The following is a 116,660-nucleotide window of genomic DNA, read 5'->3' on the forward strand; positions in this document are numbered from 1 at the left end:
TTTCAATATCTACTTCTTTTTATAATTTCACAGTTATTTTAATATACAGAGATCCCCTTTTATCTTTGGTTTCCTTCTACATAGTGTTGGCAATCCACAGTTAAGCACAGTCCAAAAGATTAAATGAAAAATTGTAGAAGCAAACACTTCATAAGTTTTCAATTTTGCTGTTCTGAGTAACATGATAAAAATCTTAACGTTATTGTAATCCATCCCACCTACAATAATATATTGTGCGAGAACAACCATATTCACATAAATTTTATTATATTGTCATAACTTCATTATTTTATTAATATTGCTGCCAATATCTCACTATGCTTTAATAAATTAAATTTTATAATAGGAAAGAATATATAGGTAAAAATAGCTTGCATATGGTTAGGTATATCTGAGAAAAGTATGTTCCGTGTGTAAAGGGGTAAACTGTGGTTATTAATATTATATATTTTATTGTTGATATATATTTATGAAAATGTTTCCTGTTAGTCATCCTTTAATAAAACTATTAGCTTGTGGTTCTACCTTTCACATTAAAATAACAAATGTGTCAAAAATATTCATAAAATTTCCCATGCCTGACACTGGGCTTCTTGTTAATCTATGACTCTTCGGGGGAGAATTATCATTTAAACTATATACATATGTACACATGCATGCACACACATAGACATATATTAAGTAAATATAAAATAATGTATTTCCTTATGACTTTTCAAATATCGTTAGTGTTCCTTAGCCTTCCTTCCATTCCCTTCTGTTGATCTTCTGCCCTCCCTGGTTAAAGTTCTGCCTGTGTTTCTATTCCCCAGCGCCAGGTCCATCTCTAGAGCTCCTTTCCCTTGCCCCCTCCCCCATTTTTACTTTCCTGGTTCGGGAAACTTCCCTTCAAGTTGTTGGTCAGGGTAGCCCAAGAGACTCCCAAAACAATATAGGATGAGGCAGAAATGATCTAAATATAATACTCACATATGAAATTCTAAAAACTTTTAAATCAGAAAGTTAGTTTCGCAGTCCTTGGTGGTATCATATTATTTTCCTAACATTATGTTCTAGAAACCAATGAGGTAAATTTGAACTCAGTTTTAGTTAACCCACTTAAAAATGCACAGATTTTTTTTGAGGTTTTCATTCTTTTTTTTTATTAAATTATAAAAGTTTCCATTTCAGCCCCTCCTCCCAACACCCTCCCACTCCCCCCACTCCCTCTCCTCCTCCCTCTCCACCCCCCAGAGCAGTCAGGGTCTCCCACCCTGTGGGAAGTTCAAACTCCTCCCCGCTCCCTCCAGGTCCAGGGAAGGTGAGAGTCCAAACAGACTGGAGCGCCAAAATCCAGTATATGCAGAGGAAGCAAGTCCCAGTGTCATTGTCAATGGCCTTTCAAAAAGGCTCCGGGCCAGCCACATTCAGAGAATCTGGTTGGATCACGTCACCATAGAACCCTCATCTGGCGATGGATGGAGATGGAGGCGGAGAATCACGTTGGAACACTGGACCTAGCTCCCTAGGTCCAAATGGGAGGCAGAAGGAAAGAGAACGTGAGCAAAGAAGGCAAGGGCAGAGGAAACCTTCATTTGACGTTGGATGGCGATACAGATGGAGACCCATATTGGAACACCGAACTGAGCACTCCACGGTCCAAATGAGGAGCAGAAGGATGAAGAAAATAAAAAAAGTAATCAGGACTGCGAGGGATGCGAGCACCCACTGATACAAGGGGACTGATATAATGAGAGTTCACCAAGGCCTGTTGGACTGGAACTGAATGCACAGATTTTTTTAAGACTTAATGTTTTATTTTATTACTTTTTATGTGAACATTGTACCTACATCTCTCCTCCCTTCCCCCAAATTTGTCTGCCCTCCCAAATTTATAGTTTCTTTATTATCATTTCATATATATATGCATATATACATACATGTATATACAATCTACCAAATGCATTTACTGTTGCTTTCTAAAGACTTCAAATATAAGTGAGGTTCAGTCTCACAATCTTTTCCTGAGCCCGACTGTTCAGTCCTTCTAGGTTGACTGATGTAAGTATGGTTGAGGTACTGCGATCTTGCTAGAATAGTCCGAGCCACAGTTCAGTCACAGGTTTGCGCTACTCTAGAGCTTTTTATTCTTTCTTTTACTCCTTGAAGAGTAATAACAATATAACCGTATCATTTCTGACTTGCCGTCCCTCCCTCCAAGCTCTCTCATCTACCCCTCCTTTCTCTCCTTCAAATCAATGGCCCTCTTTTCAATTCATTGTTTTATATGAATATGACAAACACACACACACACACACACACACACACACACACACACACACACACACACATTCCTAAATATAACCTGTTCAGTCTATGTAACGTTACTTGTATGTACACTTTCAGGACTGACCATTTAGGATTGCTCACCAACTGGTGTGCTCTTCCTTGGGAAAGACTATTTTTCCCATTTGCAGGATTCCTTGTCTGTAGTTCTTTGTGTGGGGTTGAGGCCTCATGGGCTTTCCTCCATCCACTTTGACATGTCTGCTGCTATTGGTCTTGTTCAGCCCAGGTTTAGGCAGTAGTGTTGGTGAGGCTTTCTGGATGTAGCTTCTGACATTACAAGGAGATACAATCTCACAGTAAACTCCCTGAGTCTCTTGTTCTTAGCCATCTCTCTGCCCTCTCTTCCACAATTTTCTCCGAGTTTAGGTGTGAGACTTGTTCTGTAGATGTATGGGACTGGGCTCCATGGCTCTGCATTTTAATTGGCTGTGGTTTTCTATAATCGTCTCCACATGTTGCAAAGAGTTATCGGTCCCTTATATATTCTTGATAATAGGTTTTTTATGAGACATAAGGATATTCTATTTATTTATTTATTCATTTATTTATTTTTTCCATTCAAAAATTTACACTTTCTCCCTTCCTCCCATTCTCCTCCAGCTCCCTCACTCACCCTCATCCCTCCCCCTCCCTCCTTAAGAGAGGGTAGGGAACCCTTCCCTGTGGGAAGTCCAAGGCCCTCGCCTCCTACATTTCGGCCTAGGAAGTTTTGCATCCAAATAGACTAGGGTCCCAAAAAGCCAGTACATGCAGTAGAAACAAGTCCCGGTGCCTTTATCGATGGCTTCTCAGTCAGCCCCCATTGTCAGCCACATTCAGAGAGTCCGGTTTGATCACATGCTCGGTCAGTCCTGGTCCAGCTGGATTTGGTGAACTCTCATTAGAACAGGCACACTGTCTCAGTGGGTGGACCAACCCCTTGTGGTCCAGACTTCCTTGCTCATCTTCTCCCTCCTTCTGATCTACAACTGGACCTCGGGAGCTCAGTCCATTGCTCTGATGAGGGTCTCTGTCTCTATCTCCATCCGTAGTGAGAGGAAGATTCTATGGTGATATTCGAGATAATCATCAGTGTGATAGTGGGGCAAAGACAGTTCAGGCACTCTCTGCTCTGCTGCCCAAGGACCTAGCTGGGGAAATCCCCGTGGACACCTGGGATCACCTCTAGCGCCAAGTCTCTTGTTAACCCTAAAATGGCTCCCTTAATATAAATATCTTCTTCCCTGCTCCTATATCCGCCCTTCCTCCATCTCCACCCTCCCACTCCCCCAAGCTCTCTCCAGTCTTTCCTTTCTCTCTTCTCTCTTCCCCTCTCCCCTTCTCCCAATCCCAACCCCCTACCCCCATCCTCACACTCCCAACTTTTGCCTGGCAATCTTGTTTGCTTCCAATTTCCAGGAGGATCTATATATGTTTTTCTTTGGGTTCACCTTGTTATTTGGTTTCTCTAGGCTTGTGAACTATAGGCTTAATGTCCTTTGTTTATGACTAGAGTCCACTAATGAATGAGTACATACCATATTCATCTTTTTGGGTCTGGGTTATCTCACTCAGGATAGTGTTTTCTATTTCCATCCATTTGCATGCAAAATTCAAGAGGGACATAAGGATATTCTTGATGATAGTTTTTATTACACATAGAGTTTGCAAATATTTTCTCTTATTATGTATGTTGGGTTTTTTTTATTGTTTTGTTTTGTTTTGAGTCAGGGTTTTTCTCTGTATCCCTGATTGTCCTGGTACTTGTTCTGTAGATCAGACTAGCCTCAAACTCAAAGATCAGCCTGCCTCTATTGGGATTAAGGCTTGTGTTGGAATTAAAGGCTGGGTCACCACCACTCAGTCTGTCTTTCCACTGTCTTGATAACGTCCTTTGAAGTACTTTTAATTTTGATAAAGTCCAATTTACTTTTTGTCTTTGGTTCCTGGTGTTTTGGGTGAATGCTGGTTTAACATAAAAATAGCAATCTGCCTCTGGAATGTTAGAGGATTTCTGCTCACATTCTGCTTCCTGCAATGGTTTCTAGGATGCTTGATTCACTGCAAGTACGGCCCACTGTTTTTTGTTTTTTTTTTCTGAGCTACCATAGAACAGGAAGAGTTTGAGGTGATAATAAGGTACATGAGGATGCATAAATATTGCTGTTTCTTACTCAGATTCAGTCATTTTATTTTAAAAATAAAAACTTACCATCCTCTGGATTGTGAGAAGCTTCTGGTTCCATTCAAGAGCTCTGAAACTGTTCTTAGAGTTTCATCGTGTTCTACTTGCTCTACATCAGAGCAGATTTTCAGACATTCCTACCCTAGTTTGCTAATTTCCCCCAGTGGACAACTGAACATTTGCAAATTTTCATGCTTTCCTTTGTTATGTATACTAACCACATCTTCTAACCTAACTAAGTTGCCTGGATACTTCTCATGGTATTTGGCAAAAGTGATTACTAGACTTTATTGGATTTTGAAATTGCATCTAATGCTTATGTCTTTAGGTTGAACGGATCATTTGGAAAATAAAGTCAGCTGTCTACAAGCAAGCTCCTCACATGCTTCAAGATATGGTGAAGAAATGGAACTGCGTCATAGGTGGAGATGGGGGGAAAGAGTTCAGAACTACAAAGGAAGGAGAGCAATGGTACTGGGATCAACAATTTTTTAGCTGATATTTTCATCTATGAATAAAAACAATTTTAAGTAGTCTTAGGACTCACAACAATTAGCAAACAATTGTAAAGAGCTGACACCCTGCCCTCACTCAGCTTTCCCTAATATTAATTTCTCGAATAACTGAGAAATGCACAGTTTTTGCAACACCAGTAACTAAATTACAGCTTGTTCATACTCCTCAGCTGACCTTTAAAGACTCGAGAGAAGCAAGCACCAAACAAGAAATTTTTTTTTTTTTTTTTTAAAGGAGGGCACAGAAAAGGTTGTCCGGGGCAAACAGTGTCTGAGCAGTATGGAGAAGCAGGGTCAAAACTGCCTTGCATATGCCATTGGTCACCTCTTCCTGATTCACCTCTCTGGGACAGTGGAGGATCTTTTGGCAGTTTGTCTGAGAAGGGTGACTTTCTGCCAGCAAGGGAGGAAGGCTTTACATATGTTAACTTTGTCATTGTCTTTCTCTGTACTCTGTTACCTACATGGTAAAGGTTTTAAAGGAAATGAATTATTCTTCATCTTTGCTACCCGTTCATTCAGTATTATTCATGTAATGTATTTTAAATAGTAATCTTGTTTAGGCTGAAAGGTGAAATTTCTTTTTCTGTACAGGGTAAGAAACTAACAAAACCAGTATAAATGATTGGCAGGATAAGGGAAACAATTTGCTTTTCCACATCTCTCAAGTCAATGATAATTCTAAAATTTGGACTGGTATAAATTTAGTGTAACACTAAATGTGTGTGTGTGTGTGTGTGTGTGTGTGTGTGAGTGTGTGTGTGTGTGTGCAAGCACGCACACACACACGTGCATGTACACATGCATGAACATGTGTGCAATATATTCTAAAGTCAACAAGAAACATTTAAAAATTATCATGTCAGGAGAGTTGACTAAAAGTGCATTGCACTCAAATTCCCTTGCTTTATAATATATTACAAATCATACATCACAAATCATCAACTGCTCTTCTAGCAGCAAAATTTATGGATGACTTCATGGTAAAAATAAATGGGAAGAAGGCAGAGTGTGACGGTGAATGTTTTAAACATATTTTTATTATGTTCAAGTCTAGGGTTAGGAGGCCAAAAATTAATTATTCCAAAATAAATTCCAGATGGATGCAGTTTAAAGTAAGAGATAAAAGCCTTAAGACGGCAGGAGGAAAATAAGTGAACAGGCCAAAGGACACTGTATAAACATAGAGCATATCGAGACTACGGTTGCTGGAATGTAAATGACTTGCCTGCCGTACATTAGGCCAAAAGATTAATCTCTAAACCTGCCAAAAATTTGTATGAACAAATTTAAAAGCAAAAAATATCCTGGAAAAATAGTTGTAAAATATGTTACTGATAGCTGTTTGGTTTTCATAATAAACAAGAAGCTTTTACAGTCTACCTTAGCAACTTGTTTATTGCCGTGACAAAAGACCATGACCAAGGCAGCTTCTAAAAGTGTTTAACTGGGGGCTTGTCCACAGTGCCAGAGGGTGGGTTTGTGGCCATCATGGTGGGGAGCATGGCAGCAGGCAGGCATGTCTCCAGAGTAGCTGAGAGTTTACATCTGCTCCACAAGCAGAAGGCAGAAGGAGGGGTGGTTGGGAGAGAGACAGAGACGAAGAGAGACTATATGTCGGTCAGTTTTCTGTCCGTGGTGCAAAACACATGAAATAAGCAACTTACAAATGATAGGGCTTTATTTTGCCTCAGGGCTTTTCAGGCTGTTTGTCTGGTCTTGTTGCATTTTTGTAATAAGTCCCAGCGTGTGTATATGGTGGAGAAAAGCTGTTTACTCCATGGCTACTGGAAAGTAAAAAAAGAGTAGAGGCCATAACCCCATATCGTTTTCTAGGGGATGCCTCCAAAGACCTAACTTTGGTTTCGAATAAAAGTAATTCTATGTGTTTATTTCTGGGGATAACATATCATAGCATACGTATTGAGTGTTGCGCATATCACTGGGTTTCAGATTGTACAGCGATTTTGGGAAAGGCTGTTGAGCCATGCTGAGTGGGTTAGAAATGAACATGGTTGATTCATGAGGCTGTCATATTATGTGGTTGACCTAACTTCTTGTGCTCAGGCTGAGTGCGATTAGCAGACAATCCTTCATTTGTTTGTTTGTTTGTTTGTTTACTTATTTATTTTTACTTTTATTGAAAATATATTTCCCCCTCACATAAGATATTCTGATTATAGTTTTCCCTCCCTCTCCTCCTTCTCTTATTTCCTCCTCAACTTCCCTTCTATCCAGATCCACTCCCTGTCTGTCTCTCCTAAGAAAACAAACAGACTTTTAAGGGATAGTTTTAAGATAAAATATAATAAGATGAAACAAAAACTAACACATAGGAATTAGATAAAACAAACAAACAAGCAGAAGGAAAAGCGCCCAAAAGAAGCCCCAAGAAACAGAAACCCTTTTGTTTACATACTCAGGAATCCCATAAAAACATTAAACTGAAGCCATAATGTATACAAAATGGACCTGGTGCAGATGAGTCATGATCATGTTGGTTTAGAGGGCGTTATTTTCTTGGTGTCCTCTATCCTCTCTGGCTCTTACATACTTTCTGCCTACTCTTCAGTCAGGTTTCCTGAACCCTGAAGGAGGGATTTGATAGAGACTTCACTTTTAGGTTCCAAGGTCCTTCTACATAATGTCTGCCTGTGAATCTCTGTATTTGTTCCCATCTGCTGCAGGATGAAGCTTCTCTGATGATGGCTGAGCAAATCACTGATATGACAGAATGTGTCATTAGGAGTCATTTTATTGCTATGCTTTTTGTTTGTTTTTGTTTTATTTTTAAGCAATGGTATTTGGTTTTGCCTTTTGTCCCTGGGCTATCTAGTCTCAGGTTCTTGGTCAGTTAAGCAGTGTTGGAGTGGGCAAATCAGATATTGCTTTGTTACTCCCACAAGCCTTGTGCACTAACATACCTTCTTGACAGGACACCATTGTCAACCCAAGGTGTTCGTGACTGGGTTTGTGTTTACATTTCTCTTTTGGTAGCCTAAAGAGTAACTTCCTGCATCAAAGATGCCAGAACATAGAGGTGAAGGCTCTATGTAGGCACTAGCTCAACTTCTCCATGATAAATGGGGCCTTGTGGTCAGTTAGTGGCAAATAACCTATTGTCTTGGCAATAATAGCTTGGGTTGTTTGAGGATTCCAATGGGATCCCTTTGGCCAAAACCTCAGTTAGCTGTATCACAATCCCAAGACAGGAAACTTCATTTGGTAACAAGAGATGACCAGTTGGTCTCCCCCATCATTTGGTAATTTTGATTATATTGCTTTCATATGTATATATTTTAAGAAGTTTATACTGTATTATGTTTCCATACTGCCACTCAAATGGCTCTTAACTTTAGCTGTGTCTCCCCAAATTCACTCCCTCATTCCCCACTCCCTTCCCTCTCTCCACTTGTTCCTCCCACTCCAGCACCTCCATCCATCACCATTTCCATTTTCTAATGAGATCTACCTGCCCCCCCCGCCCCTGAGCCCATTATTCTAATAACTAAACTCTGTGATTCTACAGATTGTAGCTCGGTTATTATTGACTTAACAGCTACGATATATAAGCAAATGCATACCATATTAGTCTTTCTGGGTCTGAAATACCTCACTAAAGATGATTTTCTAGTTCTATCCATTTACTAGTGAATTTCATGATTTCATTGTTTTTAACAGCTGAGTTATTATACTACATTGTGTAAATGTACCACATTTCTTTATCCATTTTCCTGTTGAGGGCCATCAAGATTGCTTCCAATTTCTGGCTATTATGAATAAATCCACATCTAACATGGTCGAGCAATTGTGTCTGTAGTGGGATGAAATATCCTTTAGGTAGATGCTCAAGAGTGGCGTAGCTGGATCTTGAGATAAATCAATTCCCAGCTTCTTGGGGAACTGCCATACTGATTTCCATAGTGGTTGTACAAGCTTGCAGTCCCACAAGCAAGGGATGCTCATCTTTCTTACTCCACATCCTAACCAGCATGAGCCATGACTTTTTAAATTGGTCTTTTTTCAAGACAAGGTTTCTCTGTGTAGCTTTGGAACCTGTACTAGAACTCGCTCTGTAGACCTTGCTGGCCTTGAACTCATAGAGATCTGACAGCCTCTGCCTTCAAAATACTGTGATTAAAGGCATGCCCCACCACCGCCTAGCATAGTCCCCATTTTTTAATTGGGTTGTTTCCTTGATATCAAGTTTCTTGAGTTATCTTTATATTTTGGATATTAATCTTCTATCAGATGTGTAGTTGGTAAAAATCTTTTCTAATTCTATAGGTTGTTGCTTTGAGTGACGGTGTCTTTTGTCATGCAGAAGCTTTTCGGTTTCATGAACTTCCCATTTATTAATCACAGAGCTTAGGGCCTGCACTAAGATGCTCTGTACAGAAAGTGTTTCTGTCAATGAGTTCAAGTTTATTCCTCATTTTTTCTTCTATCAGGTTCAGTGTATCTGGATTTATGATGAGGTCATTGGTTCACTTAGACTTGAGTTTTGTGCTGGGTGATAAATATAGATATTTGCATTTTCCTACATGTAGACATCCAATTTGATCAGCACCATTTGTTGAAGATCTTGTCTTTTTTCCAATGTATATTCCTGGTTTCTTAATCAGTCGGGTATCCATAGGTGTGCAGACTTATGCCTGAGTCTTCAATTCAATTCTCCAATATCCTCAGGGAAGAGGAAGGCTATTTTCTGCTGTTCTCAGCATCCCTCAGTTGACTGTAGTTTTTTTCCCCTAGGGTTCATAGGCATCATAGTTGAGTAAGACTGTTTGTTGGCTGCTTCCCTCTTTTGGAAGCTTGCATGGCACCAGAATATTTATGATGTAGGAGGTCCTTCTGTATTTGTGTTGCTTTCATTGGTTAATAAAGAAACGGCTGTGGGCCTGCTGATAGGGCAGAACTTAGGTAGGCAGAGCAGATAGAACTGAATTCTGGAAGGAAAAAAGCAGAGACAGAGAGAGAGAGAGCCGCCATGGAGCTGCCAGCTCAGACATGCTGAATCTTTCCCAGGAAACCATGACCTCATGGTGACAAACAGATTAATAGAAATGGGTTAAATCAAGATGTGAGAGTTAGCCAATAAGAGGCTAGAGATAATGGGCCAAGCAGTGATTTAATTAATACAGTTTCTGTGTGGTTATTTCAGGGCTAAGGTAGCCGGGAGACCAGGGCAACAAGCAAGCCCTCATGTTACATAGCTAATCCTCAGGAGGAGGCTTGTGGATGAGAATCAGCCCAGAGCTTCCATGTCTTGTGTCTAAAATGCATGAGGCCTTCAGCAAACTTTTTCTCCCCACGGAAATTTAACGAACAACAACTAAGTTAATAACAGTCATTAACACAAGAAGTTATTTGAAATATAATGACAGGAAAGCAGATCTTCCGTATCTAACAATGCAGCCAATTAAATTAACTGAAACCTCCTTTGCCATAAGATTCTGTAAGGAAAAATAAACTAGACACACACAAAAAGGATAAAATACACACACAAACATCATTTTTGTATTTTGTTTTTGTTGTTTTTTTGGAAACAAGGTCTCTCTGTGAAGCCCTGGCTGTCCGGGAACTTGCTCTGTAAACCAGGCTATCCTCAAACTCAGAGATTTGTTTGTCTCTGCCTCGTGAGTTCTGGGGTTAAAAACCTGTGCCATCACCATCCGGCCACACAAAAAAATCTTTTAATTGAATAGTTGAGCTCTCAAGAAACAAAGGAAAGCATCCAGGTACCTAGAATTAGGGGGAAATCGAAAGCCAGAATGGGAATTTTGTGAATGGAAGCTGTAGTTGCCCTAAAAAATAATTTCCATTTTTAAAGACTGAAGAATAGACATTGAGGTCTTGGACTCAAGGTCATCAGCATAGAGCTGGGTCCCTAGAAGAGCTGTATCCTCTGAACATGGTTGAACTGGTAAAAAAGTCAATCTGCATCCTAGTCTGCGAATCTTACCTGTGTCTGTCTAAATTTAGGGAGAAAGGGCAATGTCCTAAGAATTAGAACTTTGAAACCCAGTTAGACTGTTATTCTAGTATATAAACGATACAAATATTTTCAGAAATGAAAGAAAAATATTTTCACACGTGCCATGAGAGGACTCAGAATGCACAGACCTTTGTTGAACAAAATGCTGAGAGGGGAAACACTAACCCGGAGAAAGGGAAGATAAAATAAACAAATGGGTAAATACCTCAACTGTGATAAATGATAATAATTCATAACCCAGATATATGAAAATATAGTGGAGGTGGCATGAATGAGTTACAAGTAAGGCCTAGAGTTATTTCATGGAATGGCAGAACTAAGAAAAACTTTTAGGTTTGTGAGCTTAAAAGAGGGACACGAAACAGAACCATGTCACTTTCAAAGCAGAGGGAAGAAAATAGAGGATTTTAAATTTTGATTAATGGGGAAGAAAGAAACAGTCTAAGGAAATCAGATTGAAGTGTAAATTCCACGATATGCTGGAGATAGAAATGTATCATAATAAATGGAACTGGACTAAGACTTTGAATACAAAATCCTAGTTGAAGTAAAAAGTTCCAAATTTTATTTTCAGGTTTGCTGTTCACCTTACATAAAATATGGAAAGCATGAAAAATGATGCAAAAAGGTAATGTCTGGTGAATACCAATGTAAATTGATACAACCATGTTAGTAATATGTGAAATGTTCTTGAGAGCAAGAAATTATTAGAAAGACCACTGCAACAGGGCATGAAAGCACACCTGTAATCCTTGTACTCAGGAGACAAAGGCAGGCCGAGCTTCATGGTGAGTTGGTGGCTGGCTTGCCTATGTGTACGATATAGCAAATTTCAGGCCACTCTGATCTAGGAAACAAGAACCTATCTACCTCAAAATAAAATTATAAATAAAATAAAACACATATGGATCAGTTAACACACTATTTTACCAGAAAACTAACACAATTAGAGTTTAAGAACAAAATAATTTAAAACAAATGTATTTAGAAATGAAAATGAAGTAGGCCCTGAAACCAGCTTCTGTACTATCATCATCCTACATGGGGTAAAATTGTGGTGTGCACTAGGGAAAACAAATTGGGAAAAGGCACCAGATTGTAGGTACTTCCCGGTTTTGCTTTAATTTCAAAATATTTTGTATACTGTTAAAGTTTCCTAGTTGCAGTAAACCATCATACATATTTTTCTAATGAATAAAATCAGCAATATATTTTATTTAAAGTACAATCTATATGGAATAAAAGTTTGCTTGCGCTGCTGCACTAGCATCCCAATACCCTCTATCTTATCCCTACTCTTATCTCCTACACTCTCTTTCCCCAAGCCCTGAGAATAAAGTCTAAATTTTAACCATAGCTTACAAGGCTCTATAGGACAGTTCCCTGGTCTACCTTTCCAACCTTCTCTCCAGTCATGGGCCCCAGGATCATGCCTTTCCTTTCTTTCATCCCACGCCTCTTTCAGACCTGCATCTCCACATCTTCTAAGAGAAGTGTTGAAAAGCTTTACTGCTCTCTTTGTTCCCCCAAACCCTGTGTATCTTGTCTTAAGTATGTGTGTTGGTTAGGTTTGGAGGGGTTGTTTGTTTGTTTGTCTACATGACAAAATTTGGGGTTATCTGAGAAGATAGAACCTCAGGAATTGTGTCCATCAGACTGGCCTGTGGTCATGTCTGTGAGGGCATTTTATTGAGCTTGGAGGACACAGTCACTGTGGGTGGTGCCACCCCTGGTCAGATGGCCCTGGATGGCATAAGAAAGCAGGTTGAGAAAGCTATGGAGAGCAATTCACTAAGCAACTTCCTTTCACAGCTTCAGTCCGTACCTCCAGGTTCCCACCTTGACTCTCCTGGATGATGGACTGTGATGTGGAAGTGGAAGGGAAATAAACCCCTTCATTGCCGAGAAGCCTTTGGTCATGTTTCTTCACAGCAAGATGAAAGCAAGCGAGGATATACGGTGCCACGACTGTGGTTCTAAATTACAATTCTGAAAGTGGCTATGATTCACTAAAAACGGTGACAAGGTAATTTTCCTTTTATATTGTCATTTCTACATTTTATTTAGTGAACTATTTGTAAAAGAAGAAAGTCTTGTGACTGTGCCTTAAAACAAAGCAACAGTATAACCAATGGTGTTTTTATTCTAAGGCTAAAGACAGTAGAGGATGATTTAAGATGGGCATAATTATTGAGCATATTTCACTGTTCTTGGAACTCTCTTTCTTTATATAATTGATATAGCACAGCATAACTAAAGGCCAAGCCATGGTGGCCTAAATATCTACTGATCTACGGACAACCTGAAGACATTCTGCTAGTTTGAGTAATAATTGCCTTCATAATTAAAGTCAGTGTTACAGGGAAAAAAGAGACACACTTTTCAGAGTCGCCAATGTTCTCTAGAGAAGAAAAATATTGGTTGTTACTTAGTATTGCCACAGAGATTACATTTTAGGTTGTGATCTTAAATTATCTTTTGAGACAAGGTCTCTGTGTGAACTCCTGGTTGTCCTGGAACTCACTAGGTAGATGAGGCTGGCTTTGAACTCACAGAGATCCACCTGCCTCTGCCTCCTGAGTTCTGGGATTACAGGTATGCCCCACCACTCCTGACCTGTGATATTAAATCCTTAGAACATAACTGTTGAAGAAGATACTAAGAAAGCAAAGCAAAAAACCTTCTAGTGTTCCAACACCAGTGACTGAAATTCATAGGCACTAATTTCCTTTGCATCTCTTCCTCCCTCCTCTCCCTTCCTCCCTTCTTCCCCTCACGGAACACAGTCATGGTGGTAACTTAAATGTCAGAGTCTCTTGGCATAGTGCTTTGATAATCACTTCTTTTAAAACCTTAGTCTTATTCTTCTGTTAGCTCTAGTTAGAAACTAGACAGCTGCTAGCTATGAACATAATTGACACCATGAAATATTTTACTGAGTATCCTCTTGATGGTTAACACAGAAGTGATAAACATATTTCAGATGTTTATCTCTTTTCAAATGGACTCCCAGTTAATCTCACAGTTCTACAATGATGTATGAAGTCAAAGTCACAACAATGATAAAATATAACTTTTAATAAACAGTTATGAAGTATTCTCATTCAATAGTGCAGAAAATGCAAGGATCACTGGAACAATGTATAAAAATAAGAGTGTCCAATAGGAATATAAAAATGGGAGAAAACTGAATCTACAAATATATCTGTACATTTTACTTTTTCAAGTAAACACATGGCTCATATGACACACCAAATTATTTATAGTCCTTTTTTACCTGTATGTTACAAAGCAATATTGAGGGCATGGATAGAAAACAGCCTAAATCATTGACAAAATCATGAAAAAAAACAAACAAATGAATTTTTCTGGTGATAATAATGACAAAATCCCACGTAGCAGGTTCTATCATAGTGTAATGAACTAGATCTTCAGACTGTTGATTTAAGTGAATCACCTATTTTATGGTCATAGTTGCATTTGCAATTGATAATGTAATCTTGTTGGATAACCTGTAAATATCTTATTCATCTCTCTCTATAAAAATGGAACAGCACCCTATTGTATGAGAGAACCATATTTCCTAAGAGTAACAGAAGTGACTGTAACAGATCAAAACACCACTAAAGTTCTGGACCTTTCTAAAATATGTCAGAAAACAAAGAGAACATAACCACTATTCAAAGTTAAAAAAAAAACTGTTATCATTGTCGTGTGTTTTTCCCTTCTCTTTTACTTATTCATGCAGTTTCAGGAAAGACTGAAATCAAAATCCCTTTGCAGAGTCATCCTGACTTCAAGTGTTTCAGCTTCCTGGATATAGGATGCTTTAGCGCTGTCAGGTTCCACGGGCTGGGGAAAGTTTACTATCAGCTTCCTACAAAGGAGGCAAGATCAAACAAAATGAGATCAGAATGAACTTCCTAGAGTAATATACCATGTTCAATAAGGCTGTGTGTGTGTGTGTGTGTGTGTGTGTGTGTGTGTGTGTGTGTGTGCGTGTGTGTTATCACCAGGATGCCTGACTTCCCTGCAAAAGTATTTAGACAATATAAATACCAAATAAAATTTACCTATATAACACAGATCATGTATCAGTTTGGATTCTTATACTTCTAAGCAGGCAAGACGCATGTGGTGCATGCATACCTGTGTGGAAGCAGGAAGATCCCAAGTTCAAGGCCAGTGTAGGCAACAATGAGAATCCCAGGCTACCCTGGGCTGCATAGTACGATCCTGTTCCATTTTTAAAAATCCAAGTAGTTGTTTTGACTGAGTCTCCCTCTTTCTCTAAATTGACCTTGTTCTGCATTGTATAATGTCTCAGGTTATGCCTCTAGTGTAGAACTAAAACCATGCCTCTTTAAGTTTGTTCGGCTAATCTGGTATCAGTCTAATTTATATGTAGGTAGAATGCAGACAGCTGAAGCAAATCTGAAACTGGAGTGGTACTTTAACGCTTCTGCTAACACCACTTTAGGGGGAACCTCTACTAAATATGTAGACTTTAAATACTTGGCCTGGAATGATTTCAATGCCAGGCCAATCAATGAAAATATTTCTTTCATTTTGCTTCTGGTTCTTACTACTGCACACCGACAAATTCATTGCGATGGATTGCTTGGTTTATCCTGCTGTTTATGGCTCAGCTGTGTGCTTTTAAATGTGTCACTGTGATAAGCCAACCATAATCCTGTCATAGTGGTAGGAATCTGAAGTATGCCAAGGGCCATAGCATGCTGATACCTGAAGAAACTGAAACATGTGAACCACTTATTGACCTCACGTTCTCAGTAGACGGGGCTTAAGTGTGCATGTGTAGATGTGGCGTGTGTATTCGTGTTTCTCTGTGTGTGCACATGCAAGGGAGTGCATGTGGAGAGCAGGGGTGGCATCAAGAGTCTTCCTCAATTGCCCTTCATATTTTGTTCTGAGACAGACTTCTCACTGAGCCAGTGAGCAGCACGCCCCCGTGCACCATTTCAGTTCTTGGCTCCAGGCTCCTGGCCTGCTTGCGTTCTTGCTCTGACTTTACTCTAGAATGACCCGAGAACTGCAAAAATGAAATGAGCCCTTTCCTCCTCAAGTCGCTCTTGGTCAAGGTTTGATCACAGCAACAGAAAGCAAACTCAGATGGTATATATGTTATTTTTCACTTGGACACGTTATTTAGATAATTTAACATATAAATAGAGTACACAAATGACCTAACTCAGCCTAGGTTCTATGTGGAAAGGTGCCTCTGTGAAAGACTTTCATTTAGTGAGTTCTGGGGGACAGCTGGAATGATGGCGAAGCTAGAGCAGCTGCCTCAAGATTGATGGGGACAGTAAGAACTGCCAGAGAAACGGAAATTAACTGCACGGGGTGTAGATATGCGTGTGATTTTAGCAGGCATGAAAATACCACGGAAGACTGACTGTTCACTTAACCAGCTTTCCTTACAAAGGTTGTAGGACGAATAAATGTGCATAAAAATATTGCATAAACCTTAACTTCTCCGTGGAGTGATGGTAAGAATAGTGAATCTAATTTTTGTAAGATGGGATGTTTTGGGGAGAATACTTTTTTATTATTATTTTATTTTATTACTTAAAAAATACCAATCCAAATTCCCACTTCCTCCCCTCCTCACACTCCCCTTCCACTCCCTCCACACACTCTCCCCTCAACCCTCTCCAATCCTAAGAGAGGGCAAGACACCCTGCCCTGTGGGATGTCCAAGGCCCTCCCTACTACTACATCCAGGTTGAGCAAGGTATACATACAAAGAGAATAGGATCCCAAAAAGCCAGTATATGCAGTAGAGACAAATCCCAGTGCTGTTGTCATTGGCCCCTCAGTCTTCCCCAACTGTCAAACACATTCAGAGGGACTAGTTTGATCCCATGCTCGTTCAGATATGAAAGCAAGAAAAGAGATCTCTTGATTGAGGGAGCCACTTGGGGGTTAGCAAGAAACCTGGCTCTAGAATAATTCCCAGGAATCCACAAGGATGACCCCAGCTAAGACCCTGGGAATGAAAGAGAATACCTTTTTAAGTGGTGGGAATGCTGAGAAGAAAGTTTAGCTAAATATTCATCTGTAGATCATTTTGTGTTAAATGAATCTTCTGCAGAAATAAAGAATGGTCTTTTTGTAGACTACTCTTTTTTTTTTTTTAAATCATCTCAAAGCCCTAAGCTCAACAAAAGAAACTTGTAGATATTGATAATAAAGGACAGGAATGTTCCAGGAATTGCCTGCTTCCTAAACCCAGAGAGAGTTCTAGAGGGCCACGGTAATCGCCAATATGTGCTCACGGCTGTAATCCACACGGGAATGGAACACATCAGTGAGACACTTAGATACTTCTTCAAATATGCACCAGAGTCCAACAATGCCCTTTCAAAACAGTGAGTTTTGAGAGCCAGGACTGGTTTATCTATGCTTCAGGTGAAATATTTTGTAAGGCTGTTCCTGAATGTGTTGTCCGAGGAACATGATTTGAACTAACAGAATGAGAAGACTATGATTTTGGGAATTTTGAAAAAGAAAATAAGAACAATCCTCAAATTTTAATCTTAGAGGCCTACTAACATCCAAAAGTTTAAGGATGGCACTTCCCTTGTACAACCACTGCACCCAATTTCCCATTAGTATGTAAGCAAAGCTTACAGCTTAGCACTTCCAGCTAGTTTTTTTCCTGATAGATAAAACTATATTAGAATGTCAAGGATTATTTTTCAATAGTGTCAGCCCATACCCAGTATGCAGTTGCAAAATATGAAAGCTAGATATTTCCAGACATTTTTGGATTAATCACAGTCCTGTGCATACTAAGCAAGCACTTTATCCCATAGTTATAGCCTAGCCCCCAAGTTCACTTGATTGTGCAGATTAAAATATCTGAATTCTCAACGAATATCTCATTCTTCTTAGGACTTTAAGGTTGATGAAAACTAGCTTTAAAAAGCAATATTCTAATGATTCATTAATTTGATAATATTCTACTTCAATTCTATGTTTTACTTACTTTTTAGGAGTGCGAAGATCAAGGAGAGTTTCTTGGATGTCCATTTGAATTTCAGAAGGGTTTGTATCAGGCAGTTTAATTTTCACCTAAGATAAAATAAGAAAATACTGCCATTTGGGAGAGCAGTTACTTTTGAAAGCATAAGACTATATAAAGAATAGAGAAATAATATTTGCTAAGAGGAAATGCCAACTGTGTGCCAGGCTATGTGGTTTCCTTTTATTGATCTTAATAAACAGAAGTTATTAGCTCCATTTTAGTCATGGAGAGACGGAGTAGTTCATCGAGGAGATAAAGGGCAGCCATTGGTAATGTGACAAAACATCTCTGACTCACCAGACTTGTAGAGATCTTTGGACACCTTTATACGAGTAGGATTCACATAAACATAGAAAATGTCATGTTAAGTGTAGGTTGGTCATGCCAATTTGCAATCTCTTGATAAAAATACCCATACCACATTTTCTATGGAAGTATTGGCCTCCAGAAAAGTTAAATGAACAACAGAAAAATAACACTATAACCTCCATCTCCTAAGAAGGACTTCCTTCTAGCTTAGCAAGATTGCACTTATAAATGTCTTATCACATTTACCATAGGGCTCCACAGTCAGCAGCAGTTCCTCTTCTGGGAACTCAAGGCCACTCGTGGCTACATATTGAGTTTGAGGAAAGCCTGAGCTACATGAGACCTTGCCTCAAAGCAATAGCAATGACAAAAAGGAAAAAAAGAAGAAAAAAGAAAAGTAAAACATATTCAAAATTTTGTACATGGTTTTGTTCATAATAGCAGCATTCAACATCGTCAAAATGTATCAACAACCAAAATATGCGTCCATTGATGAATGGATAAAGAAAGTGTAACATGTACACACGGTAGAATATTATTCAGCTGAAGAAAAGGACAGAGTACATTAAATATTTTTCAATGTGTATGAGTGTTCTGTCTGCATGTATGTCTGAGCACCACATTATACCCAGTGCCTAGTGGTCAGAAGAAGGCATCAATCTCTTGGGACTGGAGTTACAGGCAGTTGCGAGCCGCCGTGTAGGTACTGGGACTAAAACCCAGGCCTTCTGCCAAAGCCACCAGTGCTCTTTACTGCTGAGCCATCTCTCTAGCCAAAGTACATTTTATTGATAAATCCTGAAAACATTATGCTAAAGGAAAGAAGCCAAGTATTAAAAGGTGCATTGTGTAGGATTTTATTTATATAGCACGTTCAGCCTAGGCCCATCCAGAGACAGAAATTGGACTGGAGTTTGATAGAGGCTGGAGAGTGGAGAAAAGTGGTATCTGCTAAATGCGTGTGAGATTTCCTTTTAGGTATAAGAAAATAATTTGGAAAATAGATATTAGTGGTGGTTATACAGCACTCTGAATAACTAAGCATCACCAATGATAAATGTATATTTTACCACAAAATTGCACTTCTCTAATTTACATCTCCCTTAGTTAGGGTTTTTATTGCTGTAATAAAATGCCACGATCATAAACAACTTGGGGGAAAACGGGTTTATTTCATTTTAGAGCTTATAGTCCATTTTCCTCCAGGCAGGAACCTGGAGGCAGGAACTGATGCAGAAGTTATAGAAGGCTGCTACTGACTTGGTCCCCATGGACTGCTATTCATAAGCACCCCAGGACCACCTGCCCAGGGATATGACCACCTACTGTTATCTGGGCCTCCCTACATCAATCGTAAATTTTTAAAAAATGCACAGTAGGCTGGTCCAAGGGTCAATCTGGTGGGAACATTTTCTCAATTGAGGTTACCTCTTCAAAAATGACTCCAGCTTGTGTCAAGGTGACATAAATTAGCCAGCAGAACATCTACTCATTTTGTGATGGGAGTTAATATTATGATGTGTATATATATATATATATATATATATATATATATATATATTATCCTCACATAAAAGTGTGAGGATATATAATATCTATAAACAAAAGACTAAAAAATGGAACCCAAAAAAAATGGAACCCAAAGTTCAGGTAAATTATGAAGCTTTCTAAAAGATAAACTTGATGACCTGACATTTCAGTTATTTGGATAGTCCAGTTGTTGGAATGGCCAGGGTTAAAGCAAGCTTTAAGGGAAATGCAAAGAAAATAATGTGACATACTGGAATTTCCTCCTAACATTCTCAATACACACAACAGTATTTCTGTAGCATAAGGTATGTGGATCAATATATGCTTTTGAATTTATTAAATCTGTACTTAAGTATGATGATGGATAGCAATCTAGAGGGGATAGCGCTTAAGTACTTCCTGTGGTTAATTTTTGTTCAAACAGCTACCTTCTAAAATACATTTCAGAAATTAAATCTTCATAATTAGAGATGCCTTAATTGAAATAAATAGCACATTTTCCACAGAAGCAGTTATAGGCACTCTGACTCAAAATAAATGAGCATTAGACAGGACCAAAGTCCCACTTCTGCTGAAATAACCTTCCAGTCAGATAGTCAATTTGAGATGCCCTTTAATGTCTCATATTCACCAAATAGATCAAGGGATAGAACTATTTGTTTCTTAACTTTGAAATTATTTAAAAGTAAAATAGTATTTCATAACGATTGAAAGGATAATTGAGAAGAAAGACTGATGATGTATGTGAAATTTAGATAGAATTCCTAGGCAGAACTTCAAAGTGGTTATTATAATAATCTGTGCTTCCAGTGAAAGATAATTCAAAGAAGCAGCTCACTAATTTTTCCTCTTAAGAAAATTAAAAGTGTCTGCTACAATATTTCAAAGGAGGGACAAGAGAAAAGACAGATTAGGTGGCTGGTGCACACCAATCTCTAACAAGATAAGGATTCCATGGGGATCTTAACAGTAAATCCCCTCTTGAAACCGGAAGGACTTGTACTCGTCACATGGATCAAGGGATACAACTGTTTCTTTACTTTGAACTGTTTAGTTCTTTAAAGGAAAAAATTATCTCTTGTAATCTTAGCAGAAACTCCTCCTGAAACATGAGTCAGACTTGTTTAATAATTGGTACTGTCCATGAATACTTGGAAAACAGCTGACCTCTGATTGTGAGAAAGACTTTCTTTGTTAAAAACTGCCAAGTCCAGGATACCACTGACCAAACAAAGGAATTTAGATGCTTTCTTTTACATAGCTTACAAATTGATTTCATTTAAAGATGACTGCACAAACAAGATCTGAACAATGACATTACCAATAGAGATGCTAATGCTCAAGGGGGAAAATATCATGGGATTCCACCCACAAGACAAGGAACTACAAGCAATTAATGACTGCTGAGAGGAGACTCAGTCCCTAAACAGGAATGAACCCCCTAATTAATTACCCAATACAAAAATGTTCAGTCCTAAAATCAAACACATACAAGCAACAAAATGAACTTAGCAGGTCGTGTGTGTGTGTGTGTGTGTGTGTGTGTGTGTGTGTGTACATATAATAAAAGAGGCCAACAACTTGAGAGGGAACATAGATGGGATTAGAGGGGTAAAAAGAGGTGGAAATCGATGTAATTCTATTTCAATTAAAATGCATTTTTTAAAAAAATAATTTTAGGATATTTTATATATAACTTGGCTAGCCTATAATATTTACTGAAATTTTAGTAAAGCTTAATATATACAGATGTCTTCATGTTGGTATTGTGAAACTATTTTAAATTAATTCAAGGGCTGTAGATATAAAATACTTCTATTTGTCAGAAGTATAGAGACTATTCCTGATTCATTTGAGTCTTTTAAAAAGTTGAAATTGAATTTCACTATAAAACAAAACAACATCAGGAAATTGTGATAAGAGACTTGTGTAGATTTTATTTTGAATCGCTTCAACAATTTAATTTCCTACTGTTGAACTATGGAAACACATGAGATCTTTTTTCATGCAACCACAGTAATATATAACCTCTTGAGCAACAGTAATCTGTAGAAAAATGAAAAAACAAAAATGATGGTCCGTACCTTGAATTTACATAAACGTTCATCTTTAAAGAGTAAATATATAGAGGCATGCATTCTCTAAAACAAGCACATAAAATCAATAAGACAGAGTTTTAATTAATGTAAGTTTTCTATAATGTCATTAGCTTTTTAAACAGTTCAGTACTACATTGCCAGGCCTTCCTTTTTCTTTAAATATGTCCCAGAAATATGACTCCTCTATATATATGATAGGTCATAGGAGTCAAGAGGAAGCTCAGATCCAGGTGCGGTGAGGCAGTCTGTACCTCCAGCAGTTAGAAGACAGGCAGGGAGATTGTGAGTTCAAGGCCAGACTAGGAAACATAGTGAGACACTGCTTACAAAATCAAAAATCAAACTTAGCTCATCCACATAATTCCACAGGCACCCAGCATTCTCTTAAACAGTACACCACTATCTGTCCGGATACAGCCCAAGCCAAGGCCATTATGCTTCTATCTCCATTTTCCCACAACAATAAGAAGTTTCACTGTTTATAACATAATAATTAGCATATGGATATTCATATCTCTTCTGCTGCTGTTTCCTACACTTCACCGATTGCTTGGTTGTCTTCTGTTAGGTACACTGGAACACACAGTGCCTCACCCCCTTCCTCATTGCTTACCTCTTTGAATAGCCTCTTCGTTTTCTGTCTAAATGAAATCTGTACCTCCACTGAGGGCACTGCTTCCCTCGCAGTCTTTTCAGCTGGTTCTGGGTTTTGTGTGTTTTTTGTTTGCTTCCTACATCTCCTTTATCCTTTCCTGTCCCTTCTCTTTCAGTGAAAACATTTCATGTCCTACTTCATGCCAAGTGACAGAATCCAGACACAAAAATGAAAGGATCTGTCTTACATGCACAATCTTTGAAAAAGGAAATGCATAGACAGAGAGAGAATAGTGGCTACCAGAGATAGGGGAATGTAAGATCTTGGTAACAGAGTTCAAAATTTCAAGAATGTAAGATGAATAAACCCAGAGACTTGAAATATAGCATGAAGACTATAATTAAGGTTCTACTGTCTAATAAAAAAATTCTGAGATTCAACTTTAGGTATCCTTTACAAATTCCCATGAAAGGCAACATATGAAATGATGTATATACAAACTGACACTATTTTACTAATCATTTCATTATATATATGAATACAAAACTGTTTGGTACATCTCAGCTATATATACTTAAAATTTCCACATCTTTATACTCTAGTGTCCATTACTGCTCATATTCAAATCACCCATCTATTTCCAGGATGCTACTGATTTCACTAAGAATAGGTCCTTATTCTTTATATTATTTCTAATATAATTTCATATTTTAAATAATAGTGATTCAAATGTTTACTCCAATGATTTTTTTATATTCAAATTTCATTTCTTCAACTCCTTTAAGTCTTTTTTTTAAAATACTACCGCTTTATGAGAGGCTTCTGCTGACTATAGTATAACAGCTCTAATTAAGGAAATAGCCATCAACTGTTATTGTGCGCATATATGTGTCTATACATATATTCCTAAATATAACCCGTTTAGTCTATATAATGTTATTTGTCTGTATGATTTCTGGGCCGAGTGTTGGCAATGGACAACCAATTGGTGTGCCCTTTCCCAGGGAGCATCACTTCTCCCACTCCCGGCTGTATTCAGCTGCCTAGTGTTCTTTGTGAAGGGTTGTAGCCCTGTGGACTTGTTCCCACCACACCCACGTGCTTGCTGGTGTCAGCCTTGCTCAGCTCCCAGATGAGGGATCACGCTGCTAAGATTTTATGAGTGTAGCTTCTGATGTTCCTAGGACACATAATCTCACAGGAAACTCTTTTATCCTCAGGATCTTACGATCTTTCCAGTCTCTCTTCTAGAGTGTGGCGGAGAGGGTATGTGGAAGGATTGGGGGGAGGCAAAAGGGGGAGGAGAAACATTGTAATTTAATTAAAATCTCAAAAAAGCAAGGTGGATAATCGTTAGAAATGATCCACTACTATTCCATAATATAATCCCAGGGGCATTAATTGATGCAATGAATAAGAAAGAAATAGGTGGTAAAATTATTGAAAAGTAGGGAATAAACTTGCTATGTGAAAGAACATTCCAGATGGAATGGCATAACTTGGCATACTAAAGGATTACAACCATATGGCTAGAGTAAGTAGAAAATAATGAACAAAAAAGTAAATGCAACACAAGATAAAACTAAAAGAAGGTAAGACTGAAATCATATAGACCGCACAGACCAGGATAAAGGCATTTGGGTTTTGTTCTAAGTGCAATAGGAAGGCATTTAGGGGCCTACGTAAAGAAAGGTGCGATCTAATTTTGTATGTTTGTTTGCTATCTTTTATAAGAAAAAAAAACTTGATATATAGTTCAGCCTAGCCTCAAATTTACTCTGTAGCCTAAGCGGACTTCGGACTTACAACTCTCCCAGTCCCCCTACAAAGTGCAGGGACCGTTTATTCCTTCAAGATCTTTTACACTGTGTGTCAAAAGGCTACAGCTGAAGCACGAAGATGAGCCAGAGGAAAAGCAAAGTGGACCAGGCAAGAATTGGTGGTACTTTGGAACACAAAATCAATTGCAATGGTAGTGAAAATTAGGGGAATTTAGAATGTATTTTGAAAGTTCAACAAATAAGACTTGCTGATGGGTTAACTGTGAAATATCAAAGAAAGGGGAATGGCAGCTGAGCTGGGTTTTTGGATCGAGCCTGCTATGTGCTAGGCAAGTGCTCTTATCTCTTAGCTATCGTGCCCCTAGTAAATAATGTTGCCATGAGAAAGTTTAACGAGAAAGATGTTCAAAGAAAATAATTATGAGGGTTTTTTTTATGGACATGTTGAGTTTCTGTCACCTACTAAAAAAGTGGGAAGTAAGCCAAGGGACTAAACTGAGAGAGAACAGATAAAGGGGAAAGGATGTCAGAGCTCAAAGGAACTGCAAACAGGAATATGGGAGCAAAGGAGAAGGGGCTGAACAGTGACGTGGGAAGAAAACCAGGAGGTAGGTCATTAACGGAAGCAGGAAAAACTGTGCTCCAAAGAGGAAAAGGTCAACAGAAAGGAATTCTGCTGAGTGGTCACCGTAAAGCTCCAGGCTCTCTCCCACCGTCTTATTTCCTGAGCAGAGTATCATCATCAGGGCGCAGAGCAGACTGGCCTCAAACTTGTAGTGATCCTTCTGTCTCTGTCTCCTGAGTACTGCTGGAATTACAGCCATGCACCGCCACACTCAGACTGTCCCTTTCTAACCAGGGTCTTGAAAGTAGAAGGAAGCTATCTGGGCATGTGTGTATAGGGAAATTCTTTAGTTTTCAAGATTGTCCTTTAGTGGTTGCTAAGTAGGGAACTCGGCACCCGGCATGTTCTCAGCAAGTACTACATGTCTGAGCTGTAGCTACACACTCTTGATTGACCCTCTTAAAGGCAGGAGTTAATGATCCCTGGGCCCTGAGTACAAAATGATAGTAAGTGAAAATGTATCTATCTATTCTTTCCTAGACATCCCTTAAGGTCTTAAACTAGGACAACATTTTAACGTTTGTTCATTAGATCCAGCGACACAGAATAGGAAAAAAAATAGATGTCAATAAAAGACTAGATAGTTGTCATCAGCTTAAAAGCATACTGAAAACGCTCCTATTCTACAATGTTCTCCAAGTTCCATGTATTCCCTCTCTCTTCTCTACTAAACTTCCTTAAAGAATAGTATTTATAGGCTGGGAGGCGGTGGCATACACCTTGAATTCCAGCGCTCAGTAGGCGGAGGCAGGCAGATCTCTGTGAGTTTGAGCTAGTCTGGTCTACAGAGTGAATTTGAAAACAGCCATGGCTGTTACATAAGAGAAACCCTGTCTCAAACAAAAAACAAAACAAACAAAGAACAGTGCTTATTTTGGTGTCTTTGCTTCCTCTCTTCCTCAGGTCTCCTCAATCCATGACCCCAAAGCTGCTGTCTGCCAAAGACCAACAATCAGTTCTTTTGATTTTTTTCTCACACTGATTTTATATTTTTGAGACTCATACATGAGTCCTATATTTACATAATTTCTACCCCATCTTCTCCACTTCTAGAACTTCCTATATCCCCTATTTGCTCTCAAATTCATGAGCTTCTTTAGTTATTACTTATACAACATCTACACACATGTATGTATTTGTCTATAAATATAGTCTGCTGAGTCAATTTACTGTTGCTCATATGTATACGTATTCAGGAATGGCCACATCTTTATTTTTATTAATTTTTACCTACAGTATATTTCGATTGTATTCTTTTCCCTAGCCCAAATCCTCCCAGGTCCCCATCACCTCCCTACAAACCCAACTTCATGGACTTGACTGCGCTCTTTCAAGAATAAAACACTCAAAGCAGATGAAGGTTCTATGGTGATATGCAAGACATTCATCAGTGTGGCTATGGGACAAAGCCAGTTCAGGCACCCTCTCCTCTACTGCCCAAGGAACAGCTCGGGACATCTCCTTGGACCAGGGAACCTCTCTAGAGTCAAGTCTCTTGCCAACCCTAAAATGGCTCCCTTAATTAAGAAGATATCTACTTCCCTGCTCCCATATCCACCCTTCCTCCATCCCAACCTTCATCTGGCGATGGATGGAGATAGAGACAGAGACCCACATTGGAGCACTGGACTGAGCTCCCAAGGTCCAAATGAGGAGCAGAAGGAGGGAGAACATAAGCAAGGAAGTCAGGACCGCGAGGGGTGTGTTCACCCACTGAGATGGTGGGACAGATCTAATGGGAGCTCACCAAGGCCAGCTGGATTGGGACTGATGGAGCATGTGATCAAACCAGACTCTCTGAACATGGCTGACAAGGAGGGCTGACTGAGAAGCCAAGGACAATGGCACTGGGTTTTGATTCTACTACATGGACTGGCTTTGTGGGAGCGTAGTCTGTTTGGAGGCTCACCTTCCTGGACATGGGGGGAGCGGGGAGGACCTTGGACATCCCACAAGGCAGGGAACCCTGACTTCTCTTTGAACCAGAGAGGGAGGGGGAGGGGGAGGGGGAGGGAAATGGGAGGTGGGGAGGAGGTGGAAATTTTTAATAAATAAATTAATTAATTAAAAACTAAAAAAAAACAAAAAACCCTCAAATCAAAAATCAAAACAAACAATCAAACAAACAAACTCTTCTAAGTACCTGAGATTCAATAGGTTCTGGACCCCTAGGGGAAAATTTACTATTATTATTTTATTCCACTGACTTCTAATTCCATAGATCAGGGAACTGTTCGACCTTCATCAGAGAAGTTTCTTTTCACAGTAGCTAAGAATTAACCCAGACACCCGGAACTAGACAATGTGCAGAGACAGATCCTCTGAAGCACTCAGTCAGGGATCTATGTGAAAGAGGAGGAGGAAAGATTAGGTGAGCCAGAGGTGGTGGATGACGACAAGGAAACGACATCTTCCAGACAAAGTTCATGCTATGCGTATGAACTCAGAGAATTTACCAGCACAAGAGAGGAGATACACGTATGAACTCAGAGACTACACCAGCACAACAGAGCCGATACATTTATGAACTCACAGACACTGGAATCAGCACAACAGGGCAATACACATATGAACTCAAGAGAATGTAGCAGCACACACAAGGTCTGCACCGCTTCAAAACACACACAATCCCAGCATGGAGAAGAGAAGAGGAAGAGACACAAAGTTCCACCCTTAACCTGGAGGCTACTTGCAGTCAGTACCTGCTGGCAAAGGGAAAAATCAGTTTTCTCCAATAGAGTGTCACTTGGTATATAAACCACACTCTAAGGCAGGTCACCTGCCAAGAAGTAGTTGGCTAATCCCCCTTGTTTTTGTTTTTGTGAGTTTTTTATTTTGTTTTGGTTTGACTGACCATTTCTTACCTGACAAATCTAGTGATATTCCCTGATACTCTGAGCATGTTACAATCCTTCTTCATTCTTTAAAGTTATCTTAACTTACATATTAAAATGTACACATTGGGCTCAGGAGATGGCTTGGTGGGCAAAGGGCTTGGTGTGAACCTGAGTTCCAGTCCCTAGAACACATGCAGCAGATCTGTATGTCTTTAATCACAAAGCTTCTACCTCAAGATGGGAGACAAAGACAAGAGACTAGGCAGCAGCAAACAGTCTAGAGACTGCTGTTGCAAATGAAGTGGATTTCCCCATGTGCACTATGGACCCCACACCTCCTCGTCCATTATATACACAGCACACACGTACAAATCATTTCACAGGAATATTTAGACATTATTCATATACGAATGAGGTACAACATGATGTTTTGCTATATTTATCCAGTGTGTGGTGTTTAAATCAAGTTAACCCTATCTTTCTCCCCCAACACGTATCCTTCCTTTACTGTGAAACACTGGGACTCCTTTCTCTTAGCCTTCTGAAATGAACACTACATAATTACCGCCTGCAGTGACCCTGCTGCTCAATAACATCCCAGGGCCTCTTGCTCCTGTATAACTATAATTTACAGCCCAGTAACCAACCTTTCCCCATTCTTCTTCCCCTCCACTCTCTCCCTGAATAGAATGGTCTCTGGTAAATGACCATTCTATTCTTTACAGTAAAATTGCTTATATTCTATGTGTCTTCCTTTGTTCATCCCCTCCTTAAGAATTGCTGTTTTTCCAGTTATGAAACTGCTTTTCTGTAATCAAATGTTTCTGCCAGTTCTGGTTCAACAATTATGGAGCATGTGATTTTGGTCATTTGATGAAACCACATCAAAATGGCATCATTGAAATGTAAAATTACTGATGATTTCTATTACTAGGTAATATGTAGAAGACATTTTGTACCATTATTCTATCTATGATTTTAAGCCCTTTTGTAGTTATTATGTATCTCACTATGAAAGGCTTTTTTATAATAATATTTGTAATTTTTAACATTATAAATATATATTACTTTCATAATCAAATATATTAAGTCAATACAATTACATTAGCTTTTAAGAAGATATTTGTTATCCTCTCCCACCACCACCATCATTATAAACTAATGTTACAATATTAACTATAAATGTATGTGTGTTACTGAGAGAACTATTAGAAATTTAATTGAAGGTTTACTGTGCTGGCTCAAGCTGATAATAAGGAATCCTATTACAGCTCAAATAGCTTTTTTCCTGACACATGGCTTGATATGTAACCCATCAAACAAGGTCAGCATAATCAGGAAGCTTAGCAAAACAAGACAAAATAGGTGTCTGTCCTCTAGAATTTTAAATGGAAAAAGATAATCAACTTCATTCCTAAGTATCTAAATCTATTTATTTACTAGAAGTAAATTAATATGACTGTTTTAACCTTAAGATACGAATCAGGATTCAAGAAACACACTATTCAAGAACTGCATGAATTCTCAGTGAACTGATTAGAAAGATTGACAGCTTTTTGAAACAAATACATGCGATAAACATGTGATTCTTTTGTTGTGTCTTCCAGATGCTGACTGCCTTGCAGACCATGCCCGAATCCGTTCCTGCTCTCAGAGAGGTTCAAGGGTGGGAAGAAGACTCCTAGCTCATGCTTCAAAGAAATGACCACCAAAAACAAAACAAAACAAACAAACAAAAAACAAGCTTGTTTATTGGGTCACACGAGATTGTTTCCTTACCAATATAGATCCCTCAGAAGTATGAACACAAAAGAATTATGCAACAATTCTAGCTTAAAAGGGATATTAAACTATCTGCAGGCTATCTTTTCCCTCTCATAGAACAAACTGGGAATCATTAGCAGAATAACTGTAGTCCCATTCAGTTTTGGACATTAAATATGGAGATGATTGACAATGGGAATTTGCTGATCAAAATCCCCAATGTACCCACCTGCTTCCTGACACAAATCATCCTTTGCAGAGGTCAGACTATCTCCCTACACATCTCAGATACCCATACTTCTTTTCTCCCCTCTATGCTCCTCACTTGTCAACCACAGTGCCTCTGTCAGTCCCATTCTTTCTTACCTCGTTTCAATGATGGATATTCTTTCTCTCTTATCATCCTTCTATCTTGAATTATATACCACTGTCTGAGGCTCACTCCACTGATCTAGTTCCCCTTGGTTTTCAATACTAAAACTGGAGTAAGAATTTATGTGTCTGAATTCTCAGATTGCTCAGCTTCATTCTAAGGGCCTCTTATGCCTCCAATTGGCCCCATTTCTGCAAGTTTCATAATCTCTCAAATTCCCCCATAGTGGGTGTGTGTGTGTCTGTGTGTATATATGTGTGTGTATATGTGTGTATGTATGTGTGTATATATGTGTGTGTATATGTGTGTGTGTATGTGTTTGTGTATATATGTGTGTGTGCCTGTGTGTATATATGCGTGTGTGTATGTGTGTGTGTGTGTGTGTGTGTGTGTGTGTGTACAAGTTAAAACCACACCTACTTTATTTCAAGCATGACGAAGAGCCAGCATGCTGTGGTCATATATTCTAACATCTGAGAGAGCAAATGTCAACTCGGAAAATCAACAACCGCAGTCTCTTTCTTCTTGAGTTCCATATAGATTTGGATTTAACAGCGTACTAGACAGCAGCAGTGAGATTTCCCACTGTATTTCAAATTCAAGCTAACAAGGACATACTGTAACTTTTAGAACTTTGTTTCCTTTGTTTTCCTTTCCATACCTCGCCTTGCAATGTGCCAACAAAATAATCCAAAGTAATGGATGGTAATTGCAAATATGCGGGAAAGTCATGGATTCTGAGGCTCCATGAGCTTCACAAATGGTTCTCAAAACACATATGCACATAAATAGCAATGAAAAATGAGGCCATGAATTTGAAAGAGTAAGGAGGAATATAAGAGAAGGTTTGGAGGGAGGAAAGGGAAGGGAGAAATGTAATTATTTTATAATCTGAGAAATGAAAAAAGAGAAACCACAGCACATGCTTTCATGGTGTCATGACTTTCCTAGTACTGATGACTTGGCTTGGAAAGCATTTCATATTTGCTGCCTGACAAAGTACCCTCTGTCCTTCAAATGTCCAGGTCAAACACCATCTCCATCATGCAAGAACTTGCATTTTTCTTTCTTTGCATTCAAATCACTCTTCACATACAACTATTAGATTCCAACAGCCATTGCTCTGCCCAATTTTATAAGTATGTCATTAAACCAATTAATTGCTTTGTGCTTTCCATACCCCCATCTGTAAAATGGGAGTAATAATAACATCTGTGTCAGGGTTAGTGTGGTGATTAATAAGGTAATTGTTGCTTCTAGAGAAATGCTTAGCACATAATCAACATTATCTCGACCATTTGCTATTATTCCTATTATTAAGTGAAAGCAGCAAGACAAACTCATTTTTTTCAGCCTGCAGGGAAATGTCTCTACTATGCTATTCTAGTGATCCTGCAATATCCACATAGGCCGTGTAAGCAATGTTAGACTATTGTGTGATCTAGGTCTTGGCAGAATATATTATGATCCTCTGGGAGTGCGGGAAGGTAAGTAACTTTTGAGGAATTGCCTCACTGCTATTTCTTATCTGTCTCTCGACCTTGTAGGGGGCCCTCAATCTGCCATGAGGCAGTTTCTCACACTGCTTCTCAGTTCCAGATAAGCACAGAACTTGCCACTTCACTTCCCCTGAGTACACAGTGTAAAGTCGCTAGCTGTAGTGCAGAGCTGGCCCCACAGCGACAGTCTATCCTACTGCTCAGGTTACCTGCCATCTGGACCCTTTTAGTTTGTTATTATCCCTTGATCAAAGGATTTGAGGAGCTGATTCAATAGTGATCTTGTTAGTACTGTCTGTGTAAGTAATAATCTCCTGCCTTTGAGGGCCATTGTTTTCCTACTGATGAATCTGTGAAAATCTGTTGAGTCTGCCTTGCAGCTCCCAAAGCACCACTGCTTAGGGACTGTTTGGTCTTGTCAGTAATGGAGGAAGAGAAATTTGTTTACTTTGTTCAACATTACTTATCTACTGTGTGATCCATCTATAGCATCTGGCACGGAGTAAGTTCTCTTTAAGTATTTGTTGAATTAAAACTTTATAGCAAACAACGAGATGCAAGTATTCTAGGACAGTATAGTCAGGGATATTTATAGAAGATCCATTGAGTGGAGACCTAGGGAGGGGAAAGGATGGAGAATATAAAGAATGAAAAGGACACTAAAACAAAACAAAGTACTGACCTTGTACTCATGAGGGATACAGAAACATGTCTGTGGTGGTTTGAATGAGAATGCCCCCTGCAGGCTCATATATTTGAAGTCTGCTTCCCAACTGGTGGACTGTTTAGGAAGGATGGGAGGTGTAGCCTTGTTGGAGGATGTGAGTCACTGGGGTAGGCCCAGTCTCTCTCTGTATGCAACTTGCAGATATGATGTGAGCCTTCAGCTACTGCTCAATTGCCATGCCTATCTGCCTGAAACCACACTCCACATCATGATAATCATGGACTAGTTCTCCAAAAACTGTAAGCAAGTCCCCCATTAAATGATTTCTTTTGTAAATTGTCTTGGTGATGGTGCTTTATCACAATAGAAAAGTAACTAAGACAACATCTATATCACCAATGATGGAGAAACTCTAGCTCTCTTATCATTCTTTCATTAATTCATTGGGAGTATTTGACACCTTACAAGCTCAAACTTAATATAATAATATAAAGAGGAGAGGCTAGATGAACATTCTTCAAAGGTGCTTCAAGGAGCCCCTATTATTCTTATTAGATACTTCATGAGAAATGGTGCTTTTATGTGTTAAGATCTCTCATAAAAGCGTATTTGAAAAAAAAAAGGCTTGACAGTTAAACCCAAAGCAAAACAAGTCTGTAAACCACAGACTTAGCTGCAAAACAAGTCTGTAAACCACAGACTCAGTTCAAGCTCCAGCTGGAAATACTTCATTATAGAATAAGACAAGGGAGACTATGCAGTTGCACACACACAAGAAGCAGGGATATAATAATAGGCCATCAGAATTTGAATAATGTCACTCTTTAGGTTTGGGGTTAGAAGGAAAGGAGAAAAAACAAAGTGTTTTAAAAAGACTTTGGACTGGGTTGCTACATATCAATCAAGTCCAAACTCACTTAAAATATTAGCCAATGTTGAGGTTCAATTTTCTCCACGTTTTGGTTTTTCTGATACATAACTGAATCATACAATTGATGTGTATCTGTTGGATGTAGTTATCTTTCCTTTAAAACATGATCAAATGAATGACAGGTTTATAATGTCCAGATGTCTTAGATACAAAGAAACACCATATTATCAATAAGAAAAATAAGCACATAAAATCAAGCAAGAACTGTTTATCTTAGTTGGGTTTCTATTGAGGTGATGAAACACCATGACCAAAGGCAATTTAAGGAGGGGAGACTTGCAACTCTCATGCCAACTCCATCACTGAGGGAAGTGAGAAGGGGAACCTGTATGCAAGGATTGAAGCAAAGGATTTGGTGGAGTGCTGTGTGCTGGCTTGCTTTTCCTAGGTCACTCAGTTTGCTTTCTTTTACAGTCTAAGATCACCTTCCATGGGGTGGAAAAACCCACAGTGGACTGGGCCCTCCCATATCAATCATCAATGAAGAAAATGCACACACCAATGTCTACCAGCCAATCTGATGGGGGCATTTTCTTAACGGAGGTTCCTTCTTCTCAGATAAATCCAGCAAGTGCCAAGTTAGCAAATAGGTTAGCAATCTCTTTACTCTGAGTCTTACCAATAGACTGAAGCAATGAGAATGGATGTCAACATTCATGTACTCATAGAAAAAAAAATCAAACTAAAATTTGGGAGTTTGATTATTTACTGTGTGGGGAATCAACCCCATGACCCCTGCATACTTCTATTTCTATTATTATTTCTGAACTCAACACTTCCAACTCAAGTCAAAGGTTCTGTTTTGTGAGTTACTTGACTAGTATTTCATTGCCCACACTTATTTTTGATTCTTGCCGGGCGGTGGTGACGCACGCCTTTAATCCCAGCACTTGGGAGGGAGAGGCAGGTGGATCTCTGATTTCGAGGCCAGCCTGGTCTACAAGAGCTAGTTCCAGGACACCCTCCAAAGCGACAGAGAAATCTTGTCTCGAAAAACCACACACACACACACACACACACAGAGAGAGAGAGAGAGAGAGAGAGAGAGAGAGAGAGAGAGAGAGAGAGAGAGAGAGAGAGATTCTTGTTCTAGTCATCATTTACTCAAATATGCCATGCTCTTAGCTTGGCCTAGAAGGCCTTGCTTTGCCTGCTGTACATTGTAGAAATTCTCTGCATCCGAATGGAATTAACTTATCTTTTTCTGCTTTCTATCATTCCATACCTGTTACATGCTTCCACATATGTGCTGACCACACAGAACTCCAGGGATTCTTTTTTAGACAACTATCACATTTGCTGTGAATTTCCTGAGAACAGTTGTCCATTTGTGAATTCTCTTTGTAAGTTAGCACTTAGAACAGTGTTTGGTATGTAGTAGAAATCAATTATTTAAAGATGAAAAGACAGGAAAGCAAGAAAAAAAAGAACAGTATGGAAGTGACAAAGTGTGGGGCTGAAGTATGGCTCAGCTGGTAATACACTTGCCTTGTAAGCACCAGGACAAGAATTTGCGTCCCCCAAACCTACATAAAAATGCCAAGTATGGTGACTCATGCTTGTAATTACAGGGCTGAGGAGATCAGGACAGGAGGATAGGGCTCTCTGACCAGCCAGTCCAATCTAATTGGTAAAGTTCAGGCCAAAAAAGACCTGTCTCAGAGGAGGTGGTTGGTGTTCCTGAGATAAGACTGACACCTAAAACTGTCCTCCAGACTACACACACACACACACACACACACACACACACACACACACGGAGAGGGGGTGCCATGGCACTAACAATGTTTTATTTGATTGTTCTTCATTGTGTTCATGCCTTATCCAAACCTGAACTCCTGTTAGTCTTACCATTGCCTACATTGGGTTTAAATGCCAACAATAAAAACAATTAATCTTTATTGGGTTTTTATCTCTACTTGATTATAAACTCATTAGAGAGGAAGCACAAATATTCTCTATATATTCTTATTTGGTTTCAGATAAACTGTAAATTCCTGTTATGAGATATGATTTAGTTTCCAAGATTCTTTATTCAGGATACCTTTAATATTAAAACTAATATCAATTTGCATAATAAAAACGGATAGACTTGCAACAGTTTTATTTATTTAGAGCCTAGAATTTCTCCAGAGCTTAGAGCAATCCCCAACACTAGACATCAAAAACATAATTTTACAGTAATTTAAGGGAGAGAAATTTGAATATTACTGGTAAGACCCTGGGAGCTAATTACTTCAAGATCACTTGAAATCTTAACTCATTAGAGTTTGAAAAATCTCCTGAGGTACTTAAAGTCACTATTCCCATTATGTTACTTGATTCAATTGAATGTCTTAGATTTTGTTAATAAGAGAAAACTTGAAGTTACTGCCAAAAGAAGAGTCCATTTATCATTTTCTTGAGAAAAGATATTAAGCATCTCCTGCGGGTACCTCAGCATTCAATAATATAAGAGAAGGAAAAGGATTTAAAAAGAATAGCCCCTGATCTAAAAAAAATAAAATAAAATTCTAACACCAATTACTTGTACATGTTGCCAAAGTGAGCTGAATTTCACATTCTAAGGTTGACTCAGACTTTTCAACCAAATCATTATGAGGACGGAATAAGCAACACTCCAGTGCTTTCGTTCCTATTATTGGCATTGCTATTGTTGTTAGAAGTGGTGACATGGTCCCCGATGAGCTGTGGCGTCATTCAAACGAGGGAACTAAGCAACATTTTACAATTATTTTTAGCAATAAAAAATCAGATCTGAAAGAAAATGCTTTTTGAAATTCCCCATTACAAGCTGAGTCATCCCAAGAATAGAGAAATAACAGATAAGAAAGATTCAGGGAAGGAAATATTTTATCCCATTTGGCCTGTCAGCTCATCAGAAGGTAATAACCAGTCAGATTAGCAGACAGAACAAGAATGGAAGCATATCCAGTATGATATTAGGTTGTGTTAATAGGGCTAGAAATAGTGTATTGTGTCATATGACCTTGTCATGTTTATTTGTACATTCTGTGTATGTATATAAGCTTAGGTGGTCTTTGGATGCGATCCATTTTAAAAGATCCCACCAATCCCCTGGTACCTTAAGCACAGCAGCCACCACTTGTAGTTTATATATTTGCTTACAATCCTATAAAAATAGCAATTAGTTATCTATAATGGTCATTCACAGAATGGGGAAGAAGAGGAGACGCTTACCACCAGCTCCTGACAGCATGCTGTTGAAGGATCCTTTCTTGTTAGTCCAAGGTATATGTCCTCAGTTCCCACAGTTTGTTGGAATACAATCTCATAACTGAAAAAAATATCAATGACGATTGTCAGGTGAGAGTCATTTCATGTCACAACTCACAACATGTATTAGAGACTTTTTGAGGTTATATTAGTACAGAAAAAGAAAGAAAGGGAACTACTAACATTGATAAAGTGCTCACTAGTTTTCAAATATGTACTAGAACACAAAGGAACAGAAGTCTAGAAATGCAGTCAAAATGTAAACACTGGAGCAGGACTGAGACGTTGGACATAGTGTTTTCTAAAATAAAGCTTACCTGTTTCAGATCTATGCCAAATAAGTGGGTTGAAGGAACTTCTGCTACAGGCCCAATAAAATTACAAGTAAAAAAAGAATCATTCCTTGAATACAGTGGTTCAGAAAATACTGGACCCATCCCCATGGGATTGATGGATAGATAAAAAAGAATCCTTTACTGAATGTAAACCACAAAGTGAAGATAATCTAGATTCAGTACTACTGTCTGTCATTAACTGTGTAACCTTGGTGAAATTACAAAGGCACAGCATCTTGACTTCTGCATTTGAATGATTTATAGGAGACACAGATGTGAATTTCCTGATCTCGATGGTCACGCACGCTTTTAAAGTTCTACTGCAGAAACACAGTAGTAGTGTACTTGCCACAGCTACACTGTATGGGGTTTTGGTGAAAACATGAAAGGTTTTCCTCATGTCTATCTCCTCCCCCCACCCGCCACACTTCATAAACATTTCCTTTGAGGTACCTTGTCCACTTTGATAGAACTAAACAATGATTTACAATTTTTTCTTTTTCACCCTTCTCCCTCTTCCCCTCCTTTTCTCTTTTCTTATCTTCTCTTCCACCTCCTTCATTCTCCTCTTCCTCACCCTTTCTTCTTTCAGTGCTTGGAATCTAAACAAGGGCCTCATACACACATGCTAGGAAGTGTTCTACCAAGGACCCACATGCTCAGATTTATAAATTATTTTTTATCTTTAATTATACCCAGAGAAATAGTGCCACTGAAGATTAGAAGGATAAAAGACTGTTGAATTTCTGACAACGTGTAAATAAGAAAGTACAAGAACGAAAAAGAAATTTCTCTGAGCTTGACTGGGACTAGCAATAGGTAGTTGTTTGATATGGAAAACCTTTCTCTTAATAAGCTGTAATGTCTACCAAGTATCATCTGGCGATGGATGAAGATAGAGACAGAGACCCACATTGGAGCACTGGACTGAGCTCCCAAGGTCCAAATGAGGAGCAGAAGGAGGGAGAATATGAGCAAGGAAGTCAGGACCGCGAGGGGTGCGTCCACCCACTGGGATGGTGGGGCTGATCTAATGGGAGCTCACCAAGGCCAGCTGGACTGGGACTAATGGAGCATGTGATCAAACCGGACTCTCTGAACATGGCTGACAATGAGGGCGGACTGAGAAGCCAAGGACAATGGCACTGGGTTTTGATTCTACTGCAAGGACTGGCTTTGTGGGAGTGTAGTCTGTTTGGAGGCTCACCTTCCTGGACCTGGGGGGAGCGGGGAGGACCTTGGGCTTCCCACGGGGCAGAGAACCCTGACTGCTCTTTGGACTGGAGAGGGAGAGGGAGGGGGAGGGGAACGGGGAGGGAAAAGGGAGGAGGTGGTAATTTTTAATAAAAAATAAAAAGTTTGCTGAAAAAAAAGATGAATCCGTGTTAAAACAAAACAGAAGGAACTGACCTGCATGTACATGACTTCCCAGATGAAATTTCTCAAGCTTCTGCACTTATTTAAGCAAAGAAAGGGTACAATTTTCCCACCTCATACTATATAGGCTCGCCTTGAAGTCCCCAAGGCACCAACACCATATAGATGAGATGTCTTCCTCATCTGTAATCCTAAATAATAAACTCAGCCTCCTCTCTGATGCTTTCTTCCCATCCTTCATATCTAGTCAATTGCTAAATCTTCCTACAAACTCCCTGAAGTAATGGCTCTCGTATGCTTACCCCCAAGCCAGTGACTCAGCTAGGCCCTTGTTATTTTCCATTTGGTCACTGCCATTCCTCTTTGTGAACTTCGTGTTCATTATCCATTTTCATCTTTACCCATTAGGACACTTTTGAAGTGTATTTCCATAAGGTGAAAAAAATCAAGATAAAAATTCTTATAAAGCAGTTTTATTCATGTCGTGACTGGAGTTATTATTCACTTTGAACCTTGGCAGATGCTCTCTGGAGAACTTCAAATGTCTAGATGAAAAGTGGACATTTACTCTAGTTTTGAGCTGGCTGCATATGGATGTGAGGTGCTCGTCCTATAATATGACAAATGAGTGACTTTCATATAGATATGTGGATGTCATAAAACTTGAGGGTTACCTTATTCATTCTTTAGGCATAGAAATGTGCCACCTGCCCAGCAGAAAATGAACTCAGCGGCATCTCTGAAGGTTCTCTGTCTCAAAGTGTCCTATTAGGGCTTTTTCTTTTAATTTCATCTTTTTTTATTTTTAACTTTTTTTCTCATTTTTACCCTACATGTCCTTTGTGTATATAATATGGCTTCCAGCTCTGTGTTTTTGTGAGATTCCTAGGTGTGTCAGCAAGTGGGTATCTGAAACATTTAAGATGTAAGATGTTCAGATCATCTGGAAATTTTCAGATGCCTTTATAAACAGCTTTTAGAGAATATCTACTAGAGACGTATCTCACATAGGCTTAGCTGCTCAATGGACTGAGGTGGCTAGCTTTATGTCAACTTAACACAAGCTAGAGCCACTGGGAAGGGAAGAGTCACAACTGAGGAAATGTCTCCAAAAGATCGGGTCATAGGCGAGCCTGTAGGGCATCTTCTTATTTAGTGGTTAGTGATGGGGGAGGGTCCAGCCCTTTGTGGGTTGGGCCAATCCTGGGCTGTTGGTCCTGGGTGGTATAAGAAAGTAGACTGAACAAGCCAGTAAGCAGCTCCCCTCCATGGCCTCTGCATCAGCTCCTGCCTCCAGGTGCCTGCCCTGTGTGAGTCCTGTGCTGACTTCTTTCAGACATGAACAGCAATGCTGAAGTATAAGCTGAATAAACCCTTTCCTCCACAAGTTGCTTCGTTCATGCTGTTTCCTCACAACGACAGTAACCCTAACTAGAATATGGACCTTGAAAAAAAGTCATAAAAATATTTTAAATCTTTGATTTTTTGAAAATATAAAACTTACAGATCTTTGACATTACTTATAAGAAATCTGTAACCTTCCTTTCAGTTAATTATCTGTGATCTACCACTGCTTTTATTTTTAAAACATAAAAGCATAATTAAAAATATATACCAGTTTTGTAGTCAGACTTAAAAAGTTTGTCAGATCACTTGCCATTAAAGTCTTTCAGAATAAAGTAGGCCAGACATGAAGAAGCACATTTAAAGGTGGAGGAAAGATCCCAAGTTCGAGGCCAGCTTAGGCAGTAGAGCCTGGCCCATTACAAAACAAAACAAAAGCCTAAAACTTACAAAGTACAGTATGATTCAGCAATGCTTGCTTTATATTTCTATGTACTTTAAATACTCATGATTTTAATGTAAATGTAAAAGATATAAATGTATACAAGTGTTTAAAAGTCTATTTAACCATGACTTTTATCTATGTATGTAAATATTTAATATACTGACCAATGAGCATAGCCCTGAAATATCTAGCAAGTAAGTCATGCATAATAATTGATAATTGAAGGGAAGTCATAAACTTGTACTGAAACTACAAAGCACTGAGTAATTGAAAGTAGGTCTTTGACACACAAACATGGTATTGTAATGTGGCTGTATGCATGTTTATAATTTAATGCGCTGATGATGCTCACATTAAACAAAAAAGAAATTGAATATAAATTTAATAATGGAAATGGCTATATTTTTCACTAATGCTAGATAACTAATAGGAAGGCATTGAGTTTCATTATTTGTTTCTGTTCTAGAGCAGAAAAAATAATTAATTGTTCATACTCTTTGTATAGCATTGTGGTTTTATCTTTTATGTGGTGCAAATTCATGAATTTTATTAAATTCTAATAGTATCAGATGACACCTCGAACACATTCCTGGTCTCATGTGACTTACTCTGGGACTTCTCGAACATCCCAAATATCATCATGCTCTGCTCCTTCCGGAACTTCGTCTGGATCCCAGATATTCTCACTTTCATTAGCACTGGATTTACGGATGGCTGTGAAGAAAGGAAGGACATAACTGAAGCCATTATTTGTTGATGTTCTTCATTCTCATTTGGGACAATTGATGAAAAACATTTTTATTTATAATTACTAATACATTTTTGGTCCACATAAACTAAATTAAAAATTACATTTAATATCACTATAGACCAAAACATTAAATAAATGTGACAATAACTGTAGAAAACAACATATAAGCAAAAAGAAGAAAAGACAATAACCTACAACTCAGTGGCCTGGAGATAATCAGTGTAGTTAACCTGGTGGTATACATATTTTTCAGAAACCTAAATAGGTTCTTGTGTAAAATCTTTACATAAAGGAAAAAATGAGGCACAAGCAATCCAATTTGGATAGAGTTATGTCATCTTTCATTGAGTTTTACCAGAAAAATACTTGGGCACATTTTCTGTGTATGCATTACACATTTTTTTTTAAAAAAAAATCATGTCAATCAAAGAAATGGAAAAGAATGGCTGGAGTGATTACTTTTCAATGCAGTATTCTCCTTTGCGCATGCTCACTTTAAGGAAATTCTCTATCACTTGTCCTTTATGCAGAGCTGAGCAGGTGCCTGGCTTTCTATGTATAATCTTTAAATGTTTAAAAGTATGTAGGCTCCAGTAAGCATGCAAAAGCCCGGGTTGAATTTGTTCCATTGGCACATCAAATGGAGAGCCACATTAGGCTCAAAACATTACTCTCAGCCCTTTTAAGCTTTCCCGGAAATGCACCTGATTGTCAGGATTTCAATTCCACAGTTCTTTGCAAATCATCTGCTTCTATCCAGCATGAGCATTCCAAAACCTAAGTGCAGGCTTATACACAACATTTTACATATGACTCATTGCCCTCCAATTTTTGAGATTATTAGACCTACATTATTGGAAATATGGCAGCATGGAAATCCATCCAGATATGAACTAGTCTGTCAAATAGCAAATATCTCCGAGGTAGAGCAAAGAGCCTCTTGACTACATACAGTAATATTAACTAAAATTTCAAAACCATCCTCAGACCTCATTTTATCCATTATTTTAAGTATTTTTTCCTACACACTGTCTTTAAAGTCAGTTAATTTGATGAACAAAATGTTCTTCTCCTTTCTGGTCATCCTCTGGTAACTTGGATCAGGAGCAACAGAATTAACGATTTTACATTTTCAAAGACTTGTAAAATATTCAATTCTGGGAAAATGTATAAACAAAATGTTTAGCTGTCACAAAAATTGATTTCTTAATTTTTAAACTGTGCTTTATTTATGGTCTTAGGTGAGTATCTAACACTGAACTACAATCCTAGCCTCTGGGCCAGTGATTTTTTTTAAGGAACACCATAAACTTTAGAAGCATTTATATGTAAGATAAAATTATGTAGCTCTTTGTTTTACTTTCTTCTTCAGAATTCTTTTTTATTGATTTTTATCGAGCTCTACATTTTTCTCTGCTCCCCTCCTGATTTCCTTTGTAGTCTGAAAGATTATCATATTGCCTAGTACATATTAGCCTCTCAATATATTTAAATAGTCAATAAATACTTTGGAACTTGTTTTAATAAATGGATTTTGTGAAATGGCTACACTATACAAGAATGAAAAATTTAAAATATAGGTCTTGATAATTTCTATGCTTGCAAACGAAGACAAGCAATGTGCCTAAAATTAAGCCTAATCATATATGATTTCCTCAGTCTTTTATCTCAGAAAATGCACCAAGGAACGTAGCTAGTTCAAAGCAAATGAACTTTGAGTCTTAGAAAACTACTAACCTGACACAGAAGTAAAAATGACATCTTTGCATGTAAATGGCTGTTCAGCAAGTGCACGATTGCTTCAACTCACCTTTGTTTGTTTTTGGTTTTGTTTTTGGAGACAGGATTTCTTTGTTTAACAGCCCTGGCTGTCTGGGAACTCACTCTGTAGACCAGGCTGGCCTCAAACTCACAGAGATCCGCCTACCTCTGCCTCCCGAGTGCTGAGATTAAAGGCATGCGCCACCACCGTCCGGTTCAACTCACCTCTTTACCTCTTAGAAATTGCATGCTTGTGCTGAATTGAGAAATTCAAAATTAATTTGTTGTCATGCACAGCATAATGTTTTGATGGAATGACTAAATCAAGATACAAATGCATTACTTCACATATCCATCATTTGTGTGTAGTGAAAACCCTCAAGATGCACCTTCATAGCAATCTGAAGCATCTTATACAATGCCATTTACTTCATTTTGTTAAATATTAGTTTTTATTAACCTGAAGAAAATACTCCATCGACTTTATTGATCTATATTACTTCACTAAATAACTTACCTTTGGACTCTTTGGCTTTAGGTGGCCCAATATTCCCAGGGCTCATGGCTCCAATAGCAGATGAGAGTTGTTCCTTGGGTAGAAGAAAAGAAGTCCACTACTTGTGAATAATATATATTGCTACTAATAATTTAAATCTGATAAGTTTTCTCTCTAAAAAACACAACCCTTATAAACTGTTCCACTTTAATCATTCACTATTGTTATACAACAAAGACACAGATGCCAACTATTACTTCCAATGTACTTTTCTTGTCCTTTCAAAAAAGTATTTGCTTTAATAGACTCAGAGGCTGAATTGATTTTTTTGGTTGAACTAAATCCCTGGTTCCAGCCCAGTGAATCATATCCCCCTTGGGAGAGAAGGAATGAGCCACATTCATCTCTATGAAGGTTAGAACCGAATGGTAGCAGAGAGGCATCAGCCCTTTGGAGTTTGGGCAGTGTTTGGTTAGAGTTAGATGAAAGACAGACTTATGGGCACATGCTATTCAAATAAGAGTAAACAGAAACTAAGATCTAGACATCAAAGGATTCATTTCCTAATAACAGTTCTCTCTTTCTGCTTTGGGGATGAAACATTGCTCTTTTTCCCACTTCCTAACTCAGCAACCTCCGGTTTATAGTGTCAGATGAAGGCCAAATGACTTCTTTTTTCATAGAGTCATATGCTCCTTTTGCCATATTTCTTATCTTTTTTTTTAGTTTACACACCCTTGACAAACTCTCTTCACTCTTTCCAACCCAGTGCAGCACATATTTACCCCATCACCTCATTGGCCCCTTTCAGCGGGTCTTTGCTATTTCAAGGCAATCTCAAGTTTCTTCCTAATTGTTCATTCTAACCTCAGACTCTGAAGTTCTGATTCACTCCATGAATGACCATCAAAACATCCTTATTTCCATGGATTCTGGTAACACTAGCTCTTCTAAGTCACCCTTTTTAGTTCCTGCCTTCATAGTCCAAGACTTCAGACATGTACAAAAACTGCTAAGTCCAGTTTGGGGGAGAGGAGTAATGGATGCCCTTGTATGTAGTTGACAAAGCTCACCTGGGTCTCTATTATGTTAAACTATCCAAACAGTTATAAACCGTAAGTTAATATGGAATATCTCAACAGTGTGTGAGACTATCACTACTGTTTTTCAAAAAGGTTATCTAAAACTCTGTGTGGAGTTAAGGAACTGCAGATATTTTTATGTGAAAATAAAATAGCATTATGGACCTATTTTTTTCCCTCTGTTTTATCACTAAGGTCACAAAAACGTGTGGTACTTTTATTAAATTATTAATCATCAGAATACTAATAGTCAATCAGAGCAAAGCAGTCCTTGGAACATAAGGGCCTCTTGTTTTGCAGTGTCTCTTTCCACAGAAAATTTAAATCAGTAGAAATAAAAACCGTGAACATTCTGGCAAAAATTGATATGCTCTTCATGGGCAGTTATGATTGGATGAGTATACTAGAGTGGAGGGGAGTCTCAATTTATTAACTTAATGAAAATAAATGGTTAAAAATAAAATTTCAAGTGAGAAGATAGAATAAATTAATAAAATACCACCTGGTAATTGTTTTCTATAAGGGCATCGTTTAAGCCTGTACCATGTATCTACAGCCAATTATCTGAGCAATTTGTCAGTCCAATTCATGTCACTTTAATATCGGAGAGATTTTGAACATCCTTGTCACAGTGTCTGAAGATCGGTGGAATCTTATTTTCCCATAAGTCTTGAGATCACCCGGGAGTTTGAAGGACAACAGACTCTCTTTGCAATCTCCCATGGAATTAGCAACTCATTTAGAAGAGGGATGGGTGCAAATGAAGCAATGTGTATGCAACTGCTTTCTTGCTGTTTTTCAGAAAGTCCATTTTGGAAAACACGTCACTCTTGCAATCATTTCCTAGTTCTCAGGATTAATACATGTTAAAAACGAAAGGCATTTTCTCCACAGGAACATTTAATAGTTCAGTAGGAACATTAATTATTCTTCCACCATACTGAATCTCTAATTCTATACCCTCTAATGCTATCTGTACCGAGATGTCCGAGTGACCAATTATCTCAAAATTGCTTATAACCCACATATACACAATCATATATTATTATGGTAATTTTCTATTATGAATTGTACAATTCAGTAACATGATGTTACCGTCTCTCTATTTTCATAAACACTCATATTTCCTCCTAGAAAACCCTCTAGATGCAAATAAACATTGCTTCCCATAAACACCAAAGGGAAGGGGGTTTGTAACCAGTGCTCATCTTTACCTCTGTAAAGGTTCCAATCACGAATTCTGCTTACCAATAGTAAGGGATTCCGTCTTTCAAAAAGTTAATCTGCTCTTTCTATGTAGCATGAGCCTGCCTTTTCCAGGATGTACGCTCAGAAAGTTAGCATTTTGCTATTTCACCTTAGGGAGCAAAATGTACGCAACTTCGTGGATAAATCGCACCTAACTTTTTCTCCTTGTGTCTTATTTGTTGTATGTACTTAATGCTACTATCGATGACTTGGTTTTTGTTTGTTTGCCTCTACCACAGCTTTTCTCTAAAACTCCATGTCTCCTCACCTTGGCTTCAAGGTGACTCAGTAGTCCTCTTCTACACATTTTATTTCCAGTTCACATCTTATTTAATTCTGATCTGTTTCACCTAATGAGGGTGGATATTGATCTGGGCCACTGTGAGTTTGTGGCCCATTCACAAAATACTTGGTTTCACACTACATCAAAAAATTTGAAAGGAATAAATTTATACATACTTTCATAGAATATGGTTTGTGTGTGGACATAGGACAATTTCATTAAAATAATTTGATGCAAAGTGAAATATTCTGCTATAATAGGATAATTGTTCATCAAACTTACTTATCGTAGCTGGTCTAATTTCCAAAGTTCATTTCTACTTAAGGAGGGAAGGGAAACCAGGGTGTTACATGAAACTGTTTTGGTTATCCAGGAAATAATAGCAGTGGCCTTCAACTGGTAACTCTTCTATCCTAAATGAAGTTCAACTTGCTGCTATAAGGTTTAAAGGTGCTATGTGTCCAGATCCCCAAATGAAAATCACCTGATTATATATCTGAGCATGTGCTAGAAAATCCCTGTTAGTAGATGGAAGCTTTTCCCTATTATTTGGCTTAAAGTATTTTGTTGTTGTTTTTTTTAAATAAGAGATTGGAATTGAGAGATCAATTAATACTGCATAATTGAAAATATTTTCTTTGTAAAAATATTGTCTAGGCATAAACAGTTCCAGCTATGGCTCTTTGCAATGGTTGTCAAGCATTCTTTGACCATAAATATAAATGACAAACATTTTGAAATGTGGCTACTGCTACCATAGTTACAGAACTATTTTCCTATTCAGTGTTCAGGTGGTGTAGAAAAATATAATTATGTTTGCTAGAAATGTACTAGAGGTTATAGTCTCATGCATAATAAGCCTTCAGCCTCCTATGCATGTATCAGGTGACACAGTTCTGCTCCCACAGCAAGGTGGGAATGAATTGTTCAAATACAGTTCCACAATTTCCTTTAACATAATTAATTTATCTTTAAGTATATGGCCACCTGTCCAGCATCCAAATCATCCTCTTCCTCAGGATACAGTAGACTGGAAAGTGCTTGCAGGTCTGAGACAGAAGACAATGTCTTAATTTTCATATTTTTGGCTTCCATGCCTTTTGCTTCCAAATTTTCTGTTTCCGTATTTTCAGCTTCTGTGTTTTCCGATTCCATATTCTAAGGGGAAAAGATGACCAGGCACACTTAGTTTTCTGGGACATAAAGATTTGTTCATTCTCATGTTTCCCTTCTTACAGTGGTTCACTCCACTGTCTCTGTCATATTTGAAAGTACTTATAAACTCTTCCACATATGCATTTTGTTAAGTCACAGGACCTGGGGAGCCAAGTAAATCCACGCTTTCAGTCTGCTTTACTAAAACTTCATGTTCAATCTAACGAGCACACACTGAGTGATTCTTGGGTTTTAGGGTGCTTAAGAGCCACTAGGGCAAAAGCTTCATAAACAGCTCAGTTTTAAAATGCTTGCCTACTATGCTCAAAGCCCTTGGTTCAATCCCCAGCATTGCAAAAATAGAAAAAGAATCCCTTGGGGGCTTGATTAAAAGTATAAGTTGTTATAAGCCATGTACTATTATTCGGGAACACAGTTTTTAGACTATCTTTTTTAACCTGTTTCTTATCTGCTGTTTGGGGTGTATATTCCAACTTGTGAACTGAAAAAGATTTTGCTTTGAGAATATACCCAAATAACCTTTACTCATTTCTCATATTTGCCCCAGGTAAGTGTGTACCTTTCTGCTTCATTTATACTGTTAATTAACCTTTGATGAAATCCAGCCTTACAATGACATTTGAAAACTCTAATGCATTGGCTCATTTTAGTGAGATTCATGAACAAAGAAACAATTTTTTTTATTATAACAGTAATACTGAATCCTATCTTCCTAGCAGCAATCTGAAAAATAATCCCTGCAGTTACAGCCACAGCAGGACAGTTAAGATCTTAAAAATATATCTCAGAGGTGTCAGACTTTAATGAGTAACCCAAAAAGGATTGCAGAGTTGTGCTTATTGTTGGTAAATTGAGCACAACTGAAATAGGTATCTTTCCCACAATTTTACAGATATTTTAAAAGCATCATTTTCTAAATTTCACTCTCAGGAACATTTCTCTAGCAGTGTTAATTAAATTATACACAAAAAATATGCATTGTGCCTAGAATGGTAGTAAATGTTCTGATATGCTCACTTGTCAAAGTATTAAATACGGTATTTTTTAAGTGTTATTTTACAAATATTTTTACTTTTTATACAACTGACCTTGATGACTCCTGGGGATGTCAAGAGTATGAAAAGGCTAACTTCCTCTATATCTCTAATACAGAGACAAAATAACATACTGGCTAAGAATAAGGGGGCTGGGGTCATGCTGTTTGGAATTGGATCCATCATGTACTTCTTAGCTCTGTGGCTGTGAGCAATTATTTAAATTCTTTCTGCCTAATTTTCTTTATCTGTAAAGTAGAGGATAATAGTAGTGTCTGTCTCTTTGAATTGCCATAAGTATTAAGTAGCTTAATACATATAAAAGAGTCTGGACTAGTACAGGGCATATAGTAAGCACTCAAGCTATGTTGCCTATTATTAGTTCTTTAAGTTTCATTTTGCTGGGCATGAATATCACTTTTAATAGCGATGTCAAATAAGACAATGATAAAGCTCATTACATTGAAAACTCATTAAATCAGAAAAGGTGAAATAAAAAGTGACAAAACAATTTCTCTCGTAGTATGGTCTGGTAGGCGACCACAGGAATGAATAATTGACACATATTAAATTAAACAAAAGGGACTTCTGTTTATATTTTAAAATTCCTCTTTGATTATGTATTCATTAAATATTTAGCCAACATAGAAAGCAAAATGTTTATTGAAATATTTTCTGTCTTTGTCAGTGAAAAGGAAAAACCAACCCAGATATCAAATATAATTAGTATCCTGACTGGAAATTGCACAATGATATATTCACGAAACAAATATATCAGAAATTGTTTCTTACATCAGCATTACTCTATAAACTTTACAATACATGATCAATTATTCAACACGGATGACAGCTGTTGCGTAAATATGAATGTTATATAACATCATTATCCGAACTATAGTATCCACAGATACTTGTATGATCATGAGGCTTCTGAGGCTTCAATAGGGGGCTAGGGAGAGAAGAGTAAACAGACCAGTAAGCTAAGCCGTAAGAAAGGTATTCAGAAGTTCCAAATATAGCATCTGACGTAGCAGTAGCAACAGCTACTCACATAGTCGTCTCTCTCTGGCAGGGACACGCCAGCAGGACTTTCTGGATGAAGAGAGGTATTTAGAGCAACGGAGAACCCCTAGCTCATAGGTAAAAGTATACAAGGAAGGGTCTAGTTATTGAGAAAAGTCAGGGGTTTGGAAAATAGATGAATATTCAGAATAGGGCCAGGATCAAAATTCCAGAGGGAAAACGATAGACAAGCCAGGCCGTGCCTTAGTGGCGTTCTGTCATACATCAGCCACAGTGGCGGTGATGAAGGAAGATTATGGCTCAGAAAGTGTATTGGAGACAGGACTGAGGAAAAATAAATTAATTCTAAATTTCTATCCGTTACATGGGAAGACCCTGACTGGCTCTTGGGTGGGAAGCAGGCAGAGAGGGCACAGGGAAGCTATACATATAGAGAGAACAATCTTCAAAGACCGCAGCTGGGATTTAGTCAGCAGTTGATGACTACTGAATGAAATATGATTAAATTCACAAGAATGTGGCATTTCAAAATAGTAACCTTGGAAGGTTATATACTGATGTAAATTATACCATCAATGCTCCAAATATTTTAGAACTTTTTTTTCTCTTGGCATTTCCTTCATATGTATCACTAAGAAAATAGATATCATTACAGCATCATTCAGTTTGATTACACATCAGATTTGTTTCTAAGTAATTTACAAATATATCTAGACATCTACATTCAAAATATAAAGATTTCCTTCTTTGAGAGTATTAAAAAGAATTTGATATAGGCCCCAGGGCAGTTCTAAAAATACAAGGCCTAAGTGTAATTTTGAGTAACAGGAAGATCATATGAATAAGTATATTAGCTGCTCAATATGATTGCACCAAAAGGGAATACTACATCTTGGGGTATAGATCTGACTTTAAAAATCTTCCACAAGAACTCTTTGTAATATTTGATATACCTGAAGCAAGTTGGGAATTGGACTTCCAAATTATGCTGAAATAAAATCACAATGACTCACATTATAGCTAATAGGAGTCAAAATAAGATAAAATGAGCACTTTTATAAAAATAATATTTCACTATACCAAATGTAATAACAGTCTGTAAGCAAATAATAAGTTCTGATAAATCTGATGATACAGTTTGAGAAACAAAAGAATCACAAATATTTTGTGAATAATTAAATAGCTCAAAATATCACCAAAGAAATCAATTGTGTGAATTACTGAAAAAGTTGTAAATCCAATGAAAATGAAATTTCTACCAACATTTTAGTAGTCTAGTGAGTCAGAAATAGTATTAAATTAAAAGATAGTTATCAAAGCTCATTTCATACAATCATCATTTTTTAAGACAAAGAAAACATGTCTTTTTAGTTGTCAGTTAGATATGCAATCTCGACTCTGGCAACCACTGATTTCAGGATATAGCTCTGGCGGCCACATTTTCTGCCCTTCTCACACATTTTTCTCCTATATATGTTCTACATTCTGTTAATAAGGTACGCTACAATTTGCTGCCTTTGACTCTTAGAGCACGTTCTTCTAATTACTGAACTACTTGGGCAGACTAGTGTGGTGATATTTTTTAAGAAAAAAATTCTAGAGCTATTGGGCCTATGTTTCAATGTGACATTTACACTTCTTTTATTCAGTCTTTGAGAACAATTTTGTACGTATGATTACATGATGAATTCTGATTCCTTTCTCTTCAACACCTTCACTTATCTCACGTTCCTATCAGTTCCTTCCCCAGATTAACTTTGTAATTGGAGCTGACTTAGAGTTTCAGAAGTTTAATCCATTCCTGGTGCGGGAGAATTGTCTGTAATCTGTCAATCATATTTTAAATAAATGCTGATTGGCCAGGCAGGAAGTATTGGTGGGAAAACCAGAAAGTAGAGGTGGAGCAAAGAGAACGGGAGTATTCTGGGAAGCAGGAACCTCCCTCCGCCATTCCTGCCCAGATCACTGAAGAAGCAACATGTGAGCTGACAGCTGAAAAAGGTAGTAAGCTACATGGCTAACACAAACAAGAATTATGGGTTACTGTAAGATGTAAGAATTAGTTAACAAGAAGCTAGAGCTAATGGACCAATCAGTTTATAATCTTATGGAGTCCTCTGTATGATTTTCTTTGGGACTTGCCATCTGTGGGGTACAATCTCCACAGCTGACCCCCATGTTACAGGTAGGGTCATCAGTGGATACACAAAAGTAATGTAGTCACCCTGCCTGAATCATCAGTAGGAAATAGTTCAGCAGTGAGAACTGGGGCTCCCTAGTCCTTCCTCCATCCTTGCCTGACTGCTGACAGGCATATTTTAAATAGGCCAAGATTAGGATAGGGGCTGTCAATAAAGTACCTGCCTAAAATCCTGTATGAGGTCTTGGGCTTGATTCTCAGCAAAAGGGGACTAGAGCATGAGAAAGAGCAAAGAATCTTTTTCTTAAGGCGTGGCCACTTAGAAAATAAATGTTCCAGGCCTGTGGTTTTTTTCTTTCTTTCTTCTACTCCCTGGTCTGTTTTGACTAGCCAATACCAAAAGTAGTGTTTCCAGACAGAGCTTTGATTTTCCTACAGCACTCCAAGTCTTTAGAGACGTCAGAGATAAAAATGTAGTTGGGGGGATATCTTGCTAAACAATTAAAACAACAGCTAGTCCAGAACCAGCTGGAACCAAAACACTGGGACCAGTTAGGGGCTAAAAATGTCTATCAAGAAGGCTCAAGATCCATGGCACTGAGGCATTATCAATAGCTTCAGGATCAAGTCAGACTTTGTGAGTCTAGCACCATTCTTTCTAATTTATTAATTTTTTTTGGTCTCCATACATAGCCTCAGTAAGAAGGGCTAATCAACTACTTGGAGAAAAGTGCAGGGTAAGTTAGTACAGTATACATGTTTTACTAAGTATATCAAGTATAGAGAATAGTCCTAACATATTTTACTAAGTACACACAGTACACGAAGTCAGGAAGTGAAAAAGCAACAAAGATACCTAGGGGTGTGGCTCCAGGGTAAAGTGCTTACCAAATGTGGAAGAAACCCTGAATTTCATCCCAGGTGTTGCAACAACAGCAGCGCACAGTCAAACAGCATCCTGTCTGAACTTACTAGGTGAAAGCATATCCCCAAGGCAAATTCTGTTGATGTTTGGATGACCTCAAACATTTCAAAACCTGTTTATTCTTTCAATTTAGCATTTCTTCTAAAACGTTGTTTATATAGTGCCTTATTTTGCAATTCTAGCAGAAAAATTCTTTAGAGAATGTAAAAGTAAACTGCATCTCTGCTCATGTCTGAATTTAACGATAATATTCTCGCTAATTGTTTTTGTCTATTTTTGTTCATGCTTAGGATTTATTTCTAGGGCTGTATGCTTATGGGTTCTTATTCTACTGTGGCATACTAATGTATTCCTGCCATTAAAAAAATCTTAGTGAGGAAGGCTGGTAGGATTGCTCAGTGGTTAAGAGTCTATACTGCTCAGCCGGCAGTGGTGGCACAGACTTTTAGTCCCAGCACTTGGGAGGCAGAGGCAGGAGGATCTCTGTGAGTTCGAGGCCAGTCTGGTCTAGAGAGTAAGTTCCAGGAGAGGCTCCAATGCTACACAGAGAAACCCTGTCTCTAAAAACAGAAAAAAAAAAGAAGAAAAAGGGAAAAACAAGTGTCCATACTCTCTTCGGAAGACTTTACTTCAGTTTCTAGCACCCACATCAGACAGTTCAAACTGCCTGTGATTCCAGCTCTTGGAAGATTGAATACTGACCTCCAAGAGCATCTGCATTCTTGTGCACATACCTCCCCACAGACACACATAACTAATTTTTTGACAACGATACTCATCAGTAATTCTCTGCCTATTAAAAGTTACTTCAGTATGGACTGGGGATGTAGTTCAATACGTGTATTCTTAAGCATGCCAAAGGTCCTTGGTTCAATAGGAAATAATCTTGTTACATCTTTAAAACACAAGAATAGCTTCCTTTTTTAATATTTCTATCATTTACTACCATAAAAACATTTATAACTATGGGATTTTAACAAGTTTTCTCTTACAAACTTAAAATATAGTTAACGGAAAGTGGTTTTTTTTTTAAGTACCTGGAATCTTTCAGAAACATAAATGCAAGCCAGGCTTTGAGGTACAGCTACTCAGAAGGCTGAGGCAGTTCAGGCAAGTCTGGGCTACGAGTTCAAGGCCAGCCTGGACAACTTAGTGAGATCTTGTCTCAAAATGAAAAATGAAAAACAAAAACAGGGTATAGGGATAGGGCTCAGAGATGGCATGTTACCTAAACATAAAAACATAAGCCTCGTTTGATTAAATAATTCCTGTGTCTGTACTTTATCTAGGTTATTTACAAAAATGGAGTCTCTATCATCCTTTGAAAGATGTGTTCTGTTGGTCTGTTTTTGAGATTTCCCACCTTTACCAGGCTGATCTTGAACTCCTGGGTTCAGAGGAACCTCACACACCAAGCTCCCTAGTAACTGCTACAGTATAAGCTTGAAATGGAGTTTTCATACTGAGATGGAAATTTTTAATTTTTATAGGGCTCAACTAGAGCCATCAAAAACTATGTAGTATGTTCAAAACCCTAGCACTTGGGAAGCTGCTAGCAGAAGGATCATGAGTTTAAGGGAACCCGGACTAAATAGCAAAGGGAGGTGGGGTGGGGAGTTATATAGCACATTTCAGGCAAACAATACATTTGGCAATAATTCTTTCTTAGTTTCATATTCAACTTATAAATAAAAAGAGTGCTGAATGGTAAGTTTTCTTTCAGTTCTTTGAACATTCTCCTAAGGTCAAAGAGCTAGTTTTGTTTACCTCTGTAGTCAGTGTTTTGAATCCCTATCACAACAGGAAACTCTTAGAATTAAAGATTCTTATCTCCTTGCTCAAACTGGGTTCTCCCTCATTCCTCAGATTCACTTTTTATCACAGCTTGGGTTTGTGTTTTTTAAAGGTATAGTCAAATGACAAAACATTTTCCTAATCAGCCTCAAATTGCGTAGCGGGATTTTTAAGATACACTTTTTTGTAAGTGTAAGATTTGTGCACTATATTCCGACCCAGTAAATGTGTGTGTGACTGTTCTTCACTCTTCGAGGATGTAACCAACGTCCTCAGAACTCTTTATGCCGCTGAAATTCTCTCCCACAAAAATATTGCTCCATAGGCAAGTGGCAGGAGCCATTTTATTTTTATTTTCCTGTCTGAAAGGCTTTACAGAGCGCACTCTTCCTCCATTTCCCCACCAAGGCCTGCTGGTACAGAATTGACACGGCTTATTCACATAAAATGGAAGATACAGTGAGTCTCTCAACTTTGACCTCCCAGACCTACCTACAAGGAAACATTTTACACTCTCAAATTATTTTTTAACGGAAAGGGGGGACGTATTAAGGGTGTGTGAGACCCGAGAAAGGAATATTGGGAAATATGTGGATGCTCTTTCTTTTTCCTACAGTAGACCAGTACCTGGGATCCCTTCTTTGGGAATTTTTCTAGAAGCAGAAGCAACATCCTGCTTCAGGGGTTAAGGAGGGCGGGACTTCGGGAACGTTCGCCCCTACTTCGAGCAGCTTAGGGCTTTTGAGGGCTCTGTCGCCGAGCCCTTAAGTCTTTTAAATTCTCCCTAGTTTCTCCAACTGTCACAGTATTCAAGGACCCCCTCTGTTTTTCCCTCCTAAGGTTCAATTTTCCTCACCTTGGTCAGTGCTCCGGTCACAGCCTAGGCTCCGAAAATAGACTGCCGCTCGCTGTGCGTCGCTCTGTTGCCTGGGTAACAACTTTGTTAAACCCCTCTCCCACCTCCCACCTCGGATTCCCGCTTGACTCTGCTAGCCAATCACAGACGAGTCTCCTTTGAAACAATACCTGAGGCAACCAATCCCAGCGCGTCCCGTTCGGGGTCTATGGCCGCCCTTTCTAGTTAAGTAGGTCGACCCCGGTTAAGCTGCTGGATCGGTCGCGGCTAGCTCCTGGGAGTTCGCTGCTTCCCTGCAGGAGTAGGTCCGGGTCCCGGTCCGCCCCTTTCTCGCCAACTGCTCCGCGGCCGCCCGTGCCTGTACTTTGCGGACCGGATAGAAAGCTCGCTCCGACGCGGAGGTAAGTGCACGACGTTTGCATTTGCCCCTCAGGTTTTTTGCATGAATCTTATTTTTTCCCCCTTCCCCGGTAGCGAACTCCGGGTCCGAGAACTCATAACCTTCAGCAAATCTAGAGCAGAGGACACGGAAATGGCAGGGCTCGTGGGCTAGGGTTGAGAAGCTTTTGATGTCCGCGATGCTCTCTCTCTCCACGCCCCCCTCCCTTGACAGAGACACGTGTTGTGCCTCTTTCCCTACTAGGCACTGGCTCATCGGGACCCTGTACGGTGGTGGTCGCGGTGGTGGTGATGGGTGGTCGCGGTGGTGGTGATGGTGCTCGCGGGGATTGCGCTTTTTATTCCCTATAGAGGTAAATCCTGTCTGTCTAGGAGCCCCCAGGAGAGCTGAGGATCGACTGACACGATGTCCCGCGGGGGCCCACCGTGCCTCCTAAGTCTTGGGAAAGTCTCTTGGCCAGGTGCCCAGCTTCGCCTGCTTTGGAGGGGGGAAGCCTAGGTGTGCGGACTCTTAGCCACCGGTAGAGAACTGAGTATCTTCACCTTAGGGATAGAGTTTCCCACGAATTACCTGATTTAATTTTAAATAAAGAAGAAAGGAAGGAGTAATGGTGCAAAATTACTTGGATGTATGATTTGAGCACTAAGCTAGGAGACATAGGATGGTTTTAATGAATACTTTTTGTTATCCAGGGAGTGGAATTTGATTACGAAGGTGCGGAACTACTGCCCTTGCCTCAGCTGCTGTGCTTTTCATAACTTACCTCATATGGCAAAGAGGAAGTGATAATGAAGTTTTAGTAATGTATTCATTCTCCTTGTTATTATGCAAAATGAAGAAAAATATGAGAGGAGAATTTTAAAATTATTGGCTTTTTAGTCAAATAAGCAACACCATAATTCCTTTATTACCGTGGATGACCACACTTAAAATGCCTTCCATTTTGTTCTGTCTCTAGATACTCCGATGTGCGGCATGTTACGTATGCGCTGCTATCTCTGTTGGTTCTTTTATTTTGTCTTTGTTGTGTCTCTTTGTGCATTAATCCTAAATCTGTAATATCCAGCCTGTGCTTTGGAAACATTTTGACTATCACTCACAAAAAGAAATACATTTTAAGACGTGAGTGTGAGGGAGTATATCTGTACTGTCAGCACTAGACCGAAGCAGGAGGATCCTAAGCTCAAGGCCAGCCTGGACTAAGTAGAAAGATACTGGCTTTAAAAAAACACCAACAAAAAATAGATAAAGTTTATGCCATATCTGTACTATACACAAGGACAATATAATTGCCACATTTGTAAAATCATTATTATGTGCAATACAATAAAGCACGTTCTATTTTTAAAAACATAGTCCACGATCTATTAATAAATTGCTTTTCATTGTGAAAAAGACTGGCCTTAGACTTCTGGGTTTCAGTCTTTTGTATGCCTTTACTGAATTTATGAAAAGCAGATCGTTCTGGAATACTCCAGAAACTGGTTTTGTGTGTCGGCAACAGTACCCAGGAAGAAGGCGCGATCGATCTATGTTATGGATATGAAGAGTTTTGTACTATGTCAAATATAAAAAAAAGTGTTCAGTTTTTCTCCCCCTTGGGGAAATAAATGCTATTTATTTTAGGAATAAAATGGACCCTTCAAGATTTGATTTGCCTCTGAAAGATGGAATCCGTTGCCAAGCACAATTTTCCAAAGGGTTGAAGATATAGGGAACGGTGGTTCCCAGATAAGAGATGAACCTTCCAGACACTTGGCTTCTAAATAAATGCCTTAAAACATGGAAGTCGGGAAACACTGGGACTTGAAGCGCTCAATGAGTTACCTGGGTTCCTGATGTCAGCGAGTGGTTCTCAGAGACTAGTACTCACTTGATTCAGGTCACTCTTCTTGCCTAGTGTGCTTTAGTAGTAGGTCAGATCTAGAAGGCAAAAATGAAGTACCAAGTGCCCAACCCAAGGCACAGGTAACTGAATTGGACTTGTAGTTCTCCTTTAAAGTAATGAAATTTGACTGATGTGAAAGACTAAGCAAAATACACTTGAAGGTACTAGCTGTACAAGGGGGACATCACTTAGATAATATTTTAGAATATATATAATTATTTTTAAACATTAGTTAAGTAATTTATTAAACCAACATTCAAAGAAATTAAAGATGAAAATTTCACCCATTCCTGTATCATGATATCATAATCTTATTCCCCACATCTATACATATAATCCCAGATTTTCTACACGCTTTTGAGACTTGTTTATAAATTTAGTGAGTGTTTGCTTAATTTTATCCTGAGAATTTTTTAAAGCACATTCAATATTCTTTAAATGTTGCCTTAATCACATAAACAATATTCCACTCAGTGACTTGGTTTTAATTTATTTAGCCTAGCTAAGCCAACAACAGAAGGCTTATTTCTAGTTTTTATGTGTTTATAAATTAAGTGCTAAGTCTTGATTACTTAAAAATCATTTGTACAACTTGAGTCTCTGCTGGACTTAAGAAGAAGCCTAAAGGGAAGACCAGAGCTCTGCACTTGCATGGGAGTTTCTAGCCTCCATGGGTGTTTGCATTTGGCTGTCTAGTTTCCTATGCTTAAGTAGCAGTGATCAGCTATGGCGTCTTTTATATAGAAGAATGAAGATGAATGCATTTTTTCCAAACAGACATTTTCAAAATGATTTTTAAAATATATGAATCGTAGAAGACTCAAGGAGACTCAAGTGTCTTAATGGCACTCGTGTTGATTAGCCTTCTTTATGAATATCTTCTCCAAAGATTGTATAAATGTGTATTAATTTTTAATTTAATTTTTTATAAAGTAGCAAATTGAGTTGACTACAAGGAAAGCTATAATTGATCTCAGAGCACACCTCCCACTTCAAGGCACACATACTATCACATTTTCTGTTCCTCTACATTTTAGAACATTAAGTAGCCCTTCCTATAAAAATTATGAAATATTTCAAACAGCAAGAATAGTGATCTCCCATCACCCAGGTACTTACTCACTGTAGATTTAAGAGTTACTAAAGTTTGGCTATATTTGTTTTAGATGCTGATTAGTTGGGTTACAGGTTCTTGACTTAGATGTTGCTATTCAAACTCAGGTCAACTTCAAGAGCAGTTTAATTTAACTACTGATCCATCTCTCCAGACTCCAAATATATTTTTTTCATTTAATTTTATTCTTTGAGAATTTTATGCACCGTATTTTGGTCCAATATATTATTCCCTAACTTCAACTTTTCCCCTTTTAAAAATAAAAATTAAATGAAGCCGCAAGTTTCTATTAATTTCATCATTTCTGTGGAGTGATGACTGACAAACGTGAAAATGTATTTCTTAAAACAAATTATGTGTATCGAGGCTGGAGGGATGGCTCAGTGGTTAAGAGCACTGACTGCTGTTCCAGAGGATCCAGGTTCTATTTCTAACACCCACATGGTGGTGTAGAGACGCGAGGTGTAACTCTAGTTCCAGGGTATTTGACGCCCTCTTCTGGCCTCCAGGAGCACTGCATGCATGTAGTACACAGATACACAAGCAGACAAAACACTAATACACATAAAATAGCAATAAATAAATCTTTTAAAGTCACCTTAGAACTAGAGATAATAACACAGTTGGTAGAGTGCTGTCTAGCATACATGGAGTTCTGGGTTCAAGTCCCAGCACCTCATAGAAAACTGAATGTGGTGGCACATGCTTATTACCTCCGTACCTGGGAGGTAAAGGCACAAGAATCAGATTTTTGAGTTTATTCTTGGCTGTTTAGTTAAAGGCCAGTCTGGAATACATAAAATTCCGTCTTTTTTCTCCTTGGTATGTACCACCATGGTCTTCCCTTTTCCAATAACTGCTAACATCACTCACGAAAAAAATGAGACTTGTTGTATAACAATTTACAAGTTTTCCCAATAGCACACATTTTGCCCCTCTTTGTTCTCGGTGTTCAGATGGACCCAGGGCCTTACACACTAAGAAGCAGTGGAGCATTGAGACACACTACCAACATCACACTTGTAGTATTTGAAGACTTGTTCTTTGAGGTTTAAGAAAATTATTATTGTTATTTTGGGTAGCATATAAATTATGCTTTCCCCGTGACGTTTTCATACATGGCCATCATATATTAATTCACTGAAATAGCACAACCCCTTTACCCTGTCTTCTCCTACTACCTCACGCAAGCCCCCTTCCACCCCCTAAATGGTCCTCTTGCTTTTATGTCTTGGACTTAAGGCGTTTTCTTGTTTGTTTGTTTGTTTGTTTTTACAGTTTCCAGTTCTTAAAATGAAGTTCTGATCTTCCAGCTTTACGACATTCTACTAGGAATGAGGGAAATGTACTTAGTGAGATAATCAGAACGTTCTGCTCCATAAAATATTTTAATAGGAACTCGGAACCAGCACACGGTTTTCAGAATCCCTATATTTTGGTTTGATTTCGAATAATCTGACCACCTTTATACATTTGATTCTTCCCTATTTCCTTCAAAATGTATGTACAAATTTCACCTTTTTCTAGCCATTGCTCACCAATGACTCATTTAAAATAACTGTCATTAACTAAAATATTCAGAGTTGACGTCCATGGCCATTAGTGGGAAATAAATTCTTCAGTGTGATTTGAGGGTTAGGTTTTCTGGTTTTCCTCTTCAGTGCTTTTTTTTTTTTTTTTTTTTTTTGGAAGGCTTTATATCTTAGTAGAATCAGAGCTTTCTTCAGCAAATTTATGCTCTTTTGCTTTCCCGCCTTTCTAATGAACGGCATGCTAAAGGATCACACACGCCATCAGAAGTTGCTATTCATAGGAATGGCTTTATTACTTAATAGTCACATTTTGTGCATTTTCTGGCCGGATCCTTTCATTGCGATATTCCCAAGGATGAAAAGTGTATTCATGGAGCTCAAAGGTTGTCAGGTAACTAGGCATTTTGGAGAAAATTCTATCTCCAAGGAAAATAGCTCATTTGCTTCTAAGAAGATGGGAACGATTTTTAATAAATTATATGATTGAGCTGGTTACCTCTCGACAGTTATTGTCAAAGCAATTATAGGGAAATAATGGTACAAATAATCTGAAACAAAATGTTTATACCCGGAGAGACAGAAGTCGTACATATTGGCGCCAAAATGACTTCTAATAGGTACCCGGGCTCTAATTCCTTTTTCTTTTGTTTGGGGCACAGATTTATCTTCCTAATGTTATGTGCTCAAGTTATTATCAAAATACAATTATTGTGGCCATTTCCTTTACTTACCAGCTGCCTCACTTTTGGAAAGTTGTGTGGCGCTGTAGTTCCTGAATTTCCTCCGTGAGAGAATTGTGATCAGAATCCCCTTGTATGAGCTATTAAAGCTAAGGAATTTTGGATGCAATACATTTTCCTTTTCATAATTAGTCTCTGCTTATAGGAGATTAAAGAGTTTGAGTATTGTGTCCTGAAGCATCCTACTATCATTCATTGATCCTAGACCAGGGTCTTACTCCCCCAAATATTCCTAAGCTTAATAGGTGACAGTAGGTAATCTAGAGTATAGTTGATTTGCATGCTAATAAATGAATAAATGCGTGCTATGATTTTTTTTAATTGAAATTCGATTTATGTTCAGTCTCTTGCCCCGCTGAAAGCGCTCTCTGGATTTGCTGATCCTTCCCTGACATCAGGCTAGCCCAGCTTTATACTTGACTTCGGAAAGCTTTCGCACATTCAGTTGAATTAGATAAGGTAATTTATGCAGAGAGTCTTTAGTGAATTTATTTTTTTAAAAAAATATTTTGATTTCTCACCTAATGGAACCAGCAAAATTGCAGAAGTGAGGAACAAGACGCAGCCATGCATTTGGGTCTCGAACAGTCTGGCAGGTATCCATGCTCAGTGAGTTGTTTTATTTCCCTCCAGTAATTTAGTTAATTTAGGAAGCCTCGCTCGGATTGCATAGCCAGGCCAAGAACATCTGCCCACTTCCAATAGCCCTCACGGTGGACTCTAATGATTTCTTTGGGCCTAGTGGGTAAACTTTCTGCAGAAGGTGTTTACCATTAACTATTTGTCTTTGAACATGTGGACTTCTGTTGAGTCACCCAAGATAGGATTGTAAACTAGGCTCAGCATGCAAAGCCGTGATTTACTTAGTTGAAGTTGTTAGGACCCATGGCTATAGAAAGGATAAAAGGGAAATGGTACGGAAAAAGTAAGTCAACAACAGAGAGACAGATTTTTCCACTGATAATCTTAGAATGCTTAGAAGCACAGGCCTTTTTACATTCTTACAGAAAATAGTGATCTATACAGGGACATCAAAGTGTGTCATTGTCCTGTTCATCAAAGTGCGATAGGACATGCGCATTGTCTTCAGGCTTTGTTAGAAATGTGTGAATGGAACTGTTCCTGTTAAAAAGAATTTAAGAAACGCTAAATAAATTAATATAATTTGAATATATAACTTCTAAACTTGAGAAAATTAAGTGAGTAAAGAAAATTTTGCCAACCAATTTTCCAGAAAGGATAAAAGGTACATAAATCCTAGCAAATAAAATACATCAAGTAATAGTGAAGAAAAAGCCCAATTGTATCAGTTGTATTAGATATCAACCAGTTATAACCAGTCATTAAAAGATAGTTATGATTTTTTTTAATTTTAAATAAATGGTAATATAATGAATTACATCATTTCCTGCTTTCCTTGGAAATCAAGCCTGGTATTGGAAACATAGTCAACTACCTAAGGCTAGTGAAGTCATGGATCTTGGAGAAGAACCTACAATTGCCACTTTACTAAACCAGCATAACCCCTAATCTCATTCTAAATATTAAAAAAAATTAACTATGGTCTTTGCAAAAATCACACTTAAAAATAATAGCTTGAAAGACTATGTAATAGGAAGATATCAACAAAAGAAAGATAGTAAGGCAACATTAATATCAGACAAAATATGATTTAATGTAAGTTAACAATAAACAGATACTCCATACTGATGAAGGAAAAAATGGGTTACTGAGAGAGAATTAAGCACAAGTTCTAACGCAGGCCATCAACAGCATAATTTTTGTTGTTGTTTTTTGAGACAGGGTTTCTCTGTTTAACAGTCCTGTTTGTCCTGTAACTAGCTCTTGTAGACCAGGCTGGCTTACAAACTCACGGAGATCCAATTGCCTCTGCCTTCTGAGGGCTTGGATTAAAGGAGCGCACCACCACCACCCGGCAACAGTATAACTTTTAGTACACACCTGAAGTACAATATAATGGAATTGTAGAAAAAATTGACAATCCCTAATAATGATGATTAGCATTGAAAAACACCTTTATCAGAAACTAGTTGAGGAAAATCAATTTCAGAATAGTCAAGTAAAACATGGTGGAATTATAGTAAGAAATTGAGAATCCCTAATAATGATGGTTGGCTTTGAAAAGCACCTTTATCATAAACTAGTTGAGCAAAACCAATTTCAGAATAATTAAGCTAAGATCTAAATTAGATAGATGAAAAATAATCTTTAATTCACAATTTTTAGTAACAAAAGTAAAATGTTAACTGTGAAAGTAATGATTTGGAGAGGATTTTATAGCCGAAGTTACTAAATTAGAAACAATTCAAAAGCAAATGCTATAATTTAATGCAGAGATGTTTCAGTTACTTGCAGAAGAATAGTAAGTCCCTGAATGCAAGGCCACCTTTTGATGGTTACTCCAAAACTTTTCGTTTGCAGTATGTATTGCAGGTAACAATGCCAGGACATAAATCTGAAAGCGTTTGTTCATTTGTACTCTAAATGTCAGTCACAGTGGTTCATACCTGAGAGCCCAGCAGCCAGAAGGCTGAGACGGAAGGACTGCCATGAATTCAAGGGCAGCCTGGGCTTCAGACTGAGACCTTGTTAAAAAAAATTCTGCTATAAAATCAACACCAGGATCGACAACACTGAGTTTTTATCAACTTGTGTAGTTATATCATAGATAGCTGTATTTTATGACAGTGGTATCCATAAATATAAAAGCATGTAATTACATGCTATAAAATATCTAATAATATAATTTATATCAGGAGCCCCAGGAGAGTAGCACATTTGGGGATTTAAAATTAAATAAGGTACCAAGTACCAGTATTCTGCTCATTGCTTCTCCTCTGTGCCTTCTGAGACTGATGGACTCCACTTGGAATCACCAAATGGAGATCACATTTTTAGCGCTGTAGAAAGTATGGATGACTTTAAAAATAAACATGTAGTAACGAACACTTTCAAAATTGCCCTTTAGAGTTACTGCCTTACTCTTCTACCCATGATAGTGATCCTCGGTTTTAGGAAGTATATGCCGCTTCACATTTTAACCTCAGAAATAGAAATGAGTAGAGAGTATTTGCTGTCCAGGTGGTCGTTGTGATGTCATAATCCTCGCTGAACACACAGGTAATGTGAAAATCTCTAGGATCAAAGTTTGAATGATGGACAGCTGGGGTGAAAATCTCTAAGATGCTAGGGATCGATTTTGACTCCTAGGAAGCAGTGTTGTGGGAAGTGAACAGAGCATATGTTCCACAGAGTGATTATCAGTATAATAAAGTGGGAGACAAAGGGGGAGCTTATATATTTGAAAAGTTGGTTAAAGAGCATTGAAAAACTGATTTTCAGATTTTCGTTTTTAAGGAAGTGACACTGCAAGCTAAAGAAACTCCTTGGGAAGCCAAAGTGCATATAAGCTGCTGAACTGCATGGAGAGTTGTTGATATTTCATTTTACACAGACGCTCTTGCTTTAAGTGGGGAACTAGGTGAAGTTTTAACCTCCGTTTTGATGACTAGGTGATCATCTATATTTTTCTGCTCTATGGTCGATGTACTCCACGTATTCAGATCAACTGTCTGATTTCACGTCCCCGTTACTGGTCAGAATATTTATTTTTTGAATTGTTATTTATCAAAATGAAAGAAATAACAGCAACAGGAACCTAATACTTGAAAACTTTAGTTTTGATATTTGGACAAAATAACTTCATTCTCTAGATTAAAGATTAGTTTTATAGTATTTTTAATGCAATGACTATTTAGTTCATCTTCTAGTTCATTTTTGTTTTTATAATTATCCAATTACCTCCCATTTTGGAAAAATGTAAAATAATTTAAATAGCATACTTGTATACATGTATAATTATGATGATGGAAAATACTATGAATTGTGTGTCTGTATGCATGTACACGTGCATAAATGGCTTTTATGGCCAAGAATATTTTTATCTGTCAAACTTTATATTTTGTATAAACTTTACATTCAGTACCATTTGTATATAATAAAAACATGTAAAGTTCTGTGAAAAGAAGAAACAATGATGCTTCAGTCAGGCGTGGTGGTACACACTGTATTTCCAACACTAAGGAAACCAGGGTAGGAGGATTTCAAGTTCAAAGGCAGTTGGGGCTACATAGTGAAACCCTGTTTCAAAATGAGGCAGAAAGGGAGAGGGAGTGGAAGAGGAGGAAGAGAATAGAGAGAAAGAATATGAATGAATATAAATGAATTGATATCTTCAACGGTGCTGTTCGTGACAGAGTACCGAGTAATTTGAGGTGAAAATTGGATTATAAATGTGGTTACTTTTGCGTTTTTTTCTTTCCCCTTTCTTTTTCCCTGTTTATTTGCTCTCCTCTACTTCTCATTTTTCCTCTCCCCACCCCCTTACTTTCTACTTCCTCCTCTTTCTTCTCTCCTTCTGCTCTTTGAAACAAGGAATCACTCTGTAGTCCAGGATGGCATTGAATTTGTGAGCATCCTACCTCTGACACCAGATTTCTAGGATTACAGGCATGTGCCACCAGGCCTAACATTTTACTTTAGTGCCCACATGTTTGATAAAAATCAATGAAGAAAGCTTTTTGGAAAAGAAAAAAGTTAAGAGATTAAAAGTGTGACAGGTTGGTGTCTTTTTTCTTTCTGTCCTTTCTTCGTGGCATGTAAAATAATGAGACTCTTAGTTTCAATGGAGTATTTTTAATCCTGATTACTTAACATTACCTTTTATAGCTATTGTATAAAAGCAGATTTTTTAGGCACATCCCACTCTTACTCTTGACTGAGATAGGTTTATAAATTCACAATGATCTTCCCATAGCACTTTAAGATGTTTTATGTATTGTCTTCTAACGTCTATTCCTGATAATGAAGCACCTGCTGTCAATCTGGTTGTTGCTGCATATTAGAGAAATCGTTTTTCTCTCTATTAAGTTTCTGAATATAATATTCTAGCATTTCAGAATATCATGTGTGTGCGGGGGGAATTGCTTGCTTGTACTTAGTGACCTTTTAAATCTGAAGAATCGCTTTTCTTCAGTTCTAGCTAGCTCATGTATTAATACCATGAATACTGACTGTGCCATCCTGCCTTTTCCTTCTGCATTCCCTGTGTGTTACATGTACATAAGTATATGTAGCCCTTTTTGTTGTCTTTTATTTTCTCTCTTGCTTCCAGTCACCCTGTGTTCTGACAGTCTTTTGCTGTTTTTCTTGTCCAGTTCACAGACTTTATATTCTCTCCAGTTATGTGTAGCTATTTTTTAAGTCTATTGTTTGAAATGTTTTTCGTGCTGGGGATCAAGCCCAGGGCATTGTAAAATGCTAGGCTGTATCTCCAGCTCAAACATTTTTTCTTCTAATGCTAACATCCATTTCTTTTAATGGTTTCCACGATTTTTAACATTAATTTGTTTTGTGGACACTGCTTCTTGCTTGGACTCTTTGGATATATGCAACACTTGTTTTAATGTTTTCTCCTGACTACTGTAAGGTCTCTATTTCATTGGAAGAGTGTTCTCTCATTTTATGTCCTCAAGACAGTTGACTTGGATATCCTGTGGTTTTTATTTTGTGTGGATTAGTCTTTGGGGACTTTAAAACGTATGCAGTGTAGGAAGTGAAGACATCGCTGTTGAGTGATAGATACTGTGGGGAAATCGCCTGGACCCTGAATTTGTTCAACAGCTTCATGTTAAGAGATTTTCCTGAGGTTTCCACACCACGCAGGTGATAGTGACTCACATTTTCTATGCATATCTACTGGACCAACTTAGGGACTTACCCTCCTACTCTCCCTTACTCTCTCAGATGGTCCCTAAATTTAAGTCCCACCAAGTGTCTGCTGATTGACAAATCTCTATCCTCAACCGTGGGATCTCAGATTGTTCTCCAGCCATTGTTGGCTTTCCAGCTGATAAGGCACCAATCTCACATCTGTAGTGAGCTGCATCACCTTCTCTTCATAAATAACAACTCCACACCTGTCTGATACCTAAATGATTGTCTCTTTCTGATAAAGAAAAGCTTTGTTTTATGTTTTAAAACATGTCATCCAATATTTGAAAGTTGTATTTCTAGGAGTGTGGAGTAAAAGGAAGTGGTTCCATTTTGACCTCCATCCAAACATTCACTTCAAAGTCTCATTGAGACCTCCAGGGTTTTTTTTCGGCCACTCTTTACCTCCTTTTAGGGTCTGGAGTCACGGGCAAGTTTAATTTCGGAGAAACTGGTACCACATCCAGGTAGGCTCACTTTTGGTTTTGCAGTGACAACATTGACAGCTTCAGTTACAGAGTTTACTTTTGCTCAGCTGGTTTTTGACACTTTGAGACACTGTCCTGGCCGTTTTCTACCATCCTGTATCCTGCACAGATGGCAGGGTTGTGCCTCCACTGGTATCAAGTCCTGCTTTGGCAGAAATCATATTTCTTTAGGGTGAGAACAAAACAGCTTGTGGTTCTTTTTTTTTTTTTAGTAAATTTTATTAAATTATAAAAGTTTCCATTTCCGCCCCCCCTCCCAACACCCTCCCACTCCCCCCACTCCCCCTCCTCCTCCCTCTTCGTCCCCCAGGGCAGTCAGGGTTTCCTGCCCTGTGGGAAGTTCCAGTTCCTTCCCCCTCCCTCCAGGTCCAGGAAGGTGAGTGTCCAAACAGACTGGATCCCCAAAATCCAGTATATGTAGAGGAAACAGGTCCCAGTGTCATAGTCAATGGCTTTTCAGAAAGACTTCGGGCCAGCCACAGTCAGAGAATCCGGCCAAATTCCGAGAATCTGGTTAGATCACGTCCTCGTTCAGTCCCAGTCCAACTGGCCTTGGTAAACTCTCATCAGATCCGTTCCCTTGTATCAGTGGGTGATAGCATCCCTCGCAGTACTGATTTCGTTTTTCATGTTCTTCCTCCTTCTGCTCCTCATTTGGACCTCGGGGGGCTCAGTCCGGTGCTCCAATGTGGGTCTCCGACTGTATCGCCATCCGTCGCCAGATGAAGGATCTATGGTGATAAGCAAAATATACATCAGTATGGTCATGGGCCACGGCCGATTCAGGCACCCTCTCCTCTGTCCAGAGAGCAATCTGGGGGATCTCTCCTTGGACCTGGGATCCCATATATAATCAAGTCTCCTGTAAACCCTAAAATGGCTCCCTTAGTTGAAATATATTCTTCCCTGATCCCATATTCATCCTTCCTCCCTCCCCCCCCCCCATCCCCGGCCACATGACTATGGAAGGTTTGTCTTTAGAAACAGACTTCAGGGTTAGAGTGTGGATGGAGTGTGGTGACATTTCATTTGTTTTTTTTTTTTTTTAATAAATAAAGCTTGCCTGAAGATCAGAGAGTAAAACAGCACCCCCCCCCCCCCCCGGTCAGCTTTACAGACCAGGCAGTGGTGACACACACCTTTACTCCCAGTAACCACACTAGTTTGCCATAGAAACCGGGTGGTAGTTAGTGGTACATGCCTTTAATCCCAGCCCTGGAGAGGAATACTAGATGGGAGGGGAGGAGACAGCTCTCAGACACAGTCTCATTCTGGGGATTCCTGGAGGCAGGATCGCCATCTCAGACTGAGGTCGAGGGAAGAGCCAGTGGCTGGCTGCTTTGCTTTTCTGATCTTCAGGTCGAACCCCAATATCTGTCTCTAGGTTTCTATTAATCGTGCTACAACAGAGTAACTAAAAAATATGGCACGTTTAACTCCAACATTTGGAATTATGCCACTCATCCCCATGAGAATCTTAGAAAACAAATTCCTCTCAAATATGAGGCACAGAGCACACTGAATTCTGTTCTGTGTGCCCCCTGCATTTATCGTGAGCCATAGAAGTATTCAGAGTTTTGGGCATATATCATGCTGAAATGAAGCTACTTACTGAGTACCTCTCTATAGAGAAAACCTTATCATCATTGTAATGACCTTGATTGTGCAGATTTTTCCCTCTTGCATTTCAGAATCAATTAATGATTTTTTTGAGGCAGCATCTCATGTTGTAACCCTGGCTGGTCTCAGACTCATGGTTAATTCTTCTCTTCAACCTTCTGAAGGCACAAGCCTCTATACCTAAATGAATTTTAGGGCAATACTCATCCAGCGTCGTCTAGGTAAAAGGCAGCTGGATTTGGAGCATTCAGAAGTGCCTGATGGCAATTCTCCTTGATCCCATTATAGGTCATTGTTTCTTCATGGCAACACTTTGTCATAGGTCCTGAAATATTATACATTTAAACTTTCTAGAAACTAGATCGAGGGGAATGCTTCTTGTGGTCTCTAGTTTTGTTTCTAAAACTAAGGCTTGTCTTGTTTAATCGACTCCAGAAGATTGGCAGAAAGTAAAAGTGCATGACCTATTCTCTGCCAAAATTAAAATTTTATGAACTCCTCTTTTTTTTTTTTTTTATGAGATCAGGTCTTGCTATGTAGCCCTTGCTAGGCTTCACTAAAACGCACTATATAAACAAGGTTGGCATTGAAGTCGCATTAATCCTCCTGCCTCTGCCTTCTGAGTGCTGGGATTACACATGTCAACACATCTTGCTCCTAAACTACTCTTTCCCCCATGAGAACAGTTTTCTCTTTAAAGTGATTCAAATCTGGTATCGTTTATGTCTGAACAAATAAGGGTATTAGTATATGTATTCCTATGTTAATATTTTATTATCTTCTGTATTGAGATGAAATAACCTATAAAACACAATCACATAAACTATTCATGTTTTAAAACAATATGACAAGAGCTATGTTATTCAGCTGCCACTTAATGTCTCAGGGTACTGTTGGGTTGATTTTTCTGCCTTTTTTACTTAAAAATAAATGCAGCAAGGCTGGGTGTAGTGACATATAACTTTAGTCCCAGCATGGGAGGCAGAGGAAGACAGAGGAAGGCAGATCTCTGTGAGTTTGAGGCCAGCCTGGTCTTCATAGTGCATTCCAGGATAGCCAGAGTTGCATAGGGTCTTTCGAGACCCTGTCTCAAAAAGAATTGTAAAATAAATTCAACAAATTAAATTTAGGTAATACTATTTCGGCACAACCTACAACGTTTGCGAGGGTTTTTGGATTGGGTCCTAGCACCTTTAAAAATGTTGCAAGTGGGGCTGGAGAGATGGCTCAGAGGTTAAGAGCATTGCTTACTCTTCCAAAGGTCCTGAGTTCAATTCCCAGCAACCACATGGTGGCTTATAACCATCTGCAATGGGGTCTGGTGCCCTCTTCTGGCCTGCAGGCATACACACAGACAGAATATTGTATACATAATAAATAAATAAACAAACAAACAAATAAATAAATAAAAATGTTGCAAGTGGCACTTTATCACATTAGGTGACAGCATCCTCTTCTTTTGCCTTAAGCTCAGCTAACATCTCTGGTCTTATTCGGCTTCTCATTTATTTATCTGTGGGAGCATGCCTCAGACTGAGAACATTGGTTTCAATGTTGTTTCCATAGTGATTGCAGTTCAACCCTTAGCATTTGCAAGACCCCCGCCCTGACCCATTCCTACTATTCCGACCAACAGTAGAACAATTGCTACCGGGTGCTCTTCACCTTGGCAGCTATTCCATGTGGATGGTTTGGATTCCACTCTCTGATGGAAAAGTACAGTATTCAAGGTTAATATTGAGATTCTGATTTGATTGACTGAAATCTGAATGTCATTGGCAATTTGTGTAATTGGTGAATTTGGTGGAAATGAAATAGAAACTGCCTCTCCTGGCTTGTAGGTTTAAGTCTAAAGCTAAGCAATGTTTTGAGAAAAGTTATGCTTTCAATGAACCAGAAACACCCTAGTCACAATGAAAGAATTGTCTTAATGTTTCATGCTTGATTTTAACAAGCATTTTATGCAAAATCTATTGCTTTTTTTTTCCTTTGGCATAATCATACTTTTTCTTGCAGCTTGGAAGAGTAACACAAAGAGGCCCCCGACTTACTTTTTACCCCATGTTCTCCCACTGTAGCATCTTGCAAAACTTCAGTAAAATATCATCACCAATGTGTTGATGTTGATACTCAAGATATTGAATATCTCTGTCACTACAAGGAAATGTTCTTCAGTTTTCCTTTTATAGAGGCATCCACATTTTTCCTGTCCCCACTCACTCATCCTAGTAATCACTGATCTGTTCTGTAATAATGATTGTCATTTCAAAATGGTTATCTATTTTAATCTTCAGCAGTATACAAAATTATATACATTAAGCTACATAATATATAGTATTCAGGGAATGACATTTTTACTGACTTAATAACTGTATGGAGGTTCCCCTACTGTTGTGTACATCAATTCTTTGCTTCTTTTTTATTGGTGTATACTATTCCATCATGGAGATGTTTTGCAGTTTAACTATTTGTTCATTGTTTCAGAGTGTCTGAGACTGGGTAATTTGTAATGAATGCTTTTCCTTCAATTATGAAAAGTGAGAAATCTAGGGCCTTGTATCTGCAAAGGCTTTTATGCTGCTCTATTACAGGGCAAAAGGTACAATATTGAGCATGAGAAAGAGAGAAGGAGTCAAACTCATCTTAATGTATCCTTTATTAGAAAAAAACCAACATTAAGCCACTCATACGAACAGATCTAATGACATATTTAAGGGGCCCACTTCTTGGTTTGTATCAAGTATTAATTTTCTAATACATAAATTTCGAGGGACATACTTCAAATTATAACATCCATGTATGTATTACACACACACACACACACACACACATATATATATATATATTACCCTTCGCTATTACAAATAAAGCTTCTATGAATATTTTTTGTGCATTTTTCAAGCATAAACCTTCATTACTCTGGGCTAAATGCCCAGGAATGTAACTGCTGGGTCATATGGTAGTTGCATATTCAGTTTTATAAGAAACTGCCAAACTGTTTCCAGGTTGGCTGTGCCATCTTGCATACTCACCAGCAATATGTGTGTAATCCAGTTTCTCTGCATTGTCACTATCATTTAGTGTTATCTTTCTTTTTAAATTTTATTCCCTTGTAGATAATGATACCATATTGTGCCTTTAATTTGCAATTTCCCCGATGGCTAATGATGTTGAATATCTTTTCCAGTGCTAATGTCTCATCTATATATCTTGTCTGTGGATGTCTTTCTTCAGCCAGAAAAAAACCACAGCAATGTATTGTTATATGGATCATTTTGTATAGGAACTTCGATGTTAGTGGATAATGTGATTTTACAAAAGACAGAAAGTGTTGTTCAATTAGATTTTTTCTTTTCTTTTTTATTATTTATATGTGTACATGTTTTTGGTGTGTGTGTATACATGTTTGTGTGTGATGTTTCATGTGTGCTACAGTGTGCATGTAGACGTCACAGGACAACTTCAAATGTTCTCCCTTCTTGTTTGCTATAGTGCTGCATATAATGTTCTAGGTGGCTGACAAGCTTCTGGTCAATTCTACTGATCCCATCTCACCTTAGGAGTACTAGAATTACAGACACCGCACATTTGGCTGGTATACATGGTCAAGAGATCCACACTCAGGGCATTAGACCTGTGTGATGAGCCCTTGTACCCACGGAGGCAGGCAATCTCCAGCCCTTTTTCTTTGAGTTATATTGATTTTTTTAAGAACTGGAAGTTTATATCACTGTTTTTCTGTCATTTTGTGTTTAATTCCATTGATTTCTGCCCTGTGTTTTCTTTTGCTTGCTTGGCCTTGTTTTGATATTTCTTGAGTTGGGAGTTTATATTCTTGATGATGCTTTTGCTATCTTTTAATGGCCGATGTGTCTGGCTGGCTGCTTTTTTTTCCCCTAAAATTTCAAAGGCTGTATTTTCATTTCCATCCAATTCAACACATTTTTAAATTTCCTACTCTTGGAACCACCAATTATTTAAAGTGTGTTTGGTTTCCAGATGTTTGGAAAATTTTGTTACCTTTTTGTTATTGATTTCTTTTTGCTTTAAATTTTATTAACTTTTAAAATTAGCATGTGAAGCACTGAGTTTCGTTAGAGCATTTTCCACACATACTTTGTCCTTGTTAGCTCCCTTCTTCCCCTAGCCTCTCCTGCCTTCCCGACTCCTGCTGCAGGCTCCTTTCTACTTTTCTGTTACATGTATTCCTCTAACCTCTGCCTACCTAGTAAAATCTCTTTTCCTTTTCCATGGCCTCCTTTCTAATTTCATGACCTATATGCTTAATTTGATTTGACTGCAATTGTAGAACACACGTGTGTGTGTGTGTGTGTGTGTGTGTGTGTGTGTGTGTGTGTGTTTAATTCTTCGAAATTTGTTGAAAAGAATGTATTCCACTTTGGGGCAAAGTGTTTTACAAACATCTACTAGATATGGACAGTTGGTGATTGTTTTAGTTCTTTTATATCTTTGCTAACATTCTGACTAGTTCCATGAGCTTGTAAGAGTGATGCTGAAGTCTCCTCTGACAGAATTTTCTCCTCCCATTTTTCCAGTTTCTGTTTTGTGTGTTTTGAAGCTCTTTTATTTGGTGTGTTGACAGGATTGCCCGGATGTCTTAGAGGATTGGCTCTTCATTATTGCATAACTTTCTCCTCTATCCATGGTAACCATCTTTATTCTGAAGTCTACTTATCTGAAAGTAATATACTAAATCTTTCTGTCATTTAATTAATGCTGCATGGAACATATCTTTTCATCTTTTTATTCTTAGCCTGCCTATGTAATTGTTCTTTAAATGAATTTCTTATAGACAACACATAGTTCGTCATTCATGACTTTTAAATTTCTCTCTCAAGCTCTCTTTTAATTGTTATACATAGGTCACTTAACATATTCTGTAATTATTGTTATATTAGGGCTTAAATCTGACATTTCCATTTTTATTATTATTTGCTTTTTGAAATAGAGTCTTGGTTTATAAGCCAGGCTGAAATGGAATTCATAATTCTCCTGCTTCAGTACTAGGATGAAAGGTGTGTGCTACCATACCTGACTTGCAGTTTCTTTCCTATTTCATTAACTATGGGTTTGTTTTAGATTCTTTTTTTTTTAGACAGACAGTCTTATGTACCAAAGGCTCCATGTAGCTGAGACTAGTCTAGAACTCTTAATCCTCCTGCCTCCATCTCCCGTGTGCTGGGATCACAGATGTGTGCCTCCATCCTTTTGTCATTTGCTCTGCTTTCCATTTCTGTTTTATTCCTCACCCCCCACCTTTCACCCCCCAACTGTTGCTAGTTGGATCTTTTAAAAACTCATTTTTACTTTTCTACATGACTTTAAAATGATGAAAGTTGGTTTAGCTTGTTCTTTGACAATTTCATACATATGTATAATGCACTCTGACTACTTTCTCCCCACACTTTCCTATCTCCTTCCTATTATAATCAAGCATTCCTCCTCCCTGCCAGTCCGTCTTACAGACTTTTGGTTTGGTTTTGTGATCCCTTTAGATTAACTGGGCTATCTGCGTGATCCCTGGATTGGAACTATTCACTGGAACCTGATGGGGTCACCAGTGTGTACACAACTAAAGGCATCCATCCTCCTCTGCCTGGATCTACCAGGAGCAAATAGCTGTGCAATGAGGGTTAGGGTCTTTCGTGTGCCCCCCATCCATTCCTGACAGTTGATGGACCATTCTTTTGCAGACCCAGTGCAGGCACCCACAGCTGCTGGAGGTTCATGATTGTTATGGCTGTGTCTTGCACAGAAGATATTGGTTAGCAGCCACTTTCACTGTTTTCTGGTTCTTACATTTTTTCCCTTTCTCCACTTCTGCAGTGTTCTCTGAGCCTTACTAGGGATGGTATAGATGTCTTGTTTTTGGCTGAACACTCAGTTGTCACTTTGTCTAAGGGCCTTGTGCAGCCCTGAGATTCTGCTTACTGATATTCACTAGAAAGAAAGGTTTTGCTGACTAAGGCTGAGAGTAGCATTTGTCTATGGGTATAAACAAATATTTATAAGACAGTGTGATGCTATGTCAATTTAGCTGAACGACAGTATCCCCCTCCCACAGGGCCTGTTGCCTCCTAGAATGAGAGTTGATCAGGGTTTTCTTTTTATGCAAAGGCTTTTCAAATATTTTAATGTTTTTAAGAATTTTCTACATATATACAATGTGTTTTGATAATATCCACTCACTACTTTTGTCCGTCACCTCTCCCAGACCCCTTCAACAGGAGTCCTTCCTGGTCTCTCTCTCTCTCTCTCTCTCTCTCTCTCTCTCTCTCTCTCTCTCTCTCTCTCAATGTCCCACTAAGTCCACTTAGTGCTGCCCACATACACACATGGCAAATGGGCAGCCTGTAAGTTGCAACACCCATAAAGACAATTATTCTTGGTACCCCAGCATCCATAAACTACCAATAGCACATCAGCTAAGGTGCAACCTCATGTATCCCTACCCCATTCGCACTAGACTGCTGACTGGCTTCATCTTGTGTGGGTCTTATGCAGGTGACCACAGCTACCATGAGTTCATAAGTGCAATAAACGTGTCATGTCCCGAAGACAGCATTTCACAGTACTCCCCGCCCCCATTTCCTAGATCTTACATTCTCTCTGCCCCGTTTCCAGTGCTGCTCACTGAACATTAAGGATTAGGAGGTTGGTATAGATGTTCCATTTTGAGCTAAACACTCACGGTTACTTTTTTCTTAATACTTGACCAGTTATAACTTTATTGCCTGCTCCTCACTGTAAAAGGAAGCTTCTCTGACCAAGGTTAAGAGCAGCCCAGGTCTTTGGGTACAAATAGAAATATTTAGAAGGCAGGCTGACAATATGAACATTTAACAAAGTAACAATAGTAGGTGTCCCCTCTTGAGCTTAGGACCTCCTAAGCCATGGGCTTTTAACCAGGTATACAGTACCTGACATGAATTCTCTCTATGGAGCAGAACTCAAATCCAGTCAGAAAGTTGTCAGATAACCCCAATATTCATGCCACTATTGCACAGTATGTGCGTCTTACTTTGGGAGGTTGGTATTGCAGCATTCGGGGTCCATTGCAGGTAAGACCAGTGACAAATATTTTTTCCAGTGGCTTATGTAGCACATTCTGGCACTATGAAATATAGCTAGCAGGGAAGAAATTTCCTGGTCATTTTGAGATAGATTTCTTTATGTTCTTCAATCAAAGTATGTGGTGTCTTCAGCAGTCATTATGGTTGGCATCCAAGAACAATGGCAATAGCCCGTGTTGTTTTGGGTACCACTAGCATCTTCCTGAACAATAACTCTCAGGGGAGTATCTCATGCCCAGCACTGAAATTTTTGTTTGGTATCCTGTGTCTTCTGGGAGCAGCACTGTCCACCCATGCAAAATACTGCTGTTCAAACTCCCTTTTCTTCTAAATTCAGAGTGCTAACCATTGCATAGTGGAACTAAGCTTTCAAATTCCTTTTTCAGAAAAAAAAAATTCGATTTTATAATTAGTGACGCAGTGGTGGTGGATTTCCATAAGGCTTCTTAGTTCTATCAGCTCCCTACCCCCTCATCTCCCCCACCCCTAAATCCCATTAATTCTTAAACCTTTAATCTTACGTTTTGCCACATCTTCTTGCATATTACATGAATTCTACTATCCCTATTACATTTTTAATTGGGATGCATGATAATATTAGGCTTCTATATGGCTTTTCCATAGACCCTTCATTTTGGTTAACCTTCCTCCTGCTCCCTTGTTTTCCCCATGTTCCCCCCACCTTCCCTACTTGAACCTTTCCACTTTCAGTGTCCTCCCTCTACTTGGATTTTACCTGTATTTTACTTTCCCCACTCCTTTAATGTATCCCTTCCTGTTGGCTACTTTCTAATTTCCTGGGTTCAACTTGTACTTCAAGTTTGAAATGCAAAACAGTCCAGAGCTCTGATCCACATGTGAAAGAGAACATGCAACGTTTGCCACTTCTGGGCCTGGGTGACCTCACTCCGTATAATTTTTCCAGTGCTATCCATTTCTCTGCAAATTTTATGCTTTCACTTTTCATATCTAAGTCATATTCCATTGTGTATACTGCATTTTCCCTATCTGTTTATCAGTTCATGGATATCCAGATTAATTCCGTTTCCTAGCTTCTGACTAGAGCAGCAGTGAACATGGTGTGTAGAGTGTGTAGATAAGTCTGTAGTAGGATCTAAAGTCCTTTGAGTATATACCCAGGAGTGGCACATGTCAGGTAGAAGCTCAATAAATGTCCTATGTTGTACAGGACAGTCTTCCTTAACCAAATCTAATCAGAACCAAATTGTCAATAGTGCCATGTTAAATCCTGCTCTAGTTGTAATGAGGGAAAGGTTTTGTGTCTTAAACCCCTTTCAATGTTAGAATAAGATTCATTGGACTTAAAAGTGAGCCATATTAAATGCTGTTTGCTTCCTTAGTTATCTTTGGGTGTGTGATTTAAGGACAGGTTCTGAAATTATGCCAGTATCTGAGATAAATGATCAGGATTTTTAAAATATGGGCATAAATCAAGTAGAAATTTAATTAGAGCTAGTGAAGAAGTTTCAGTAATACGGCCATTTACAAAATAAATAATATAAAAATCAATAGCTTCGCTATGTTTAGGCAATAGTTGTTGGGAAATACAGCCAAGAAAAGGCCCATTAACAATTTCAGCCAAAATTATGAAATGCCCATGAATAAACTTTTGAAAATATGCATGAGTTAGATGGGGAAACCAACACAGTTTTACTGAGATATGTGGAAGATACACTGAGTAGTGAACAGGATCACTGAGTGACCAGGCTCGGGAATATCAAAGCGATAGGACTTGAAAATTTCTAAAATTCAAGTGTAGGAATAAATGCAGGAGACTTGCCATTTCTGATGTGCTAGGCAAGTAATGATGGAGTGGTTTGGGGAAAATATATCAAAATGCATAAGTTGATGCTCTTCCTGTAAGTTTAAAATGTTATGTAATGTAGATGTAAATAATTCTAGGGCTGTAATAATTGAGATTCTATTATGTAACAGGCACAAGAAGAAAAAAATCAGTGAAATATTTTAAGGCACAGAAGCAAACCTGTGTGTATGATGGTGGTATTTCAGTTCTGTGGGGGGAGAGGGCAAAATAATGAATAAATGAATTGTAATAGCTGGCTAACTGTTGTTTGCTTAAAATATTAATCACAAGAAATATTGTATGAATTAAAGGTAGAAAATAGAGTGCATAAATATTTTAAAGGCGTAGGTGAATATGAAACCATGTAAGTAATGTTTCCCACACTGGCTACAAGAACATGTATTTATGTCTAATTCTTAAATAATATAGGCAAATGGCTTCAAAATAAAACTATAAATACTACAAATGGATGTAGTAACCCCCTCTGCACTGCACCCGTCTGCATTCTCCATTCCCAGCTAAGCACTGCCATTGTGTTCTTAGCCTTTCACCTTTAAAAGTTATGATTATTATAGTTACTATGGGGGGTGCCACGCACACCATGGCTTGCATGCCACGCACACCATGGCTTGCACGGAGAGTTCAGAGGACAACTTTTCTCCATCAGTTGTCTCCTTCTACCTTCAAGTGGGTTCCAGGGACAGAACTCGCACTGTCAGGCTTGCATCACCCATCACCTTGCAGTACTGAGCCATCCTCAGTACCACTCCAATCTTCCATTTTTTTCAGACATGGAGAATATATTCTCTACCCTAACGTGTACCCTGCTTTTTCAACTTGTAAATTGTATACTATACCTGTTTAAAACCATTTGAGCCTTATTTCATTTCACATCATTGAGAGGCTCTTCAGTATTTTTTAATATCATCATAGTATTCCATGTTCTGGATGTATTATCATTTGTATTTCCACTCCCTTGGTAAGTGTTGTATTAGTTTCCTCATTTGGGTGATACAAACAGTAATGTAGTGGATATGATTTTTATTACATTTATATGTATTTGTGTGTATGTGTGTGCCATAGAACATGTGTGAAGGTTCGAGGACAACAGGAATCCATTTAGTCTTTCCATGAAGTACCCACCCTACCATGTGAATCCTGGGTATGAAACTGAGAGGACTTTAGGCTTGGCAGCAAGCATTTTTACCTGCTTCACCATCTCTCTAGCCCTAGGTATCATTTTATGTGGTATTGCACAAGTACACAAGAACATCTTACATATTTGTTGTGGTAAAATGCACATCAAAAACTTTACCATTTGAAGTGTACAGTTAGTCACTTCTAGGTACATAGTTCTTTGACTATACGCACACATGTATTGTGTGCCTATATATGCATTCTTTATGGATACATTTCCTGAAGACTATTTCTATCTCAAATGATAGATGCATTTGTAATGTTTAAAACTTTGACCATGCATTTTCCACAGGATCCACGCCACTTTACACTCTCATTAGGAATCCATGACGCTGCCTGATTTTTTTTTTCTTGGTACTTAGTAACGTGTTAATAGTTTTGAAGTTCTTGTCATCTGTTTTGCGAAATTTCTTCCAATGTAGTTACAATTTGCAATTTTCTCTTAAAATTAGATTCAGCACTTTTTCTTATGTCTAAGAGGAAAAGTCTTTTAAAATATAATGTTGAGACCTAGATTAGACTATAAAGGGGAAAATGATGGAAAGGTTTGACTACTTATAGAATAGTAAGAAGTTAAAAGCCATTGACAAGCTGGGGTAGGAGACTATTTACAACATATGGCAAAATAAATAGCCTTGCTATTTCAAGTTATTAAAAACCACTAGTAAGAGCTGAGGATGCTCCCTTCTCTTTCCAGTTCGTTGAGTGTTTTTATCGTGAAAGGGCATTCCGCTTTTGTCAAATGCAGTTTTTTTTCTTCTCTTGAGATGATAATGTGTTTTTTAATAACAGTATAATTGACATATAATTCACATCTTGCAATTCACTCTTTGAAATTGTACAATTCAGTGGTTTTTAATATAGCCACAGAGTATACAACCACCGCCAGAATGTAACTTGAGAACATTTTCATTACCCCTAAAAGAAACCTTGTAACCAGTTAGCAGTCACCCCTCATTAAGCCACCTCCCTTCCCCACCCCTGCAGCCCTTGGCAACCACTAATACTTTTTCTGTCGATGGCTTTGCCTATTCTGGACATTTTATGCAACTGAAATCATGTAATACATTGCCTTTGTGCCTATTTCTTTCATTTAGCTTGGTCGTTCCAAGATTTGATCGTGCTATAGCATAGAACAGCGCTTAATTCCTCCTTGTTAATTCTGGTAGACTAGAGGACCAAGAGCCTAACTTCTTGTTAGCATAAAGCTCTCGCCATTTAATTACTTACCACCAAATCTTCACCTTCTAAGAAGGAATCCTTCAACTGGAACTACTTCATGCTCTGTTTTACATAAAGTCACTTCTTTGTGGGGGAGTTTTGGAACTCTCTTTTCTTAGGATCAGCAGCTAGCACTGGGGCAGAATCTTTCTTTGACCGAGGGCTTTGGGTGCTGGGCAGTGGTAAGAGCCACTGGCCTTAATTGCTGCTTCACATGGGAAACTTTGAGCTGCGAATGAGCTTAGGGGATGGGATCAGAGTGGGGTGGTTGAATCCCTACTATTCTCCGCCTTCTGGCATGAAGTTTTCTGTCCTATGAATGGGAACTGGCTAAAAGAAACAAGTCCCAGAAGATTTGGCTGTATTCACCAAGAATTTTGCCCTTCACATCCGTGTTGGAGGTGATGAGAATGCTGGCTGCTTACTTTCTCATGGAAGCCACGTCTCCCTTGATTGAGAGCCAGAGCCAGGGAGCACCCAGTCTACTGTTATCTGGAATGTTACTTGTACAGAAGCAAGCAAGGGGGTGGGGAGGAAGGCAGTGAGTTATGGCTCATATGCCATATGTAGCCCATCACTGTTAGATCACTGACTTTTAACAGATGTTCTTGAAGAAAGCTTTCTTCACCCACTGTATCCCCCTTAGGATAATTTCCAGAAGTTTACAATTTTTAAAAACCACTTTCACCAGTTTCAAACAGTTTCACTTCCGGGGAGCGGCTGCTTCTCATCTGTTTACTGTTTCAGTGAGGTCGCTAGAAGGCTATTAGCAGGCAGTACTGATGAGCATTTTTAAAACACGGTTTCTGCTACTGTTTTATTTTAACCAAGGACATTTCATTTGTAGTTGTGTGTGTCTCCATTCTTTGCTCATATTTCCCCAATGCAAATGAATCTTGTACTGGTGCTCTACTTTTGGAGAGTTCTTTTTTAGTCACTGTATTTTCCTTGCTACTCTGATTTTTAGGTTGCTTCTATCATTTACTACTGTGGCCGCCACTGACACTTCAAGTACCATGTTTCCTACAATGTCAAATGTTCCTGCCTCTATGGCTTCCCAGGAACTCTCAAGTAAGTTTTACTCATTTTAAAGAAATTGTTGTTTTCATGAGCCTACTTAACTCAGTTTGCCAATAGAAGCTATGGATTTCCTGCATCTTAAAAATAATCACAATGTTTGATTCCATCTATGACTGTTGATATCAATAGTAGTCTTGCATAAAGTTAATTACCATAACTGTAGCTGTGAAGTTTTTAAAAATTATTATGATTAATATCTTAGTCATTTTCTATTGCTGTGGCAAGACAGTATGCCCAAGGTAACGTCTTGGAGTTTGCTTCGAGTTTCAGAAGGTTAGAGTCTATGGCCATCATGATAGGGAAAATGGCAGCAGGCCGGCACGGCACTGGGGCAGTCGCTGAGAGCTTACATCTTATCCACAGCCAAAAGTCGGAAACACAGCACTTAGGCTGTGAGGTCTGTTCAGTTTCAATCTATAAGAGGGCATTCTAGAAAGGATAAAGCAACCCACAATCTCTGGTATGTAAATAAAACTTTGAGAAGATTTTACTAACCAGGATGACAGATATGCATGTCTAATGTTAGCTAAGATGAAGAGAAGTAGGCCCTTTTCCCTATTGACAAGAACATAATAGTGTTTTTTTTTTCTCCCAAAATTGCTTTGGTAGGCCACTTTTACAATATACACTAAGATTTAGAATATATCCTTGATTTAGTCTGATGATTTAACCCTATGATTTGGCAAATTAATTTGTGAGAATTAGTTCACAAATAGTTATGTTTTTATCCAAAATATGTACAGAAATTTTGTGTATATTGCAAAATTGTGGGGTTTTTCTTTGAAGCTTAAATAGAACTTACCAGTGAGGCCATCTGGATCTGGCATTTTCAGTATTTATGGGAAAAGTTTTGAGAATTGATTAAATCCCCTTGATGGTTATAGAGCTGGTTATGTTTTATATTTTAATGAATCTCTCCAGGAGTTTTAATTTTCAGCATAAAGGTTAATTTAGATGCCTGCTGTGTACTATATCTCTTCATATTGCAACAGAGTTGGGTTGAAATCTATGTTTTTGATTTCAAGTTCTTATTAACAAATGACTCCCCTTATTTTAAAAAAAAAGTCTTGAATGCCTGAAGCTTAACTGACATAATCTTCTCATTTCTTACCAAGACTGTAAATTCTTACCAACGCTACTTTATTTTCTAGTCACAACCTCAACGACGACCACTACCACTGTTACCACCAACACCACTACTACAATTACAAGTGGATTCAACCTGTATCTCAAACCACCAGCATCACCTTGGCATAATGACACTGGCTTGGTCAGTGTGGCTTCTCTGCCGGTTACCATGACTGTCAAGTAAGCTTGTTTATTTGAAATTTTGTGTTTTGGCTTATCACTTCATAGGCATAATTGCATGGGTAGCTTGAAACTAGTATTTTATAAATCAGTTGAGGGAACAAGGCAGGATTTTTTCATGTGCAGCTCAGGAAATTGAACAGTCAGCAGGCTTCTGCAATACTGTTATACAGTCATTACTATTACTACTAGTAGCTATAATTTATTGTGCAATTCTGTATATTTAGCAAGATGACAATTCTTTAGGAACATCATATCACTTAATATCCACAGTTATCTTATGAGATAGACTCTATTTGGGGTCCTGTTTCATAGCAAACTGGAACCCAGAGATTAGGTAGTTCTTTACTGGTCACACACATTGTAATGTGTGTGTCATGATAAAGATTCAAGCAAACTCTAGAACTTATATAAACTTGCATATGAAATGAGGCATCCTGTGTGCCTTTTGTGCCGTTCCTGTGACGACAGACTCTTGCATTACTGTAGTGTCGAGCAAAGCTAGAATATTGGCATTGATTCAGTCACGCTACAGAATAGGGGGCTGGAGAGAAGGCTCAGTGGCTGAGAGCTTGCTGCTATTCCACAGGACTAGAGTTTGGACCTCAGATCAGAACTGCCTAGAACTCCAGCTCCAGGGGCTCCAGAGCCCTCTTTTGGTCTCCATGGATACCCGTACACATGTACAGGCACTCACACTTAGATATACACACAAAATAAAAGTAAATATTAAAAATAATAAAGAAAAACATACAAAATAGTTCTGTCTCCACAAGGAATCCTCTTGGTGCCCTTTTATGAGCACATCTCTTAACTGTGGACAGTAATTAATCTCTTCTTCATTTCCATATTCACAATATTTTAAGAACGTAGATGCAGCCATGGCCCACATGTGTCCTCTAATAATTGACCTTTTCTTTTCATTCAGCATAATTCCTCAAGTTCCACCCAATAGCTTGATCTCTCTCTCTCTCTCTCTCTCTCTCTCTCTCTCTCTCTCTTTATTTCTGAGTAGTATTCCATGTTATTTTGTATAATGTAGTTTGTTTAAGCATGGAACTATTGATAGACATCTAGGTCGTTTGTAGGTTTGGGACTGTTGTTATGAACATTTGTGTATGCATGTTTTGTGAACCTAAGTCTTACTTGAAAATGAAATGAAATTTATGCCCTGTCACTGCTGAAGCATACATGGGCAGCCCACATATGGCAGTTCTGCTGAACTTGTCCATACTGGGTTTCATGGTCTAAGTTGATGAGGACGACTGACCAGGTCTCTTCCCCAGGAGGGCACCAGATCTCATTTCAGATGGTTGTGAGCCACCATGTGGTTGCTGGGAATTGAACTCAGGACATTTGGAAGAGCAGGCAGTGCTCTTAACCGCTGAGCTATCTTCCCAGGCACATAGGTGCTTGTCAGTATGACGTTTGTATATTTATTACTTTTAGATGCTGAATACTTTCCCAGAGTGGATATGGCATTCTGTGTATCTACCAGTAGTGTAGGAGTTACCCAGATTGTCCATATTTTCTTGCTTGGTTGTGACAAGATGTGAAGTTATCTTATTGTGGTATGATTTTTGACATCTAATGGTGTTACACATCTTTAAATTATGTTCTTAAGGTCTTTGAGAACTTGATACAATGTGTTTTGATCATATTCGTCCATGCTCTGCTCCAGCTCCTCACAGGCCCATCCAGATCCTACTCACTCACCTTTGGTTTGTCCTTTCCTTTTTTTTTTTACACCCATCAAGTCTGATTAGCCCTGACCATAAATTGTTGACTATGTGAACTTCCCCTCCAGCTACCCTCGTGAAGAAAACTTACTGTCCCTCTCCTAGCAGCCAGACTAAGGGTGGGACTTCATGCCCACCTCCTCTCTCCATGTTGGCATTTGGGTTTTCACAGGTCTCATGCATGCTGTCACAACCTCTGCGAGTTTGTGTGGACAGCTGCCCTGCTGAGTCCTTATTGCCATCTACTACCTCTGGCTCTTATACTCTTGATCCTCGTTAGCTATGATACAATGATAGATATTTTTGTATATTTTAGGTTTTTATGTACGTTTTGTATGTATACATGCTGATTTTGGTTTTGCTTTTAAGTTTTGATATCAGAATAACATTTAACGAATCACTTCCAACTTTACAGCTTATAAAATGATCCAGGAGGCATTCTTATTCCTATTTTCTGAAAGAAATTATACAGTTGATACGAATTCATTAACTACTTTTTAATGAAAACTTCTGTGCCCGGATAAATCTCTTGCAGAATCCTTTAAATTAAAAATAAACGTATTTAATAGATCCAGTACCAGTCAGACTGTCTAATTCATCTTTAATAAGCTTCAGCAGTGTGTGGTTTTAAAGGAACAGGTCCATTTCTTTTTCTGCGCTGTCAAATTCATGAGCATAAAGTTGTTTGTGGTGCTTCCTTATTGTCCTTTCCATACTGGAGCTATATTCTTGTTTCATTTCTGGTGTTGGTGGTCTGTGTCTTTCTCGTGTGGATTTTATTGATATTTCTCTAAAGAACCAGCTTTTGTTTCATTGATTATTCTGTAAAACTTCCCTGCTTCCCTGTTTTCACTTTCATTGTTATCCACTGTTGGTTCTTTTCTCCTGGTGATACTGGGTTGATTTTCTTCTCGCTAGTTTCTTAGCAGATGATCTTAGACTATTGATTTGAGGCATTTTCTTCTCATGCCAGCCTTTAGCGCGCTGCTTTTCCTGGGGCCCACATTTTCCATTATGCTCTGATTGCATTTGGAGCCGTGGATTATTCGGAAACATGCTGTTTACTTTCCAAGTGTTCTGAGATTTTCTTCTTTTCTTTTGGTATTAGTGATAGCCAGTGAATGCACCATATGATTTCAGCTATTTTATATTCAGATTTTTTTCTTCTGCAGGAGGAGATGGTATGTCTTGCAGAATGTTCCATGAAAACCCAAACATTCTGTTTTCTTGTATTGCATGTAATGTTCTGTGTATGTCTGTTAGAATCTGTTATGGTATTTTCAGATTTTGGAGTTTTGCCATATTTTACTCTCGTAGTTTCTTCAATTGTGAAGAATAGCTTTTTGGAGTTCCCAATCAAATAATTTTGGATTTGTCTTATTTTCTTTCCTTAGCTTTATCATTTTTTCTTTTGAGAATATTCTAGTGACCTTTATAGTTATTTTTATTAACTTTGTTTACCACACAAAGAAATGGGCATCACTATAATATTTCCATATATATATATGTATATATATATATATCATATCATATTTTGCTTTTATTTGCACCCCTGCTACTGTCCCCTATTTCCCACACCCACTTCTTGTTATTAATCCCTTCCTTCCCCCTAAATAGTTCCCTCTTCTCTTTTCATGATCTATAGTCTATCTTTTTCTCATGTATGTTGAAAGTGTACGACTTCTCCCTAACCTCAGCTTCAGGTACGAAGTCAACTGTCATTCAATTGCTCTTCTCTTTTAAGTACATTTTTTTCCTCTGTCTATTTTTTGCTTCCACAATTTTAAAACATATCTCTACCTTTCAGAATTCCAATTGCTCTGTGTCTTCCCGTGGATTTTTGTAGGGCCATTTCCATAACATTGTGGTTATCACAGTTGCTTCACACCGTGGCTTTTTGTGAGTTATTCTACTTTTGTTTGTTTAACTTCTTGAATCTTCACGTTTATATCTTTCGCCAAATTCTCAAAGTTTGCAATCTTTTCTTGTCAATAATTTTTTCAGGCCCATTCTCTTTTTCTGGAACTTCTCTTGCATACATTTTTATCTCAGTTATCATTGTCCTTTTATGTCCTTGAGACTTTTTTCATTTGTCTCTGTTTTCTCTTTGCTGGTCTGTAAATTTTAATTATCTTCCATTAAGTTCACTGATTGTTTTCTGTAAGCGCCACTCTGGTGTGAAACCCTTCAAGTAGGCTTATTCTAGTTATGATATTTTTCAGTTGTATATTTTCCACTTGTTTTTATAATCCACATTTCTTTGCTGATTTTATTTATTTCAAGAGGATTAAAAATTGCCCTCTTCAGACATTTTTAGTGACTGCTTTAACATTCCTTTCAGACAGTTCCCAGCGTCTGATACCTCATAATGTTGTCATCTGTGATGCTAGCTTTTTCTCTTTCGAGTGATTTTCCCGGTGCCTGATACAGATCACTTTTATTGTGTCATGGCCATTTGTCTATTATGTTAGGAGTGTTTGGGTTCTATTTATATCTGCTGTCTTTTCACTAGATAGTCCTTTTGTTGAGACATAGTGCGAAGGGTGGGTGTGCTTTTATGTTTTGCTTCCCACTGGACCTTGCCCCCGGCACCCCAGCAAAAATGGAACACTGAGTCATACTGCATCACTGCACCTGGGAGGCATGAAAGTTCAACTTTCTTAGTTCTGCTGACTCATTTCCTGTGCAAGTGGGACACTGTACCCCACCACTTCACTCCCTCTTGTAGGAATGCGAGCCCAGCTTGCAGGTGGGCCCTGGAGCACCAGATGAAGGGGCAGGTGATGAACTAACTCAGTGCTTTAGTTGATCCAGGGCTAGGCAAAATTTCAGCTGCTTGGACCTTGCTGACAGAGAGGACACAGGATGTCAACTACTCTATCTCAGTCTACCTTGTATGGCGTCATTGATGCTCTATTGACATGGAAGCTTGGCCCTCTGCTGGGCCTCGCCGACACAAGGCTTATGGAAGAAAGAAGACAGGCTTTTGATTGACCTCCTTCAGTTTTTGTTTTGCCCGTTCAGGTGGAGGTTAAACTCCCCATCAAGTCTTGTTGACTCCCAGAATGGAGGAAATGGGAGTCCTTATCAGTTCAAACTTGTCTTAGAGTGTTCATTCAGTCTTTGGAGGTTAGATTCTCTACTGGGTCCATGTGATACCAGAGCAAAAGCTGAAGTCTAATCATTAATCCTGCCTTACTCAATCTCATTAAGTCTTGTTGCTCTTGAGTGAGGATGCAGCTTCCTTCAGCCTGCCGTACATGTCACCATTAGTAGTGGCCCAGGAGGAAATGAGAATGCTGCCTGCTATGCCTGGAGTATAACCTGCTACCTCCCATTGAGCTGCGCTGATAGTACTCCTGCTAGAGTCTGTGTGCGCTAGCTGCCCTGCTCATAGAATCCAAGATCAAGTGGATGCTCAGCGTTTTTAACACAATTTTCAGGGGAGTTGGCGTTCCTCTCTGATCCTTGTGGGTAAGGGATGCTGATCTTTTGTGACTAGTGCTCAGAAGCACGCTTGGACTAAGATGGCTTCGGGAGCTTCCGTCATGCTGTTCTGATATAACAGAAAGTATGGAAGCAGAATGGGATTTAATAGTATTTGCTCTATTCCCTTAGGATAATATTCAGAGCATTTAAATGGATTTTTTTTTTTGGTTTTTCGAGACAGTTTCTATGTAACTTTGAATCCTGTTCTGGAACTCACTCTCTAGACGAAGCTGACCTTAAACTCACAGAGATCCTCCTGCCTTTGCCTCCTGAGTGCCAGGATTAAAGGCGTGAGCCACCACCGCCTGGCTCTTAACTGGTTATTTTAAAATCACCTTTACCTGGTATTATTTTGTGGGAAAGCAAGATGTGAGAATCTCCCCCACAGTCCTTTCCCCATAGTCTTCATGTACTATTTATTTTAAAATATGATCGCACTTTGAAAGATATGATCATAGTGTATCGTTTTATCTTTTAGCTCAATCGCAACTCCTGTGATGACCTATGGTCACCTGGAAAGTATGGTGGATAAGTGGAGCCTTCAACTACAGGAGCAAGAAAAGAACTTTTTCCACCAGGTCAACCACCTCAATGTTTGGAACCAGGCATTGATTGAGAGTGGTGATGAGGTAGGGAGATATTCTCATTAACCTTCCTGTATCGTACAAGTATTCCCAGAAAAGCACAAGAGGATATACTTTCGTTTTGTGATTAGTTTTCTGTTGCAGTATTGATGAGTAACTTAAAAACCTTTTCCTAAGCTAATATGCTCCTTGAATTAGGAAGTCTTTGGTATTTAACGTGTGTTCGAGAAAATGTGTATTGCTCTAAAATTATTGAGAAAATTTGAATATTGACACCGTTGTGTTCCTATTTCCCTTTAAAGATTTTTCTTTTACATCATGAAGTGGAAAGAGTGAAGCTGGATCAGAGCAGGTAGAACCTTCGACTTCTTTGCTTGAAAGATTCAAGATATTTTTGTTCTGTTGTTCTCCCCCTGCTGTTTATTGACATTTAATTTGTTACCCAAAATTGCTTTCATCAGCCCTTCTGTTGACTTGTTTTATTCAGGTTGGAACGGGAATTGGATTTTATCCTGTCCCAGCAGAAAGAGCTGGAACATCTGTTGACCCCCTTAGAGGAGTTTGTGAAGGGGCAGAACGGGCCTTTTAATCTGCTCTGTGTAGATAAAGAGTATGAGAGAATGTAAGTAACTGAATGGAGATTGAAGAATTGGGCAGAAAGAGGGAGAAACTGAACCATAAAGCAGGGAATAGACATCCGTAGAAAAGGGCAAGTTCTTCTAGTTGGTATTATTTACTAGGTTGTTTGACTGCTCCGTGTTAATCTGTAGCGGAGGCTTAGAAATGAAGGAGTCATTCCGGCAGCTTTGTTTTAGAGCATTTTGTTCACTCTTACTTATCTCAAGCTCATGTTTGTCTACTGGGAAGTTTTTATATTTGTCAAGTGTGTTCTTAAATTAGAAATACAAAGCGTATGTATGATGTCATAGTATTGTGGAATATTCCTGGTCTCCTAATTTTGACACGTACAAACCTAATATCTATACAGTTGTTTTTGTCATACATTATTTGATATTTCGAAGACAGACTGTTCATTTGAGGATGAACTATGGTTTTCAAAATTGGAATGATTTTGTCAGCGTTTCAGGCTAGGTATGCTTTATTTGTGTACTGTTCAGGCTTTACCTTGTGTCTGTTCACTGTCAGTGTTCCCATGGTAACCCTCTCCAGAACTGAGATTTGATAATCAGGCCACTTTATAAAGCATTAAGAGACGTTGTGTGAACATGCTACATAATCTAAATTGAGACTAACTTGGACTCATTTTTGTCAGGGGCTTGTTAATGAATTGAGATGGAGCTTTTATGTTTTGGGTTTTGTTTTCTTCATTTTTTAAGACAGGTTCTTACCGGCTTTGCCCAGGCTTCTGTCAAACTCCTGGGTTAAAGTGTTTCTGTCACCTTAGCGTTCTGAGTAGAAGGAATTGCAGGCACACATCACACTGCCCAGCTGAGCTTTCGCAAATCCCTTGCCACTGAACTTAAATATTTTTAAGGCTTGAAAGTTAACATTTTGTAGGATTTTGAATGTGGGTTGGTACAGCTAATCTGTACCGACCTCCATTTTATTTCCACTTTTCTATTTCTGCCTTTGTTTTCCTCCTCTTTCCCCTTTTATCTTTCTCTTCTTTTTTTGCTCTATTCTTTGGCATTGCTTCTGTGAAATATGTTTTTTCACAGACTATTTCACAGATATATTTCACAGATAATAAATACAAACACACACACATACACACACACACACACACACACACACACACACATATATATATATATATATATATATATATATAGAGAGAGAGAGAGAGAGAGAGAGAGAGAGAGAGAGAGTTTTTGTTTGACTGGCTCAGAACTCCCTATATAGAAGAAGCTGACCTGGGACTCCCTATGTTGATCAATCTTTCCTTGAACTCATAGAGATCCTCCTGCCTCTGCCTCTCGAGTGCCGGGATTATAGGTGTGCACCACCATGCCTGACATATTCTATATATTTATCACTTTTTTGGAAAAGGTCTTGTCTAGCACAAACCCTGTAACGGCTAAGGCTGGCCTGAAATGTTTGATCCTCTTATCTCTACTTGGCACGTGCTGTGATTACAGGAATGTGCCACCATGCTCAATTTCTTCTATCTTTTTTTGTTTTGTTTGTAAAATACTTAACATTTTTAGAATATACTAACTGTGGATTGGGAGGCTTAAAAACATTAATTCCTTTCCAATTTCTCTTTTGTAGCCAGATTTATATTGCAATAAAACTTTCACCAGAATTTTCAACAGTCTAGGCAACCAATTACATATAGGTGATTTGGCACAGGAAGCAATAGGTGGTTACCAAGAAATTTGATTGAGTCTTTTCATGTTATAGTGAGTTTGAAAAATCGTCTGGCCACTTTTAATTCTTGTAAACATAGCAATATACTGGACTATGTCAATCAATCAATCTTTCTTCTTCCCTTCCCACTCTGTCTCACAGTTTTGAGTGGAATTCAGATCACTAATCAGTTTGTAGTAAATTCAGATTTATCTGCCTTTTATTATTGTAAAGCTCATTTCTCAGATTCTCTTTTGTTGCTTGCTATAGTATATAAATAAGGTTTTACTATGAAATTTTATATATTCTCTATAATTGAAGCAATCTCAACATTTATTGAATATTGCTAAACACTAGCCTTCTATCTAGGTACATGCCCTATGCATACATTTTGTTTTTCCCAAAGGGTTCCTTTGCTGTAGCATTCATCAGAGACTAAAGCCTTTGCCTTTGTAGTCTTAGGCTGTGGTAGCAATAAGTTTACAAACATTGAATCCATGAGACAATATCCTCAGTCATAATTGAGAACCAATGTGATTATAGGAGAACTGAAACAAATCTAGTGACAATTACATCTCTCTATGTCAGTTATGGTAGAGGTGGAGAAAATGCTTCTTGTTAATCTCTTTCATTTGCCTTTGCAGCTACAGATTAGCAGAAAATATAGATGCTGAGCTCAAAAGAATGTCTCAAGATCTCAAGGACATTATTGTTCACCTGAATTCACTTGGAAGTCCTGATGACACTGCCGAAACAGTATGTTCCCTGTTCTTTTTAGAAAGCCAAGATTTCACATGAAATTGGCCCTCAATAGGTCTTTTTATTTGTCACAGTTTCCTGTCCGCCAGAGTACTTCGTACCTGCCCTCTAGAGATATGACACTCTTAGGCATGATTAGTGGGACAGTAAATATTTAGTAAATATTTACAGACGTGAATTTTTGTGGTCATTCCCAGGAGGGTAATATAAATGACTCTTCCAATGTGTTCAGGACTTAATCTCTACATAATTAAACATATCCTGGTACTTTTTATTCACTTACTCACTAGTTAATTTTTCATAACATATAATTTATTTACTCATATAAATATAAGCCGATATGTCTAAGTCTATTAGACAGATTTGAGCACTCTTTAATTTATATTTTTAGAATGTAGTGACTTAACTTTTAAGACATAACATTTTCTCATGGAATTTTTTAAAAAATATTGTCATGTTTCTAACTGCCTCGCAGAATAGTACTTAGTTCATAAAGCAAAAACATTATATTATGGGAATGTAGGACTTAGGGTCCTGTTAGAATCGAGATTCTGTGAATTAATTTGTCAGTAAGAAAAAAACAGGGTTTTTGAAATTTTTTCTATACGCTAATTATAAAGAGCTTATTTCCTCTACCTTGTCCTTTTGTCTGGGCAGCACAGATGAAGTCCTCTTTTCCCCACTCCGATAAATGGCACTAGTGCTAAGAGGAATCTCCCATTGTAGGAGCTTCTATTGTGCCGTCTATCATTAATTATAAGGAGCAGTGAGGCTGGAATCTCGGTAGATGAGAATGAATAACGTATACATAAGTGGTGATTATTCTCTAGCAATTTCTTTGTCCAATTAGACGCAGACTGTCCTTTCTATACACACATATTATTACTAAATTTTTTTAATCATGAAAAAACAGCCAATTACAGTTGAGAAACTATTAGAATTTTGTTTGTCACCTAATCTCTTTGGGTCTTGGTTCCTTCTTTTGAAAAATGTCAAGGGTAGAATAAATGATTTGGAAGTCCCTTTCAGCCATAAAACAATGCTATTCTCTACTTAGCATCAATCTAAAATTGAACAATGACACATATAAATTAGTCTGGAATTACCAATGCTGCCATCTGCCCTGTGTTCACAAAGATGATCATGAGTCAACAAAGTACATTTCTGTTACATTCGAAATGCAATTTCAAGATTCAAAATTGTTTTGTTCTTTAGATTTCTGATGCATAGACAGACACAAGCAGATTGAGACATGGTGCAGAACTTGAGTTAGCAGAGTTAGTAAAATCCCGTCTTTATCATTTCCCCAATTTTGCCCATAATTATTTTAACTACTGAATAGCAAGTAGTCTTATGTTTTCATTTTTTCATTGTAGGGATAATTGAGGTGTTTAAGATGACCGAGTTAAAGGCAATTACTGTGTGATAGCAGAACAAAGGAAGCAAGAGATTATCCCTCTTTTCAGATAGCATAAACCATGGGACAGAAAGTAGGAAAAAACACACCTGCTAAATGATAATGTCCCTGTGGATAATGTAAATATCATTTCAAAGCTGTGCTACAGTGGATATCACGGCACAAAAGTAGAAGCCATGTATTCCAGCATTCATAGCACTGGGATTCAATGATTGCTATTACTTTTGTATATGTGTGTTGGGGTAAATGGGAGAGACCACACGATACTTAAATTTTTTATTAAACATTATGTTCTCTTACCCAGCTGTATTTTTAATAAAATTCATAAAGAAAATTAAATCATCAATATTACCAATGCCTTCTTACTATATTGATGTACTTCTAGTCTTTTTAGAATGCTGGAGAAATGTTCTTCTGTTTAAATAAAATCATAAATATACATAGAGTGATTTCTACCTTCTGTTTTCATGGTTCTCTCTCAAAATTTTAGTCATTCTTTGACAATGTGAATTTTAATTCTGCCAAGATATTTCACCAGAGGTGAATTTTATAATATTTTTTTAACATCTTTATTGGTTGAGATATTGATTCCAAATTTTGGACAATCTAACGTAGACTTCTAATGATCAGTTATATTTAGATTTGGGTAGGCTCATATATAGTAGAATATATTGGGTAACAAGGTATACATATTTTAAAACTATTGACACATGCTATAAAAATTTACATTTGAAAATTTGGGCCAATTTATATTACCATTGAGTGTATATTAATGTATTGATTTTTCCTACTTGCAAATTGAGTGTTCTGGATCTGAAATATTGAAATCTTAAATGCTCCCAAATCTAAAACTCTTTCAGTGATGAAATGATGGATAAGTGGGAAAGTCCACACCCATGGAATGGGTCACAGCCAAAAGCACTGATATAGCTGGGCTAGAGATATAGCTCAGTGGTTAGAGTCTTGTGTACCATGAGAAACAAATGAACAAGAAAATAAAAAAAGCCAACACACGCACACAACTGCAGTTATAATACAAATTTTATATAACATCACCTTCAGGCTATATGTACAAGCTAGGCATGTCATATAAATTCCATGTTTAGGCTTGTTTCCTATCTGCAGGATATTTCATTATATATAATGTAATGTTCCAAAAATTTGGAAAAAACTGAAATAATTCTTTTCCAAGCATTTCTGTGAGGAGCAATCAACCTGTACTTGACTGCTGAGTGCTACTATTTTTAAAACAACGAATATGAGGTGCCCTGCACGTTGGTAGGCTCCTGTAGTCCTAGCACTCAGGATGCAGAGCAAAGGGCCTTGGCTATATGGTTAAGTTCCAAGCAGGTCTGTAGTACTTAACAAGCCTCTGCTTCAAGACCCAAAAGAAAACACAAAATTGCTGATTTGATTGACAAATTTGATGTTCTTAACTGTATGTGGATTGATTCATTTGCTTTCTTTTGAAATATCTTTTAATATCCTTTATTTTTATGTTGTGCTTGTCAGTTTTTTTATTAGTTTATAGAAAGCTAATCCCTGACAGTTACAAAATGAATAGATTGAACTAATGCATAAAAGAAATTAGCGTTATAAGTATGAAATGGCAAAGCACCATTAATATGTAGTTCATTGTCAGTGCTCCACTTACCAGAAGAAAATTAAATGTTGCTTCTTAATTTCAGTTTCCTATGTTTCTTTCTTTTTGTTTACTCCATTAGAATAGTCATGATCTAAAAATCTTGGGTGTATTTTCAGCTTCAACAGATTTGCAGAATTCTGAATGCTCACATGCAGTCTCTGCAGTGGATCAGCCAGAATTCAGGTGGGTGTCGGCTTTGTATATCGTGTTGTAGGTATGAAAATATTGGACAGCACAGATTGTGTTCTCCATGGCCACACTGACATAAGAGCTCTGCCGCAGGGTTGCTGTCCGGCCAGGCCCATATGTGCTCTGAAGCATTAACAAGAAATTAATAAAACAGTGAACGGATAGAGGTAGTGTATTGACAGTATGAACAGAAGCAGAACTTTTACATTTGTCTTCTGTATGCAGTTTTGATCACAGTCAAATGTTTCATATACTCAGAATTGAACCCCAAAATGGGAAGAAAGACAAATACTGAAGATGCCCAAAATCAGTGCAGTTTATAGCATCCTAACTCAGTGCAGATAATTATAGAACACGACATTCCTTTTTGAGTGTGTTGTGTGTGAGGGTGTGCATATGTATGCCTTCTTGTGTGTTTGAGGCTTGTGTGTGCATGCTTGTAGAGACTGGGCAAGTAAACATGGAGTATCTCCCTGTATGCCTCTCTGTTATTTTCTGATAGCGTTTCTGAGCCTTGGGTTCACGGATTTGAGGATACTAGCAGCAAGCACCTAACCAACTGAGCCACCTCCAGCGGCCCAGAGCATAGTGTTCTTAGTAGTGCGTTCTTATTAGGTGAAAAGAAATGCAAAACTGAGTAAACTTTCTTAATAGTTTTATTGTCAGTGTCAGAATTATATATAGAACTAATATCACTACCATTTTATAGCTATAGAAAAATAAATAAAATGTATGCATATATTAATGTTAATAGAAATTAGGGGTTTTTTCAGGTACACAGTTATATTTCAGCCTGACACATTTCTGTGATAAATAGCACTTACTGTACACAATTTCTTTGTGTCAGGAGCACCAAGTAACCTTTAGCAAGATATTATAGATCTGGGACTAGTCTCTCCTCTTTTTTGTTTTCTATTTTTTTATTTATTCTTCGCTCATATATTACATTCCAACTGCGGTTTCCCCTCCCTCCTCTCCTCCCAGTCCCTCCTCCATACCACTCTCCCCCAGATTCTCTCTTCCTCCTTTCCCCTCAGAAAAGGCCAGCCCATATATTAGGATTCTTACTGAGAAATGAGATGGAAGTTGTTTCTCTTATATATTTGTATTATAAATTTAAGTCAAATATCATTAATAAATTTGGATTTCTTTGTTCTATATGTGGAAAGGGCTTATAAGCACTGATAGTTAGATGCCCAAGTTACATGTGTAGGGAAGGGTGTGTGGATATGGGGTGAGTTAGGGGGGAGAGGGCAAATATAATCAAAGCATATTAAACAAAATTCTGAATGAACTAATAAAAACATTTTATATGTTTTGCTTAAATGTAGGAATACAATGAAATATTGGGAAAAATAATACGAAACTCAGTCAAGCAAGCAATCACAAGTTTTCAAGACATAAGCATAAAATAATACAATTTTTCTCTTAATTGGCTTTCTGGATTCTTCATTCTCTGAACTACTAGAAATCAGCTACAATGAATTTCTTCAGTGTCTTTCCCTTAGAAATATACCTATATTATCATTCACTGTTACCTGCTTCTTCCCTGAGTTAGAGGAATAAATGCCCTGTCCCTCTCTAAACTGTGTTTAGAATCACTGCAGGGAAGTGAAATTCTGTATTGTTTGCACATGCATTTGTTAAAACCAGGAGATGCATGCTGTGCTGACTTGAATGAGATTAACCCCCATAAGTTCATAGATTTGAATTCGTAGGCCCCAGTTGGTAGGACTGTTTGGGAAGGATTAGAGGGTATGGACTTTTTGGAGGAAGTGGGTCACTGGAGATGGGATTTGGGGTTTCAAACACCTAGGTCATTCTCAGATAGCTCTCTCTCTCTCTCTCTCTCTCTCTCTCTCTCTCTCTCTCTCTCTCTCTCTCTCTCTCTCCTCCATGTTTATGGATTGAGATGTACATTCTCAGCTCCTGCTCTAGTGTCATGCCCTGTCTGCTTGCCTGCTGCCATGTCTACCATGATGGTTATAGACTCTAAGCCTCTGCAACCACGAGTCCCAAATGAAACATTTTCTTTTGTTCATTGCCTTGGTTATAGTGTTTTGTCATGACAATAGAAAAAATTTTACACACACTCACACACACACATAAACCACCACCACCATCACACACATATTCAGGTCAAGTTATTGCCTCTTTTAGTGCGCGTTTAGTCTCTGTGAAGATTAAAAGAAGCAGTGTCTAGCTTTCTTTGAATTGTGCTTTGTCCATAGTTGGTAATCAGTGAATGACAGTAGGAAGAAATAGTTACTGGTTGTCAAATGTGTGCTGTATGTGTATGAGAGGGGGAGAGAAGAAAGGTCGTGGGGTTCAAAGGTAGCTGTGAAATTGGATCTAGAGACGCTAGTTCCAGGTAGGTTGTCATTGAATACCGCTTGCATAGAGAATTTGATAGATTAACTAAGAAGTGGGGAAATGTTAATAACCAGGCAATGCCAAAGAGTGAGATTATACGAAGTTTCCCTGTGTGTTGCTTATTTTTCTACAGTGAACAGTACTATTGGGGTGGAGTTAAGGGAGGTGTCACAAGGTAATTTGGGTTATAAAGAAAAATTGCAGTGATTTTTTTTCTTGGTGGGGCTCCTCTTTGTCATAAATGAAATCACAAGGCTCCCAGCCAGTGTTGCTTTTATAAAACTGAAGTTGCTAGTGTTGCCAGGGATTTACTTTGTATAAGTGAAGAAATTGTGGCCCAGAAAGGTTTAATGACTTCTTTAGAACATGCAGCTGAGACCAATCAAAGAAGAACTGGGACCCAGATTCAGATTTCCTTATGTACAAAACAAGATTGTTAATCCTGGTGTGCTTTTCAAACACTGTGGTTATGGTTAGATATAAAAACAAATCTTAATCATGTACAGAACAGTAGAGGACACGGTTGTCAAAATACGATAATATTTTGGATGGGGTGTAAATTTTAGGTGTCTGGGTAAAGCTCTCAGTCAAAATTGGGAGCAAGAATAAGACAGTAGTAGAAAGTGATGACTAATGAGAATTCCTTATTTGCTAAAGATTCATTTGAGCTAAAGAAACAATGAAATGTACACATTCACTGGAGTTGGGGGCTCTGCTGAAAAATGACTGAAGCCTGCTAATTCCTGATAGTGCAAGCTTCTGTTTGCCATTCCCACCCAACAAGCCTTTCCTTTTCATATCAGGAAATGGGGTAATCAAGAAATGGAGCATGGCAGGCTTTAATTATGCTATCCAGGAGAGGATTTTTCTTTTTGTTTTATTTTTGCTTTTTAATAGTTAATTGGATCATGATGCTGAAATGGTCTGTGGACTGAAAGTTTTAAGATTAAATGAGTCCATTTGTTCACATTCAGAGAGCAGTTATAGAAAAATGAATGAGTGTGTTATTCTGGCAATACAAATATTATATTTTACTAAAGAGAAATCATTAACTCATATAAAATCAAATCTTTATTTTAAAAGGTTTCTGGGAAATGTTTTTGTGACTTAATATCTGTAATATTGGCACAAAAAATTCCCATAATAAAACATGACAGCTGTTACATGAAAAATATCACATATTTAACTGAAAATCATTTCTTTAAAAGTGATTTTGATGAATATTATTAACTGAGAAAAGCGAAAATGAAAAGACTATATACTGTGTGATTCCAAATATATGGCATTCTGAAAAAGGCAAAGCTTTGGAGACAGTAAAAAAAAGATCAGTAGTGGATGTGGTGATGAATAGACAGAACACAGAGCAGCAGAAATATTTTCTAAGGTACTGTAATGATGGCTGCCTATCATTATACCTTTATTTCAACCCGTATGATGAGCATCGGGTGTGAACCTCAGGGTAAACGGTGGACTTAGGGTGGTAATGGTAGTCTTATCAGCTGCACGAAATGAACCTCTCCGGTGTGGGACATTGGTTCCTGGGGAGGCTGTGCTTGTTGAGGGTAGAGCAGTGAGTGTATGGGAAATCTCTTTATCTGGGCAACAGTTCCATGAATTGAAAGCTACTCCAAAGAGTCCATTTCATTTCTAAAGAAAAATAAATGAAATAAATAAAAATGAATTGAAAGTTGAACATTGCAAACAGTTTAAGTATGTTGACACATTAAATTCATTGTCCAATCAACTCTTCAACATACGCAAAGGAGCTGTGACAAACCAGGCTCCTTCTGTCCTCTAACTTCTACACAATCTGTAGGGATAGGACAGAAATAGAAAAGGAATCAGAGACTGTCAGATTTAGGAGAGTCTGAACACACTCAGGATTTCAGATGTGATGCTTATCCACTGTTAGACAGTATCCATGTTTTATTCTTGCAAGTTATATAGTTGACAGTGTGTAGTAGCCACAGATCCAAATCTGTATTTATATTGCTTTCTGTAAAAAACTTACAGCATTCTTCCAAGGTTGACTTGACAATGGTGCTGCGGTCACACATCTGTCTTCTGAGTTGGCAGTCACTGAAGCTGCAGCAACTCTAGCTCTTCCAGGACCACATAGACAGAATTGGCAGTCCACCTGAGGCAGTTTATTTGTTTTTAGTATGTGGAGCTACTTCTGGCAGGGGTGGAAGGTGGAATAAGGGATCCGTGTTTCCTGTTGCTTCATATATCACCAAGTCACTGCTGTGTGCATGGATAATTACCAAATGGCACAATAGTAAAGGAGTAGGCTATGAAAAAACTTCTGGTCATTATTTGAAACTTCAATATTATCATGGATGGCATTTTACTTATTTCATGAAGTGTCCCAAAGCTATAAGACTAAATATATTTTATCTATAATCATCGCAGGCTCCTAAAGAGTGGAACTGTGTAATTGTTTTATAGATTTCTCATACTTATATTGTGATTTAGGGCAGAAAGAGTTACTCTCTAGAGTAGATAAAATGGCTTTGGGGGTTATAATATTTCCAAAATACAGTCCCATGCCTGTGACTATTTTACTTTTGATGCTAAATATTCTTAGTTATCAACTGTATTTTACTAACTCTTACATGAAATGCTTTTAGGATCATTTTAGAATATCTGTTTTGAATAATGTGTTATAATTATGCTTTAGTTTTGCCCAATATTAATAGTTATTATTTGAGGTGACTGTTTCAAATTAAATTTTTGGTTTTAGATGCTTTTAAGTAGGTTTTAATTCAGGCAATAAATGATTTAAAAATATTTTGTTAACTAGGCATAGTGGCATACACCTTTAATCCCAGCACTCAAAAAAGTGGAAGTAGTTGAATCTCTGTGAATTCTAGGTTTGCCTGATCTACAGATTGAGTTCCAGGTTAGGCAAGACTAAGCAGTGACACCTTGATACAAATAAAAAATATTTTATTAAAGCTAAACATAGTGGCATAAATGCACTAGTCCCAGTACCTTAGGAAGTAAAGACAGGGAAATCAGGCATTCAAGGTGATCCTCCACTACACAATGAGTAGCAAGTTCAAGGCTAGCCTGTATTGTATGAGACTTTGTGTCAAAACAAACAGAACAAAAGGAGTTATATTTTGTTAGTTATTTCAGCTGTCTCGTATGAAGAGCATCAGATACAGAGCGGCCAAAAGATGCCCTTAAATTGCAATTGAGGAGTCCTCTTCCTTTTTCATCTTCTAGAATAGACTCCGATTCACTGATTGAGGCTGTTCTTTTTACCTCTGCCTTTTCTTACATTCTTTGGGCAATCTTGGTGACATTGGTAGATTGGGAAAGTCATTACTTATATTCTGGAATTGAACTTTCCACTTCAGATACTTGAGAATTGGATGGCTTCTGCCAGCGCTGTGACAGCAGCACAAAGCCACCTAAGTGGACTTTGCTCGTGTAGACTTAAACTCAACAGGGACACTTGCATCTTCCCAGTGCAATTAATTGAAAGGCATTTTGTGTCTTTCCACTATTTAAATGATCCACTTGATCATCTTTGCTATTCTTTACAGACAAAACAGATGTTGTCCCTTAATTCCAAAGAACTTCTTGTACTTTAGATTAGGGGACTAACAGTAGAATTGAACAAATCTTCAATTCCTGTTAAGAAATGGTGTATGATGGTTAACATTCTCAGAGCTGACTTTTCAGATTTCTTTTTCTATATGTAAATCCAGATTTGACATACCCTCAATACATCTGCAAAATTAGATTTCTCACTAATCCTACTTACGTACATTTTGTGCCCAAGTGTATTTCCTCAAGCTGGAGAGCTTCCCCACATGAATTATATGCAACATAATTTAAATCACTTCCAAATAGCAGAATTTATATTGTTTGTGAGAAAGATGAATTTTTTTCCCCTCTGAAGCAGTTTTCTCCCTGTTAGTGACAAAAACCCAAACAAACCCACAAGTATACTGGAACCCCGTGATAAAGCTGTTTTGGGGCCTGTGCTCAATAGCCACCTCAAACATGAACTAACCTGATGACTTTCTTCAGTTAAGCCTCCCAGATAATGTTCAGATAGGCAATCCTCATTTTAAGCACTTGAGTGTTTGAAGGAACAACAAATACCATTATGGTGCAAGTCATAGCTCAGCACCATGCTTATTGTATTGTATATTTTTAAGGCATGGTTTTACTGTGTAATTCAGGTTGACTTTGATTCATGGTGATCCTCCTACCTCAGTTTCATAAATCCTGTGCCACCATACTCCACTCAATGTTTAATTTATCTATTTTTAAGTTTTATCACGTTTATTTATTTGAAGGGGCCATGTATATTTCACAGTGAGTCTGTGAAATTCGGAGGACAATTTGGGGTATGAAGTTGACTTTTTCTTTCCACCATATGGGCTCTGGGGATCTAATTTATGTTATCAGTCTTGGTGGCAAGTTCCTTTACCTGGGCCAAGGCATCTTGCTGACCCAGCATTTAGTTTATTATAATATATGGATTTAACATATGCTTATTGTACATATCAATGAATTTCAGTGTGGTACCTCAATACATGCATGTATTATATGCTGTTTATTCAAAATTTCACAAGATTTGACAAGCAGGTACATTAATAGAAAAAGCACTGTTATATAGGAGTCAACTGTACAAGCCCAACTTTGAATCCTAGTTAGCTTAGGCCTCTGAGGAGTTGTTTAAGCCTTCCTATATTTTTATTTGCTGTAACATGAGGTCACTTGCTTGTCGGGGGTTTTTGTCCTGCCCAGTCCCCAGCCATTTAGTCCCAGAGAAAATCACACAGAGAGTCTACAATAGGTTATAAACTGATTGGCCCATTAGTTCAGGCTTCTTATTAACTCTTGTAACATATACTAGCCCATTATTCTAGTATATACTAGTCACAAGGCTCAGTACCTTTTGTAGTGGGGCAGGTCACATCTTCCTTCTTAGGTGTCTCAACAGGACTGGGAAGGAATTGGCTTCCTCCTTCCTAGAATTCTCCTGTTCTCATTGCCCTGCCTTTACTTCCTGTCTGGTTGTTCCACCTATTATACTTCCTGCCTGGCTACTGGCCAATCAGCATTTATTTAAAAGATAATTGACAGATACAGAATTGTTCCACACCAGTTTACCACCACAAAGTGTTGTGAGTATCAAAGTAGCAGCCACAGACATTGGAAACACAAGTGATGGGGCTTGGAGATGACTCAGTGGGTAAGAGTAATTGCTGTGCAGTCACGAGGACCTGGCTTCAGATTCCCAGCACTGGTATGAAAAGCTGGGTGATAGCAATTCTGCCTATAAACACAGTGCTAAAGAGGTATTTTTTTGGAAAGTTTTATCTTTTTATATTTTTTAAGGTTGTTATCCGTTTTGGTTTTATTTTGTTTAATAAGTCTAGATCAAGGATTTTTTTGTTTGCTAATTTTGCCTAAACTCATTCAGTTGATCCAATACTGTTCGAAAAGCTGTTCTTGAGTTTATTGAATTGAGTTTATTTTATTTTATTATTAAGTTTGTTTATATTGCATGTGTGTGTTCACATGCATACACATGCCACAACACGCATATCAAAGTAAGAAGACAACTTGCAGGAGTCAGTTCTCCCTACCATGTGGATTTCAGGTATTGAACTTGGGTGTTCAAGTTTGGTGGCAATCACTCTTACCTGCTGAGCCTTCTTGTAATTTAAATTTCTTTCCCTTTTAAAGACAGGCTCTGACATCATAGCCAAAGTTGGTCTCTAATCACAGCACTACTCCTGCCCCAACTTCCTTAAACGTGGGATTGCTGATATGAACCACCATATCTGGCCCTTGAATTTACTTTCATGCCTAATCAAAAGTCGTTTGTTATGCTTGAATTTTTTCTAAGGTCTTTATTTTGTGGATCTTTGATTCTTTCCACTTAAATATCACACTGCCATCATTGTTGTAGCTACATATTTTATAAATATAATATAATAAATAATATTTATTTCCTTCAGTCAAAAGTGTTTTAGCTATTTTAGTTCTCTTGCTTTTCTACAAATATTTTTATGGTATTTGTTAAGAATTGCATTTAAAGCTTACTATTTAGACTATAGATGGATTTTGGGGAATTGACATTTAACTATATTATGAGTCTTCCCAGCCACAAACATATTGTGTCTCAAAATTTTACTAGGTCTTTTTTGATTTCTTTGATTATCATTTTGTAATTTTTCACACACTTTACATACACAGTTTTATTTTAGTTTATTTACAGTGATTTTTAAGTGGATTGTGTTTCACATGTTCATTGTTAATACATAAGATCGATTTTGTTTATTGATCATCCATCTTTTGATCTTCTAAGACAGGGCCTGGATAGCTGGTTTAGTTGTTAAAAGCACATCTTACTCTCGCAGAGGACAAGGGTTCCTTCCCAATACCCACTCAGTGGCTCACAAACATCTGTAATGCCAGATTCAGGGGATCAGACACCCTCTTATTGCTTTGTGGGCTTCAGACCTGCACATTGAGCATATGCATACACAAAAGCAAGACACTCATAAAACATAATAAGTAAATCTAATTTTTAGAAAAATGACTCACTTTTGGTTTTGTATTTGTTGTAAGACTGGGTTTCTCTGTGTTAGCCCTGGCTGTCCTGGAGCTCACTCTGTAGACCAGGCTGGCCTCGTCTAATAGAGATCTACCTGCCTCTACTCCTGAGTGCTGGGATTAAAGGCATGCACTACTCTGCCTGATTTATGACTCACTTCTTAATTTGAATTTTTGTAGGTTATTTAGAATTTTCTACAAGACAGTTAAGATATCTTCAAATAAATATTGTTTTATTTTTTCCAATTTTATGCCATTATTTTTTGCACTAACTAGAACTTCTAGAAATTCTCTCAAATATGATAAATGTGAATATACATCCTTGCTTTGTTTCTCTCTCCTTCCTGTATATGTTGCTGAGATCAAACCTCGGGTCTTGTACTTTCTAGGCAAGTACTCTACCACTTAGTTATATCCCCAGCCCTAAGTTTCTTTCTTTGTTTGTTTACTTCATTTTTTTGTACATTTATGGTCATATATGCTAAACCTTCAGTCTTTCATCTTAATATAGAATATCAGCTGTAGGGTTTTGGTGAATGTTCTTTATTGAGCTCATGTGATACCCATCTATTTCTAGGTGGATGATTTTATTTTAATCCTAAGTAGGTACTAGATTTTATCAAATGCTTTCTCTGTATCAATTGTTACATTATTTTTCTTATTTAATTTGTTTCTATAATGGAAACAGGGACATTTTTCAGATACAGCATCAGCATCAGCAATAAAAATCTACATTTATTTGAATCTGTTTTGCAACAGGTTTTTAAATATATGAGCTATTTTAAGGATTCTTCAGATTTATTGGTCTAGTTTTCTCTTTTGCTTTTGTACTGTGTCTTCCTGGTTTAGGTCTTATATTTATTATGATTTGTGAGAAAATAGTGTTAATTCTTGTCTGAGCGCTAGATCGTCAGTGAATCTATTTGGACCTGGATATTTTTGTAGGGGTATATTTTCACTTGTTTTTTTAAAATTTTTCTGATGGTGTATTTTGCCTTGGTTAAATTTTGAAACCTTGTGGTTTCTCAGAGAATTGGTACATCCTTGTTAGGCTGGTAATCTGTTAAGTATAGAGTAGTTTCAAGTTTTGTAGTGGCATACCCTGTTTCTCTACTGATGTTGGTAACTTATGTTTTTCTGAGCTTAAATGTCTCCCTCTTGCCTAGAAGTTTATTAATTTTATTGACTTTTTCTCAAAGAATTAGCTTTTTAGCTCATTGATTTTTCTCTCTGGTGATTCTGTCTGCAGTTGTATTGCACTCTGCTCTTTATTATTTCCTCTCTTTGCTTGCTTTGTGTTAATTTTGTCCTTTTTCTATTTTCTAAGGTGGGTACTTAGAATACTGATTGGAATCCACTCCTTGTTTCTAATGGTATTCCTTTAAAAAGGCATTTCTCTTAACCCGCGGTATGTTTGATCCCAGTTGTCATCTCCAGCCATCACTTTCTTGGATGGTTATTTTATTTTCATCATCAAAACTCTATATTAACAAGCATTTGCACATAGATATGCCAAAGACACCTCAAATTAAACTAAATTTGCCAAAAACTATTTACTTCTTAGTTTTCCTTTATTAAGTATCTATTATCTTTTGTAAATATATATTCATAGATGATATATAACATAAATTTCACTTTGATCATTATTATTTTAATTATGATCATATGGATGTTGTTTAATCAGTATGTCAGTACCAAAATCCCTGATTTTAATTTAAATTACCTAGTTCAAATTCCAATTTAATGTCTATTGTACTGTTGGTTTCCTGGGATGTTAATTTGGTTTTTGATGGTAGTAGTAGTCCCTGGGATTGAGCCTAGGACCTATGCCTGCTATACCCTCCTCTCTTGGACCTTCTGCAATAGTTGCTGTCTTGAAGAGTGAGTCTTGAACTTACTCCTCAGGTAGGTTCCCCTTCTGTCCAATTACTGTATTGACAAATTGATTTTATGGCTCTTACTTCTGGTCCCTTTATTTATCCCTGTGGTTCCAATTTGGCACATATTCCAGTAGCTTCCAGAAAGAGTGAATAGTCTATCAATATTTTGATTTTGTCCATTTCCGAAAAGACAAAATATCCCACTATCACACTTGACTGATAATATTAGGTATTGAATTATAGTTTAGAAATAATTTTCTGGGGGCCTTTGATGAAGTAGTTCTCTTGTCTTCTAACTCTGATGGCCATTCTGATTCAGAACTTTTGTTGGACTTCATTTTGTTTTGTTTTGTTTTCTGTATTGAAAACTTTGAGGCTGTATTCTTTTTTTTTTTTTTTTTTTTGATTTTTGAGACAGGGTTTCTCTGTAGTTTTTGGTGCCTGTCCTGGAACTAGCTCTTGTAGACCAGGCTGGCCTCGAACTCACAGAGATCCGCCTGCCTTTGCCTCCCAAGTGCTGGGATTAAAGGCGTGCGCCACCACCGCCCGGCTTGAGGCTGTATTCTTAAAAGAACTTTCTGCTAATTTCTTTGCTTTTGTTATCTCTGCTCCACTTTGCAGAAACATACTTAATCTAATGTTTGATTCCCTGAACTCATCTACATTTTTATTCTTTCCTAGTGTCGCTATATTTTTGTTAAATTTTCTGGATCTGAGGTCTTACTTCTTATTCCAAACTTTTTGTTGTTCTTTACTTTCTACCACAGCTTCCATGTGCAAGGGCTTTCTGTCATATGACAGTGTATATATGATTTAGTAGCATGCATTCCTGTTTCATAGATTCAGGATCATTCCTGATGGGGTTCAATTTTTTTCAAAAAAGTATTTTGTCCTTCTTAATTTGTTGCTTTCAGCTTTTCATTTTGTTTTAACTTCTCTCAAAGTATGAAGTTTCTCTCAAATTTTCTTATACTCAAAGAAAGCTACATGAAGCCTTTCTACCTGGGCTTGTTAACCGACTGTGGGCTAATCTGCTTAGATTCCCCCTCCCCCCTTTCTCATTCACTGGAGGACTTCTAGCCCCTGTCTTTAGAATTCCTCTGTCTAGCCGCCCCATCAAAGTCTCTGGAGAAGAATCTTCCAGTCCCTGGCTGTAGGGTCCACGCTGAGCCAGCGTTCTTGGAGCTGTAGAGAAGTAGGTCCGCCATGCTCCTTTGTAGGCATCCATTTAAGCTCTTGGAGACTTCTGATTATTCCTTAGTTTTTGTAAAGAATGCCTGCCCTTAACTTGGTCTCCTATCTCTGTTCCATAGTTTATCTTGTTCGCAGTCTTCAAAGGAAAACCTTCTTCTGCAGAGCTTGATGAGAGAGTATGAGCCAGAAGTAAGATAGGGAGGAGGGGGAGGGTGCGCCTCTTAGTCATGCATCCTGTTTTCGGCTCCACTTTGAATACCGTTTTGTAGTTATCTAGTCCTACTAATTCTGTAAATCTAGCACAAAACTTGTCGCAATTTTTAAAGTGTTTTGCTCCTTTCTTTGTATCATTAATTTTTTTCCATAAAACACTAATTTTATTTACTTTGTTTATATGTCCATCAAGGGGAATTCTGCATCACATAGTCATTCTACTTTTAATTTTTTTTGAGCACCTACCATTTTTACTAGTTTATATATTGACCAATAGTATTCAAAGGTTTGCAGTTGCTTGTGTTTCTAGTAATGCCCATTCTTTTTTGTTGTTGTTGTTTTGCTTTAATATTTATTTATTTACTTATATCTTTAATGTTTTGGTGCATTTCTCTTTTACCTCCTTTAAACATGTCTTTACTGCTATGTTACAGGTTTATGGAGTTAGCCTGTAGAGATCCTTCGTTGATCTTCTTTTGTGATCTTCTCATATCTCACTCTACTTCAGTTCATTCTCACACTACTGCCAGAATGATCCTCATGAAATGATTATCTCTTTATTAAAGCTCCTCTACTTTTGATTGTTCAGAAATAAATTCTTGTTCTTGACATGATACACAGAGTAGTTTTTAACTTATTCATGGAGATTGTGCATTAATGTTTCCGTATTTTCAAAATGTAGCTATGACCTTAGGGTTTAGTAGACAGTTACAGTTTATTTGTCCCCAACATGTACCTAAGCACACTATATTCAGCTTCTTATTGTTGCTGTTAATGTTATTGTTGTGGAGGCTATGGCTGTGTGTGCATGTATGTCTCTCTCTCTCTCTCTCTCTCTCTCTCTCTCTCTCTCTCTCTCTCTGTGTGTGTGTGTGTGTGTGTGTGTGTGTGTGTGTCTGTGCATCTGGCTATCATACCCTGTCTTTTGAGACAGGATCTCACACTGGGACCTTGGGCTCATCATCTAGGTTGGTTTGCCAGCAGGTCCAAGGAATCTAGCTGTCTCCACTTCTGCAGCACCTTTTGCAAGGGTGTTGGGACTTGAACTTAAGCTCTCATACTTACACAGCAAGCATTTAGCCAACTGAGCTATCTCCCCCAACTCGTCAGCCTTTGGTGAAAGAGAAGATACAAAACTGACAGCTGACAGACCTGTCCACATGAGTATCTTTCCATTCTGCTAATGACTGCTACATAGACGGGTGTGCCATAGTGTTTGTTTTTATTTCTTCTATTTTTGAAACCATAATAGAATTGCATCATTTCCAGTTACCTTTCCTTCCTCCTATACCTTCCACGCACCCTCCTTTCCCTCTTTCAAATTAATGGCACCTTTTAAAATTAATTGCTGTTACATGTATATATGTACATACATACAAAGGTTTTTGAGAGCCCATTGTTAAGTCTTAAAGTCCCCAATTTGTTTTTTATTTTAAATTGTGCTGTGCTTATTAATAGTTTTGTAAAATTTAAATTTAAAAAAAGAAATTTTTGTTAAATTTATTTTAAGGTTATATGTATGGATGTTTTGCCTATATGTATGTCTGAATGGATGTTTTGCCTAAATGTATGTCTTACACCATGTGCGCGCTGTGCCCAAAGAGGCCAAAAGAGCATCAGAAACTCTGGGACTGGAGTTACAGGTGGTCGCGAGGTACCGTGTGAGTGCTGGGAACTAAACAGAAATGTTTAGCAACTGCTCTTAACCACTGGACTATCTCTCCAGCTCCTCTGGTGGTGATTTTAATACATACCATGATTTGAGGATATATAGTTCTTACAAGTTAAAATGCTGAATCACAAGCAGCGCTATTTTATAGACTTGTGTGTGTGTGTTTTCTTTCAGATAAGGTGAACTAGTTTGTATTTCTATCAGCAATTCATTTATTAGAGGACCCATTTTTCTGCACTCCTTTTACTACCTTTGTAATTACCAGCAACACCAGTACTGCCATTTCTTGACAAAACATGCAAAACTATTTCTCTGGTCCAGGTTGTATCTTTCTGGTTATTTATGATAAGTATTTTGAAATACTTGCAAGCAATCTACACACCAGCTAATGCGTTGCCTATTTGCATTTCTGACTATTTTTCTGTCAGGGTATTTTTTCTCTCATTGCCCCAGTTAATTTCCTAGGAGAAAGTAGTACACTATAACAATGCTTTTGAGAGTACAGTATCTTCTACAGTGAATTTAATATTATCCAATGCTTATGTGTAATTAATACATTTTTTATTTTGCATACTAATCCCAGTTTCCCCTCCTCCTTCCCCACCCCCAGCTCCTCATCACCACCCACCCACCCCTCAGAGAGGGTAGGGTCTCCCATGGAGAGTCAACAAAGTCTAGCACATCACTTTGAAGCAGGACCACGGTCTTCCCCCTGTTTCTTGGGTGAACAAGGTATCTCTCCATAGGGAATGGGCTCCAAAGAGCCAGTTCATACACTAGGGATAAATTCTGATCTCACTGCCAGTGGCCCTATAAACTATCCAAACCACACAACTGTCACCCACATTCAGAAGGCCTCGTTGGGTCCTATACAGGTTCCCCAGCTCTCTTTCTGGAATCAATGAGTTTCCACTAGCTTGGATGAAGCAGGATTAATAAAAAACTCAGAGAGAGAAATTGGGGTCCAACCTGAAGATCTGAAAAGTAAACAGCCAGCCACTGGCTCTCAGCCTCAGTCCGAAATGGCGACCCTGCCTCCAGGAATCTCAGAATGAGACTGAGATTGAGAACTGTCTCCTCCCATTTTATATTCCTTTTACATTCTGGGATTAAAGGCGTGCACCGCCCAGTTTCTATGGCAAACTAGCATGGCTACTGTGTTCAAAGGTGTGTGTTATTGTGGCCTGGTCTGTAAGACTGGCCAGTGTGGCTGTTTTACTCTCTGAACTTCAGACAAGTTTTATTTATTAAAATAAATGAAATACCACTACATTCACAGGTCAGCTGTTTCTGTGGGGTTTCCCATCATGGTTTTAACCCCTTTGCTCTTAGTATCGCTCCTCCCTCTCTTTGATTGGACTCCAAGATCTTGGCCCAGTGCTTAACTGTGAATCTCTGCATCTGCTTCCATCACTTACTAGATGAAGGTTCTATGATGACAAGGTAGTCATCAATCTGATCACAGCAGAAAGGCAGTTCAGACACCCTCTCCACTATTACTTAGATTCTTAGCTGGGGTCATTCTTGTGGATTCCTGAGACTTTCCCTGGTGCCAGATTTCTTGCTAGCCCCATGATGGCTCCCTCTATGGAGATATCATTCTTTGTTCTCCCTCTCTGCCCTTTCCCCCAACTAGATCATCCCATTCCCTAAAATTCTCCTCCCCACTCCCCTTCTCCACCCTCTCCTCTCCCTGCCAATTTACTCAGGAGATCTTGTTTATTTCCTCTTTCCAGGGGGATCCATTAAAGTTTCTCTTAGGGTCCTCTTTGTTACCTAGCTTCTCTGGGGTAGTGGACTGTAGGCTGGTTATCCTTTGCTTTATTTCTAATATCCGCTTAGAGGACATACTGTGTTTGTGTTTCTGGGTCTGGATTACCTCATTCATGATGTTTTTTTTCTAGTCCATCCATTTGCCTGTAAATTTCAAGATGTCATTGTAACTAATACATTTAAAAAATACTAATTATAGTTTAAAAACTGTTTTAATTTAATGACAAAATCTCTTCTTTTTATAACCTTTTTATGGAAGGAAGTCTCTATACATCATTGCCTAAAACATTTGTAAGTCAGGCTATGTTGCAGGAAAATATATCCCCAAATCAGGAGTTGGGCTGGGAATAGTTTTCCCAAAATCTTTTGGTGAGGGGATGTCTTGTTTTTGTTGTTATTTTTTGGGAGGGTCAACTTAACACAAGCTAGTATTTGGGCAGAGGGACCTCATTTGAGAACAAGCGCTTTATCAGATTACTGAAGGCAAGTGTGTAGGACATTTTCTAGATATTAATGTGGGAATATCCAGCCCTCTGTAGGTGGTGCTCAGCCCATGGGCAGGTGGTTCTGGTGTGTTTAAGAAAAGAAACTGAGTGTGTGTACATGCATGCATGTATGTGTGTCCATTTAGTGTTGCTCCTATGTACATATGTTTAGGGCTGGTCACTTGGGATTAGATTAACTATCAAGAGAGCTCATCCCCAAAGAAAACTAACTTGCCCTCCCTCTGAAGCCATTGACTGTCTATAGCACTTCATCTAATGGCATGACCTTGTGAAATCCCCACAACCATGTTGGCTGTGATCATAATGCATGTCATGTTTATGAAAATATATTGTTGAGATTTTATGCGTAAATACATAATCTTTGCCATTGACCAATTAAATTATTCTGTAGAGTTGTACAAACATCAAGCATTCTAATATTTGAATGTTTTCCTTGTTCCCAAGTTTCCTATTGGGAAAATAATTTTTGCTTTTCTATATTCAGTGTGTGTGTGTGTGTGTGTGTGTGTGTGTGTGTGTGTGTGTGTGTGTGTGTGATTTTTTGAGACAGGGTTTCTCTGTGTAACAGTTCTGGCTGTCTGAAACTCACTCTGTAGACCTGACTGGACTTGAATTCACAGAGATCTGCCTGCCTCTGCTTTCAAAGTGCTGGGATTAAAGGCATGTGCCACCACTGCCTGGCTTTTTTTTATCTTTTAAGCTTTTTAAATTTAGTTATTTTTATTTTATGAGCACTGGTGTTTTACCTGCATGTGTGTCTATGTGAGGGTGTTGAACCCACTGAAACTGGAGTTATAGGCAATTGTGAGCTGCCATGTAGGTGCTGGGAATGAAACCCGGGTCCTCTGGAAGAGCAGTCAGTGCTCTTAACCTCTGAGCCATCTCTCCAGCCCCAGTATATTTTTAATAATGAAAAATGTGTATGGTATATTTTCTTCGAAGTGACGACGACTACTACTACAATTTACTTCTGCTATGATCTATGATGTATTAACTTAATATATTGACAGAAACAAATCAATAATGCTGGTCTTGGGACCAGAATTCTGGGCAGGAAGTAACATGTGCAGTGTTTATCCTTAATGAATGAAAGTCCTAAAACATTTAAAGTGAGTTAATACAAAAATAGCCCTGGGAATTCAATTAGAAGACATGACAAAATGTTTAGAGTAAGCCTCTCTTAATAATGCTGACTTGTGTTTCTTGGCATTTTATTGATTTTTTAGATTGTTATAAATGTACTTCTTTGCATTTAATATGTATCAATCAGCAAATTAGTGAATTGTGCTTATGTTGCCGTCTCTAGTCTGAAGTTAATGACTCGTTGCTCTGCTCCTTTATGATTCCATCACATTCAAACGGCTGCTTGGGGCGGGGGGAGATCTGCACCCTGCAGTTTGTTATTACAACAAAGATTTATTTAGTCAACAGATAATCATGATTTAAATTGTCCATTCTTAGACTGTGATCTTGCAGAATGTATATATGTTATATGATAAGAGGAGGCATTATGCTTTAAAAAAACTGAGCAGACATTAAGAGTGTTCTGGTTGACTGAAAGAAATGAAGTAGATCAATTAGATTTTTAGTTTTGATTTTGTAAAACTTTTCTTTCCCTAGGGGTTCCCACTATTATTTATCACCTACTAAACAATAATGCCCAGTTCTATTTGTAAATTTTTGTAGAAAATCTTTGAATAACGTACTTCCTTCAACAGTTTATTTTTCATGGGAGAAAAGTACAATTTGATATGGTAACCATTAATGGCATTTGGCAGTACACTGCCCCTGGGCAAACTTAAGAATTACCAAAGTAAATAAATCACTAAGAAACAACAGAAATGTAAATATTCCCAGTGAACTCATGACTTGTAGGTAGCTCAGACCTACCAGAATCTATGCAGTTGGTTTACTGAGCACCTTTTTGGCACTGAAGGGTAAAAATAAAGACAGTCCTCCCTCCAACAAAACACAAACTTAAGGTAGACTCTTATTGTCCAAAAGCTCAAGAACAAAATAGATTATTCTCATCCACTGTTTTCATAGTTTCCAAAAGCATGACTTTTTCTCTCTTTTCATTTTCTAAAAATTAAAACTATTAAAATTGAGATGTAAAGTTTTATATGTCATAATTGAGGGGAGGGCATGTGTTTGTGTCTCTGGAATGTGACTTTGACTAATGATTATATGACTTGTCCCCTGTAGGCATAATGCAGAGGAAGGTAGAAGAGGTTACAAAGGCCTTTGAGGAGTATCGTCGCAAGGAGCAGGGGCGCAACATGAAGTTTGCCTTTGAATAATTATCACCCCAACCCACTCCGTTTGGATTATTAATCAACCCTGAATTCTGATGCTATTAAATAGAGTAGTATTTACTGTTACTAATCTTTAATTGCAATAATTTGTGCATGTGTTTGATTATTTTTCATTTAAATACTGTAAAGAGAAGTATCTAATTTTTCTTTCAGAATAAAATGAGATCAGTGCCGAGGGCATAACTCAATGATAGAGTGCTTACCCAGAATTAAGTAAAAGGTGTATTAAGCCCCTTGCTCAGGCAATTACTTTTTAGGTATTGATTTTGTGTATGTAATCTATAGCTAACCAATGTAGAGTGTACATCCTACACCAGTACATGCCATCTTCCTACTTAATTGTGAGAAGATGTTTGCCAAAACGTACGTGCCACCCAGTCTTTACTGGGTGTTTGTTACCGTTCACGTTAAGTGCTGTATACTGTAAACTCTCAAGTGAAATTTACTGTCAACTCTAAGATAGAATTTTTAAGACATCATTTGTATCTGTGAAAGACCATATGGGCAATGAAAGCAAGTGTCTTTCAGGAATTTGGAGAAGGTTTTATGGATTAGGGATTTAATTAGGGCTTTACTTTCTCTTATGGTTCTAGAGATCAAACCCAGTGCTACAAACTCTTGGATTATATACCCAGCACTGAATTATGTTACTTTTGAGGGTAAGATTCACACAATTCTCTTACTTTTGACTATACGGATACCTCAGTGTTTTTGTTTTGTTTTGTTTTTATCAAGACCTCACTGTTTAGCCTAGACTGCCTTGGTTTTCCAAGTGTCACCACACCTAGGTGTCCTGGAGATTTTTTTTATTTGTTTTGTTTTAGCATATGATTTGGACCTGTCCTTTGTGTAACTTTTCATGTTCTTAGAAAAAAAAAAACCCTTCTTCTTAGCTTTAAAGCATCTTAGTTTCTCGTGTTTCATTATGTCATTAATAATGTGATGACCTAAAAGTGAAAATAAATGGATTAAAAGCTAAGTGACTGAACTGAATTTTTGTTGTCCACATTACACATGGCCACACTAAAGGGTTCATGTTACAGAAGAAAATATTTTTTAGATGACTATTATTGATGGTAAGTCTTATGAGTAGAATAAATACTAGAACTTAATGAGTTCACTTCCTATACAAACATGTATCGGTTATTTCAGTAAGTTTTTGTTACCACTCCAAATTATAGACTGTTGAGCCAGGCAGTGGTGGCACATGTCTTTAATCCCAGCACTTGGTAGGCAGAGGCAGGTGGATCTCTGTTGAGTTTGAGACCAGGCTGGTCTACAGAATTAGTTCCAGGACAGAGAAATCCTGTCTCAAAAAACAAACAAACAAACAAACAAAATTATAGACTGTGAACTGGATCTGGTAGCACAGGCCTGAAATTCCAGCGACCCAGAAGGCTGAGAGAAGGATCACAGATTCAAGGCTAGTCTAGGCTGAGTTCAACTAAATAAGAACTTCTTTCAAAGAATGAAAAAAAATGTCTGGACCTGAAGTTCTGTGGCAGAGTGCTGTCCTGGAATGCAAAGGCCTACAATCTTTAATTCTCTCTCTCTCTCTCTCTCTCTCTCTCTCTCTCTCTCTCTCTCTCTCTCTCTCCCTCCCTCTCTCCCTCCCTCCCTCCCTCCCTCCCTCTCTCCATCCCTCCCCTCTCCTCCCTCCCTCCCTCTCCATCCCTCCCTCCCTCTCTCCCTTTCTCTCTCTCTCTCCCTTTCTCTCTCTCTCTCTCTGTGTGTGTGTGTGTGTGTGCACGTGCACGCAAGAGAGAGAGAGAGAGAGAATAGAAATAGTGAAAGATTAATGCAGACCACTAAATTTTATAGGCTTTTAAAGGTAAAAACAGTTTTGAATAGAATTTTAAGTAATCTATAATTTTTGAAGTTCATTATAATTATCAACATATGTTGTAGGGAGAGGGCCCCTTGTTCGTCCCGGCTGCCCGGCTAGCTTACACCCGAAATAACCACACAGAAACTGTATTAATTTAAACACTGCCTAGCCCACTAGCTCTAAGTTCTTATTGGCTAACTCTTACATCTTGATTTAGCCCATTTCTATTAATCTATGTATTGCCACATGAGGCAGAGGATCCATGGCTATTCTCTCTCTGCCCTTCTTCCTCCCAGTCTTGTTTTCTCCACCTACCTAAGTTCCGCCCTATCAACTAGGCCAAGGCAGTTTCTTTATTCATTAACCAATGAAAGCAACACGCAAACAGGAGGAACTCCTATACCATGTCCCTTTTTCTGTTTAAACAAAAAGGAAGGCTTTAACTTTAACATAGTAAAATTACATATAACGAAACAGTTATCAAGCAAGAATTACAGTTACAATATTTGTACCTATCTTTTATCATAACTAAGAAAAACTATAGCTATAACTATCTATCTATTCTTTAACTCCATCAAAGACTCCAGAAGGATATAATATTACCTAAGTAAAGAGGAAGTGCATTATAAACTTCCAAAACTCTAGAATTGACAGAGACATCTCGTTGCCTGAACATTTACCCCAAGTTCTTCTGTACCATTGGGGCATCCATCTTTAGCCTACAGGGCCATAGTATCCAGCAGACTTTTTTATGAAGCTTTAGGCAAGTTTAGCAGTCATCTCTCTGTGGGTACTGCATGTCCAGTGAAGCAGTCCAGGCAAGAGCACTTTCTTGCCCAAATGGCTAAGGAGACTCTTCGATGCCCATCTTCCTCTCAAAGTAGCTTGGTGCTGTGAAAATGAAATAGGTAGTACATCTTCTTTTGGCAGAGCTAGAAGTGCAATGGAATCCCAGTGCAGTTTTCCAGACATCCCTTGGTACTACCACTTGGGTTGGCTGCAGTTATAAACATATACATAGAAAACTTTTCGCAACCTCGCGTTCCACTTGCAATTCCACAGCAGCCACGTAACAATCTTTCTCCACCCAGACCCCGTCATAGTAGATTTGCTTTGTAGTATGTGCCCCTCCGGTATCTGTACATTCTGTTTTAGAGCTAGACAGATTTACTGTGATGGTGAAATGCTCCACCCTTCCAAGAAGTCAAGCCCACTAACAACCTTGGTATGTTTTTCCATTTCCCCATTGATGGATTTGTCAGGGAGACAGTGTGGCTAAATGCCAGAGTTAAGCCCCACCTCCTTAAAGAATCTGCCTAACTCAGAGATGTGCCCCACATTTTGTTTATACTTATATGCAATCTTTATTCGATGTCAGAGCTACAAAGCGATGTACGTTGTATTTGCATTTATTTCCCAGGGTGCTTCTAGAGCACTGGGGTTTGCATTTGGTAGATTTTGAATTACTTTAATACCTGCCATGATATTTTAAATCTACTAGAAGTTCTCAAGAAGTGCAAAGTTATATACAGCTTCTGTTTTGTTTCCGTCGCCGCTCTTTGGTCTTTTGCTGACGTGAACATGACAGTATCAAGGACTTTGAGCAAGTCTGAACTTACTGGGTAACCTTATAATATTTACTCATAGATAAACACCCTGTCATGCAAAGCTTTAAAATCACACAAAAGTACTATTTTACATAAAGCTTCACAGTTGCCTATTTCTCTGAAGCAGTGGTTTTCAAACCTCCTTCTGCTGCATCCCTTTAATACAGTTCCTCATGTTGTGATGACCCCCAACCACAAAATTATTTCATTGCTACTCCATAACTAATTTTACTACTGTTATGAAGTGTAATGTAAATAGCTAATATGTGACCCTGTCACACAGGTTGAGAACCACTGTGGTTCTCATTATTTTACATAAGATAGAGCTGAATTAAACAAATTAAAGAAATTTAAAGAAACTGAGAACTTGAATCTAAACCCAAGTAGTGTGAACCCCAAAGTCTACAAGATTTTTTTTTCTCACCTGGCTTTTTAATATAAGAAGGATTCCATTTAATTTAATTAAAATGATCAACTAGGTGTCTTAGTTAGGGTGTTTATTGCTGCAATGAAATACCACGGCCAAAAAGCATATTGTGAACCACAAAGATACATACACACACACACACACACACACACACACACACACACACACACATGTATGTGTGTATGTATGTATGTATGTGTGTGTAAATTATATATATATATATATATATATATATTAAAGGGTGCTTTGGGGAAAATAGACTCATGAAGCTGGGGACTGATCACATGCCACTTCATGCCGCCTGACCCGGTCTTCATTACCCAAGGGAGCCTGAAAACAAGAGCTCAAGAGACCCCCACCCCCCCACCCCCAGCTTGTCAAGTCCACAGACAAAACCATGCCATAGGGTTTGTAATTCCCAAAAGTGGCTAAAGGAATCGAAATCCCACAATAAAAAAGCAAGTTGGGGAGGAAAG

General features: G+C 38.2%; 2 protein-coding genes across 2 annotated transcripts; one reads left to right on the forward strand and one right to left on the reverse strand.

Annotated features, from left to right (window-relative positions):
* Positions 1 to 14,068: 14,068 nt before the first annotated feature.
* Dnaaf6 (dynein axonemal assembly factor 6) lies at positions 14,069 to 54,511 on the reverse strand. Its single transcript, XM_048428527.3, has 7 exons — positions 54,377 to 54,511; positions 46,416 to 46,586; positions 42,837 to 42,909; positions 40,416 to 40,521; positions 36,271 to 36,367; positions 18,021 to 18,106; positions 14,069 to 14,882 (listed from the first exon to the last, which is right to left on the reverse strand). Exons 2-7 carry the CDS (start codon positions 46,581 to 46,583, stop codon positions 14,756 to 14,758), a joined length of 657 nt encoding a protein of 218 aa, XP_048284484.1. The 5' UTR covers positions 46,584 to 46,586; positions 54,377 to 54,511; the 3' UTR covers positions 14,069 to 14,755.
* A 48-nt stretch (positions 54,512 to 54,559) lies between these two features.
* Positions 54,560 to 113,301, forward strand: Nup62cl (nucleoporin 62 C-terminal like). The gene is made up of 9 exons (XM_048428512.3): positions 54,560 to 54,777; positions 80,256 to 80,359; positions 81,520 to 81,676; positions 87,383 to 87,533; positions 87,791 to 87,840; positions 87,976 to 88,110; positions 90,443 to 90,554; positions 93,736 to 93,802; positions 112,213 to 113,301. The coding sequence occupies exons 2-9, from the start codon at positions 80,305 to 80,307 to the stop codon at positions 112,305 to 112,307; spliced, it is 822 nt and encodes a 273-aa protein (XP_048284469.1). The 5' UTR covers positions 54,560 to 54,777; positions 80,256 to 80,304; the 3' UTR covers positions 112,308 to 113,301.
* The last annotated feature ends 3,359 nt before the right edge of the window (positions 113,302 to 116,660 follow it).

Source organism: Myodes glareolus, chromosome X, assembly GCF_982192425.1.
Source record: "Myodes glareolus chromosome X, mMyoGla1.1, whole genome shotgun sequence".
Lineage (NCBI taxonomy): Eukaryota > Metazoa > Chordata > Mammalia > Rodentia > Cricetidae > Myodes > Myodes glareolus.

Coding starts and splice junctions, on each gene's coding strand:
- Dnaaf6 (XM_048428527.3), bottom strand. CDS start 46,583: ATGGAATCGGAAAACACAGAAGCTGAAAATACGGAAACAGAAAATTTG. Junction 42,910..46,415: donor ATGATTTGGATGCTGGACAG/GTGGCCATATAC, acceptor CTTCTACCCAAG/GAACAACTCTCATCTGCTAT. Junction 36,368..40,415: donor GATGTTCGAGAAGTCCCAGA/GTAAGTCACATG, acceptor TATTTTTTTCAG/TTATGAGATTGTATTCCAAC.
- Nup62cl (XM_048428512.3), top strand. CDS start 80,305: ATGTTTCCTACAATGTCAAATGTTCCTGCCTCTATGGCTTCCCAGGAA. Junction 80,360..81,519: donor GGCTTCCCAGGAACTCTCAA/GTAAGTTTTACT, acceptor TTTATTTTCTAG/TCACAACCTCAACGACGACC. Junction 93,803..112,212: donor GTGGATCAGCCAGAATTCAG/GTGGGTGTCGGC, acceptor TGTCCCCTGTAG/GCATAATGCAGAGGAAGGTA.